The 122,896-nt window shown below is 34.6% G+C and overlaps 12 protein-coding genes and 1 non-coding gene across 21 annotated transcripts; 7 read left to right on the forward strand and 6 right to left on the reverse strand.

Moving 5' to 3' along the window:
* Positions 1 to 4,004: 4,004 nt before the first annotated feature.
* Positions 4,005 to 9,897, forward strand: LOC144576252 (ATP-dependent zinc metalloprotease FTSH 7, chloroplastic-like). Its single transcript, XM_078326564.1, has 13 exons — positions 4,005 to 5,098; positions 5,933 to 5,998; positions 6,090 to 6,224; positions 6,305 to 6,370; positions 6,590 to 6,775; positions 6,882 to 6,968; positions 7,062 to 7,175; positions 7,302 to 7,426; positions 7,539 to 7,647; positions 8,493 to 8,618; positions 8,910 to 9,230; positions 9,324 to 9,447; positions 9,564 to 9,897. Exons 1-13 carry the CDS (start codon positions 4,226 to 4,228, stop codon positions 9,692 to 9,694), a joined length of 2,463 nt encoding a protein of 820 aa, XP_078182690.1. The 5' UTR covers positions 4,005 to 4,225; the 3' UTR covers positions 9,695 to 9,897.
* Positions 9,898 to 13,637: 3,740 nt separating this feature from the next.
* Positions 13,638 to 17,154, reverse strand: LOC144543615 (alpha/beta-Hydrolases superfamily protein). 2 transcript variants are annotated; one of them, XM_078291942.1, is made up of 6 exons: positions 16,916 to 17,154; positions 15,908 to 16,737; positions 15,364 to 15,422; positions 15,137 to 15,265; positions 14,754 to 14,889; positions 13,638 to 14,235 (listed from the first exon to the last, which is right to left on the reverse strand). In XM_078291942.1, exons 2-6 carry the CDS (start codon positions 16,610 to 16,612, stop codon positions 13,888 to 13,890), a joined length of 1,377 nt encoding a protein of 458 aa, XP_078148068.1. In that variant the 5' UTR covers positions 16,613 to 16,737; positions 16,916 to 17,154; the 3' UTR covers positions 13,638 to 13,887. The 2 variants fall into 2 exon arrangements, with proteins under 2 accessions (XP_078148068.1, XP_078148067.1); XM_078291941.1 differs by having other exon boundaries at positions 15,908 to 17,154.
* A 10,271-nt stretch (positions 17,155 to 27,425) lies between these two features.
* On the forward strand, positions 27,426 to 33,833 carry LOC144576253 (organic solute transporter ostalpha protein (DUF300)). 2 transcript variants are annotated; one of them, XM_078326565.1, is made up of 10 exons: positions 27,426 to 27,671; positions 28,785 to 29,020; positions 29,498 to 29,554; positions 29,877 to 29,985; positions 30,419 to 30,603; positions 30,902 to 30,990; positions 31,361 to 31,616; positions 32,069 to 32,314; positions 32,955 to 33,304; positions 33,592 to 33,833. In XM_078326565.1, the coding sequence occupies exons 2-9, from the start codon at positions 28,805 to 28,807 to the stop codon at positions 33,261 to 33,263; spliced, it is 1,467 nt and encodes a 488-aa protein (XP_078182691.1). In that variant the 5' UTR covers positions 27,426 to 27,671; positions 28,785 to 28,804; the 3' UTR covers positions 33,264 to 33,304; positions 33,592 to 33,833. The 2 variants fall into 2 exon arrangements, with proteins under 2 accessions (XP_078182691.1, XP_078182693.1); XM_078326567.1 differs by having other exon boundaries at positions 27,426 to 29,020.
* A 2,845-nt stretch (positions 33,834 to 36,678) lies between these two features.
* On the reverse strand, positions 36,679 to 46,053 carry CPSF100 (cleavage and polyadenylation specificity factor 100). 2 transcript variants are annotated; one of them, XM_078326569.1, is made up of 18 exons: positions 45,728 to 46,053; positions 45,128 to 45,296; positions 44,808 to 44,904; positions 44,553 to 44,679; positions 44,109 to 44,224; positions 43,755 to 43,849; positions 43,100 to 43,251; positions 42,553 to 42,610; positions 42,354 to 42,461; positions 41,564 to 41,825; positions 41,008 to 41,180; positions 40,471 to 40,566; positions 39,967 to 40,065; positions 39,229 to 39,360; positions 38,811 to 38,855; positions 37,604 to 37,771; positions 37,103 to 37,177; positions 36,679 to 37,005 (listed from the first exon to the last, which is right to left on the reverse strand). In XM_078326569.1, exons 1-18 carry the CDS (start codon positions 45,874 to 45,876, stop codon positions 36,907 to 36,909), a joined length of 2,220 nt encoding a protein of 739 aa, XP_078182695.1. In that variant the 5' UTR covers positions 45,877 to 46,053; the 3' UTR covers positions 36,679 to 36,906. The 2 variants fall into 2 exon arrangements, with proteins under 2 accessions (XP_078182695.1, XP_078182694.1); XM_078326568.1 differs by having other exon boundaries at positions 41,005 to 41,180.
* Positions 46,054 to 47,225: 1,172 nt separating this feature from the next.
* On the forward strand, positions 47,226 to 49,967 carry LOC144543781 (uncharacterized). Its single transcript, XM_078292176.1, has 4 exons — positions 47,226 to 47,362; positions 47,456 to 47,543; positions 48,461 to 48,573; positions 49,602 to 49,967. Exons 2-4 carry the CDS (start codon positions 47,468 to 47,470, stop codon positions 49,680 to 49,682), a joined length of 270 nt encoding a protein of 89 aa, XP_078148302.1. The 5' UTR covers positions 47,226 to 47,362; positions 47,456 to 47,467; the 3' UTR covers positions 49,683 to 49,967.
* Positions 49,968 to 51,217: 1,250 nt separating this feature from the next.
* On the forward strand, positions 51,218 to 51,291 carry TRNAV-CAC (transfer RNA valine (anticodon CAC)). The gene has a single exon. It is a non-coding gene; the product is annotated as a tRNA-Val (tRNA).
* A 1,058-nt stretch (positions 51,292 to 52,349) lies between these two features.
* LOC144543676 (complex 1 protein, LYR family protein) lies at positions 52,350 to 53,044 on the reverse strand. Its single transcript, XM_078292029.1, has 3 exons — positions 53,019 to 53,044; positions 52,781 to 52,987; positions 52,350 to 52,519 (listed from the first exon to the last, which is right to left on the reverse strand). The coding sequence occupies exons 2-3, from the start codon at positions 52,967 to 52,969 to the stop codon at positions 52,457 to 52,459; spliced, it is 252 nt and encodes an 83-aa protein (XP_078148155.1). The 5' UTR covers positions 52,970 to 52,987; positions 53,019 to 53,044; the 3' UTR covers positions 52,350 to 52,456.
* Positions 53,045 to 59,427: 6,383 nt separating this feature from the next.
* SPPL1 (SIGNAL PEPTIDE PEPTIDASE-LIKE 1) lies at positions 59,428 to 62,198 on the reverse strand. The gene is made up of 3 exons (XM_078326570.1): positions 61,087 to 62,198; positions 59,881 to 60,069; positions 59,428 to 59,690 (listed from the first exon to the last, which is right to left on the reverse strand). The coding sequence occupies exons 1-3, from the start codon at positions 61,882 to 61,884 to the stop codon at positions 59,574 to 59,576; spliced, it is 1,104 nt and encodes a 367-aa protein (XP_078182696.1). The 5' UTR covers positions 61,885 to 62,198; the 3' UTR covers positions 59,428 to 59,573.
* Positions 62,199 to 65,197: 2,999 nt separating this feature from the next.
* On the reverse strand, positions 65,198 to 72,542 carry LOC144576258 (dehydratase family). 6 transcript variants are annotated; one of them, XR_013518623.1, is made up of 14 exons: positions 71,971 to 72,542; positions 71,393 to 71,464; positions 71,219 to 71,266; positions 70,529 to 70,683; positions 69,604 to 69,798; positions 69,112 to 69,223; positions 68,901 to 68,970; positions 68,245 to 68,303; positions 68,036 to 68,159; positions 66,905 to 66,975; positions 66,344 to 66,445; positions 66,034 to 66,055; positions 65,712 to 65,870; positions 65,198 to 65,426 (listed from the first exon to the last, which is right to left on the reverse strand). XR_013518623.1 is itself a non-coding variant. In XM_078326573.1 (14 exons), exons 1-14 carry the CDS (start codon positions 72,460 to 72,462, stop codon positions 65,385 to 65,387), a joined length of 1,782 nt encoding a protein of 593 aa, XP_078182699.1. In that variant the 5' UTR covers positions 72,463 to 72,542; the 3' UTR covers positions 65,198 to 65,384. The 6 variants fall into 6 exon arrangements, 3 of the variants coding, with proteins under 3 accessions (XP_078182699.1, XP_078182698.1, XP_078182700.1); XR_013518622.1 differs by having other exon boundaries at positions 65,198 to 65,435; XR_013518621.1 differs by having other exon boundaries at positions 65,198 to 65,435; positions 65,712 to 65,866; positions 65,972 to 66,055.
* A 6,235-nt stretch (positions 72,543 to 78,777) lies between these two features.
* On the forward strand, positions 78,778 to 80,550 carry LOC144543583 (uncharacterized). Its single transcript, XM_078291892.1, has 4 exons — positions 78,778 to 78,856; positions 79,177 to 79,257; positions 79,610 to 79,692; positions 80,148 to 80,550. The coding sequence occupies exons 2-4, from the start codon at positions 79,189 to 79,191 to the stop codon at positions 80,395 to 80,397; spliced, it is 402 nt and encodes a 133-aa protein (XP_078148018.1). The 5' UTR covers positions 78,778 to 78,856; positions 79,177 to 79,188; the 3' UTR covers positions 80,398 to 80,550.
* Positions 80,551 to 84,007: 3,457 nt separating this feature from the next.
* On the reverse strand, positions 84,008 to 88,226 carry LOC144576345 (ATP-binding protein). Its single transcript, XM_078326708.1, has 5 exons — positions 87,523 to 88,226; positions 87,354 to 87,430; positions 85,479 to 85,590; positions 85,286 to 85,402; positions 84,008 to 84,547 (listed from the first exon to the last, which is right to left on the reverse strand). The coding sequence occupies exons 1-5, from the start codon at positions 88,174 to 88,176 to the stop codon at positions 84,167 to 84,169; spliced, it is 1,341 nt and encodes a 446-aa protein (XP_078182834.1). The 5' UTR covers positions 88,177 to 88,226; the 3' UTR covers positions 84,008 to 84,166.
* A 2,285-nt stretch (positions 88,227 to 90,511) lies between these two features.
* On the forward strand, positions 90,512 to 93,234 carry LOC144543938 (uncharacterized). The gene is made up of 2 exons (XM_078292383.1): positions 90,512 to 91,121; positions 93,044 to 93,234. The coding sequence occupies exons 1-2, from the start codon at positions 90,626 to 90,628 to the stop codon at positions 93,232 to 93,234; spliced, it is 687 nt and encodes a 228-aa protein (XP_078148509.1). The 5' UTR covers positions 90,512 to 90,625.
* Positions 93,235 to 98,920: 5,686 nt separating this feature from the next.
* Positions 98,921 to 106,168, forward strand: LOC144576257 (U-box domain-containing protein 33-like). The gene is made up of 9 exons (XM_078326571.1): positions 98,921 to 99,320; positions 99,741 to 99,862; positions 100,468 to 100,589; positions 100,785 to 100,889; positions 101,288 to 101,678; positions 102,811 to 103,314; positions 103,705 to 104,005; positions 104,261 to 104,662; positions 105,870 to 106,168. The coding sequence occupies exons 1-9, from the start codon at positions 99,005 to 99,007 to the stop codon at positions 105,896 to 105,898; spliced, it is 2,292 nt and encodes a 763-aa protein (XP_078182697.1). The 5' UTR covers positions 98,921 to 99,004; the 3' UTR covers positions 105,899 to 106,168.
* The last annotated feature ends 16,728 nt before the right edge of the window (positions 106,169 to 122,896 follow it).

Consider the following 122,896-nt stretch of genomic DNA (forward strand, 5'->3'; position numbering starts at 1 on the left):
AGGGAGCCGAGTTCTTTGTATTTTTTTTTTGGTTTGGGAGAATATCGTATGTACAACTCAAAAACTAAAAAAAAATGTGAAATCACATATTTATTATTTAAATTTTTGTAATTACATATTTACCATCTAAAAATCTAATAACTCATATATTTATCCAATTTAACTTTAATATATTATCAAATATACCCAAAACTCAGATTAATTATGGTTATCAATGATGAGTGAAAATAGAGAGAACGAGAGAGAGGGGTCATATAGAAATGACTTGTGCTTTGAACAAGAGAGAGGGATCATATAAATAGCCTCGTGAATCAACTTGTGCTTTCACTAATTCTGACCCAAAACAAGACAAGTTCACAAAGGCTACCATAAGACAAGTTCATGTGATATAGAAAGTACATCACAAAAGTTTTAGATATTTTAAATGAATTATTGTGTACTGTTGTATAGTTATTTCTTTAAAATGCTAACCAATGGTATGTTTTACATCACAAAAGCAAAGTAACTAAATTTTCAGTTGTATGTGCTAGTCTAGTCTGACAAGATCACAAAGCATATATTGCAACACATGTTAACTGGTTCCAGTTCAAGCCATTTCAACTCATTCAAAAGGGCAAAGTTTTATATAGCATGAAACTGCAATTAGAAAGCTTGCTTCAGGCAAATAGCCTACTAACTTTCTATATGTCAGGAACGAGTTGCACAATCAACTACAGAATAACGAGTGAGAAGAAGGGTTAGTGACCATTCGGCGCTATCTCTAAGAAAGCCCTAATTCATGTGAGATATAGAAAGTATACAGAAAAGTTAGTATTTTATTTGTTTTGTGAAATTTGCACATAAAACCTCAAATATTTTAGATATTTTAAATGAATTATTGTGTACTGTTGTATAGTTATTTCTTTTAAAAAAAACTATTATTATTTTATTACTGATTAAAAAATTTGTGACTATTTATTAAAATTACATCTTGATAATTAAAAATAAATAAAATTGAGTGATTATATTTTTTTTTCCTATAAAAAAAACATTCGTTCATTTCTAATAAAATCGATATTGTCATTCTATTTAGATATTAAATTTCGAAATATATATATTATTTATATTTTATATTATATTATTGAATATGTACATGCAATTTTTCACAGATACAATATTAACAATGTGATTTATAACAATCATGATACCTCATATATATGTTAGTATTTAAATAATAAATATACTAACAATTAATTAAACCGTTTGATTAAATGATCCGACTATTAAACTGTTGAATTAAAACTTTTTTTGGATCAATATCCAGTCCAGTTCTAATAACATTGATAATAACAAACTTAATTTGTATTTTTTACCATATCGTTGTGACCTACACTACCTACTACCGTATTAATTAGAAATGTTAGTAATGTGAAGAAGCAAATAATTATGTTCATGATATCATAAATTATTTCTCACAATTTTTCTCATGTCTTTACATGTTATATCTAAACAATAAGGATTAAAAGTATCTTATATCAAAACGAATTCATAAAGGTCTGATTTGGTGGTTGAGGGAGAAGACATTGCCGAGAGAGGGAGGAGGGAGAAGTCGGGTAATGTTGTCGTCACATCCTCTCTTCGTTACTGCAAGAGAATCTTTTACAATTAGTGGATCTGGACCGTTCTTTTTTACTTGCAAATCTCAAAGTCCAATACTACTGCCCCCGTACCGTACTAACCCGAATCCCAAAAATTAGGGATTTAATCTAGAGGAATTGAATCCGGATGTAGGAAGGGAGCCGAGTTCTTTGTATTTTTTTTTGGTTTGGGAGAATATCGTATGTACAACTCAAAAACTAAAAAAAAATGTGAAATCACATATTTACTATTTAAATTTTTGTAATTACATATTTACCATCTAAAAATCTAATAACTCATATATTTATCCAATTTAACTTTAATATATTATCAAATATATCCAAAACTCAGATTAATTATGTTTAATTTTCTTAAAATTATAATTAATCAAGAATTAACTTAGCACCTTCTCTGTTTTTTTTTCTTTAGAACCATTCTCCTTTATACTCAATATAAAAGATTAAAAATATATATTCCAAACTGAGCCAGTAATAAAATACATATTCTCAAACTCAATTACTACTTTGTTAACAGGTTGCGATATCATTGTCGAATTTAGTATGAGTTGTTTTGTTAGAAAAAGTTGGAGTTGTTACCTTATTTTTAGACGATCAAGTTGGAGTTTGAATCCTTAAATCTGAGTCTACTGCCCCTTCCCTCCGAATTTAAGCGGAAGAGAGTTTAAGCGAAAATGTAAAGTTACATCAAAAAATATAGGAGGAAAATATGTGCCCAAAAGAGGAAAATACAAAGGAGAAGTGACTAAATAACTTACTAATTATATTTTATATAATATTAAACTTAATTAATCTCATTTTTTATTAATTGAGTAAATATGAGAGTTAGTAGATTTTTTAAATGATAAATATGTAATTATAGAAATTTGGATGGTAAATACGTAATTTTATATTTTTTTGAGTGGTTTATATGAAATTCTCCCTTTCTATTTTTTTATAATTATTTTATATAATTTAGAGAAAATGGTATATTAAAATTTTATATGATTGATTTTTATTGTTCGAAAATTTGACTCCATCTATTGCTGTCTGTCGTGGTAATTACAATATCAATAATAGAAATACATAATAATTACAGTATCTAGAAGTACTACCTTAATTTTTGTACGTAATAACTACAAAGCTTGAAATTCTAAAATGAATACAACTGAAATCGTAAAAATGGAAAATAACAATAAAATATTGAAAATAATTGCTAAAATAGACTGGTAAGGAATTGTCTTTTGTAATTTCAGAAATGAAAATGCTTTCAGAAGAACAAAGAATTTAATTTGAAAATTTGATAATGGCTATGGAAAATTTTTAGACTTATTTAAACTCATTTTTTATTAATAAAAAAATAAAAATTATTATGTTTTCATGAAATTTTGAAATATAGAAAAATATTATGGTTTATATCGTCGAGGCCAATGTAGTTGGACATTATAAACCATAACGATCAATTAATTTGATCTTTAAAGAACGTTAAAAAAAATATTGTAGATAGACGTTATGGCTTATAACGTCTAACTACAATATTTTTTTTGTTAAAAGCAATCTCACAACAACACAATTAGAACATAAAAAAAAACTATATATGAACTATAACGTCTGGCTATAATTTTTTATTTTTTACGATATTAGATTACCCGGACGTTATGATTTATAATATCCAATTACAGTATTTGAACGTCATAAACTATAACATTTGTTTTTATTTTTTGAAATTTTACGAAAACATATCTCATTAGTCATTACCAATATTTTTCTATTAATAACAAAATCGGTATTTAAACTGTAACCACCCGAAGTCTGCTAAGGTCACAAAACCAGCCGAGTTTTCAAACTCTCTATCAACTCCCGGTCTACACATTATTTTCAGTGCCCAAGGAAGAATAAAAAAACAAGGTGATGAAACAATAAACAAACAACCAGTTCTAAGATCGGCACATGTGGACGGGATCATTTAATTTATCATGGCCGTTCAATTAGTTGATCTACGAAAAATATCTACTTGGATTATGGATCAACCGAAGTATGTACGCCGTTGGATCATCAGAACAGTGGATGTGATCTCGCGACGTGTACAAATCACCTTCTCTTCGTGTACGAGACTGGCTTTCCCATCGCGTGTCCAAATTCTTCTCTCAGATAGTGCAACCGGTCTACATATTATAAGATAGAAAAATTTGTAGGTCCCACTAACCAGTAGGATTGTACGAATACACATATGCAAACAAATACTGAACACTGGATAACTCTTGAAGAAACTGTAGACCCGAGAAACACAACAAAACCTGAATCTTTCTGTACGATTGTAATCCAAGTTCACATTAAATTCCGAAACCAAACTAATAAAACCACGACTTTGTCCGATTGTAATCCAAGAGCTCTTCATACTCCGGCAGCCCCGTCAATTCCCTCTAAAAACAACGGGTCGAGCAAATAACCCGAACAACCAAATCGCTTTCATCTTCTCTTCTAATTACCTCTCTCTCTCTTATCCAATATATCTATGTATCTCCTGCATATATAAATTCAACCGTCGAAGTTCTCCGTTGCTAACACTCGCGCTTTTCTGCTTCTCTCCGACTAGGGTTCCGACCTCTCCAATGCACTCTACTATGGATTCTCTCCAGTTCAACCCCCGCCCCGTCCCCTCCAATCCCCTCTCGAAACCGCGCTCCCTCCGATTCCCCAGCTGTTCGCGCGACCGCTCAATTAATCCAGTTCTTCTGTGTTGTAAATCTAAATTATTTAACTCCGTCCCGGTTCACCATGCCCGGTTCGACCCGTTACACTTGATTATCACCAACCCGAACAACAAATCGACCAAAGTTTATGCCAACAGTTCACGCAAGCAAGATAGTGAGAGTTCGACAAGCGATATCACTACAGAAACTACTTCAAATAATAGTGAAGGGATTCAGAAACCGGGAAAAAGTTCAAATTCAGCCTCCGCATCAAATACCCCTTCGTCAAATCCTCCAAAAAAAGAGAAGAAATGGAAGAATTGGTGGTGGAAAGAGAATCGGAGCCGGTGGGACTGGAAACCTATTGGTGAAAATCAAGATGTTGGCTTTCTCCTCTTACAGTTAGCGGTTTCTTTTTTAGCTTTTCGGATGCTCCGACTGGGTAATTCCTTCCCGAGTGTAGAACCCGTTACCACTATTAGTGTGCCATACAGTGAATTTGTCAGCAAGATAAACGACAATCAGGTGCAAAAGGTGGAGGTGGACGGGGTGCACATCATGTTCAAGTTGAAGTCTGATCAATCTGGATTTGGTTCACAGTCGACAAGTGAGTCGACTAGACCATCACAGGAGATGGAAGAAGCAATAAGGACTGCAACACCAACTAAGCGGATCCTGTACACCACAACCCGACCCGTAGATATCAAGACGCCTTATGAAAAGATGCTGGACAACAGAGTGGAGTTCGGGTCACCCGATAAACGGTCAGGGGGGTTCTGGAACTCTGTTTTGGTGGGTTTTTGGGCTTTCTCTCTCCTTTACTTTTGTACTTTTATTACATTATTTATGTCAGTGCCGCAATTGTTGTTTGCGGGAATTGGTGCATGCTGGAGTTCTATAAATGAACTTCAAATCAATAGAACAAAATATTTGTCCTGGCAGACTTGTGGTCTGTATATTTTTACCTTCTTATTTGGAATTGGTAACTTGTGTATCATAAAATTTACAGAAGTAATGTTAGTTAAGCTTCTGAGCTATTTGATTAGTATCAGAAACTATGTAGCTCATCATACTTGTTGAATTTAACTAGTGTACAGTATTTACTATGCTAATACCATACATCATGAAATCTGTGATTGGTAGCTATGAGAAGTTGAGAACTTCATGTTGATATACTCGAGCTCCAAAGTTTTTTGTTTGTGCGGAGCATTCATTTTAATTAATACCTAATTCTGAACCTCACAAATGTCAATATTTCATTGTTAAATTCACTAGCAGTAATTGCAGGTTTAAATATCAAATTGGTTACTTGTACAATGATTTATTATGGAACCTAAGTAATAGAAAATTGTTAGTAATATCTGCGGATACAAATTTTATTTACCTAATAAGAGTTAGGGCTAATTAAGGACATTCAATAAAACTGATGCTCCTAGAACATTAATTAGCAGGAATCGATTTTTAAAATAAGAAAAATTGGACTACACCAATACTTCAAAATGGTTCTAAAAGAAATCTTTATTTACCTGGCATGCCATACTTATACAAAATTGCATATGGTCTTCTAATTAGTGGAAAGTAGGGCCTCATTGGTGCTTATTTCTAATTTCATTCATTTACACACAGGTTGGACTTTTCTATGTGGTATTGATTGCCGGGTTTCTTCAACGCTTTCCCATATCCTTTTCATCGGTGCGGAAATTCTCTTTTCATAATCTGTATATCTAAAACATGAATGTCGCTGACAGTTTGTTGTTTGTACTTTTTTGGGTTGTATTTACAGCATACAACAGGGCAATTGAGGAAAGGAAAGAACTCAGGTTCTGGTGGTTCAAAGGTGTCAGAACAATCAGATTTGATCACATTTGCTGATGTGGCCGGGGTAGATGAAGCAAAAGAAGAGTTAGAAGAAATTGTTGTATGTTAGGGCATCCAAATAATTAACTAACTTTTATTTATAGAGGAAGAATTAATATTTATTCTTGTAATATTGCTTAGGAATTTTTAAGGAACCCAGAGAAATATGTTCGCCTTGGTGCCCGCCCTCCTAGAGGCGTTTTGTTGGTAAGCTTAGTTTTATTTATGGACTTTTTATCTACGTAGTAAGATGGGTACAATTATAGACATGAAGGCACCACCAGTTGTGATCTATCTAAGCAATTTTATTAATTTGAAGCATTTGGTAATAGGGATGACTTCTTTATACAATAATGTTTGTATGGCTACCTTTTGCCATATATAACTTTGATGCTCCATAATTTTAATTTTAAGTTTCTTCCATAGGTGGGTATGCCTGGTACAGGAAAAACGCTTCTAGCAAAGGCAGTGGCAGGGGAAGCAGATGTTCCCTTTATAAGCTGTTCAGCTAGTGAATTTGTCGAATTATATGTTGGTATGGGTGCTTCAAGGGTTCGTGATTTGTTTTCGAGGGCCAAAAGGGAGGCTCCTTCTATCATTTTCATTGATGAGGTTAAAAGCTGCTTTTCTTTTTGTTGGTTTGATATTTCTCTTGACTTGCTAACTACTGAAATTTTGTATATTTCGCTAATTTGTGTTGTTTCTTTGATGCGTTTAGATTGATGCTGTGGCAAAAAGTCGAGATGGAAAATTCCGCATTGTTAGCAATGACGAGCGAGAGCAGACACTCAATCAGCTACTTACTGTAGGAAACTTACTCGCTTCTTCCTTTCTTTCTACACTACTCTAAATTTAATATTTAATTTATAGAAGATAAATCCATTATTTATTTATTTAGGAAATGGATGGATTTGATAGCAACTCAGCTGTTATAGTACTTGCAGCAACTAACCGTGCAGACGTACTAGATCCAGCCTTACGCCGGCCAGGCAGATTTGATCGTGTTGTTATGGTACGTCATTCTGCATTGAATTCTAAGATGAGTTTGATTTACACACAAGTCGGTTTGCAACACCGGTTGCTTGCTGGTAGTCTACCTAAAAGTATTCTGATATTAATATTAATAATTGAATGGCAGGTGGAAGCACCTGAGAAGTATGGGAGGGAATCAATCCTAAAAGTGCATGTGAACAGAAAAGAGCTGCCGCTTGCAGAGGATGTCGATCTGAGTGAGATTGCATCTATGACTACCGGTTTTACCGGGTAAAAGCTAAATGTATATTTGACTTTTACATGACTTCACGTTCAAGTAAACTATGGTGTTAGTTAACTGACATTTTCTTCCTTCATGAATTGTGGATTAAAAATGGTGCAGAGCAGATCTGGCTAATCTGGTAAATGAGGCAGCTTTGTTAGCTGGAAGACATAGTAAAGAAGTTGTGGAGAAGATTGATTTCATCAATGCAGTTGAACGATCCATAGCTGTATGTACCACCTTTTGTTTGTACTCTTTTAAAATCCTGATCTTGTCAGATGTCTCAGTGGTGTTGGTCACCTTCTTAGTTATAGTTACGAGATGCACCTATTTCTGTGCTTTAGCTCTCACTTCTCACTCACTATATGCACAAACCTACTTTTGCCAGTGGTGCAAATGTAAGCATCTGTGAGCCCTGTGGCAAATCAATCAATTTTTTGTCTTAAACCATTCTTTTGATTTTCAAGGTTGGTGGGAAAAAATCCAAAGGCCATAAATAACACAGATAAGCAGAATTATGCAATTGGCAGGGTATAATGGGATTCAATTTTTAAGGTTGGTGGGGAAGAAAATCCAAAAGTCATAAAATAACACACATGTAAGCAGAATCATGCAATTGGCAGGGTATAATGGATCCTTAGGCATTTATTTTTCCCATTTCTACTGAAGAGTGGAGGTAATCCATGTAATTCATTTCTTGTTAGGGTACACTGAACAGTCTAATTTCTTGATTTGTACATTATCGTAGTTTAAACAATAACAATGTTTTGTTGATCCTATAAAATGATAGCTTATATACAACCAATGATGTAACTGATGTAAAAATTATATTTAAATTGGAAAAAAAATAAAGAATAAATACATGCATAAATAGAAGGGTAAGTCCTGGTTCCCACAAGGCTATACCTAAGGTTTTGGGCAAGCATGCAATGTGGACAAAAGGGGGAGCAAAAAAAAGAATTGAATTAATATTTTCCCTTGTCATCCTTTCTGTAAGATGCTTTCTGTAAAATGCCCAAAGTCGCCAAACTATTTTATGAACATCACTTTTTTAAGCTGCATGTTCTTTTCCAGGGTATAGAGAAGAAGCATGCAAAACTAAAAGGCAGCGAGAAAGGAGTTGTTGCACGGCATGAGGCAGGTCATGCAGTTGTTGGGACAGCTGTTGCTAACCTGCTTCCAGGGCAGCCTCGTGTCGAGGTCTTATTCTAAAAAACATGCATTGACTTTAGTTCTTTATCTTGATTATTTTACTTGTATAGTTGCATCAGGCACCAATTCTAGAAACCAAAACTCTTATGATATAATTTCAATCCTAGTTCTAGCTGACCTGATCTGACCTGACTGATCTGAATGCATTACTACAACACATAATTAATAGGCATTGATTTTCATACATTTTTCTTGTGAAGAACTATTTGTTTTTCTTTAATACATTTGTCAGATGCTTCCTGTTAATTATTTGCTGAATCATAAGAAACCGGATTTCAGAAATTGAGCATATTACCAAGGTCAGGGGGTGCACTGGGGTTCGCCTACACCCCTCCGACAACTGAGGACAGATACTTGCTATTTATAGACGAGTTGCGTGGCCGGTTGGTGACACTTTTGGGGGGTCGGGCAGCTGAGGAGGTGTCATATTCTGGCCGTGTCTCTACTGGGGCACTTGATGACATAAGGAAGGCCACCGACATGGCCTACAAAGCTGTGGCCGAGTATGGGCTCAGCGAAAACATTGGCCCATTGTCTCTCGCCACTTTGTCTAATGGGGGACTTGATGACTCGGGAGGTGCTGGATGGGGAAAAGATCAGGTACACTTTTATTTCTCATCTTATTTATTTATGGTTGCTTCTGCTTGTACATTTTGAACTATCTATAAACAAATTAAATTCTGTCAAATGCAGGGTCATTTGGTTGATATGGTCCAGAGAGAGGTCAAAGGATTGCTACAATCAGCTCTTGAAGTAGCTCTTTCTGTGATAAAGGCCAATCCTACTGTTCTGGAGGGCCTTGGTGCTTATTTGGAAGGTATTTCAAAACTGTGCTAAAGTTCAACCGTCTTAAATTTGGAACAATTATTAAAACTAAATCAGCTGTCTTCTTCATCCTAATTGAACATCATCTTATTGTCTTTATAAATTCAGACAAAGAGAAGGTTGAAGGAGAGGAGTTGCAAGAGTGGCTAAAGTTAGTTGTTGCTCCGTCAGAGCTGGCATTCTTCTTAAGAGGCAAGCATGAGAACGTTCTTCAACTGGAAATGGAAACAAATTCATGATAGAAGCACCTCCGAAATACTGCAAATAATTTCAATAGCTGCTATTTTTTAACATTTCAGGAAACCCAATTGTAAGGGGCTTAGAAAAGGTACATCAGTGAACTAGTCTGTGTTCTGTATATATCAACACCTGCCTTATAATAAATAGAAGGCAGCATTTGAAATTGTCCTATCTGTCAGAAAACTAACATTTTGTAATCTTATTTCTGTGGTTATTTTTCTTTATTTATATTTAGTGAAAACTTTAGTATGAGAGAAGTCTTAACTAATGACCTTATGGCTGCGATTGTACAACTTGGCTGTATGAAGCCAGCGATTTGGGAAGGACTCTCCAAAGAAAAGGGAGGACAGTTATTTTTGTGTGCTTTGACATTTCTTTGACCCAAGCAAGTTCCCAACCATTTTGAAAAAGAAGCATTCCATTTGAGGCAATTTACTTCAAATGAACTACATGGCATAATTTCTTGCGAGGAAAAATCAGCATCTACATTGTGCATGGTCACGGTGGTCTGTATCCTTCAAATTGTAGTATGAATTTGCCGTGGCTACAGCCTACGGTTACACAATAACAGGATGCACCAGGAAAGGTTAAAGAACTTGGATTCAGAACATGCATATTAAATTACTGACAGGTTTGTTCTTCTTCCTTTTAGAGAGAGTATCATCCCGTTCTAGTCTGCTAGGTTCAAAATTTTAGTATAGACAGCATCGTCCTGTTTCTGTTCGCTAAGTTCAACGTAACAGGATGAACCTCTACTTTGGATATCTCTCGGTCGCAAACTCGCAATTAAGTTCTTTGAGAGAAACAAATGTGAATGGAATGGTGAAGGGTGAAATTTTTTTTTTTTTTTTTTTTTTTTTAAAGCTTTTTGCAAAGGCTGCTGAGTCGTGAGAAGAGTTCGAACTCTCGACCTTTGAGTAATCAGTCCCTGAACTTTTTTCTAGCTAACTATGCTACCATCCTATCTCAAAGGTGAAATTTGTCAATATGAGAAATGGAGTTTTGCTGCAAACAACTCTGCCGAAGACATCAAACAGCATAATAAATGCTGTCTTAGATTTATTTTAAGCATGGATGATTGGATACCAGAATCGGCGGGATATTGCATTTTTTTTTTCTCAAAAGAAGATTTTGCATTTTTCTGATAACAGAATTCGGTGAAGATTACGAACACTTCATATTTGCATCCTTCTGGCAGGAATGGGGTGTTTTGCAAGTGGATTAGTGCTGATTTAAGTGATTTAAAGACTAAAGTGCTAATGCACATAACGGAAGTGTTTAAGGTGATTTAAGGTAGAACAAAGTTAAAAACACAAGAGTAAATTAAATCACCAAATTCCTTAACTATTAACACCTTTTGCCCTCTCTACTTCACATGCTAATATAGTATTATAGATCAATATGATTTTTTTTAAGGGTTAATTTTTCATGTGCCCCTCAACTTATTTTGGCTTTCTTATTTACCCCTCTAGAGTTTAATATATTCTATATACCCTCCAACTCTTCTACACCTTTCTTATTTCTCCTAAATGTAAAAAAGAAAATAATCCTAATCAAATAATATTAAAAAAATATAGTTCCTTTTAGTTTTAAAAGAAATAGACGATAATACCCCTAAAATTGAAGAAGGCTTCTTTCTCTTCTCTCTATCCATCAATGACACTATTAGGCCACCTTCGCCTTCGGTTCACAAAGAAATCATCTTATATCTGGTAGAGAAGTGTTTCTTGCTTAAAGACTAAGCAGATCAGGGGTCTCGGAATTTGGAAGGAGAAGCGACTCAATAGCAGTGGGATGGAGGGAAACGTAAGATGGTTGGGTTATGTGGCAAGGCATAGTACTTGGGTGAAGTCGGAGAGGTGGGGGTTGTCGAAGGTGATCAAAGAGATGGGAAGTGAACAGGTGGTTTATTTTGCTCGGCAACCATTTTTTTAATTAAAATTTTGCATACGAATTTGTCTCTACACGAATGAAAACTTTCACTACATCAAATATTCAAAGTGCTGCTCTAGTTAGTTATAGGAGCAGGTTTATCATAATTTTAACTTAAATGTAGTAATTACTTTAATCTCATCTCAATATTGTAATTTAAAACGCAAATTAAATTTCAACAGCTTGATTTTGTCTCATCTCATCGGTAACAATGGTTATTGTTAATGAATCACTCATTGCATCTCATCTCATCTCATTACTTGTGTAAAATTAAAAAAAATATAAAACTTATTTTTAATACAAAGTATACCATGGCATAGGCTGAGTAGTTTCCTTCTTACATCTTCATATGTCTTTCAAGGAAGGCAAACAAATGATGCAAGAGAAAAACAACGAGGAGGTACAACACAATAGCCAAATCCATTGGACTCTCAAGGGCGTTTCTAGTTCTTTTGGGAATTTTAATTGGATTTTGCTGATTTGAACATATGGTGTAAGCCTTGTTATATGTGTGCAACGAAACATATAGTCTCTTGCTATTTTTTTCACAAAAAAATAAAAATAAATACAAAGTATACCTACAGAATAAGAGAAAGAATGTAACAACCTCTCGACCTAGACAAGGGAGCAGAGCTTCTTGAGAACAAAACAAAACAACTAATAAACACGGAAATGGAAAGACAGAGAGAGGCTTCCTCTGATCTGAACGCGATGCCGACATAAATTATGAATCAAATGGAGGCGTCAAAGTATAGGACGGATAGTATGACATTACACCCGGAGGTGTCGGCACTGATGCTCCCTACTTGTCCTCGCATAGTGGTGGAGGTGGCAGAGTTACAAATGGATCAAGGCGGCAGTGGAGAAGAGTACGAGAAAGTCTGAATCAGAGGTGCATAGTTGTTGGTGTCGTCTTTGATTTGTACTGTGGATTCAACATTGAATAGTTGAGATTCAATTAGGAGAATGAGCAGGAAGAGAATTAAGGAAGTGGAGTGATGGGGAAGTTTAACAGAGATACAGAGAACGGAAGAAGCGTTCTTCAATTTTAAGGGCATTTTCGTCCATTTTGTTTAAAACAAATAGGATTTATAATTTTTTAATATCATTTGATTAGGATTAATTTTATTTTTACACTCAAGGAGAAACAAAAAACATATTGAAGAGTTGAAGGGTATATAGAATATATTAAACTCTAGAGGGGTAAATAAGAAAACCAAAACAAGTTGAGGGGCATATGAGAAATTAACCCTTTTTTTAATACTGCATCTACTTCTGTACTACCAAACATCAATGCATTAAAGTGATTTAATATTTATTTGCTTTAATTTTACTTGGCAAAAATACAGATTACACGTACAACATCATGAGTTTGTCTAACCTCTGTGAATGCAGAAAATTGTTTAGATTGTATTGCTAAACAGGCATTTGACAATTGAAATTACAGTAATATATAAACTATATTACTTTGAAGTAACAGAAGTGTCAAATAAAACGACTAAATTATCCTAACAACCGTAATAATGAGGACAAGCTGTAAAAGTTAATAGATTTTAGTACAAAGTTGCTTTGACTTCAAAATACCTTGAACACTTTTGCTTAGCACCTTCATACAAACCTTAAGACCATAATTGAATCTTTCAACCTTCATGAACCAAACAAATGGATCACTGCATTATTAAGTCAAGTATAATGTTGATAATATAAATTAAGCTGCAAAGTTGGGTGTGCTGGGTTCCCCGATATTTCTCGGTGAACTCAAGAATTCCTACTGTGGAAGAACTGAATCTAAGCCGCCTGCCTACCTTTCTGACAAGGTTGAAGGGACTTGCAGATTGCCAAATAATATTTCATTATTGTAAGAATTACAACAAAAGAACTACAAATTACTATTGCATTGTAATAAGCTTCAAAGCCCCGGTGCTACAACAGGACTACCATTCGAACAGATAAACTTTGGATGTAAATATGGTAAGAGACAAACTACCATACAAGCAACAGTGAGATTCAATCATAATGCAGAATCACTTTTCTCATTATTCTTTTTCTCAATCATAATACCTTACAGGGGGGAATTTTTTTTTTTGGATAGAATCACACTGCACAATTTCTAATCTTCTGTTGCAAAACTAAAAAACTTATCAGGGTACAAAAACTGAAGGTTCCCTATCCCATAATTTGAGGCAACACACAACAGCAAAATTAATAAATTCAATGACCAATAAAAAATAGATAAAAATTATAACGAGAATTATCTACATCAGGAGTTATTCTGGGAGAGGGATTTGCGAACAACCATGTGTCCTGATTCATCTTTCTCAAAAATCCTATCAATCAATTCAGCCCAGCTTATTCTTTGCCGGTTTCTCGAAGATTCAGAAGAATTTGAACGAAAACTTGAATTTGACTGTTCGTGATGACTACCATCATTTGAACTATCGTCAAAAGTTCCATACTCTGACAGGGCCTCTGAATCAGGTACAGAAAGAGTGACAGCTCTCCTAAGAGCAGCCTTGTGCTCCTCTACATGTTCCCTTCTTAGGGTTTCTTGCCTCTCCATTTTTTGTTTTGTTGGTATACTCATAACTGGTTCTCTATCTAACATCAACTGCGCACCAGAAAATCAAACCATTAGCATCAACAGATACTGTAAAAGTCTGGTCTTATACATCCATGTACCAACCTTATGGAAGAAAAGAATGGGATTTTGATAAATTATGATGGAAAATGAGAAGAGTGCAAACTGGCTATCCGAAACAATGAGGGTCTTTACTGGTACGGCAATTGGTTGTGGACAAGCAGTCCTCCTTTGCATTTTTACTAACTAGGATTGCAGCCTTGCATTTAAGTTTTGTATCAGTCAAATCCTTTGCTACTAGGAAAACTAGGATTGCAGCCTTGCATGTTAGTTTTGAATCAGTCAAATCCTTTGCTACTAGGAATAAAATACATGCTGCACCCATACCCAATGTTTTGTTTCTTTTCACAAGATCAACAGAAGCTTTAATAACAAGAAAAAGCTCTTAATGCCACCAGACCAGCATCAGGTACCATACTATACTGGCACAGGCTTAACCAGCACATTGTGCGATGAGATGAAACAAAAATGCATGATAAATGACTTACATCTAAAGCAAGTTGTGCTTCTCTCTGGATGGAAATTATGGCATGATCTTTTGTGGCATTACAAGACATAATTATGTGCTCAAATCTACCATCTACTGGTACGGCTGTTTTGACTACTGGTGGGTACTTCCCACATCTGCACCAGAAATCGAGGTGACAGTGAGCTCTCAGAAAGAATTTTATAAAAGAGAAATAAAATCCGACTAAATCTTTGCATAAGATAATTATAAATAGTAGGAAGAACCAGTTGGTAGTGCTACCAAGTCTAAATAACAAAAGCATCCTTTTTGCAAGCTCAAGCTTTTACAACTCGGTTAGCATGATATCACAGGAAGAATTTTTCAGTTCAAATCTAAACATACCATAGGTAAATATAATGATACCTAAATAGTTTTCTCTCTACTATGTGATAAACGCGGCCAGGAGCATAGAGCCGCCTTGGGTCCCTCAACAAGACGTCTTCTGGTATGCATGTGTCTCTTAAACATCTCAAGCATAACAAACATGGTAAACTAAACCAAAAAGAAGTGCATTAGATATAATATAACATTTTTTTTGGAAGAAAAGAGAAAAGTAGATACTAAGGCAAGGTCAAACGAAAGATGCTTACCAAAGGATGGACTTGAATATGTCTTCCAGTGGAGTAGCTGTACGTGGTAAAAAGTCGTCCTAACAAAACAAGACAAAAGAAAATAAATTAAATAGTAAAAACAAATCGAAAATGGGTATCACAAGCATCACACAGAACAAACAACACTTGTACTCCTGATGGCATCACCAGCAATGAAAATTCCATTTCAGTGAGGCACGCAGAATTGCTGACAGCAGCACACAAAATATCCTAGTTAGTATAATATATCAAACAGTACATACAGGCTGTGTATTTGGTCTGACCCATACCTGTTTATTAAAACATACTGGTACAAACCACTACTGGGCCATATTGTAATATTACATGTTTATTTTTTCCACACCATCTTTGTGGTACCAGACCAGCACCTATTTGGGACCAACAGCACTGCATAAGTACACTCCAGTATCACACATCTGTTTACCAGACTGTACGCCTTTTGCACTTGACCATGCCACACACCATACCGTACATTACAGAAACATAAAACCCTCACCATTCTAGCCATGCAGATTCATCTCACCTGAAGCACAACCGAATTGATGACATCAGCATACCGAACAGCCAAATTCAGCGACATACACCGGGCAGGTGCCAATGCATAACACCTAATCCGTTTTCGGTCCACATTTCCCAATTTACCCCTATTGAGCACCACAACTATAGCCAACATGGCTGCTATGCCTGACCCAAGTGAGTGGCCCGCAAAAGTCAAATTATAACTCGGGTACTTCTGAATCAAGTCTTTCAAAATATCACACTCCCTATCCAAAACCCAACCTGCAGCCCTCAAGAGCCCGTTATGCACGTAGCCACCATCAAATTTTCTCTTTCCTAATCGGTTATCCATTAAAACTGCATATTCCCCTTCTATTGCTAAATTCAACCCTCTCAAAGCCAATACTATGTCAGAATGTTCATGATCTAGATAAATCAGGTACGGTGTGACACGGCCTTTAGTGTCCTTGTAGCTTTTGCGGGTTATGATGTTGTTCGGGTCCATCTGGTACCCGCCAGGTGGTGCGAATTGAGGGTTGGATATGTCAAGCTCATAATTGGCCATGATGAAGCGGCACATGCGTGGGACTGGTTCAAACTCTTCAGGAGAGGCAAGCCCCCACGTGTCAGAGTCGTGGGACCCGCTGTGCAGGCAACGTTTCCAGGCCCAACGAGCACATGCAAGGCAGTAGACGCACTCCAGCAATGGGATGCCACATGCCAGCGACATGATTTCCGCGAAGAGAAGATTTCTCTCTGTATATTCTACTCTTTATTTATTAATGTTTTCCGTTTGTGTGGGGAAAATTGAGGGAGTTGGGGGAGAGAGCTTTGACTTTAAATAGTGCGTGGGAGCTAATTTAAGATACAAATAGAAGAATTAAACTTTCAAAATGAGAAGTTTAATCATAGATAGCAAAAAATACTAATTTCTCCTGGTATCCAGATGGAATGAAACGAAGAGGATGGAAGGGGACATACAAAATGCTCAACAAAATTAAATTCAAAGAAAATGATAGGAAATACAACTCACGGGATAGATGAAAAGATCCGAGCTTCACGAAACATTAGTAATAGTTAGCGGGGAGAAAAAAAAAAAAAAGGGAACTTTTGTATACTCCGCGAAGATTGGACCTGAAATCTCAAATCCAGCAGAGAATTGGTTGCTTTTTGCTATTTGGGAGCTTATTGTGAAAGAGGCGGGTTAAAATGGAGAAGAAGCGAGAAGCAAGAAATATATATAGCGACAAAATGGGGATTTTGATAATGGGAGGGGATTGAGGAGTCAAAGAAGAAGGGACTAATCAGCGGGAGAGAAATCTAGCCTGGATGCCATGATTAGAGTGTAGAACATTTCGACTTGCGAAATACCAGTGTGTACAATATTTCTTTGTTCCTTTTTGGAGATTCAGAATTATGATCCTGTGTGGATAGTTCTATCTAAATATCATGTAGCAGGTCACGTGTTGCAGATCTTCTCTTTTGTCTTCTCTGCCCCATAAAAATTTAGTTTGCATATTTTTTTATTCATTAGAATTAGAATTTCATATTATTTCACAACATATTTCAAACTAAAGAATCAGTCTTTGGTCTAGTGTAAAGACACAACTCTCATGTAGAAAACTATGATTTCGAAATCGACAAAGTAGAGAAATTTTATGTAATATACACAAGAGTTTGAAGAAAGCTAATGACTAAATCTCCACTTTTCATTTCAACAAAAATACATTTCAAACTAATTAAATTGACATGTCAATCACATAATTCATATTTTGGATGAAATTATCTTTCTTGTCAATCACTCTCTTAAGACTCAATTATTACAACGACCGACTTTTTTTATCAGCTTTGAGTCAACCCATAATTTTAAAATAATAATAGTTAATTATGTGTTTAACCAAAACTATCCAATTTTTTTAAGAAAATACATGTATACTATTCTAGTAAGAGAAAAAATTTGGATTCACTATTCTAGCTATTCTAACTCAATCAAACACCGAATAGGTAATTCCGAATAGCCTAATTCTGAAAATAGCATATTTTCAATCCAACCAAACATACCTCAGGTTACAATCCTTGTATTGCTTCGGCTCATTTAGTCTGTCATTTTTAATTGAAAATTGTAATATATTTTATGTGAATCAGATTTTAATTGAAAATTGTATATATTTTTCAAAATACATGTACATTTTTTTATAAGTAACTACGTAACTGCATTTCGCCAATTAGAGTCCTGGATAACTATTTTAATACATTTTAGTTAAGACTATTTTTGTATAAGATTCAATCATAAAGACACATACTGCTCTAACTGGACCATTGGATCAATGTAGCATTAAATGTACCTTATTTAAAATGATATTTTAAATAATATTATAAGTAAAATATTAAATGTACCTTATTTTCTTTCGCAAATTTAATCAACACAAAATAAGCAAGCTATAGTTAACAGTTAACTATTTTCTTAAACAAAACAAACTATTATTTGTGGCTTGAAATCGATTTAGTACACCATCCTAACTAATGCACTATCTAATTAAACTCGATATAATCAGGAAAATTAAATATTCCTAATTATGTGAGCGTAACAGAGCACCCCAAAGAGCGAAAAAACATAAAGTGATTTTAAACTTTTTTTTTTTTTTTTTTTGAAACCTTAGCAGTGGATGCCAAGTATAATTTTCATTAATTAAACACAAATTACATTCATCGTTCTACATCCAGAACGTCATCCACATCGAACTCCATCAACATCAACATCAACATCTAAACTCAACATCTAACAACTAAAATAACAAAATAAAATAAACCCTCCCATCAATAAGTAGGCATCGATGACTTTCAACATCGACTGGCCAATCACCGGAGGAAAGGGGGCATCATTTTTTTCATTTTTTCCGCTAGGTTTGCAAGTGGGAGAGGCCAACGCAGCCTCGGCCTCCCCTTCCCAATCAAGGTTTTGTGTAGCGAGGGTGTTGGTGGGAGGGTTGGAGGCGCTAGGAGATGGGAGGAATGGCGGCTAGGGCTATTGTCACCAATTCTCCCTAAAACTCCCGACGATGGTTGAAGAGGACAGGAAGGTGTTAGGAGACGAGAGAGCTAGCGGCTAGGGCTATTGTCACCAATTCTCCCTAAAACTCCCGACGATGGTTGAAGAGGACAGGAAGGTGTTAGGAGACGAGAGAGCTAGCGGCTAGGGCTATCGTCGTCGACTCTCTCTTCTCCTGTAAAGAGTAAAGAATAAGAGGAAGTGCAGAAGTTGTTGCCGGTCTCTGTCCTCCGCCCCTTTCGGACGGAGGACGGAAGGTGAATTGCTTACGGAGGTGGTGGAGCGGAGGCTGAGAGGAAAGAGGGACAGAACAGGAAAGAAAGACGAGCGCGGGACACCTCTCTTGCAGTTGGGCGAAGGATACGGGAACGGCTGAGCGGCGGCAAGGAGGAACGGCTGAGCGGAGGAGAGGAGGAACGGCTGGGAGGAGGAGCAGGAGAGTACCTGGGAGGAGGAGCGGGGCGTGACTGAGAAAGATGGAGAATTCAAGATGAGCGGCTGGGCGGAGGACCAAGGTGCGGCTGAGGAGAGCACCTAGCTAGGTTTTGCAGCTGAGAGCGCCTAGCTAGGGTTTGCAAAGTTCTCACCATTTAGTTCTGCCCGCAAGTGATTTTAAACTCTAGCGATGCTATCCGGCGGATTCTCCATCTCCTTTCCCAATACACTTTTATTTTCAGTCCACCCCTCTCTCATTTTTCTAGGCTTCTCTTTTAACAAAGTGTCTTTCCTCTCTCTCGCCTAGGGGTGCAAACGGATCGGATATTATCCGATCGTATCCAAAAATTAGATACAGATATCCGATATCCGAATATCTGTGCGGATACGAATACGAATATGATTTTGAATTTTAATTATCCGTATCCGAATAATAGGTATATACCATATAGTTTATCATAAATTATAAAAATATTTATGTATATATTTACGGATATCCGATATCCGATCCGTATCCGTATGTATCCGTCTAATATCCGATCCTTATCCGTATCCAAAAATTAAAAGCGGATACGGATATGGTTTTACCACTATCCGATCTGTATCCGATTTGTTTGCACCCCTACTCTCGACTCTATTTTGAGAGGAGAGGAAAATGAAAGACAGAAGGGACCGGAATCGAACGGAGATGAGAGTGCGATACCGTTGGAGTTCAAAATATTGAGGTTGTGCTTCAATTAGAGGAACACGGAGAGAGAGGAAGGAAGAAATACTATGCGGAGGAGAGTTTCATCCTAGACTTCAGTTGTCCGGTAATTTCTCCTGCTCCAGAAGAAGTGAACGAGAGAGGAAGCGGAGGTGAAGGCTTACTGTTCGGAGGGTAGAGCAGAGTTGAAAAGCATTGATTTTTGAGAAATTGTGTCACCCCAAATCAGAGTGTAAAAACACTGTTCTAAGGTGAGGCTACCTCCGATCTGTCCCTTCCCTTCCCTTTAATAAGGGGTCTACCCCTCAGTTTTGGAGCACAACCTGAGTCTCTACGCCATCTCAATCGGAGCACGTGTGAGTAGATACAGACATCGAAATGCGGCAGCGGTCAAAAGAACAATAGTGGATTAAGATAATAGAATAATTATGAGTGTATATAAGTGAGATTAGAAAATTAAAGTTTTTTTTTTTAGGGTTGAGATTAGAAAATTAAAGTTATTTAGAGTAGTTTGAAAGATTTTATAAGAATACAATAATAAATTTTGAATTAGAGTTATTTAACTCGTTGTAAGTTCGTTTTGTTATCAATGAAATTGTTAACTGATACTTAAAACTATTAACCATTAAAAAATAAAACTCAGTAAAATTACTAATTTTTTTGAAACACAGCGATCTCTCTGGATCACGATCTTATTGAAAATAAAAGCATTGTTCATACTTCATACACATCACAGGTAAGCCCCACTCCAACCCCCGCTCCTAACAAAGTAAATGTTCTCAAGTTTAAACTGATACACACATTTTTCAAATACTTTATCATTAAAAACAGAGATAGAGGCAAACATTTGAGTTATGGAGGTTTAGAAATTACTTTCACAAATAAATATGAGAGTTAATTTATATTATTCAGAACATTTTTAAATATTTTTTTCTAAAATATTTAGCAAAATCATAAAATTTTAAAATCAATTTTATTAATTGATTCTCATTCCCTGTCACCGATTAAAAAAAAAAGAAAAAAAAAAAGCTAGTCAGATATTAAATCCTCAGCCAAAGAGTTTGGAAATTGGAACTGCTTTATGTACCAGCGGAATCACCGATTCATCATTTTAGGTGCTTGACAAAAACAACATGACGGATCACCAATTTATCATTTTTTTATTAGGCTCTCTTATAAAAATTCATTTTTTTCTGGCCAACAGAGCATTTAAGTTTGATTGGTACAGGAGCAGATCAGATCTGCTTATTTAAAAGTATCATAATATCATCAAAATTAAGAAATGGATGTACGGATTTGACTAAAATGACAACAACGTGAGGATTTTCTATTTTCATTTTTTTATTGATCTATATTTCTAGAGACTAATCAAAATGACAGTCTCCTAAAGCTGATTATAATTTAGACCAGCTGGCAACTGCCCAAGGGTGGTGCTTTGGACAGCGGTAATTTTACTCGGAACACTCCAACAAAATATTATTGACAAAACTGTCCCTAAAGTTGATTATAATTTATTGGACACCAGCAAATTGAAAAAAAAAAAAAGATATTACACTTATCACTGGAACTTAATTATGACTTAAATGCGAGTATAGTCATGAGAGGCAATTGAACTCGCTCTCCTGCAAATAAAGTAAAATAAAGGTGTTCAAAATATTTTTAAATATTACTTTGCAGAGGAAGGTGTTGGTCAAAGTTGAATTGGGAGTCTCAGGAGAGTTTAGAGAGGAAGGAGGGATGATAATTTTGTCATTGGCTGTGGTTAAAATGTTTTATTATTTTTGTATCGCAATTATACTTAAATTTTTATTTTCATAATTTAAATCGTTTAATTTGATATTTATATCAAAATGTGTTTGAAGATCAAATATATTTTTTGAATTTTTTTTTATATTTTTTTAGATAGATACAAAATCATTATTTTTAAAAGATTCTGGATTATCCAAAAGCAATAATTTTATACTTATCTAACAAAATAGTTCGAAATTTAAAAATGTATGTATAATTTGGTCTTTAAATACATTTTAATATGAAGGTCGTGTTGAGAAGTTCAGATTAATTATTTGGACTTTAAAATAAAAATAAGAATGTGAGACACAATTAGAGTACGAAAACAATAAGCCATTTTAGCCTACTCTTAAAATATAAGTGTGTGGACAAAAAATATCACTATTTAAAGCACCCTCATCCTATCTCCTCTCTGTTTTTGGAGGAAATTGACAACAAGTTTCGTACTGGAAGGTTGCGTTTTAAGGCGGGCTCTAAAGTCTAAACCAATAACATTAAGAAAAAAAGGGAGGAAACAAAAACGAAAGCACGACTGGCACTAATTGAGGACAGTTATTTGTTCTAGAACCGAGAATGATAGAGAGAAAAGGTGAATTCCATGTAAGAATTTAACGATTTCAGTCACCTTAATAGGAGACGAACTTGGCCGACTATCTCCTTTCTCTCTTCCGTTTCTTTTTGTTACACAATCGATTGTGGAGAACGTCTTGGTATGTTTCATAATGGACTAACAAGTGTTGTGGTTTGCTGCATTTTGTTGTTACTTGTAATTTGATGCAAAATTTAATGTTTAATGGAAAAAGGGATGAAATTTAAGGTTTGAAATGGTCCAGTACAGGAGTGTTAAATTTTAGTTTTTTATTTCTAATTTTGCTTGGTTTTTATTTATTTATTTCAAAGTTCTAGTACCAAGCTATTTGATTTTTGTTTATTTAAGATTTTAAGTGTTCGACAGCTCCAATTATGTTTATTGGCATTTATATCATGCTTATAAATGTAGTTGTGCCTAGACAAACTAGGTCCTACATCATTAAATGTGCTTCAGTGACTATCAAGTACCAACGGCTTAATTTATATTATTTTTATTGTCATATCTCACGTTCGTTAGTATGGAGTCCGGTTAATATAACATCAGTGTCATTTGACACTAACTTCAAAATCAATTGAATAGATTTCAAACGACTAGTCCAAACTGTTCAAACCGATTTACTTTATGAGTGATGCGTTTAGATATAATTTTTTTATATTTTCGAATTATTTTAGTATTAAATTAAGCGGTAAAAATATTAAAAAATGAATGTATTAAAATTAACTTAAAAACTCACACATTTGACCGCTTCACTTGATACTAAATAAATTTGAAAAATCATAAATTTTGATGTAAACACACAACTAATGAAGTAGATCGGTTTGAACGGTTTGAATTTACCTTTTAAAATCGATTCGATAAGTTTTAGAATTGGTGTTATATAAGCTGAAATGACACTGTTATACTAGCCAAACTCATTAGTATGTGCTTAGGAGTGATGTATCATGTATGCATACATTGGACCGATCGGTCCATATCTGCTACTAATCCGGTTATAAATCGAAGGGTTTTTATCTCAATACGATCCGTAACATCCGTTCGATTTAAAATAAACAGGTCGGATTTAACGATAATACATGAATTGTTTTTTAAAAAGCATGGTGACTCAGACTCACCCAACAAATCAGAGAATTCAGAACCAGTGAAGTAAGTCAATTTTTGGATTTTGGATCGGACCGTCCGATTCAAATCCGTGACAATCCATTCTAAAGTGGAGTGCACACATCTCGAGCGAGGAATTGAATCCCGAAACGATCCGAGCGACAGATTCATCCCGATCCAAAACTCAAAAATTGAATTACTTTAGGAAATCCGGACCCCAAATCAGATAGGACGTGTTTGACAATCTTTTTTTTTTTTACTGCAAAGTTTCATGTCTTTAGGCCTTTATTTCAAAACTCATCAGTGATTACAGCAGGTTACATTTGATATAGTAGCTACCCCTGCTAGAAACATTATACTTATTTAAAAACTAAACGTTGGAAATGTAAAACCAGTAATCACTGATGAGTTTTACCTCAAGGCCACTGTCATGTTTATTTGCATTTATCTCAAGCAGTATGTTTTCTGTACATATGGTCTGATGGTCATATTGATGCTTTAATGTCCGGTACTTTTGGAAATTTGGGACCTCGTGTTAATTTACAATTATTACCGCACTAATTACTGAAATGTCACATAACCGGGCTTTTCGGCTTTTCTGGCCTAACAACCTGGGTCGGGCTCCTCTCCAATTGTACGGATTATTCATTGGAGATTTACAAATTTTCTATCCCGTTATCATTGGAAAGTTTGATCGCTGAGATGCCATTAAATAAAATATTTAACGCTAATTTGAAGATTTTCTTTTGAAGGAATGATACACAATCTACGTTTGAAATTTTTGTAATATTTATATATAGATCTAGATACTATACATGTGCTTTGATTCTTTTTTGTGTTTGTCTATTTTTTCTAAGATATTTCAATGTAGGTTGTAATAAATAATTTCTTTTTACAATAAAAATTGGAAGTTAAGCCACTTAACTATTTAATATTCGGTTCAAAACTCTTGTAACTTACTTTGATTCAATTAAAGGAGGGCTTGACCCTTGTTTCTGTCTCAAAAAAAAAAAAATATATATATATATATATATATTTAATATTCACAAGAGATCACATATTTGAATTTTGAATCTGTGACATCTCATACAGAGAGCATTATCTCTGCCACAAAATAAGAAGCTGGTCCTTTGTAATGTACAACTTTATACTAACTCAGTACAAAGAGAGTAGAGACAAAAACAATACTAATTTTTGTTTGTATTTTGTTGCGTTGGTTCAACTTACTTTAAAAAAAATAATAATAACTCTTATTATTTAATGTTTACATTAGTATTAATTATTGATATTTTACTTGTATAAAAATTTACTACATTTTGTTATAAAAAATATATGCATGTCTCTGATAAAATCGAATTATTAACTTTTCAAATCACTCAATAAACTAACATTCAAATCTCATCAATTTGAAGCCCGGCATACATAATTCATAGAAAAAAAAACATAAAGTAGCGATTAAAATAGTTTCTTGTACCGTATACAGTATACAATTTAGTCTTTAAATATTATTAGTTATTGCCTCTTTATTGCAATATAGTAAAGTTCCGTAATTTAAATTTTAGGATAAAGCATTTTACTATCTATACGAAATTATCACGATAACACAAGTCATTTGAGGATCAAAGTTTGCCGATTTTTTTAAAAATACCCATTTAATAAATAAATTAAATTAAAATATCCAAGTTTCAACAAAATTTATAAAAATACCCAAACCGCGGATTTTTTCCGCGGCCCGGAATTTTTTCCGCGGCCCGGAATTTTTATTCCGGGGCGCGGAAAAAATTCGCGCCCGGAAAAAAAAAAAAAAAAAAAAAATTTTTTTGGTCCCGACCGCGGATAATATCCGCGGGCCGAATTTAAAAATAATTTTTTTTTTTTTTTTTTTTAAGTCTGGAGAAAAAAAATTATTTTTTTTGTCAAACTTTGTACCTCTGGTTAACATAGCAAAACACCTTCAAATATCATGAAAATTTACCGACATGCATTCTTGACTTCATAGAATAAGACTGTAAAGTTTCATACAAAATCTCAAAACAGATCGTGAGATATCGGCTCTCAAAAATTGCCCGAACTGCTGAAGGAGTGCTTCTGACCCCAACTTTGCACCTCTGATTAACATACCAAAACACCTTCAAAAATCATGAAAATTTACCGACATGCATTCTTGACTTCATAGAATAAGAATGTAAAGTTTCATACAAAATATCAAAACAGATTGTGAGATATCGGCTCTCAAAAATTGCCCGAACTGCTGAAGGAGTGCTTCTGACCCCAACTTTGCACCCCTGATTAACATATCAAAGCACCTTCAAAAATCATGAAAATTTATCGACATGTATTCTTGATTTCATAGAACAATATTGTGAAGTTTCATACAAAATCTCAAAACAGACCGTGAGATATCGGCTCTCAAAAATTGCCCGAATTGCTGAAGGAGTGCTTCATGATTGAAGGTGTTTTGATATGTTAATCAGAGATGCAAATTTGGGTTTAGAAGCACTCCTTCAGAGAGTTCAGTTTTGTTATGTTTGAGTTTTGATTTGTTATGTTCAGTTTTATTATTTTCTTAGTATATGTTTTATTATGTTTCAGTTTTCAGTTTTGTTATGTTTCATTATCTCACGATCTGTTTTGAGATTTTGTATGAAATTTCACAGTCTTGTTCTATGAAATCAAGAATACATGTTGGTAAATTTTCATGATTTTTGAAGGTGCTTTGATATGTTAATCAGGGGTGCAAAGTTGGGGTCAGAAGCACTTCTTCAGCAGTTCAGGCAATTTTTGAGAGTCGATATCTCACGATCTGTTTTGAACTTTTGTATGAAACTTCACAGTGTTATTTTATGAAGTCAAGAATACATGTCGGTAAATTTTCATGATTTTTGAAGGTGTTTTGGTATGTTAATCAGGGGTGCAAAGTTGGGGTCAGAAGCACTCCTTCAGCAGTTCGGGCAATTTTTGAGAGCCGATATCTCACGATCTGTTTTGAGATTTTGTATGAAACTTTACAGTCTTATTCTATGAAGTCAAGAATGAATGTCGGTAAATTTTCATGATATTTGAAGGTGTTTTGCTATGTTAATCAGAGGTACAAAGTTTGACAAAAATTTTTTTTTTTTTTCTCCAGACTTAAAAAAAAAAAAAAAAAATTATTTTTAAATTCGGCCCGCGGATATTATCCGCGGTGGGGACCAAAAATTTTTTTTTTTTTTTTATTTTTTTTTTTTTCCGGGCGCGAATTTTTTCCGCGCCCCGGAATAAAAATTCCGGGCCGCGGAAAAAATCCGCAGTTTGGGTATTTTTATAAATTTTGTTGAAACTTGGATATTTTAATTTAATTTATTTATTAAATGGGTATTTTTAAAAAAATCGGCAAAGTTTGCTTCACTCTAAAACAACTTTCCTTTTTGTTTTAGCATACACCGTTGGATTCGAACTTCCTTAGATCTGTAAGGTGCCGGAGGACAGCGCTACTTTGTCCGTACAATTGGAGGAGGTTGTATCCTCTGCATTAACTCAAAAATGAATCTTTTGAGTAATACATATGGACCGTCCGATTAACTTTAAGATTCGTGTAAATTAAATCCACACTAATGTTAAAGACCCCTATGTTTTAGGCGGGGCCGGATGGGCTCCGTTTACAATCGGACGGCCGATATGTATTAACTCAAAAGATGCTCTTTTGACTTAATGCAGACGATGCGGACTCCAATTGGAGAGGAGCCGGACGATATCACCGATAGAGAAGAACCGCTTTGGCACCTTTAAAAATTCATATCACCTTGGAAAACAGAATTTTGAGCTTTGGCACGAATTAAGGGCCCCGTGCATTCCACGTCGCCTCGATTGGTCCGGATTCTGATCGAACGGTCTGGATCCAAACTCGAAAATTATGTTACCTCAGAGGATGTGAAATCGCACCTTTGCCACTTTGGTGGGTTTTCGTTTTCTCAAGGCAAAAGAAAAGAAATAACTTGCAACAAAAAGGAAAACCGAAAAGTACCACCGAAAGCTTCTCCTAAATCCAAGAGAAGTACAAAAGAAGGAAAAATCGCGCGACTTTGTCTTCTATATACGGAGAACAAAGAGAGAGAAGAACTTCTCTCCTCGGGAGCACACAGGTTTCTTAGTTTTAGATTTTTCCTTTTCCTTTTTGTTTGAGATCGGTGGTGCTGGGAGAAAGTGATCGTGACAACTACTTGAGATGTTAATTAGGGTTTTGTTCTTCAGTATTTGGTTTTATAGTGCGATTGGGAGCTGATTGTGCATACCAGTTTGCCCTTTCTCGCAAAATCTGACGGCCTTTTAATGCGGTCAATTTCATATTTATAATGAGTTTGTGATTTCGAGTGAGGAAGGAAGTATCAGATGGTATTACTATTCCCTTATGTTGTACTCAGGAAAATTATTGTGAAATGCAGGATGGGGACAAATTAGGTTTAGTTTTGTTAGGTGGTCAAGTATGGATCCCTCTATGCCACTGCACTACGATTTAAAAATATATATTTGGTTATAAGTTTCTAATTGGCCAGCCATGATTTTTTATCTAGACTTGTCTTCTCACACAATGGCTCATTTATGGTACTTAATAATTAATTTGAATACACTCAAAATAGTCAAGTTTCTTGCTTTTCTTTTTCTCTTTATAAAATGAACTTGAGTTGATTGAGACTGGACCATCATTTGTTTGACCCTGTCTCTAATCTAAACATGAAAGTGTATTCTTAGCTAAATAAAAAGATATAGTGAGGTTTGCAGAAAGTCAAAAGGGAAAAAATCACTAATGTGTGCATATTGCATTTAAATTGAGGACCTATGAACAACAAATTGTATTAGCTGATTACAGAAATGGGCCGTTCTCTGTAAAACTGTAAGTCAATACTATCTATCGGTTAATGACTTACTGAGATCGACATATCCGGCTCCCCTAATCCTTTTCCCCCCTTCAATTTTGCTTAATTTTGTAAGTACCTTACGTGTAGTTCTTGTGTGAGAACAAAAAGTGATATAAATAATGTTTTATGTGAAGATTCCAGGAGGGTCAGTCCAACAGAAAGATAATTTTGGAGACCGAATACTCCATCATTTTTATTGTTTGTTGATGTTTTGCAAGTGCCAAAAATCTTGGTTCTATCTAGAAATTAGAGATAAATGGTGGATGCTGTTTCACAAAGATATCAAAGAACTTAAGAAAGGGGGGGAAATAGGATTTCAGCATCTCTTCTTTTGTGTAGGTTTCTAAGTTGATGACTGTATGGCATGGGATATGAGCCTCTTTATGGTGTTGCTTTTACTTCCTTTGGGCGAGTCTCTTGGCCAAATGGAGAAGTTATCCTTTCTTGATTTGGTCAGAGAAACAAAATCAGTGCCAAGTTGGCCAATTTTTAGTGCAGGCATCTTTGTGGCGGCTGCCCTTGTGTTGTCTCTGTTTCTTATTATAGAGCACCTCTCTTCTTACAACCAACCGGAGGTATGTAGATTATGCTTTTTATTTTTATGGGTTTTTGCGTTGCATCCGATATTGTGCCTGTTGCCGATAACACATAACACCTGTTGTTTATGGTATTGGAACTTGACATGTGGTACTTTGATTCTGTCCAAATAACTGTGACACATGGTACTTTGGTTAAATCAAGCCAAAAAAATTACTGAACCTTCACTTTGTTAATTTTAACTTAAACTGATCTCTCCATTAATTTATGTCAACTGGGAGCTCAACATTTAAATCCTCTTGGCTTGATTTCTGTTCAGTTTATTTATATCTGAGACCTTGAATTAGGATAGTTTTAGGAGAAAAAAGATTGTAATGACTTTTTGAAAGTCAAACTTGTAAGCTCCAATTAATTTTCTTGACTGCTGCTGTAGGCTTGCTAGTGGAATGGCCGTAGTTTTTTTGACGTGTCTAGGTAATATAAATTAATTGTTTTCTCCATTTTTTATATTCCAGGAGCAAAAGTTCTTGATTGGTCTGATTCTAATGGTTCCAATATACGGAGTTGAATCGGTATGTTGACCCTATTTGCATTATATTCGTTATATAGAAGTCCTTGACATGGTTTTATAATATATATGGTACTCAATTATTTCAATACCCATCTCTTGTTAATTTTGGGATGATATGTTTGTATGCTGATGTGTACTGGGCTGAAACAGGTTCTTTCCAGTTGGAACCCACATGAATAATTTTTCCTGCTGTGAGTAGTAGGTTTGTTCAGAACTAAGCTGAATTTGGACAGGACCCTTTCTGATATTGTTCTATACCATTGCTGGATACAATTGAAATATATTTTAGACTTGTCGGAACTAATTGTACATTTTTGGTAAAGTTCTTGTCACTGTATAATTCTGATGCGGCATTCACTTGTGAAGTAATGAGAGACTGCTATGAGGCATTTGCCATGTATTGCTTTGAGAGATACTTAATTGCTTGCTTAGGTATGAGCTTAGTTCTTATTATGAACTTTTTATCCTTCTGAAGTGTTGTTGTTAATTGGTGTATTGCTAATCAATATTTAACTCTATTTGCCCATAGCAGCGAACACTCACTAAATATTCAATTGATAGCAAATGTTTTCTGGGTTATTGTTTATTGTGTGCATAACACCAACCTTTGCACCATTAGGCCAACAAGAAAGTGATATAGTTGCCATGAGTTTTGAGTTATTTTACTGGCTTAATTGCTTTTCGAGTTCTTGTTATTACCGGAACCCAAGACCAAACTTTCTTGGCTTGATTCAGTTTTTTAGGCTTAGGAAAAGACAAAAAGAAAGTATTGTGGAGGTTGAGGAAATGTCACCAATCATCTGTTGTACATGTTTGGTCTTAATTAGCAATTGAGTAATATTAATTTGAGTTGTAATGCTTTAAGGTGGTGAGGAGGCAACAATAAAAGTAATGGAGGCTCAAACCCGATTTGACTCTAGCACCCCTCTTCTGGAGTTTGATTATGAATATGGAGTTGTGAAGCACCCTTTTCCACTGAACTGTATCATGAGGAGTTGGTATCTCGGCTCTGACTTCTACCATGCCGTCAAGATTGGAATTGTCCAGTATGTATGTATCCCATTTGTATGGTACCCAAAGAAAATATTAAGTATTGTTTTTTTTTTTTTCTTCTTTGCTGGATAATCCAGCACAAGGTCTCAGTGGCAGTCACATTATGAGCTCATGTACAGTTGTACTATAGTCACAACTAACAATCACGGCTTTATCTCTTTCTATGCTTATGTTGGTATTTTCTTTTCCTTTTTTTTGGAAGGATGTGGGGTGTTCAATAATTTAATATGTCTGCTTTTAGGTCTGCTATTTTCTTGCTTTTTGAATCATTTTAATTTCTTCGCATTGCTTACAGATGATTCTGAAGCCAATATGTGCTGTGTTGGCCATCTTGTTACAGCTTGTTGGGTTATATGGAGAGGGGAAATTTGAATGGACATCCGGGTAAGATTGTCTTTCTTGCCCTCTCGTGTTTAAGTTGGTGAATATTAATGAGACTCTGAAGTCCCTATCAAGTAAAAAATGAAAGCCAAGAGTCCAAAGCACCAAATTATGCCCCAATATAAACACATGTCAAATTGAAACCAACAAAAGAAAAGGTGGAAACTTGCATAATTCCCTGCACTCTGCAGTATCATTTGCAGATTAGTTCCCCCACTTGAAGAGTAAATCTTAGTCGCTGCTTTTTGTGTTTTTTATTGCAAAGTGTGGCCGATTCGAGAAATTACACAATAGCAGCCTTTAAGTGATAATATTACTGAAAACTATAGTTATGGTTGTTATTATTGAAAGTGTGCTTTCCTTATTTTCGCAGGTATCCTTACTTAGCAGTTGTATTGAATTTTAGCCAGACTTGGGCTTTGTATTGCCTCGTACAGTTCTATGCTGTCACAAAGGAAAAGCTGGAGGCCATACAACCACTTGCCAAATTTTTGACGTTCAAATCAATTGTATTTCTGACTTGGTGGCAGGGTATTATTATTGCCTTCCTTTTCTCAATGGGTGTCTTGAAAGGCCGTCTGGCTCAGGAGTTGCAAGCACGCATACAAGATTACATAATATGCATCGAGGTTTGGTATACTTCAATGTTTTTTCTCTTCTTCTTTGTTTTTGTTTCTATTTGTGCTGGTATAAATGGTTTATTGCTGTTCCTATTTGGTCAATATATGCATGACAGAGTTGCCTTTGTACTTCTGTAACCATTTAATTAATTAATTAATTGTTCATTATTTATCTTCTCTTTTCTTGTGTTGGCTTGGCTGCGCTTGAGATAATTGAGTGTCTCTAAATGCTTAGGCCTCAAATCTGAATTGTGGGCTAAAGAAAAAGAAAGACAACAAAACAGGTGGGATTTCGTGCCATCTATATGCCATTCTGGCAAGGTCCGGAAATATCACGGATCAGTAGTATCTGCTAAAAAACTTAGAAAAAAAAACTTCATTTGACCTTTATTAACTCAAAAGAGTCATATGTTTTGTTCCTTTTGTTCCACATTTCGTCTAATTTTTCCCTCTATGAACAGATGGGCGTTGCAGCAGTTGTACACCTAAAAGTGTTCCCAGCCAGGCCGTACCGGCAAGGTGAGAGATGTGTGAGAAATGTCGCAGTTATGTCAGATTATGCGTCATTGGGGACCCCACCAGATCCTGAGGAAGTCAGAGACGGTGGGAGATTGACGCGGGGGCAGGTCGTGCAACCTGAGAATAGGGAGAGGAGGCTAAGCTTCCCCCAAAGCGTACGTGATGTTGTCTTGGGCAGCAGTGAAATTGTATGTTCTCGACTCTTTAGTTTTTATCCATTTCTTTTCTTTGTCACTTTGTAAGATTTCAGGATTTAGTTGTTAAATTTAAGAAAGACTGGTATGAAAATATTGTTCTGCGAGAACTTCTAGATGAACTCTACGCCCATTTATTTATTTCTCATCTGCTCCTTGGGTTGCTTGAGAACTACTTATTCATTTTACTTTTTATTTAGTTTGTATAGTAGATACTTATTTATATGTGTCAAGTTAGTGACTCTGTGCAGGCACTAAAGAGAAAAGAATATCAAGAAATAGAGACAACAGAGAACTTCTATTAACAGTCCTCTTACCCTTTTTTTTAATTACAATTTTGCAGTAATGTCGTTTCACCATGAAAAAGCTTATTTAATGGAGGATATCAACTTTGTATGCTCCAATCTTTTAGGTTTACTGATTGAAGACTCTTTATTAGGGAGATCCATGAAAATAATATTGTTGTGTCAGCCCTATGAACCCAATAAATGTTCTGTTAGAAATTACTTTTAAGGAACATGCAAAAAAAAGTCATGTTAGCTTATGTGTAGAAACTTGACCAGTCCAGAAACAAATTTGTTCAAGTCTTTGCGAGGTTATTAATGTGAAATTCCTCTTCTTGCATTCTTTTCAGGTGGCTGATGATGTGAAGTTCACGGTTTCGCATGTGGTTGAACCAGTAGAAAGGGGAATTGCACGCATAAACGAGACAATTCATACCATATCTAAGAATGTCAAAAGAATTGAGAAAAAAAAGAGAAAATCAAAAGATGATAGCTACCTCATACCTTTGCAATCTACTAGCAGTGAATTTCTTGAGGCACGTGACCGAATCCCAGAGGGAAGTTTTAGCGACAGTGGTTTGAATAGATTTTTGCCTTCGCGTAGTAAAAAGTTGTCAATTGCTCGTGAATTTGAGGTAGGGGGTAGTAGATGGTCTTGACTGGACAGTTGTTACCAACATGATGTGAGCACTATAACCTGGTGAGTGAATTTTTTTGCTGCTTTTGCAATTTGTGAAGAGGAAAATAAAACTAGCATGGAGGCCTAGCATATGTTCATTGGGTTTGGTGGTTAAGTTGACGTTAAAATTCTACTTAGAACTGCTACTAATATTTTTAAAGGCAATGTGTTACCTTTGAGAAAGGTACAAATCTAGAAAGAGTCAAAGACCACACACACACATATATTAAACACGACCAAGCACTTTAGTGTAGATAGGATGGTGTTCTTCATTCTGGTATAATGATATACTCTTCTTTTAATTGCAGGGCTGTGACTACATTTTGTTAGCCGAGCCTACGTCTTTGTTTTGCTCCATGAATGCATATATATGCAGAATGTAGCCATAGGAACATAATGTGTAGTGTTAGTTTCTTTGTAGTTCTTCATCTTAGGAGTATTTCTTTAATAGATAGTTTTCTTGTTGTCTTTTTGTGAATTAGGATGTAATCTTAGCGTAGTTTGTTAGTTTTGTATCTCTTTAGTGGAAATAGAATGATTTGGCAATAAATAACTTTGACAATGTTATTCAAATGAAACCATAATTTTTTAATGGAATAAGAATGTGATCACCCGTCATTTAAACTCCCGATACTGGAAAGTATGTACGTAATTTGTCGTCCAGTCGGGACGCTGAATTATGTCCAACAGCTGGTAGAAATAGCAAAATAGCAATGTGGCATACCCGTCAAGGGTACACGGGTATGGGTATAGGACGGGTAGGGTATGGTTTTTGAAAAATATATCCGACCATACCCGTACCCGTATATCCTTGTACCCGTCCTACCTGTACCCGCCCGCCCATTAAACCCCTAATTTCACCCCACGGAAGGTGAGACGGGGAATTAAATGACGATTTCACCCCTTTCTCGTCTGTGGCTTCTCTTGAAAAAGAGATTCGAACCACAAAAGGCTAAAAACACGTATATGAATATAGAATTAAAAAAAAAACTCATTGCTCCCCTCACATCACACCGTTTTCTGTTAGTTCCATTTAGTGAGCTGGGCCTTCGATGGAACATGTTGTACAGGGACGCCATCTAGTTGGCCGAAATTTTTACTAATAGAAAATTAATTAAATAAATATCGATAATGGAGAACGAGTTTGAGTTTTTTTTAGATATAGAAAAAACATAATATTTTATGAATGTTATAGACTATTACAGCCTGATTATCAAAAAACTAATTACCTTTTTTTCTAACTGAAGCAAAAAAAAAAACGAAAAAAAACCCTGAACATTATTCTCTATTACGGCCAGAGATACAGAAAAAAAAAAAAAATTCGGGCCGTGATATTCCTTCACGGCCAGAGGTGCAGAACAAAAAAAAAAGAAATACGGAATTTGATCAAAAAGAAAAGAATATTTGTTAAAGTTTGGGACAGCCAATTGAGGGAGCCTTTGTGGTCAACCTTAAGGACCATAGTCATGTGAGTTTTAATTTATAAATAATTCTAGTTTAAATATCATCTGAATATTCATTCAAAGTTCACTATCTCCGCAATAGTCAAAGTTCAGTCTCCGCTAATTCAATCAAAGCCCGATGCATCTCTGGCCGCCGTGGAGTATCACGGCCCGAATATATATATATATATATAGGGACTGTCTAATTTGCTGTCGGCAACACTTTAGCGAAGTGCTTACAGGGTCATATTAGCGTATTTGATATTCAAACAACAAATTCAAATCGTTAGATGTTCAATTTATATTAAAATTTACTTGGAGATCAAATTTTACATTTTTTAAATTTTTTTACTATTTATTAAGCTGATTTGAAAACCGTTGTTTTCAGTAAATTTCTGCAGCATTGAAAACAGCGGTTTTCAAACCAGCTTAATAAATAGTAAAAAAATTCCAAAAAAATGTAAAATTTGGTCTCCAAGTAGATTTTAATATAGATTAAACATCTAACGGTTTGAATTTGTTGTTTGAACATCACATAATAAAATATAGCCCCGTAAGCACCTCAGTCGAAGTGCTTCCGGTAGCAAATTAGTCAGACTCTATATATGCACATTTTAATATAGAGATCAACTTGAACGGTTCAGATCGACATTTTGAACTTTGAAAATTGAAAAACGAATTGGTAGCACCAAAACTCAGGAACTACCACTTTGATCTTAGCCAACCCCCCCCCCCCTCTCTCTCTCTCTCTCTCTCTCTTAGACATTTGCTAACGGGTTACCCGTGACCCGTTCCGGGTTACCCGTTAGGGGTAACGGGTAGGACGGGTAAAGGGGTAGGTCGGGTACGGGTAAAACCCGTAACGGGTAGACGGGTAATTTTTTCAAAACCTCTATCCGGTCTGTTTATTACCCGTACCCGTTGCGGGTTGACGGGTACGGGTACCGCGGGTACGGATCCGGGTATCCGGGTACGGGTCCGGTCCGCCCGGTTTTTTTTTTTTTTTTTTTCTGTTTTTTCCCTTTTTTTTCTGTTTTTTTCAAAAAATTCAAATTTTTTTGAAGTGAAACGGGTAACGGGTACGGGTATGCGGGTAGATGGGTACGGGTAGGCGGGTACGGGTATGCGGGTAGATGGGTACGGGTAGGCGGGTACGGGTAGGCGGGTAGACGGGTACGGGTATAACGGGTTTTTTTTCAAATTAGGTTGTCCGGTCCGTTTATTACCCGTACCCGTCTACCCGTCTACCCGTTTGTACCCGGGCAACGGGTACGGGTAGCTCGGGTAACGGGTACGGGCCGGGCAAAACGGGTTGAACCCGTTAGGGGTTTAGCAAACGTCTACTCTCTCTCTCTATATATATATATATATATATATATATTTTTTTTTTTTTTTTTTTTTTTTTTGCACCTCCGGCCACGGTAGACGATAATGTCCGAGGGTTTTTTTCAGTTTTTTTTTCTGCATGGTTTTAGAAGATAGGATAATTAGTTTGTCACTAATCAAGTCGTGATAGCCTATAACGTCCAGAACATTATACACTGTTACGTTTTCCTATATCTCGAAAAAACTCAAATTTATTCTCCGATATTTATTTAATTAATTTCCTGCTAATAAAAATTTCAGTCTAGTTGGCGCCCATGTGACATCATTTTATTTGTCATTCAGAGAATGCATTTTTTTTATTTACGTTTATTCTATTTTCATGATTTCTAAATTTATGCGGTGACTTCAGAATTTTTTTAGGTAACTTCCATGCTTTTTTTATTGAATTCGAATATTGTTTTGTGCTTTATGTAAGATTGTTAAAAAAAAAGATTCAGAACTTTTACAATTGCAAACTCACGAGTCAAATCTCATAATGTCTTAAAAGTATTATATATATGTCACACTTGTATAACATAAACTTGAGCTTTATATGGAGTGGATGTACTCATTCCATAATGATCTTAGTTCAATTTTAATAATTTACCGAAATATATTTTGTCAACAAAAACAAGAACACAAAAATAACGTAATACAGTAAATAAAGACTCGAGCTGTACCCAAGTTCAATTGTACAACGTAAGATGTCCAGCATTCATGATTAGATGGATAAAACTGCTAGCTCTCCCTCCAATTTAATTCATTACACATTGACCTAACTTGTACAGTAGTAGCTAACTATAAGTTTATGGCTTCTTATAGCAAGTAAAATTGTGAATAGAGATGCTCTCTGATCTTGTAGTAATCATCGCACAAGGGCCCTTCAATAACAATCTGTTGAGCACCAGTTCCAGCCTGATCACAAGCAGCAAGAATAATATGTGATCAGAAAACAATAATAATTAATATTTGGAAAAATTATAACAAGCAGTAATTACAATTTGTGGGCTACCTTTTGGCTTGAATCACTGATCTTGCGTACAGTAATATGTTCACCACACTTCAAGGCACCACCCGCAAATTCTACCTGTAAATCGATACAACATAATGATGCTTCAGAAGTTCACCAATGTATTGGTTTTGTCAAACCCACTCCACTCATGCAATTAAACACTCCTCACAAACACACCATATGGCTCTCAAAGTTACCTGATTTCACCAATTAGTTCATTTGTAACAATTAATTAATTCAGTAGTCTATGATAGACTGTAAATAGAGCGTACAAACTTTTCTTTATTAATGATTTAATACAATTGTTAATGGGCACTTTGCCCGTTGACATTCAAAAACACCTAACTGAAGTTACAAGCATCGCAAGCTATGTACTCCTTACCATCCAAAAAAGGTCCAACAAAAGCTAAGAAAGTTCTTCAGCCAATTCCACAGTTCACAAATCCAAATTGCACAAGATAGGAGTTCCAACTACTAGAAATACAAACAAGATGATTGTACCTGGATACCCTTGGTTGAAAGGAATTGCTTGAAATCTGCCAGCTTGAGATCTCCCACAAGGACTGAATTGTGAACTGGAGAAGCCGATGGAGGGGGGAGGAGAGTAAGCATTTTCTCATTTGTCTTCTCTGTGACCGAATCCATCCATGATATCTCATACTCACCCATCTGTTATACATTAAAACAGTCTAACAAATAAGCCTTGAAGAGAAACTGTTCCAAGATCACTATGGTATCTAGGACTGTAAAAAAAATTCAGAAAGATCCAAATAATCATAAACTGAATGAGAGAAAACAAAAAAGAATGAAATTTTTTGGTACTGTTCTGGTAAATTTATAACAAGCAGAGCTAGAAAACTAGAATTGGTTGTGGGGGGCAGGGGAGATAAGTTACTGTAATGTAATTTATTCGAGTGAGGCTATGGTACAATGCATAACGCAGATTGATCCGTACTATGGATAAATATTTTAATTTTGAGAGTCCAAATGGTCAATCCAACTGTGCAACATGATCTCCATCTGAAAATATATTTGCATACTAAATTTTAAATTTTTTAGAATTTTTTTACTATTTTTTTAGATAGGTGGAAAATCACTACATTTTAATTGTCTAGAATCTTTAGATGAAGTAATTTATACCTATATAAAAAATGTAAAATTTGATCTACGTATATTGTCATATGAAGATCATAATGAACGGTTTAGATCGACTGTTTGGACTTTGAAAATGGAGGTATTGATCCATAGTATGGGTCAATATGCGCTACACATAGTACTGTAGTTTAACTCAATTTATTTTGTGACAGGGCCAAAGAGTATTTGTATTTGCAAAATTAAAAATTCAGAAAACGAAAGAGCAATTTTCCAATTTATAGGGGTGGTTGGGGTGGCGGCCCCTTTTGCCCCTCCTTCCCTCTGCCCCTGGATAAATTAGTAGCACATATGAGTAGAACCACCATTTCTGGTTAGTATGAAAATATGTGGACTCTGCCAGGGTCTTAAATCATTCCAATAGATTGAAGTTCAGGGGACTGGAGCAACATAAGTGCAGCAGCATTTAAAAAGTAAAAGTAGAAGCGTCAGAAAAGCTCTGCTTATGAATTTTACATTACAATCCTTGATTGATATGAGCTTATTTCAACTGCTTTCAGCAGAACACAAAAGAACAACTAAGACAAACCGAAAGGGAGGTGAAAAAACATTATACCTTTCTAAACAGAACATTGCTCATCAATTTCTCTGAAAGCTGAACCTGAAAAATTATAGCACAAAATGTACAGAGATCAGTGATTCATTTTCCAAACACAGACTAATTTAAAATTTATGTTGATTTGTTCACCATTTGAGTCCCCTTTCCTCCTTAGACTAACCTATTGATACTTTTCTCTCTTTTTTCCTTGTCAAATAAATGAAAATGGAAATATGATATTATGAATTTTAGAGGGGGGAATACGTAATTTTGAAGTTTTTTTGGGGTATACATGAAATTCCCCCTAAAATTTATGTTGATTCGTTCAACATTTGAGTCCCCTTTCCTCCTAGACTAACCTATTGATACTTTTCTATCTTTTTTCCTTGTCAAATAAATGAAAATGGAAATATGAAAGGAGTTCATTATCAAGTACTTTATAGGCACACAGATCAGAAGTCACATCGATGGCCTCCTCTATCTGTGGTGCGTACACCTGGGGGCATACATGCTTTGCACAGTGCATCTTCAAATGTTCTGTTGCCTCTGCAGATCCATGCACCAAAACCTAAGGTACAAAAGCGCCAGGTAATTTGATAGAAAAGGTTGCATGCCAATAGATCAATAACAACTGCGATAGGTATATTGACAAAGCAGTGCAAATGCAAAATAAAATAAATACAGAAAGCAGATGAAATGCAAAACAGCAAGATAATTTGAAGGCAAAAAATTTACCACTAAAAAATCATGAAATACCATTGATATTCCTAAGAAACAACAAAAAATAATACACATGCCCTTGTGGAACTAGTAAAGCATCATCATTACCCCTACAATTATTTGACCATTAAGCTCATTTAATTTACCGTATGTCCATTAATCTACAAGCAATATTATGTCACAAGAAAAAAATGTTACCCTTGAAATATATAAAAAATCCTAGAAAATAAATACTGCTAATAGGAGCATCTGTGTTTCTCATAAGGATTTGCAGGTTGTTCTTGATATATTGAGGTTTTCCACGAGTGCATATCATATGAAAACCTGATAGCTTTCAAACTATTCTGCTCAAGGTTAGCGGTAAAAAAGTTTCTATTCCACATGAAGGAATAAGATCAACTGTGGTCTTATTCCAGTAAAATTCCTTAATCAAATAAATTCCTTAAAGACATACAAGTTTTAAAGGAGCCACGTGAGCTATAATTGACTTGACTGAACGGCCATCAGACCGGCCTTCAAAATCCATGTATAACAGGGCACACTTCACTTGCACCTGTTTTTTTTTGTACCACAAGAACACAAGTTCACATGTTTGTGAGAGTTAAACAATTGTATAAATTTTATAACAGTACAACAAAACCAAATATAAGCAATGAAGACATATATAGAAGACTATTTCTACACTAAGATCTGATTAGGAGACCTCAAATGAATTACAAGTCGAACTAAAAATGAAAAACAGGAAAGAATTAATTAGGTCATTCTTTGCAAAGACACTCCAATAAAGGCATGCAATGGTTCATATTTAAGAACGCCCACTACTTCATACTGATTTTAGACCTCAAGTAACATATACCAGCATTACCATGAATAAAATTAAAGAATAACCACCAAAGTCCAATTTGAACTGAGAAGCACTATGTTATCTTCACGGGTCGATATAGTGTCTTTAACTCACCGTCATTTCATGTGACACGACTTTTGAGGGTGTTGAGTCGAGGAGCAAGTGTACTGAGGCTTCATCAGGTTTAGCATCTAAACCTTTGCTATTACCCTAAATTTTGAATAATATGGCAAAATTAATAGGAGTTAAAATAAGCAACATCTAATCAAAATAAAAATAAAACATGCAAATACAAAACTTGATACTGATTCTCGCTACCAAGACTAATCGGCACCAACTGCATCAATATAATTTTTCTGGTAATGTACTTTTTGTAGTATTCAATACACATTTAATGTATGATATATAACCCTTTTTTGCATATTTCTGGGATGACATACTTTACTGTAGATAACAGAGATTACTCCAGTACCATGTTTAGCAATCTTAACAATGTTTTGAGGAAATAAAAAATAAAAATAATTGGACCATAAAGATTGGCACGATCACAAGTATTGTACTGCTACAGCTTTTACTAGTCACTATGGGTCAGCAGCAGGTCTGAACAACTCTGCCATAAGATCTAGATATAATTGGATTGGGACTTACAACCATATGATTTGATTCTTCTTCTTGGATTACATAATCATCAGGATTAATGACCTCCCCAAAATCATCCCACTGAGCTGTGTTCTCAAAAAATGGAAACATTGGAGTGACACTGGTTGATGGAGGCGTAAATCCGTCAACCAAAATGTCCATTTTGCCATGAAAATGTGAGGCCACTAGATTTTAAACAAAACAAAAAGAACATGAGAACTCAAAAATCAGATTGGATCTTCAGATTAGAAAGAGTGTTCCATTGCCCCCCATTTTTCATGCATCCATCATGAAACCACTCTATGAGAAAGATAAAAAGTGTAAATTCAAATGACATAATTAAACCATTAGATGTGATCTACATCTTTTGTATGGAAAAGATTGCAGCATTTTGGCCTTGTTAGCTGGGCATCAACAACACAGAAAACAAGCAAATAAATCATCCACAACACTGGCTCATTGATAAAATTGATGTAAGCTACAATGGTTTTTGTTTCATTTTCGGGTTCTGGATTACATGGAAGCATTTGGAAGATTTTTCTTAAAATTTTGAATTTTAGCAATTTACCTTCTGATGAAGCTACTGCAGAAGGGGGGTCAATCATCATGGAATCCCCTTTACTAGATTCTGACAAGTGAGACGATGCAGCTCGCACCTCTTCCACTTTTATTATGCTTGCCTTTTTAACAGCTTCTTCCTTCTTTATCTTTTCCTGCTCCTCATCATAAGCTTTTAACTCGTCTCCCACTAAAGGTACTCTTTTACTCATGGTGACCTTCACAGCCTTGGGAGGAGGGTCCACTTGAAGCATTCGGGCCAGTGTACCAAACTGAAAACACAAATTGGAGTCACTAAAGCAAAATTAAATATGAAATTATATGGTCAGCACTCCAAGACCTTAGGCCCCTTATAAATACCATATATTATAACTGTTATGTATGGGTATGAAATATGTTATTTTCTAGTCTATCATATTTAAATACAGCATGCCCTTCTGTGCACGACATAAATCTCTTGGGTAGTCAGTTGGGGTTTGTATTGAACTGAGTGCTATTATTATACCCATGTATTGAAGTCATCTTTACTTTCTTCTATTGTACTGTCCATTATAGTAAGAAATTAATGTAGATATAAAAAATAATATATGACTATAAATAATACACAGGTCATGCAGAAAAAAATGACAAAAAAGCACGCAATCAAAGCATGTCCACTACATGACACCACTGTGATAGAACTGAACAGCCACCAGTACTAGTACCTTAATTTATTTTTCTATGAGAGTGCATTTCATTCCAAACACTTGAAAATACTTTAAAAAATGGAAGTTGAAGAAAAAAAATAGAGAATTTAGAACCTGGCCCCTTTCAGTAAAAAGCACTAGATTCTTTGTTTCAGTCGCAAGCTCGACAAACATGTCATGAGAGAAACCCACCTCCAGGCTAGCCATGGATGTCAGAACCACCTAAAAAACTTGCTAATTATTTGTAATTCCAAAATACAAACGAAAAAAATACAAAAAATACAAAAAGAGAGAGAGAGAGAAGAATTCTAACTTTGGGAACATTGGCATAATTCTCTAGATCACTTTTGTTAATTATAAGGCTGACATATCTGCAAGGTATTTTAGTCAGAAAATAGAAAAATATCATTAGACATCAGTATACAGTACAGTAGTAACAAAAGAAGCACTGAACTAACAGGTTCTTTGACAGCGTTAAGTGTACAGTCATATAACACTGACAATTTCCTATAATTACACCAAACATCTATTCAACTTTTACATTTAAAAAGGCCCCTGTTCCTTTACAATTATTTACTCTAAATCCAACCTGAGCTCAAACAATGGATTTAGATATAGTTTAGCTAACTGGTTGTGATTTATTATACGAGAAAACCGCCAGAATTTTAATTACATTTTTATCCAACTTTATATAACCGGTCAGCTACCATTTGCAACTGACTCACAATATATCTGGGATTAGCTGTAAAAATGAGAAATCTTGATATCATCTAGAAACATGGTGTAAAACTAAGTTTAGTTTGAGACTTTCAAGGGGGGAAAAACAGAAAAATTCACCATACAACCAAAATTACACTTACTTGAGTAGAAAGGCATTGTCACGTGTATGTTCAAAAGACTTGGCAATGGAGTCACTCATCCACTCAAGAAAACTCTTGACATATTCAATGGTACTTGAGGCCACATTTGAAAGAAAGAAGATTGGAAAACTCAAATGTTGTTGAGCCCAATACTGCAATTACGCATATGGTTCAGTCCTGTTAGGCTAATTAAAAATTTCTTGCAGGCCACTATAGCCCTCACAATATCAGCTACACCCTTATTTTGGGCAATCTGTTTATCATAATGGATAAGATGAACAATTTTCTTATTATTTTGTATTGGTGGATAAAGATACTATGTATGTTCACAAAGGATAGCGTGCACTGAAACTTCTTGTTTTCTAGAGGAACTTTTTTTTTTTTTTGATATTTTTGTGAGCATCAAGATGAAACTCCCCTACCATGGAAGGGCCTTGGGGAGGTGGGGTCACACCTAGCACTTGGTATGAAGCTTTTCTATAGATTTTTAGATGAATATTTGGTTGTTTTAAGGTCAAATAGCTCCATTTCAATACAAATCAATTTGTTGGCTGGATAGAGAAATTAATAGACTCTTGAATTTGCTTTATTTCACCATTTGAACTGTTTAAAAGAGTCGTTAAAATTAAAATTAAAAAAAAAAACTATCTTTTACCTGCTCAAGGATTAAAATAAGCTCCAATACCCTTCCAGCAGTATCGACTGGAAGCAAAACTGTGCCATTAGCTCTAAGTACTCTCAGAATTTCATCTAAAGAAAATATTATGAATTTGATCAAAAGAAAGCTCAACTGATTTTAATTCTATAACCATACTAATTATTAAAAATTGCCCTTGAGATTGTACAGAACTAAGATCTAATCAGGACTTTGTATCTAATTTGGAATAATGCGTTGATCCTTTTAATTAGTTTTTCTTGACTGTTGATTTTGAATCAATTTGGTATGAATTATTGGCAAGAGCTAGTGCAGGACTAAGACTGTATATGGAAATAGCTAGTAAAGGAGTACCAATAAATTCTTGGTCCCTTTGGCGTTTATATACTTGATTATTTAAAGCATTGTATGCATCCGTTATAAGAACAGCAGGCCGAACAAAAGACTCGAGAACAGTCCCATTCAAGTGCCTAAACAAAGAAAAAGAGTTATGTCAGATACAAAATTACTGCTTACTCCTGCCATATCTAAAAATTTTGCTGACAACTTTCAATGACAAGAAATATTTTGTATTTTTCTACAAAGCTCGAGAGATAACTTCAAAGTCAACCCCTGTCGACCTTTTTAGAAATTATTACCAATTATCTTGCATTGTCTCTCTTTCTCGCTGAAACTAAGAGGGGCTTCTTCTAGGAAACTGATGAGAGGGGTATGAACAATCTCCCCCCTCCCACAACTTCACAAAAAAATTGTAAAAAACAAAACAATACAGCTGCTATAGATAAAACAAGGTCACACCTTTCTTTCCTATGATTGAAATCGACTGCATATACCACATCTTCTCCATCCTTTGTTATCTTCCAAACTGTACCGCCCAAGAGATGACCTGCCACATGAGGGGCAATAACTATCCCCTCCCCCTTTTCTATACACAACAAAACTCATATGTCACAACCAACTGTCAAATTAATATACACAACAAAGCTCGTACGTAGTAACCAATTGTCACATGATCTGGAAAAAAATGCTAAGAATTTAGAAGAGAATAGTAACCTGAAAGATGGTAATTTTGGGAGTATTTAAGCCTAATAACATTTTGGAAAGCAGCATCAATGTCATCAAGGGTGAACATGTCGAAGTCTGAAATTTGCTACAAAACGTAATTGTGAAAAAAGGTTACAATCTTCTTTGGAAAATGCAATAACAAGTCCATTTTCAGATAAGAAGTCAAGTCACAAAAGTATTTCATACTATTTCAGTAGAAGGTGTGATAAACATGTGGCCCAAATTTCATGTTATTTGCAAATGCAAGACAATGGTAGGAGTTTGCAAAGACCATTTCAAAATAGCTGTACTCTGCAACGAGAACTTACTCTTCGAGAAAGATAGTGGTCATACATAGTCAAAAGACCAAGTCTATACACTGGCTCAGTGGCATATACAGGAGCTGAGAGACCAAAATGCTTCCTGGCATACGGCAATGCTCCTAGGTGGAGAATGTCAGGGTGCGATACCAAAACTGCATCAACTGACTTGGCAACCCTGGGAAAATTCCCAATTTTGCCTCTCAATTAGTTACTGAAATTAATACACTTAACACAAAGAGATACCACACATTAAGCAAAATTAATAACAGCACCACATTGGGGTATAAGGTTGTAAAAGGTGGAATTACACTTCCATGCATAAATACAATTTAATTTAGTAGAGGTTTATTTTTCAGCCTTTCACATAGAAGATCATAGTGTAATGCTATGGTCTATTTATTATTTTTTTTCCTCAGAAGAACCTAGTACATTACATGATTACAATTCAGGTTTCTTATTTATAATTTCAAACCATAACATGGTCTCAGAAACAAATTTGTCAAACACAACATGGACGGGAGATCTAGCTGACAGCCAATGCAATTGAGCTAAATAGGTAAATTGCATACTGATAAAGTATGGGGAATGTCAGAAAAAGAGAGGAACCTGGAGAGTGGAAGGAGAAGAGCGGGGTCGAAGAGGTCGTTCCAGCCACAGTCCATTAAAAGATTGAAGCCATCAATGGCGACCAAATAGCACAGGGGGCTCTCTCCATAGACCCCGCTCAGCGGTGTCACTTGCACCGACGTTCCCATTCTTCCACCGAAACAGAGAGGAGCGCTGGGTTTACTTGTCGGAGTGAGTATTCGACCAGAAAGGCCGAGGCAGTGTGGGAGAGGGTTTTAGAAAAGAAACACTTCCTCCTGGCGCCTCTGATGGCACGGGAGGGGAATTCATGTGCAGTGCAATACCTGATCGAGTACAATTAGATCCGAGGCGTCAGGTTTAACTTGGCACGAATCTCAAAACATATCCCCTGTCTACATAGGTACCGAATTCCAATCTTCGGCTGGGAGTCTGGGACTAATGTTGAATTCGGATCACCCCATCCCGCATTTACGATGAATTCATTTCATCTAAGGTAACGGAATATTTATTTTTGGATCTGAACCGTCCAATCAGAACCGCACGAACCGTCCAAAATTCAGTGTAATTGAAAAATTAATGTATTAAAATTAATTTAAAAACTCACACATTTAACCGCTTGACTTAATATTAAATAAATTTGAAAAGTTATAAATTTTGCATGTAAACGCACAACTAATGAAGTAGATCGGTTTGAACGGTTTGAATTCACTGTTTGAAGTCGATTTGATAGGTTTTAGAGTTGGTGTTATATAGGCTGAAATGACACTGATATTATACTAGCCAAATTCCATTTCAACCTATATAACACCAACTCTAAAACCTATCAAATCGACTTCAAACGGTGAATCCAAACCGTTCAAACCGATCTACTTCATTAGTTGTGCGTTTACATGCAAAATTTATAACTTTTCGAATTTATTTAGTATTAAGTCAAGCGGTCAAATGTGTGAGCTTTAAGTTAATTTTAATACATTAATTTTTCAATATTTTTATCGCTTGATTTGATACTAAAATAACTCGAAAATATAAAAAAATTTGTATGTAAATGCATCACTCATAATGTAAATCGGTTTAAACAGTTTAAATTAGTCGTTCGAAGTCAATTTGATAGATTTTAGAATTGATGTTATATAAACTGATATGACAATGTTTACATAGCCAAACCATGCAATGCTAGCTTACAAAAACAGTTGTGCTGTAGCCTATGAGCTAGACGGAAATAAATCTGCTGTGATTCTAAAGAGATTGCAGGACCCTGTTATTCCAAATCCATCCATTTATTTGTCTGAAGATTCGTGCATAAAAAAATAAGTGTTGTTGAAATTTGTGCATTCCAAAAAGTTAAAGGCTGGATTTGAAATCACAGGGTCCTGCGATCCCTTTAGAATCACAGCAGATTTATTTCCATGGGCTAGATGTAGCCATATAGCCACTTCAAATCATGGGCTAGGAATTGTGTTAATGGGCTTACATGTCATTTAAAAGGCTTAAATATTTGCTCCGCCATGTCGGGTCGATCGAGGAATTTTAATCTCCGTCGATTTAGATCGAGGAATCAAGAAAAGGAGAAAAGTTTCCTGTTCTTGGCGAGTGGCCGAGTGCCATACTGCCAAGTGCCAACCCTAGGAAGACTCTAGCTGCTTCCGATTGAAGGTGCTCATAGTTTCTCTCTACCTCTCGCCTGAATCGTTTGCTCGAAACTCTATTGACCTATCCAATTTTCTTGGTTTCTTGTGATTTATACAGAAATTATCTACAATGGAAGGGAAAGATACACCGGAGCAATCCCCAGGTGAAGCGAAGGAGGATCCGGTCCAGTTTGATCCCAGCCGAAGTAAGATTCTTGCCATTTAACTGGATGGTGTAAAATTTATTTTTGAGGGTTATCTGTATAATTCCAAAAAATGGAGGTGATCAAGTGCTTACTTTTTTACATTTTCACCTTATTCTAATAGGGAGATTCAGGTTTTGATTCCTGAACTATCTTAAAAAAACCAAATTACTGCTTAAACTTCCATTTACACTGAGTCCTTGGAACTATTTCAGAAAACCCAAGTTAGTCCATTAACTTTAAGTTGCACCAAATCAGTTTTTGAACTTTTGAAAAAATCTAAGTTGATCCTTCAACTTCTCTCAAATGACTCAAGTGAATCTTTTTAACTTTATTCTTTTTTTATACTTCAAAGATCAATTTGATCATACAGAAGTTTATTGACTGACATTGTCATCTTTTCAAAATTGAAGGACTTGAAGGACTAACTTCTTTTTGAAAAGTTTGAGGACTAATTTGATGCAAATAAAAGTTCGAGGGCCAATTAGTTTTTTTTTTTTTAAAAAAAAAAAAATTAAGTGACCAAAACCTGAATTGTCCCAAAAAGGTTAATTTGGAGTTGACTTCCTACTAATGATAAAGCTTGTTCATGTTTCTTTTTTCCCTGGTAATTGACATAATAAAGGATCAAGAACTAGAAAGTGTTTGCATGGTATTCTAGGCTAGTAGGTGTATACTGTACTGTTCTGCTTACAGTTTCAATAAGTGGCTTTCTTTTGTCAATTTTTATCAAATGTTGGTGATTATAGTTGAATGAATGCATGCTGTATTTTGAATCTTTGATCTTTACTGATAACAAATCACTAACATTGATAGGAATTTTTGTTTGATTGTTAGCACAAGGTAGAAAAAGTCTGCTTTTTTTTTTTTTCCTTTTGTATTACATTGCATAAATTTTGAGATCTGTTTATCTACTTTAGTGATTGGGATAATAAAAAGGAAAGCCTTGATCAAAGAACTAGCTTCAGCGTATCATGCTGAGTGTCGTACCTTATGTCAGGATCTCCTTCAACTTCAGAGAAAACATGAGGAGGTATTTTGCTTCTCTCAAATGTTGTTCAGAATTTTTTTTTTTGCATATTTGTGCTTGTCTTCGTTTTGAGCATTATTTTCTTCAACGAACTGCTGGAAGTACTATACAGAGTAATCTGCAGTAATTTACTAACAGATGACGGGCCATCAATTGTCTGTACTGGCACGCTAGAACTGTAAAGAGTGCATAAACAATTAGGGTTATTTTGAGTCTACTTCTTTTGGCGATACTTTAATTTGGAGCAGCATTTGGGCAATTGATCTAATTCCTTTTAGAAACAATTAGGGATAAAAAAACAAAAGAACACATAAACGGGCACAATCAGAAATAGCGTAGTAGAATTTGCGAATAGCCGTAGCAAAATTAGACTTACTCAACAGGCTGGAGCGAGAAGAAAGAAGATTGGGTCAAGCGGGCAGGATAAAAGGGCACCAGAAGGTTATACTGTCAAAAGGGACCCATTTAAATATACTGACCGGAAACGTTAATTTCTTCCGTCCCTAAAAGGAGGAAAGGAGAGTAGCAGCAGAATTACAACTGGAGAAGCAGGAAGGAATTAAAGAAGAAGCGGTCGAACCAAATCAGCAGGAACAGAAGTACGTGACCTCTGATGTGTCATCAGGAGATTCAGAATCCCAACTGGAGAAGCATGTGGCGTCTGACATGTCATCAGGAGATTCGGTAGAGCGATAGGCTTTAGAAAATTTGATAGAAAATAGGAATCATATCGCCTATAAATAGGCATTCCTCTGTAAGAACTAATTGTGCAAGAAGTAAATCAATTTTGAGTTTTACACTCTTCACCTCTTTCTCGTTAAAATCTTTATCCAATATTCTATTGTTTCTTTGAATCTTTTCTCAAATTTCCTAACATCCAACCTGATTGAGGTACTGGGTGTCACGATTGTGTTGGTTTAGGATATAAGATTAGTTCTTGATTGGTCAGCAATTGAATACTTTATATGTTAAACTGATATTTGTATGCCTTATTTCTTTCTAATGCAAATGCCTTTTCTTTTTTTTTTAAGTTTCAATACATTGAGAAAAGAGTTGCTGAAGAAGCTAGGCAACCATTGAAGCCAGCTAAACGGGTAAAAAGGGGATACTGAAGCTCACTGATGAAAAAAGGAGGCGACAGCCAGTAAAAAGCTAATGATGTTTATCTCACCTTGCAGTGAGGTGCATGCAGTCTGACATGATATTATAGTTTTTGTGTTTAGTGTAGGATTTAATATATATTTGCCCTATTCCATGCTTCTCCAAACATGTATGTTGTCTTGTTCCTGATATTGTATGTTTCTATGTAGGTATGCCTGTCTCATGCAAAAATACCATTCCTGTTATAAAGACATAACTTTTAAGGCTGAGAATACACATTAAAGCCTATTGTAAAACCCTTTTTATTTACCAAATAGGACCAATGTCACAGGTGAGAACTTAATCATGCATTAAAACTCGTGTCTTGAAATTAGTTCGGAGATTAGCAGCACTCAAGTACGTCTTGAATTTGTTTGAATGATATACTTCTGAATGGTCTGTACCATAAGAATATGTGGATGTACTAAAACCAGTCGAGGTGTATTGTCTGCCGAATAGGCAAAAAAGCCTGAAAGGACCTGAGGTGAACCTTTGGTACTGTGTAAGATGTAGTGAGAGAATTGTACCCACATTTTATTGTATAATCAATTTATTGTTTGTACATAAAAGTTGAAGGGTAGATTCAATTTACGGTGTGCTACTAGAGAAACTATGGATGAATTTGATTTCTCCATCTTACTTTGTTCATACAAATTTAGAATGTCTATGTATTCAGATTTATAGTCGGTATTTTCTTTTCTTTTTTTATAGTTATAAAACTGAAAAGCTTGTTTCAAACTATGGCAGCCATGTAAAATTAAGAGGTCAAGCATGAGTGGGGATTAATCATATAAAATTTTCATGCGTGAATGAAAGTTAATTTTATAGTATCCATAATATTTTACTCTAAATTATATAGAAAATCACATGTAATTACATATATTTTAAATACACAAGGTTCAATTGACTTTCATACCTTGAACCTAAATTTGCCTCTAATCTTAGCTATTAGATTCAATTTTTTTGCACTTGACAGCCACCGCCAAGTTTCTCAAAAAAAGATTCAAATTTTTCTGTTTCAACAAATATCGGTTTCAATGAATTGGAATCTTCGTTTGAAATCAATCTCATATCTTAGTGAGCATATCACACATTAAACTCTAAATCAAACGGTGTCATTTTTACTGTAAATGTAAATAGAAAGTCAAAGGTAAAACATCAAGAACATAGTTTTTGAAAAATGGGAAATAAAAAATAACATAACATAGTGAATGCAATAGATCGCTGCCGAAACAAAAAAAAAAGAAGAAGAAATGGCTGTTGTGACCTTGGCATCACTTGTTTGTTGTAACTAATAAAAAATAAAAATAAAAACACTTTAGCCTATCACATGGACCACATCTAACTAAACTTGGTGAGAAAACTTAGGATTTGAAAAGATGAAGAATATAAAAAACAACATTAATAATAAGTCGAAGGCAGACAAAAACCTTTCGAGCAACAGGAAGCTATCATAGTTGATTAATTTTTTATACATGAAGCTTCTCGGGTTTAGTTCGAATATAAAGTCTGGGTGGTGTAGTTGGTTATCACGTTAGTCTCACACACTAAAGGTCCCCGGTTCCAACCCGGGCTCAGACATCAATATTAAGTATATATTTTTTTGTCCATTATCGTTTAGTTTTACATCAATTTTGTAGAAGGTTTGTTGGAAGTTGGAACTTGCGAGAAGAAAAATTATAACAATGTACAATGCTGGTAACGATTATCACGCATTATCACGTTAGTTTTCTTCTCGCAAATCTCACACACTAAAGTTGCGAGAAGAAAAATTATAACAATGTACAATGCTGGTAACCAATCAAGGTTACTGAAAATAGGGGCAGTTCATTTGCATGTTGCAATTTTGTGAATCAACACGAGAAACAGGCAGATATATGATAAGTAATCATGTCAGTGATGAGAGATGGAAAGCTAGATTATTTCAGCCAGGTATGTAAGATGAAAAACTAATTAACGCCAGTACTAACGTTCAGAAGAGAAATTGAATTACTTGCACATATTTATTGCTTGTTTTGTTTAACATGAAGGCACACCAAAAAGATTATTTAAGAAGTTAGATTCTCCACCATATTTATTGCTTGTTTTGTTTAACATGAAGGCACACCAAAAAGATTATTTAAGAAGTTAGATTCTCCACCAACAGAATCAATTTAGGCTTCATTTTTTAAAGATCTTCAAAATTGATATTTTTCGCAAAAATATTATCAAATACTTGCTAAAACAATTAATTTGTGTTAAGTCCAGATGATACATCCATTTTAATATCTACAGAAAATGTTCTGTATCAGGAATTTTAACAACTTTGCATACAACTTATAATTTATCAATAAAATATAATATTAGGGCTTGACCCTGTCTTATTTAAACAAAAAAAAAAAAAAAAACCCTTTGCATATCCTTGCCATTACCATGACTGTTGTATCATAGAAATCAGAGGTCACTTTGCATATCAGCAATTTTAGGTTTCCAGTTTTTGGCTGCTCCACAAGAATGATACAAGGTAAAGGAAAAAACAAAGGAGTTCCCTAAGAAGCATTTTAACAAACAGTTTGCATGCATAACATAACGACCAGCTAATTTTTCAAGATCAGACTCAAAAAATGTTATCTTTCACTCAAATCTAAAAGCTCGTCACATATTATTTGACAAAATCATTTGAAAAATCCAACAAAGTAGCAAAAAAAAGTATGACAAATTCATTTCAACAAACATCTTCGGTGCACATGTGACGCTCAGCACCACCTCAAGCACTGTGGCAACTGCAGATGCTCTTAAGCCTATCAGCAGCAGAAACATTCACCGAATACTGGAGCAAGACAGAAAAAGAGATCAATACCACAGACCAAAACTGGTCATCATATATAGGTTTTGCGGTCGGATCAGGCCAGGTTGGGTTACTGGTATGCCATAATACCTAACTAACTACCGTCTTGACATAATTCGACAAATTAGAAAACATTACGGAGGAAGAATGGTTGAAAACCCATTTGACGGTTTTCTGAATTACCGGAAAATACTGTCCCAATCTGACCACACATCCGAGGGGGGGGAGAGAGAAGAAGAGAACCTTGGAAAGGACCCAGGTTGAATGGGAATAGGCGCGGTGGAGTAGATCGGGGAGGGAGGATGGATCGTCCAGTTCTCTGTAGTTGACGAAGTTCTCGCGCGCGTACTTCGAGTAGTAGGCTCTTGTGTCAGGCGGCAGCCGCCGGACCAGACGCAGCACTTCCATGTACGCTCTCAGCGCTCTCTCCATTCTCCTCCTCTCTTGTTAAGCGAGCGTTTATTTAGACTTTAGAGTTTAGAGCGATCGAAGTTTCGATATTAGTTAGCTTTGCACCTTTCACTGTCAACTCAAGGGCTGACGGCCCCAATCCTGCTGGGTCATACCGGATTTGGTAAGTTAAATTTTCTCTTCTTTTTGTATTTTGTCTGATTCATGAGTAGGGCCGCAAACGAATCGAACTTATCATAGTTTGAGTTTGAAATTGAATAAGATTCAAATCAAACTGGTTTGATTTGTTTCAAAAGAAATTAATTTTGAATTGAATTAATTGTGAACTATAAATTTTTTGAATCGAAATCAATCGAATTACGAATTATAAATTTTTTTAGCAGCCCTAGTTATACCGGTAGTTTATTCTTAGTTTTCTTCTCGTGAAACAAAATTCACACAGTTTCCTTTTACCTTTTACGAATTCACACTAATGGATTATGGGCCAGCTTAAAATTCTCTTACCTTTTACCTGCTTGATTGATTAAAATCACGGCATGAATCTAGTCAAATGAAACTTATTACATTGTTAATTTGTTACGCTGCTGAAACATTTTTCCATTATAAGTTACCATTATATTAACAATTTTGATCTCTGATATAAGTTTGGTTTCTGCATTATTAAAAAGTTAATGGTTGAATCCATTAGTTACATTATTTGAGATCCAAACATAAATAGTTCGCGAATCAATTTAGAACGAATTATATCCAGTTTAAATTTGATTTGAATAAGATTCGAACCGAACTGATTTGATTTGTTTCAAACAAACTAATTTCAAATCGAATTAATTACAAACTTTTTTCGAATCAAACTCAAATCGAATTACGAACTTTTTGTGCAGCCCTAGATTCATCTATGAAATAACAACTGGATACCGAAGCAAAATATACGCGTGAGCATGGGCGGAAGTAGTAACAGGGCAAGGAGCTAAGACTCCCTCTAAATTAAAAAATATATATTTTAATCTCTAAAACTTCAATATATTACTATTTACTAATCCTTTTTTTTATGAAAATTACATAATTTTTATTTATCCATCGTTTTCAATTTTAATTTTTTTATTCTGCCATTGAGGGAGAGGTATCTGATACATATTTTTATCTGTTCGGATTTTTCCATTGGCGCATTTGTAGCTCCTGTTTCCTTTTTATTTGTGCAATTTTAGTGACAAAAGGAAATAATGATCATGGTTGTCCATATTGTATGAAGAATGTGTACTGTGTCATGCTTGCTAAAGAAAACTTGGTAATTGTATTACCAAATTTTGCGAACTTAACAACGACTAGATTTTTTTTTAAATGTAAGTTCGTAGGTTAGAGGCCTGAAGAAATTATAATTTACCTTGTCTTAGTTTTTTATACTGAACTGAGCTTAACACTCTGTTTGGATGGAGAGGAGAGGGAGTAAGGGGAGGTAAAGAATAGAAGGGAATGAAATGGAATAGAAAGGAAGATTAACATATTTAATATCTTTGTGTTTGGATGATTAATGAGAAAAAATTAATTTAACTTTCATTTCCGTCTTATTTCTTGTTTAGTTGATTAAAATTTAGAAGGTTAATGAGAAATTCGGTGACTGTTGTAGGATTGTGACTAAAAACTGGTATGAGAATTATATATGTAAGGAGTTAGGCTACTATGACATTGGTGTTATTTGAAATTAAATAACACCAACTTTTAAACCCTTAGATCTGCCTTGAGATTCGTAATATCCGCTTTTACTGTTCAAGCACTTTATTTTGTACGAATCTCAAGGCAGATCTAAGGATTTAAAAGTTGGTGTTATTTAATTTCAAATAACACCAATGTCATAGTAGCCTAGCCCATATGTAAGATATAGAGTTGAGTATTTGTGTTATTTTTTTTTTAAATATTTGCAACAAAATTTATTTTCATCTATTACACTCCAAATTAGGAGGGAAACCAATTTTATTAATTATAATGATACAAGATTAAACCTTTCACCTCGTGTACCCTTTCACTTGAGTGAGTACTCGACAAATCTTGCAAACTTGTGGTACTTAATCAATAATATTATTTTTCTTTAATTTTTCATAACCTCAATTATATTTGCAAATTTTCCAACATGAAAATATTTAAATACCAAAAACATGCACTTGGAAAAGTAACGGACACCAATAGAAATAGGCAAACTTGTTCACCAGGAGTTCGTAGGTAAATCAGAAAACCATGGGCTAATTTTTTATTAAGAAAAAAATCTGAACTAATTAAGAGAAACAGCTTATTTAAGTCAATTACACTCAGAAAAATCTGAACTAGCTAGTTTTTGTTTATATATGAAAGAAATTCTGAAGCGGGGAAAATAAATTACTATCCAATTCTATATGAATATTAAACAAAAGCTTCAAACATAAGACCCTAATTAATGTTATTAGCAAAAAGGTGGAGATCTGAGTCCGATCATAGAACTGCCCAGTGAGCCATCCTTCAGCCAAAGCAACTATTATTGAACCTTCAGCACCTTCACTTACAGTTAGACTCCCGGTGTTGTAATTCAAGTCGGTCCTGACGTGACCTGGATGCACACAAGTAATAGTTACACTGGGATAACTCTTTGTAAGAACTCTTGTGTAGGCATATCTTCAACACGCAGTATAATTGAGCAACCTGTATCCATCTTTTTTCCTCCCATGTATTGTCTTTGACAGATTTCAGCAAAAATTTTGCAAGACCTTCGATCCTCTCCATTGTTAGGTTTGTCAATACCCATGAGTTCATTCCTGAGCTTGTCAACCATATTCTATAAATTACAGAGAGTAATTTATGTAATTGTGATGGTGGTGGTATTAATCATGATTATGAAAATAACACCACCACCAAAATAGTTCCAAAAGAAGGTGCATTAGAAATTTACATGTGCTAACATGTTTTCTTGTTGTGGAAGCTGTTAAAAAAATATTAAATAATTAATATCTATATACCCAGAGCCCAGAGGTGGAGGCAGTAATGTAGAATGGGGCTCAATTGACCTCCATTTTTTTTCAGAAACTAGTAATGAAGTAGACTTTTGTTCTATAATTTATAGTAAAATACTACATGTACAAGAAATTGACCCCCATATTTTTGTGAAATTGTATACTATCGACCCCCATTCTTTTTAAAAATTAATTTAGGGGATTTCTAGCATTTTAGAACTTTTTATAATAAAAAAAATCAAAAGCTCACATGTGATACTTATTATTTAATATTATCTTCTCTCTTTTACTCACCATTCTTGTTAAAAATATTTTTTTTGATCCCTATTCAAAATGTATATACCAGTAAAACCGACCTAAATAAAAAATGAATTCCCACTACAATGTCTGTTATTAATGTACCTTTTCATCGATTGGCTTTGAGAACTCATCAGATCCTAAAACTGCTGCATTGTTCACCAGTTAACACAATTTGTTAGTAAATGAACCGTATTTAATTTGTGCACACTTTTCAGGGTACATTAGTAAACAGGCATGTTCAGTTTACCATAATATCTAATTTTTAAAACTGGTTTTTGACAAAACCAACTAAAGATTCAATACTGGAACGATCAGTGACATCCAGCTGATGAAAGATTATATTCGTCAGACCATAATCTCTTGTAAGCTCCTTTACAGTCTCCTTGCCTCTCTTCTCATCTCTTGCTGTAAGAATAACATCTATTCCATTGGAAGCCAGTTTCTTGCATATTTCCAGTCCTATAACTTTGTCCCCTCCAGTTACCAAAGCAATCCTCAAACAAACGAAAAATAATACGATGAAGCAGTTACATACAAGTATTTTTTTCATAGAGAGATAGATGTAGAAAATGAATAATAATTGTGTACTTCTTGTTTGCTTCCATTTTATGCAATTCTTGCTCCCAAGTATGAAGCTTTGGATATGTTATTGGTACCCATATACTATGGTATTTATTTTATTTTTATTTTTATTTTTTTTGAAGCAAGGCAATAATTTGCCCGTTTCATATATTGAAACAAATATAATATTTACATGATACTAAATGTTAGATGCCTACGTAATGCATCCCAGGAAATCAAGAAAACAAAAACAGCTAGCAATTTTGGACCTCACTAAGAGGTGTACATAGATATAGTCCAAGATCAAAATACTCAAAAGCAAAGTTAAACTAGAAAGTAAACTAGATAATGTGCACACATGCACAGTCATAACAAAATAACAAAGAGGATCACTCATTCTCTTCTCCTGTCACCCAGTCCAGCAGAAGCACATCTTCAGGATCCAACACTTGAAGAGGAATAGCATCAATATCTTGTGGCAGCCACAGCAAGAATGGATTAGTGACACAAGGCGGAGGCTTTGCAAGAATGGATTCATTGGAATTTAGTGACACAAGGCGGAGGCTTCTGCGAGGTATCACCCCAAACGGAGCTGTTTGTTTCCTGCTTGAACCACCTTTGCGGCGTGGAGCAGGTGTGTCCTCAGTTTGGCCAGGCGTGTCAGAGAGAGTTAGAGAGTCAGAAACAGGGGTCGGTGGAGTGGGGGCGAGGTCTTTGAGAGTGGATGTAGCAGTAATCGGTCGGATCTTGCCCCAGGCTGACAGGTGGTCAATCATGGCAGCAAAAATATCCTTGGTAGCGCATTGCACGACCCCGTCATTGGTATGCACTAGCACTTGACGATTCGGCAAATGTTCAATGGTGACCCGATCCACCATTCCGCATTGAACCTCCATAAGTGTTGTACCATCTGCAGCTACCCATGTCGCCCAGTCGTCAGATACATGGGGAGTAACAGGGTCAGCAGTTTGAGATCCCTCCGGGATAGTGCGAATCGGGTCAGGAGAGACTGGAAGAGGATTAGGAGGGGTGTCAGTCACCCGAGATGAGCCAGCAGCCCTAGAACTCGGGTTGGGATTGGTCCAGTGGTGTATTTCACGTCCCTGTGCATCAAATTCGTATACAGAGTCAACAGAGTCTGTGTCATCAGTCTCTTGAACTGCTTTCCCTTTACCTTTCCTAGTCACCATGGGTGGAGCTGGAGCAGGGTCGCGACTCGGGGGTTCGTTGATTGAGACTCCTTTTTCTTTTGGAGGTGCCTTGTGAGGATCAGCGGTCGCTGATTTTGGAGGTGCTTGGTGAGGATCAGCAGTAGCTGTTTTTCGAATCCAGGCACCAGTCCCAGTTGTCATGTCCTGTTCGAGTTCAATAATCAGATCAAAGCGTGAGAGATAGCCTCCTGGGTCACAGTGGAGCACCCAGTGAGTAGCAGGGAGAAGCATGAGGTCACAAACTCCCAACCTAACTCTTGCAAAGCGTCTCTCAGATCGAAAAAATGTACCCGGATCCAATTCCAGGACAGTAGCACCGAAATCAGAAAATACTGTCTCAAATGCCTCCCACTGCCAGAATTTGCTCGGAAAACCCCTAATGCTCCCCCAGCAAGGGATCATCCGTAACAAGCCACATGGGGGATGGAGCTTCAAATACTATGGTATATATAGATTTAGGTGTTAGTTTGAGAGACCGGTTTAAGGGAATTTTCACCATACGGACGTTAAGATGGCAAGCAGAGGGGGGAGGGACCTTCGGTTACTAATATTCTCTGTTCCTTCTTTTGTCAATTGTAAGTTTTCTACGGTAATATCGAAAAACCTGTGTTTGTGCGGAGAAAAATCAACATAATTTAATCGCAGATTGCTTACAATATTTATTTTATTGGTTTTTAGTATGCCTTTGGTCACAGATAATAAGTAACAGATTGCACAAGGAGAATGGACACTCTCAGCACATGATTCCTGCAAAAAAAATCATAACCGTTACTATCGGCTAAGAGTCGGATCCGGCTAACATCACAGGAGTGATCCGTTATAACAGCACCGCAGATCAAATGGAAGTATTACTCATAACATATTTAGTAAGAATTAGCATTACTTGTATAGTTGTATTGTACTCCGTACCTCTGATCAATATTGCTTTTCATACTCTATTCTTGCACGTTAAAGTTAACGAATAACGAATATATAACCGATTATTGTAAATAAAAAATAATTTATATAACATAATCAAATAAAAATCAAACAAGTAAAAATTGTGCTGATCTATTCTATTTATGTACTTAATATCATAAATGTAAGAAAATGTTTCTATATTCGGTGCTTTCATTATGTAAAAATAATACCAATTACTAATTAAAAAGTACCATACAAAATATTACATAATTCAATCTTGCCAAGTGATAAACATTATACGATCAAACAAATGTATAAAATACTACCATTTGGGATTTTATATATATCAATTATCCTATAAAATAATATAACTCTTACATGTGCCTGATAAATTAATGAAAACAAAAATCCTTACCCATACCTGCCTTATTAAATACAATATAGACGGATAATTACGTAAATAGATTTTATTGACAACGCTAAAATCTCTCTCGCTCTCTCTGGCACACAAGTAGGCATAAGCACTCGTTCCTTTTACCTAAGATCAATTTTTTTGCCAACTTTGAAGCATCCAGTACAACCAGGAGATTACAACAAGGATATAAAACTGGCACTTTATAAAAATGAACTATTGATTAAGCATATAAATGAACTACAGAACTACTGATGGGGCTCAGCTCAAGCCTCCAATAAACGTTCTTTATCGTTTAAAACAGGTTTAGAACCTTCCCATAGCTCCTTTAGTTCATTCCTCAGCCATCCTAGAAACATCACCGGTCCCAATGTTGATGGCACCTGCAGTTATAAAATGTTACATGGGTTGCACTTTTGTCTGGTATGGCACTTCTGATGTTCTATATTGATGCTATATTGGAATGGGACCTTGTCTGGCCACCTCTGCTACTGTCTATCTAGCACAAGACCAGAAAAAGGCAGTACAGAAACCCGTAGTTTACAAGAGAAAAGTTCATAGAATAAAATATACCAAATAGAGAAGAGCAGGTTGAGGCGATTGGGAAAGAATCCCAGCAGCTAAAGCAGCAACCAAGCCAACTGCATACCCAGCTAGTGCATACCATACATACTTTCGACCATTGAAGGGAGCCGTGTCGTTGTCTTTATTTTTTCTGTGGTCAAAACAGAGAACAAATGCCAGAAGCATGGATGGAATAGCCTGCAATAAAATAAATAACCTTCAGAAAACTTCTATCTGTTTGATTGCTTATTTTTTCTCTCTTTTTTTTGTGCAAACAAGAACTTGTTTCTTATATGCAAATCAGAATAAAAAATTTCATATTTGCATGTGTAACCAACTTTTTTAAGATAATTTGCAAATAGCAGTTTTTTTTTTTTTTGTCATTCAAAGGCCCGTAGGCATAGTACAGAGAAGTTTCATCATACATTTTAGAAACACAACACTGCTAAACAGAGCCGGTAAGCTAATGAATAAAACATGGTAAAGTATGTCCAGTATAATCCCAACCATTTACCCTCCCTTTTTTCGCCAAGTTGTCAGCCATTTCGAATTGGCTTCTTTGCACATGAACACACACCAAAAATATAAGTGTTGCCTGAGGGCTTTAACTCAAAAATAAAATAAAAAATATAAGTGTTATTTGATAGAAAAGGTACATTCCATTAAAAACCAACAACTTTAGTGAGCTCCTTTTTGTTGTAAGCCCAAGTTGCATTACAAATCAAGCCTGCGGGGAGATGTTGTGCTTGAAGTTACAGATGAATTGGTTACTAAGAGATTTGGTTACACTACTATGAAATAGTCAAGAAAACTTTGATGCTCTCTTGCTTCACTCAAGCTGAGTACTGATGATTTTTATTGAGAATGATTGATATAGTATTCAGTGTAACATAAAGATGGTTAGGTGCCATTTGCAACTTCTACATATAAGGTCTGGCATTTCAAAATGTAAATAAACTGTCGAAAAGTAAAATTAAATCCTACGACATGCTTAAATTGCATCAAAATTATGACTCACTTGTCAATAATCAAAACTAAATCCGAGAAATTAAGAAGAAAGACCACTACTGTACCCCTGTCAAATCTGAATAATAAACTGCTGGTAAACTGTTGGCTATAAATGCACAAAAAAAAGACAATAATCAAGTCAGCTAATGTTAAACCTAAATTGAAAATAAACACACATAAGTGCTTGCACATACAAAACAAACTTACCATGTCACCAAGGCCGAGCATCATGTAATCGATAGCAGTACTCCCTGGTACAATACCACCAAGCAAATTCCTCGGAAAAACAAGCTTAACGGGCATCTCCAACTTCTTGGTAATCAGATTCAAACCCGGCAAGCTCAAGCTATTTGCAACTGTGTGAACTGGGTTTGATGCTTTCTGGGTTGCAACTGAAACCATAACATTCGCGCCGAAAAACATCTCCGAAAAGAAGACCCAAAATATGTCATACACAAATAAACACACCAGTAGCAAGGCACATATCTTTATGTTAGGCAGCCTAACATGACTAACAAAGGTTATACAAATACATATACCCAAAATGTTGTTTAGTACCCAGTGGCCTGATACCATCCAAGCCAAGACCATGCTAATTGAAAAGACTAGTAGTAACAATTGTGTACGGGTGAAGGATTTGGAACAGCATCTAAAGGCAAATTGGTCAGATAGGTTCAATCGAGTTTTCAATGAGGCAACATAAGGAGAGAGACAAAAAAACAGAGCGGACCCTGATGCGACAGCTGTAAAGGCGGTAACAAGCTGAGAAAAAGATGAGAAGAGGTAGAACATTAGCAAGAGGCTACATGAGCTGGCAAGTGGTATCATGAGAGCTTGTGACCGATCGAGGGTTATGGAGGCCTCTGAGAAGTCAAGGTTCCTCTCCATTTCTCGGCCGTGATCAAGGGCCCGTGCGGCAGAGGCATAGGTAACAAAAACAGCTGTTGACATGAGGGTTAGAGAGGCCGGCTCAAGGAGGTAACTCAGTTTCCATAGTGACTCCATGGCAATCAAGAACTGAGCGAGGGGGTGGCCAGCGGGGGCCCAGAACCCCCTATTCTATTCTGTGAAGTACCTTACTTAAAATTAGTACCTTCTACCATTGTTACCTTGCTACCATGGTTTCGAAAATCTATCCATCGGCAGTGCACGATCCGATCCGATTATTGGGCGATTTTCCAACCCGATTGGCCGTGTTTTGCACGATGCAAAGCTTGAATCGGAAGAGACTCACCGTCTGAGTAGCGCTGGCTCAAGCATAACTGATTGAGTCTTCAGATCTAATTTATTTACCAATTGCGGATATGATTGATGATCGGAATGAGAATTGGGGGTAGCTTGTTTGGTTAACTAGGAAGAAGAAGATGGGCCTGTCGGGTGTAATCCGATGGTTATGCAGACAGATATAATTTAATTGGGCCAATTTAGAGATTTGTTGGACCACTACTTTTTGGGCCTATCGCTAATTATTATAAATTGCAGAATTTTTTTTTAAAGTTGCAGAAATTAATTGAGAGAAAAGTATCAGATTTTGCTGGATGTGAAAAAAATATTTACATAAATTTACTATAAACCGTATTGTTGTAGGCTTGTAGTACAAAGAAATTACTTTATAATTAATAATGGACATTATAAAATTTGCTTAACTTATCAACTTTTAGTACTTTTATTTAATTGAGCTATTATTATTTTGAGCTTCTATTTATAATCTCATATTATTTGTAAATTATAGAGAATTTACATATTAATTGAGCAGACTTAGGATTGCAAGTTTCTAAAAATTTACATATAATCTTCACTTCTTTTACAAGTTTCTAAAAATATATGAAAGCTGATGAAGATGACTTCACTTTTTTTTAAGAAAAGAAAATACCGAAGGCCGCTCGTAGTTATAGCCCAACAAGACGAAGGTATCAAGATAAGTGGGCCGCCCGATAATTGGTAAAAATATCGACTACATTAAATGCCAATCTCTTTATTTCTTTTCTAGTTCTTCTATTCTCGATCTGTTAAAGCTGAGAAATGGAAGCGGGGAATACCGCAGCTGAGGTTGTGAAGAAACCTTCACCATGCGATGTAGAAGCATTGAAGAAATGCCTGGAGGAGAACAAAGGCGACTATATTAAATGCCAATCTCAGATCGAGGCCTTCAAGTCTTCCTGCTCTCTCAAGAAGCCTTCTCCAGTCACGGCTGGGTGACTGGGTCGCACTTACGCCGAGGCCTAGGGTTCAAAAGAGGAGAGAAAATTCCTTTTCACAATTTTTTATTCCTTTTAATATGCTGGCGTTTGTTTTGGCGATGTGATGAATTTCGAATTTTCTTCCAGCTTGGAGCACAAAGAAATAGTGTTTTTTTTTAATTTATTTTTATTGGAATTTGGGAAAGGAATTTTTTGTTTTGAAAGAAGGTACGCTCAGTCTCCGTTTCCATTGATAAAAAATAATTACAAAACAAAGGAAGAGATAACCTGTTCCTCCAGTGACGTATTGAATCAGCTTATGATCTGTAGCTTATAATACTTTGTTCATTCCTGCTTACTAGATTCTTTGCCTGTGCTGTTCAGACAGGAATCTGCTGAACTTCATGTGTTCTGTTAAGCATGTGCTCTACCGAATCTCGATAGTCTGAATTCTTTATGTGTGCTGTTAAGCATGTGTTCTACCGAAACTCGATAGTCTGAATTATTTTTAATCATGTTTTAACAAAAATACCATTGCTACCAGCAGCTAGTCGATAGGTTTGAACATACCATTGTCTTCTCCTTGAATCTGTAGGGTCTTGACTTGGTTGGTGTGCACATGATGTGGTCACCTCTGTATCAGATGCAAAGGAGTATATAATACTGAATTTCTGTTTGAGTATGCCTAGACCTCAGTTGCTATGCCAGAAAAATCTCCCTCCAAACCCATCTGTGAACCTTGTGAAGTAATTCGGAATCTTGTTTTCAAGTAGTATGTTGTCATCCAGTTCCTTCCATTTCTTCAGATATAAAATTCATGAATTATTTATATTACTGATCTCCTATAGGGAGAATTTGGCTCCTTGAAAGAAACACGATATTTTGCAAGCTATGTTATAATGGGAAAAGGGAGTATAATTAAATTTGCTTCCTTCTTATTTTTTTGTCTCTATGAGAACTATTAAGCATTATTGTTAATTCAAGCTGACTGCTGACCTCTCCTTTTTTTCATCTCTGATCCTGACTCTTGCTGTTTTGTTGATCATTTTTCATTCTCTCTGCCTACCCTTTTCATTAAATCATCTAAGTTTAATCTTAATTTTCTCCAGCGACTATCTATTACTGGGATGCTAAAAAATGTTCTGAACTTCACGTGCTTCAATTCTTAAAGCGTAGAGAAAATACCATATCTTTTTCTTTTTCAGATTGATTTTAGACTAAAATGAAGATTGAAAAGGTAACACACCAAAATCATCAGCGGAGAGAGCGGTCATTCCCTATCTTGATGCCTGTGAAACATGTACAAAATGTCTCAGTACTTTTGGAGGAAGCGGATTGCAGTTTCAATTGTCTTATTTGATTGTTTGAGCTTTATAGTTTTTGTAGTACAGCTTTTAAAACTGAATGGCCGAGATTACGGAAGTACAAATACATTGGAAAACAAGCTAATTTTATGAAATCAGTATGGAAGTAAATAAGCTAATTTAACTAAAAGGAAAAGGTCACTTGTCAATGATTATCTCAGTAATCTTGACAACATAAATTTAAAATATATATATAATTGAAAATTAGTAAAGAAATTTATAAGTATATTATTGGATGCATAGATAGCTTAACAATTAAATTTTATACAATTTAAGTATTGTTCGATGATTCATCAAGAATCGTCTTCCAACGAATGAAATTGCAATCCTTTGATTAGCGATGAAACATACACAACATTTCACCATATTTTATAAACATGATCTGTAAATAATATATTATAAATCATGCTTATAAAATTGAATTTTAAATTTATACTTTAATTTTGAAAATGATCAAAATTATTTTAATAAATAATTATCAAGTGATTCCCTCGTTAACTAATATATTCAGAAGTAATAAAAACAAACGAACTAATATTATTACAATACCGCTTTTTTTACTGAACTACCAACTCATTTTTACAATATAGTTCATTTTATATCCTGCCTGTTTAAATAAGATTCCTTATTAAGACTCGTTAAATTTTCTTTGACTTGGTACATATTTGGTACATTTTTTTTTTGGCATGGCCATAAGCAGCCTTACACAACTTCTAGCTCTACAATCATGAAAATAGCACCATAAGCTTGACATGACGACAGAAAAAAAACAAATAAGAAAGTTGACAAGACTGGTTCCACTACAAAAATTGGATTCACAAAATTGTCTAGTTCAATTATTACATTTTATTTTGTTCAAGCCGACGCAGATCATCATCAGACATCCACTGGATGCTTCAAGAGCATTTCACTCTTAAATGCCCCAATAATTAATTATCATGCACTTAAATTATTCCCTTCATTACTCGTCTGTGACGCATCCTTGTGACGCTGATTGCACACTCTTTATATACTGTGCAGATTAAATTCAGAAAAAAAAAACATATCAAGATTTAGAGCCAACATTACATCTTAATATAAAATCCCTTTGCGCCAGTATTGGAGCCATAATTTTCTGTTCTTGGTTTTAGTTGTCTTTTTACTTTAGTTCCTTGTTTTAGTTTTCAGCTGTGATACAAGGTGATATGGTATTGGTTGAACATTAACTTTGGCCTTGGTTGTTTGTTGGTGCCAGCAGGTTCTAACAGAGCGAACCATAGTAAATTTTGGATTGAGCTAAACCAGGTACCTTATAAAGAACACCTCGGTTGGCTTTGTAAGCTGGTGAGGTCCACCTTTTTCGTCTCTCTTCCAACTGCTCTTCAGTCAGATTAACATCTATTCTTTTCTTAGCAACATCTATGGTGATTTGATCACCTGTTTGTATTAAGCCAATAGGACCTCCTTCCTGCAAATTGAGATTTATAATTTTTGATAATCTGATTGGTCAATTTCAACTGAAAAAAATCAAAGGTAATTAAGATTGAACTATTGAAGACAAGTTATAACTACCTGTGCTTCAGGGCAAATGTGGCCAACAACAAATCCATGAGACCCACCAGAGAACCTACCATCAGTTAGCAATGCACATTCCTGCATCATCAAATCAAAACCACTCTATATAAAAATTTGAAGCAGAAAAGATAAACGCATGGAAATTCAACTTCACATATTGCAAAAGGGTTCAAATATGACCATCAACTGGAAACAAACTAAAATAATGAAAAAGATCACAACCAACCAATAACCACAAACACGAGCGCTCATTATGATGATGATGATGATGATGTTACAATAAAATCTAGCAAAGTTTCAGTAGCAACAAAAAGTGTAAAATACTAAATAATGTTAAAATACTAGTGGTGACAATGCTAAAAGTACCTTTCCAAGACCAGCACCCATTATGGCACTTGTAGGAGTCAACATTTCAGGCATGCCAGGCCCACCTTTAGGACCCTCCCCTCTAATAATTACCACTTTGCCCTTAATGCAAAATCAGAACATGTGATTAGCAAATGATAAAACAAAAGGCAGTATATGATAGTTCCAGAATCAAGCAGAGAATATGTACTGCTGCAACAAAGAATATTAAATACGTTTGTATAACAAAAAGTTCCTTTTCCCAATGAAGTATTTTGCATAAATCATCCGATATACGAAGATAGCACATAATATCTCCTGTGCACAAATCCCTTTAGCTTTTGGAAAATGCCAAAACTATCCCTTTCTTTCGTTCATTCAAAGGGTGATGGAATTTGCTGATACATTTGTCGGTACAAATGATGTTTCTATTCCCAGGATTAACAGACATTGCAAAATTTTGCAGTGAATGAAAACATAACTCTCTTGATTCCAGTACAGAAGACCAAATTCATAACATCAGAAGATACTTAAAAAGCATAGTGTTTTTATTTATTTCAATGGTCCCACCATCAATGATACCTTGAAATTCATGGGGTTTTCTGAGATTGCAGCAATCATAGTTTCCTCTCCTTCAAAAACAAGTGCTGGACCTGTCCAATTGATTTCCGAAAAAATTATAAATCTTAACATATGTAATATGAAAAGGTAATGTTATGCAATCAAGCAGAACAAGAAATATTATTATGTAAGCCCTACAAAAAACATAAATATATTTTCCACACCTGTTTTTCCCCTATATATAATATATTTTGAGTGAGGCTATGGTGCTATGCATATCGCACATTGGTCTGTACTTTGGATCAATATCTTCGTATTCAAAGTTCAAATAGTCAATCTGCACTGTTCAACATTCTTTCCATATAAATATACACTTGCAAACTAAAATTTACATATTTTTTAGATTTTTTTACTATTTTTTATATAGATAGAAAATCACAACTTTTGAATGGTCTAGAATTGTTAGATCAAGTGAATTTCTACTTATCTAGAAAAATAGTAAAAAAAATTCTAAAAATTCTAAAATTTGATCTACAAGTACATTTTCATATGATAATAATGTTGAACAGTTCAGATCGACTATTGGGACTTTGTAAACGTCCAAAGTACATACCAACGTGTGCTATGCATAGTACCATAGCCTCACTCATGTATCCCCCCAACCATTTCTCTCAAAATATAAAAAAAGAAGCGAGATATGCAGGGTGAAGGTATTTTTATTCTTCTTTAAAACAAGTACAGAGTATCGATGCGTTTGGATCATTGAAGGAATATTGTCAAGATAGTGTTATTCGGATTAGTGTGTGAGGATAGTGTGAGAAGAATGAAAACCGAATAGCATGAGAAGAGTGCTAATTTTGTGCTATTTGGAATAGTGCAAATGTTGTTGGATTGCATTCTTTAGAACAGTGCTAATCCACTATTCCCACAAATTGTACACTATTCCAAAGAGGAAAAAAGTGTTTAAATTGCATCCAAATAAGAACAACACTACTACTCCCAGATTAGTGCTATTCTCATGCATCCAAACATGCTCTATTAAATTCACTGATTTATAATAGAACATGATAGTTCAGTCACAAAGGGTTAACCGATAACCCTTTGCTAAGGTGCAGAAATAAATTATTTCTGCCAAGAATAAACAACTATTACCAGAGAAAAATAGCCCTTCTTTTCCAGTAATTTTAGCCACAGATCCGTCGGGTGCAACATTTCCGTAAAGTATCTGAATATGTCCTGTTTGTTTGATAGGATTCTCCAATGGTCGTATTATTTGCTGAAAAAAAACATCAAAATAACCTCAGAATTATATTAAAGGTATTTCAGGCTATAGCCTTCAAACATTTGCCAAATAGCTCTACCTGTCCTTCTTTCAGAGAAGGGACTAATTTTGCATTTTCAGCCAGAGTTTTTCCCGTAACTGTAATTGAAATACAACGATAGTTACAATTTTAAAAATTAAAAATGTTAGATAAATAACAAAAATATATGATTTCAGTTGTACCCTTTATTGCAGAACCTAAACAATATCAGGTAAAATTTTCAGACAATAAATATCTTGGTCCAGGGCCAAGCTAGAGGGGACAGAGGAGGGGGGGGGCAACCACTGGTAGTTCAACTCAATTATGTTTTAATGTTATTTCACAAGAACGTTTCAAATTAAAGCAAAAGCTATGTCAACATCTTGCATACATTGCTGTCATTTAAATATGGCCAAACTTTTCCCACCCCGTCTCATGGTAACTTTGTTGGCTCTTATGTAAGGAATCCTCCCTCAATGTTTTTCTCTTCATATGACATGAAAAGAGGACGGATGGTGTGAGAATGTTTTTGAAGAAAATTGGAAACGGTGATGAGTGATTTCTCCCATGTTTTCAAGGTCATTTGAGATGTTTCTAATTTAACAGGGATACACAACTGCAGCTAACATTTTGAGGCATTTCAAGTCGGGCATGCAATTTTCTTACAAAAGCAAACATATATGAAAAGTCACCAAAATCCTAAGCCCAACACCTACCGGTCATGCAATCGCCATCCAAGAGGTCATGCTCCAATAGGTAGCGAATAACAGCCGGTGTTCCCCCAATCTGCATTGCACCAAAAACTTCAAATTACAACAAGATAAAACACAGCAAATTTACTGTAAAAAGCAGTTTGAAGATTGAAAATTTCAAAAGGGGGCCTGCATATGATAGAACAGTTCAACAGCATTATTTTTGTGCTTTTACCATGTGCAAATCCTCCATGACATACTTGCCACTCGGCTTGAGATCAGCAAGGAACGGGACCTTATCACTGATCTTCTGAAAATCATCTAGTGTTAATTTCAAGCCCACAGATCTGAATAAACAAAGGCAATTGTTAAATGCAACCTAGGATTAACCAGATAATTTATCCGGAAGCTCAAGATGATAGAGCAAGGTAGTTTTATTATTATATTCTCTGATCACTCTCCCCATAATACCAACTGAAATAAACAGTGCACCCACACATCTACGCAAATTGGTAGGTAAAATTAGTTCAAACAAGCTGTATTTTCTTTTTCTAATCAATGAAAAGATTCGCTTCTCGTATGAAAAAGATGTTAATTATGATCAAAGTGATGCAATTGATGATATTATTTTGTATGAGACAATCTCCTTATACCGTAATCAGATTAAAAAAAGTGGTTTTATAATCTTAAAATGTTTACCGCATTTTTTAACCACAGGTCTAATTACCTAGCAATGGCAATCAAATGGAGCACAGCATTGGTGGACCCACCGAGAGCCATGACCATAACCATGGCATTTCGTAAGGATTTCTCAGTTATAATTTCTCTTGGCTTCAAATCCATCTTCAAGAGCTCTAGAAGGTACTTTCCAGCCAAGCGGCACTCATCTATCTTCAGTGAATCTTCAGCCGGCGTAGAAGAGCTTTTTATTTATCAAGGTAAAAGAAAACAAAAATAGAAACATAAATACCATGCAGTCATGAGGAAGAATAATTAAATACAGCCACACGAAACAAAAAATATGAGCTACATCCATCCAAAATGAGTAATATGACTGATCTTCTCCAGTACCTTATCTATCCCTAATATCACCCTAGTTTGAGAAGCAAATGAATGACAGGTAGGTTGAGCATCTTTCAAGAAATTTCTGTTTGGATATGCATGATTATTTTTGGCAGGGCTATGCTAATCTGAGCATTAGAATGGTCAGCATAAATTTGGGCTATCAACGCTTGATGTGTGCTCAAGTTGCGGTCACCAATTTTCATGGAAAATAACCCAAATAAGCAAGCTCATTTGCATAGGTGGGTGCTTGACTTCGTAGTGGCATCAACCAAGAGCATACAAATCAAAGAAAATTTTCACTAATTCTTTCAGCGGTCATACTCCCAAGTGGGGTAAAGGAGGTGAATGGGAAGGAGGGGAAGGGAGAGGAGAGAAAGAGGCACATTCATCTTGCTCCTGAGTTTTAATTCCCAAAGGTAAATGGAGGTGAATGAAGGCAAATAGGGAGAATCCCTCTATTCATTTCTTGTAGATTTGTTCCCTCCCAATTTGAAGGGTAAAAAACTGAACTCCTCATTCTTTCCTTCTCTTCCCTTCCCTTTCCTTTTCTTCCCAACTCAGTGGCTGAAAAAGTTTTTTAAAAGTACCTATAAGGGAGACTCATGCCCATGGTCTCAATAGCTGAAGCCATTGTGTTGGCAGTGTACATGCCACCGCATGCTCCAGCCCCAGGGCACGAATTACGAAGCACATTGACCCGTTGCTCGTCACTAATTGACCCACTAACATATTCTCCATAACACTGACAAAACAAATATCCACAAAAATAAAATTAACAAAAGAGTTCTTGATTGTATAAGGATGTCTATATTTAATGACTAAGATGATAGTTGTATTGAAGTTATGCTTATCAGTTAATTTATTTACATATGACAACCAATAGTATGCCAGTAATTATAAAGCTCTTCCAATAAATAGTATAATAACTTTATGACTGCCCTAAACATCAGAATAATACCAAGTACCCATTAAAAATCAGAAGTTTCTCAAATGCCATCCGTCTGAACATGGTATTCATAAGTACCCAAATAATCCCACATTTGCAACCTTACTGAAAAGGGAAGGGTGGTTTGGCAAACTTTCTTAGTCAATGGTTAAGAGGGGTATAGAAATTTCTAGTACTTTTGCATTGTATGCATGATATGTTCTGTGCAGGGAAATACATGATGATTTTTTTGTTCTTTTTGACAGTACTATCATGATATCATTGTAAGGTATACATGTACTCTAGTGAAACTGCCCTTCACTAAAATTAAGAAAACTAAGGAAACACTTACCTGGAAAGCAGAAACAATGTCGAAGGAATTGCCTTGGTGATGGCCAGGCTGCAAGATAACAAATGCTGTGAGTTAAAGTTCTTACAAAAAGAGAGAGCAGAAAACCAGATATAAACAAACAAAGTTTCTAAAACATATGGTAACACCTAATTTTCAAAAGGATCATTACTTGACCTTGATAGTTCCTCCATAGACCATAATACTTGGCCTGTTGAGCCGTCCCATTGCCATAATTGTACCAGGCATCTGAAAATAAGAAACAAACACTCCTTATATTGAGACAAATTAATTTAACTCTTGCAGAGAAGGTTTGGGTCATGTCAAATTAATCAATGTCAGCATAATAGCAACTAGCAACCTACTCCCGACTAATATTCGATTGTTAAAGATATATTCAAGCGAGTAAGATTACTAATTAATTAAGTAATTTTTATAGTAACAACATTGACCCAATTAATTAATTTAACTTTGGCCTGTAAAGATGAAAAAGAGAGGCTACTAGGGATAAGGAACAATGGTTAGTAGCTCCATGCTAATAAAAAATGTGGGAGTGCTATAATCACAAACAATTAACTTTCTGGTGAAAATGTACCACATTACAAAGCAGAAGCTGCAGCCAATAAAGACACCTTAGCAATAGCAAAAGGAAATAGCATTCAAAACACGGTCAATAAAGACACCTTCACGCCTTTGGCGTTATATTATACAATTAACCAATTCTTAGAGTAACTACCAAAAAGACAAAAGCTTACATTTTTATCGCAACCAGGAATTGAAATGTTAGCATCGTACCACTGTGCAGCCATGACAGTCTCGATACTATCAGCAATCAAATCTCTCGATTGCAAGCTATAGCACATGCCCCTCGTACCCATAGAAATCGCATCGCTAACCCCTATGGTGTTAAACCTAAATCCAACCATTCCAGCCTCAATCACCCCTTCCCGTACCGCCTCAGAAAGCCTCAGTAAGTGCATGTTGCAAGTGTTTCCTTCGTACCAGACAGAGGAAATCCCCACTTGGGGCTTGCGCAGGTCTTCATCAGAGAGACCTACTCCGTACAGAACAGCCTGGGATGCACCTTGGGATTTGGGCTCGGTGATCCGCGAACTATAGCGGTTCAGCTTGGGAGGAGCGGCTACAGGAGGGGAGGTGGTTGTGGCGCGAACTGAGGAGATGCGGCGCCGGCGGCGGTGCTGGTGGAAGGCGGGGGCGTGTGTGGATTTAAGCGCCAAAGATTGCATTGTTCTTTTCTTTTCCCTCCTATCTCCTGAGGTTTCTATCCGGAGAGTGTTCACGGGATGGGGAGAGAGACTGGACAAGGGTTTAGTGGGCTTTTACACTCGATTAGGGTTTAGGATTTGATTTTTCTTTTAAACCTCGGCAGCGGCAGCAAGCGGTGTCCGGATCCCCTGTAAATCAATTTGTTTTGGATCGGGACCGTTCGATTTGAATCTGTTGTTTGGGATCGTTTTGAAATTTGAATCGGTCGTTCAGAATGTGTGTGGTTTACTTGAGGATGGATTGTCGCAAATTCAAATCAAACAGTTCCAATCTAAAACTCAAAAATTGAATTACTTCATTGGATCTGAATTCCAACAAGTGTGGGTTTATGATTGTTTCTCATGCTATTGATGATTAATCTAGGAGTGAAAACAGTATGAATAATATTTGATCTGTATTTGATTCGTATTTTTGTTTTTTTTTGCTCTAAAGCCCGTATTCGTATTTTTGTTTTTTTTTGCTCTAAAGCCCGTAGGCATACTTTGTTGATCAAAAAAGCTATTACATATAATGCAACATTTTGTTGTCAGTGATCCAGCCCTTTTCTCTATTTAATCTAAAATTTAAACTGCTAGATAGAAAATAGGGTATGTATACCCAGTGTATCTCCAACCATTCAATCTACCTTGCTTTGCTAGATGACCAGCCAAAACAATTTGGCTTCTTGGCACATAGCGACACTCAAACTTTCTTTGCACCTTGAGGATTCTCCAGATATCAAAAATTGTGGCAAAAGGTCTCCAATCTGTATCTATTGGCGGAGCCAGTCAGGTACATGTCTCAACTAAAACTTGATAACTGACGTCTAAACTTAGGGGTGCACAGAAAAACTCACGACTCATAACTCGTTCAGAATCAATTCAAATTTGACTCGCCAATAACTCAAATTGAAACTGAAAACTGACTTGAGTTCATTAACTCGATTGTCTCACGAGTTGAATCCAAGAAACGCTGCCTTCCTGTTGTTAGAACAAAGGCTAATCATCCTTTGAGCTAGACAGGCCCATATGCGGGTCCTTTTAAATGGATTCCTATCCTCTCCAATAAGTGACGCAGTTGGATGTAGCGACATTCGTCCGATTCTCCATCATCGGCCTTAACGATTGCAAATAGGCTAGAAACGGACAGTTTTGATGTAGTTGGATCTAAAGGTGTTTATTGGATCCAGTTTAGTCGGTTTTGAACTAAACTGAATTAGTTTGGATTAAATTGTTCAGTTTTTTTTTATTTTTTTAAGATCGAATTATAACTTCGATTCGGTTCGGTTTGAAAATTTTCAAAATCAAAATAACCGAAATGATCAAATTTTTATATATTATGAATTTGGTATAGACTACTCCGATTTATTTCTTAATATCCCGATTTATTTCTTAAGCAATTGCTTTAAATATTTTAATTTATTTGTTAATATTCCGATTTATTTCTTAATATATTTCAATTTATTATAAATCAATTGCTTTAAATAAAAAAGTCAATATATTTAATTTGAACCAAACAAACTGAAATAAAACTTTAATTTGGTTCGGTTCGATTGCAATGCTAAATCAATTCGGTTCAATTCTATTTTTGAAACCGAATTATAACTTTAGTTTACCTATCAACCAAACCAAACCAAACCAAACCGATGAACACGTCTAGTTGGAACTGTAGCTGGAAATTACTGTCCATTCCCTCCAAACCTGCATTGGGAGTTGGGATCTGAATCCCCTCCTCTAACCGACTAAGGTGGATGCAATACTAGCCGTAGGATGTTTCATTGTCGTCTTTAAATTCCAACAATCAGAATCAGACGGTTGAGATGCAGTACACTCTTTACAGTATAATATGGGGTCTGGATCTCGTTTTATTTTATTTGTCTGAAATAGTACGACTCATTCAGCTGGTCGCTGGATTCGATCAAGAGCTGGTTAATGGGTTTTGAACTTTTGAATGGAAGGCTTGACGAGTTTGTGCTTTGAACCGCCAAGCCCATCGCTGATCCCTGTTTCAGCCTGAAAAAGTATAAAAATTCAAAGTCACATTAAAGTGAGAGGTTGAATGTGAGGAATTTTTTTATAACCATAATTAGAAAAAAGTTTTTTATAAAATTAACATGATTATTTTTTTTTTACAAAAACTATAAGAACCGAAATATCATTTCGGTCTGAATTTTTTTTTTTTATTGGTAATTCGGTCCCATGTATTTTTACAATTTTTTAACACATTTTTTTCTTCGAAATATGTGAAAACAGCAGGGATTGAAATAACAATTCAGTCAAAAAAAAAAGTGATCGAAATGACATTTCAGTTCTTATGATTTTTGTAAAAAAAAAAGTAATCATGTTAGTTTCATAAAATTTTTTTTTCTTATTATGGTTTATAAAAAGAATCGCACGAGTCTTTCGAATGTTTATTCATTTTTTTAGTTTAGTGCAATCTTGATATTTATTCTTGTATTTAAAAGGGTGTCTAATTACGAGTAGAACTTGGGTATTCCTAACTTCATCGAATTCTTTGTGGATTTAACTTTAAAACATATCGAATTGACTTCAAACGACGGATTCAAACTATTAAAATCTTTCTATTTTATAAGTGATGCGTCTACATGCGAAAATTTAAAATTTAAAATTATTTTGGTACAGAATCGAGTGGTCAAAAGGTGTTCAAAAAATTAATGCATTAAAATTAATTTATAGTTTTTTTTTAATTTTGACCACTAGACTTCATACTAAATTATATCGAAAGTTTAAAATTTTCACATGTAGATGCATCATTCGTAAGGTAGAAAGATTTTAATGGTTTGGATTCACCGTTTGAAGCCAATTTGATAGATTTTAAAGTTGAATTTACAGAGAATTTGGTGAACTTAGAAACACCCTAGTTCTACTCGTCTAATTAGTCCGATTCAGTTTTAATTAAATTTTTTATTCGGTTTGTATAAATATAAACCCAACCAATCAAATAATTTGATCAATCAAAGTATAAATCAAATCAAACGCATCAAATTTTATAACCAAATTACTATAAAATTCTAAGTGAGCTTATAATACGAGCATTAACTTGATAATTTGTGTATTTATATGCGTATATTACGGCATTAATGTGATATATTAATGATATTACTAGTTTATTTGATTAATCGATTTTTAATTGTCAAAATGAACCGTATTGAAAGTCGAACTATTATAAATTTTAACCGAACTAAACTACATCAATCGAGCAACCAAATCGTTTTTTCCAAAATATATTGGGTAAATTTCGTTGTAGGTCACTAAACTTTGTTATTTGTCACGAATTGGTCACTCAAGTTTGATTTGTCTATTTTGAGTCACTCAACTTTGTTATCTGTCCCAATCAAGTCCTTCTATTTTTTTCCATCCAAAATTTTAACGGAATATACTAATTCCGTTAGTATTTTGGATGGAATATGCTCATTCCATTAATATTTTGGATGTAATAAGTATATTTCGTTAATTTTTTTGACGGAATAGGAATATTCCGTTAAAATTTTGGATGGAAAAGTGCAGAGGGACTTGATTGGGACAAATAACAAAGTTGAGTGACTCAAAATAGACAAATCAAACTTGAGTGACCAATTCGTGACAAATAACAAAGTTCAGTGACTTACAGCGAAATTTACCCAAATATATTTTATTTGATTAAAAGTTTAGGTTATTAGAAACTGTAGAACTATAATTCCAAAAATAGTTATGGTGAAATATAAACTAGAATTCCGAAACAATCCTGGCATAAAATACTTGTTTTGTTATATAAAAATATACATATTATCCGCATCTAAGCTAAGTGTAAAAATATATTAAACACATTGGTAAATAGCATTCCTTATGTTGATTTAGTTGTTATAAATATGCATTCTTTATGTGTTTAAATAATATCATTGATTTCTTGAGTTTTCCGAAAATTACCGTTTAACATTTAAATCCAAAAATATTATTGTTAAGATTAAAAAGAGAGTTAAATAGACAAAAGAAATTCCACAGAAAAGGCTGACCATTTAATTCGTAAATACTTCATTCGAACCCAAATGAAGGTGCACCTTCTTTATTCCGATTGGTTTGAATTCCTGGGAAATAAATCTGTTGTGAATAACATAAACATGTTATTTCGATTTCAAATATTTAAACTTTTATCATGCACAAATTTCAGCAAAGTTTTTTTATGCACAAATTTCAGCAAAAAATAACAGGTTCCGAGAATAACAGCAGATTTATTTCCGAATTCCTCACTTGATAGCATAGTGACAATATACTTGTTTAATTCACGTGTTAAAAGTTTTTTTGACGTTTCTGAACTGAACTCCGTATAAAACACAAAAAAACGTAAATAAAATGCAAGCCACAAATTATTCGTGAGAAAAACGCGAATCATTTTTTAGATTTATTTTTTATTTCTTTATTGTACCAAATAATTTCCGAATTATACTTGAATTACGAATTTTTAATCCTGCTGAACTGAACCCGAACTATTCATTTGTCATTATACTTGATAGATTTTTATTTTGGTTTGGAAAGAAACAATATGTACTTATTTATGGAATATAAAATTCACATTTAATCTAAGTCAAAATGTGTCGGATTATATATAGGTCATTGTCATGTCAAAGACTAGGAGTCTTGAACAGGAAGGAGAGGATGAGGGTGCTGCTGCCAGTGAAAGTCAGTTAGGTGCACTGGAGAGAATCAAGAGGCAGCGCCGGCAATAACTTGGATGTGAAAAGGAAAAAGAGAATTTGCCATGTTGTCTGCCTGTGGAAGTAGTTTATGCTATAGATGTAGTACCATTTTTCTACTAGAACTCGAATTTTTCCTTGCTGTTTTTCAATATATTAACTCAGGTTTTGGGGCTTTGTAAATATTTTGGATTTTTAATTGTTTACTAATTGTTAATTTGGCGGTTATGCCAAGCATGTTACTACGGGTAGTTTTTATGTTATATGGATTTTCAACCAAAAGGAGAGTTGTCACGCTACTTTGGAGAAAGTAAAGAAAATTGTCTATTTATGATCTGACGAATTGTTCTCTTCTCCTAAAATTCGACATAGCTCGACTATTTATCTTTTGAATAGGTTGGCTATTGCCTACCAGTGATTTTTTTTAAACAAGATTGAGTCAGATGTTCAAGTTATGGGAAGCAAATGTAAGATCAATTTTTATGCTGCATATTAGATCAATTTTACATTATACGAGGTTAATTTTACACTACAAAAAAAAAAAATAAGAGTGAGGTTATGATAAACATAACGCAAATTGGTCCGTATTATGTTTAATATTTTCATTTTCAAACTCCAAATGATCAATCTGAACCATTCATTATGTCACATTTTTTTGAACCTTTTTACTATTTTTAAGATAGACAAAAAACATCACTACTACTAAATAGATTTTGTTTGAACTAAAAAAATAAAAAAGTTGATTTATAGTACCAATCAATATGGCCTGTGCATATGAGTAACTCCAAAAATAATTTTAAAGCTTTCAGTAACACGAAAATTCTTAAGGCCCAAAATGAAGAAACTTCTCCAAATTATGGGCCTATAAAACTGGGATTGAAGCTTATGAGCCCAGTCTCTCTCTCTCTCTCTCTTGTTCTTTAACAGAGTAGTTTTGGCTTCACGCAGCTCACGAACAAATCGTCTATTTGAACTTTGTAAACAAAAATATTGATCCACAATATGAACCAATATGTACTACACATATTACCATAGCGTCAGTTTTTTAGGATTGGACTTGTTGAGGACGAGAACGGAAAAATTCAATTCAAAGTAATTTTAAAAATCTAATATCAATAAATATTTAATTACAAATATCTAATACAAAAATAATCATAAGTATCTAGTATCAATTAAATATAAGTTATATAACTAAAGTATCTTGTACAATAAAATTAATAAAAGAGATCTGCGTACTTCATTAGATTGAGATTTAAGGAAACCAAATCAATGTAATGATAAATCATAAATGGATATATGAATGTCCAACAGAAGCGTTCGGCCCAAAATTGTTTTCTTCTCTTCTCTCAGCAACCTAAAGCCTGTTTATCATCGACCATCAGCTCCCGAGTCCTGATCCTCTGACTCTCTGACGTAACTCAAAACTCTGAGTTTGGATCGGAACCGTCCGATCAAAATCCGGACCGGATCGACCTAGGTTAGGGCCCCTTTAATATCGTGCGGCGTGCGGATTTTGATCAGACAGTCCGAATCCTCAACTCTACGAATTCATCGGCCCCTCGAACCGGCCGACATACCCATCTTCTTCCTCTCTCCTATTTTAATTCAGGAAACATAATTCCCCTATTTAAAAATATCAAGTCGGTCGGTGCAAAGAAGGAAGAGTCGGCGTAATTCGGAGAACGGTGAGTCTCTTCCGCCCAAAACTCCGCCAGTCGGGTTTGGAAAATCGGTTAATCGGATCGTATCGTGGTCGTGGCTGCCTATATATAGATTTTCCAAACCATTGTAGCTTTACCATAGGTCCTAATTTTAAGTAACGTACTATCAAACAGTAGAATGGGGTTTGGGTTTGGGGGGGGTGGTGCTGGGCCCCACTTACTCCTCTCTACGTTGTTGACGTTCAGCAATGTTCATATTCTTAAGTTTTAAATATATAGATATATTGTCCATTTTTTAGAGAAATATACATATGCAAGCATGAGATATTTCCTTTTTATTTCAGGTCCTTCTGGCAATGGCAACGGAATCTAAAACTAAAAAAGTTGTTCCTAAAGTAGTGAAACTCGACAAAGCCTTCAAACTAGTAATGATATAGTCTTATATTATATATATATATATTTTTTTTTTGACAAAAAGGCCGAACGCCCGTTTCAATATATTTATATATTCTTATATAAATTTAATTTTGTTTATTCTTCTACCGACTTGGAGTTTTGGAGTTTTGTGAAGGGTACAGGCTTAAATGGTTCTTTCTGGGATTTGGTACCAGTCTGTACCTAAGAATCCAATTTAACATAATGATATAGTATAACTTCCTACATAAACACCCCGTCAACAGAGAAGAAATCTGAAAAGATGGAAGTATCTCACATCCTTCTAATGGATTAGAACTATGTTTGAAATTTATTATTCTTACGCTGGTAATTATATTTCAGGCTGAAATATGGGTGAAAAATATGAGTGGAGGAACTGCTGTGGAAAAAATGACTGATATGGAAACTGAGGCTCGACCATCAAGGTTTCATTCTGCATTTTTCCTTCTGCTGTACTTAAAATATATATTATTTCTTTTAGACTATTTGTGAACCACTAATCGACTATTTCCCTAAAATTCAAGAACATTATAAACCCCTGTGACTGGAAATTTTGATCTGCTCAGTGAAATTGGAACATTTTATCTCCATTGCTTTATTTCCCCTCCTATATTTTGGTTTTCATTTGAGAGGGGGAGGGTTTGTGTTGTTGGTTTCTTACTTCTCAGTGATGTTACTGGTAGGATGAGCAATGTAAAGCTAAACAGAAGTTTAGATGCCGCAACAAATTTACTTTGGATCAGCAAGTACCAATGCAAAACATTGGTAAAGCTCTGTTACTGTTAGTTCTGCTATATACTAGCACTGTTGCTACATACTTCCATGGACCTTGTTGGGTGATTCTTTTGCATTGAACTTAATTTATTCATTTTGAATGAAGGCTGGGTCTTGGAGCCAGAATTACACGAAATGCACAGAGAACACATTCGACTGATCCAGTTGAGAAGAAATTGCTCGGCAAGGTGAATGCCAAGAGAAAACAAAACTCAGAAAATGAAGATAAAATGAATTCAACTGAGAGAAATGAGACTGAAATTGAAGATGATACTGATGAGTCAGAAAGCAGAACGAATGCTGTTTCAAAAAAGAGGCCTCTGCCTACATCTGCTCTAGTAAAAAGGCGCAAGTGACATGTGTGATTTCAGTTTTGAAGTTTTAGTGTAGTGTAGTCTCCGAAATCTTTATGTTGAAAAATTTGTTAGCATAATTTGTAGATGGTAAATTCAAGTTGCTGCGCCTATTCACGAGGAATCAATGATATGCAATTTTTTTTATTGTGTTGATTCTGAGAGTATCTTTATTGTTTTTGGAGTTGGCATATATAGGATTCAAGAGGTTTCTAGCACTGGAAGACCACCTAAACTATTTGGTTATGTTTTGAAGATTATTATCAATGATATGAATTGTTCCATTTGAAATAGAGCCCTTATCACGGACGGGTGGATTTTTGGAGATTGATTCCCTATTGCAGCGATCAGATGGTCCGAAGCTCCATGTGCTGTTTGGCAGAGGTAGGGGTGTCAACGGGTACGATAAGAGTGGGGTGGAGACATTTTCATACCCGCATCCGTTATAAATTATTCTTACCTGTACTTTATCCTTATCCGCTACAAATTATCTTACCCGTGCCTTGCCCTTATCCGTTATAGTTGTTGGATAACGACACGGTATTGGATAAATAACGAATAATGCTAATATAATAATTATTTTTCTTATTTTTTAAATAAAATATTAAAACACATTCATTTCACACATATGGACTTGTTTTAAAGGTCTAAATTTTATTGGGATTTGCTAGAATTTATTTACGTATTTTAATGATTAATTAAATACAACACAATTATTTAGAGTAGTTGGAAAATGAATATTCATTACTCATTAATATATATAATATATAATTCTATTTATTTTATAATTACCCGATCGGTTAATGGGTACGGAATAGGCTTTATCCGTACCCTTATATGTTTAAATAATGAAAACAAATATTTATCCTTACTCATACCCGATAAGTTTACAAAAAAAAATATCTTACCTATACCCATCTTATCGACTACAATAGGAGTAGGGTAAACGGGTAAAAGGGTGCCACTGACACCCCTAGGCAGAGGATTCAAAGTGAATAAACAGTTTAGATATTGTAGGGACGCTCCAATGAATTGCATCATTTTCATTTCCGTTTTGAACTTTTGATAGGTTGCTGTGTCGCAAAACGATCTTATAATTCCACAAATAGAGGTAACATAAAAAAAATATCAGATTCTCACAAAAAACAAAAGAAAAAATCATAGTGACAAGAAAATAATAATGTGAATTTTACACAAATGTTTCCCCAATTTCCAGTATGTACCGAGTACATCCACAAATGGCACATCATGAGAAAATCTATCTATATGCTGATAATTTAACACAACCACGGAAATTTTGCAGAATTATTTCGCACTTCCCCACGCGAACCTCGCGTTTAAGCAATACATGGAAATAGAATAGACAAAGCCCAGCATGCACACATTAATTAGAGAAAGAAGTGACCCAGAAGAATGGCAGAAGCAATTGCGGAGCCGGCTCTAATATAGGATCCACGACGTGGTGCCTCGTTACCAGAATATACATTGGAAGTCTTATGCAAAGAATCATTGGAAACAACAGACTGCTCAAAGACAGGCTGGCTTTTGGGTGGAGAACCTTTATAGTTACTGTTATCATTACCGTCTTTAGGCACTGTTCGATTTAGATAGTCAAGCATCTCCTGCATATCATCTTCACCCGGTGGGGATGGTATGGGAACAGTAGACACCACAGCCCCGTCTCTTGAGTAAGGGTTTTGAGCATTGTCGGCAGCTGCAACAGCCTTGTTGGCAAGAAAAAGAGCAAAGAGGATGAAGACCCAGACTTGGAGTTGGCGCTGCTCCATTAGTTCTCAGAAAGGATTGAAGATGGAAACTTTAAAGTGGAAGTACTGGTTTTGTTTGATCATTCTCTACAGGGCAGATACATATATATATTAGAGAGAAATTAACATATTGGGTTGTGGTAGGTGCTTTTGTTTCAAATTGAAGGGGCAAAATGGATCAGATTTGTTAGTTAGAAACGTCCTTGCTTTTTGTTTATAAGCAATGATGGAGGATAAAGCTAAGAATGACAGTCAAATATAGAGACGTTAGCTAGTCTTTTGTTAAAGATTGGAATGACTAGCTATTTTCATTCAAAATTTTAAAGCGAGATGTTTCTTCATTTATTACTCAAACGGAGATGCCCAATAAGGAGGGTGTTGCTAAACGTAGAGCACACTGCGCGCATGCTTCTAATGCTTATTTTGCAACATTCATACGAATGAACTGGTTCGAACTGACCGAGGGTTTTAAGATTAAAATGGAGAGGTTGATGCTTCGCAGAATAGAGAATTTTTGGTCAATTAGATTTGGTTGGTTTGCAAAATCTAATAAGCTATTTTTAGATGAAGTATGTAGAATAAGATACAATTTCAAACATAAATTTGATTTTGATCAGTTAATTTCAGTTTCTAAACTGGTGGATGCTAGCCGGTTGATTTGTATGTCTCTACAATGTTCATTATAAACTCAACAATTGAGGAGCCGGTTGATTTTCTAATTATCTAAAACAATAGTAAAAAAGTTTCAAAATATTAAATTTGATCTCCAAGTATATTTTCATATGATAATAATGTTGAACGGTTTGAATTGATTATTTGAACTTTGAAAACGGAGATATGAATCCAAAGCATGAACTGATCCGCGCATTGCAATGTACCATAGCCTCACTCATTGTTCTGAAATACTTTCTTAGAATTTTTTGGTGTCGTTAGTTACCATAATTTCCTTTTTTTCACTAATATTTTAAAATAATAAAATCAAATGAAAAATCCATAGTTGATAGTCTTCGTCTTTATGAGAACCCATAAAGTTTCATATTTCCAAGCTTGTTTGTACAATAAGATTCCTAATAGTGGAGATAATTAACTTGATCAGTTTATTTTATAAATTATTATTTTATAAATCATGCAATAGCCTTTTTCTTAATAAGATAATAATATTGTTTTTTAAAAAATACTACATGACGGCAAGTTCAAATTCATGAGGAAAATTTGATTTTAATCCATGATATATTTACATTTGGTTCAATCAAGCTTCTTATTATGGCACTTGGTTCAATGAGTCGAATGTACTAGAGCTGATTCAATAACATGCTTTTATTTGTTAATTTATTTTAATTAGTAGTCAAACAATTATTAATTAAGACTTATAACTCTACAGTTCTTCAAGAAAACTCTACATGGCCTTAAATTAGTTGTAAAATCAGCAATTGCAGTACCAACTTTATCATTGCCTAGGTAACTGGAGGACTCCATTGACCTGATTCAAAATGTTCAAAGAGGCTAATTAGACTGAAAATGTTCAAGGGTTTGATTGAGTAATGTGTTGTATAGTTGAGGAATTTGATTGAATAAAAGAAGTTAGAGGCTTTGTTTGAACAAAATGTGATAGTTTCATCAGACTTCTCTCTAAATTGTTGATCAGTATAAGACCGATAACTACAACCAAAGCTTGGCAGAGAAAGAAAGTGAAAAATTAACGGAACTTGGTGAAAAATGTAGCCATGCTAAAATTAGAGATAGAGATAATATTGAGTAGTTTACGCATTCATTTATCTCAAATAGGCAAAAAACAAAGAAAAAAAGAATCAGCCACAAATCTATGCTGAAGAGGCTGTACATGGTTCAATAAATAGTTCAGGCTCAAATTATTCTAGTATTTTGAATACACGATCAATTAAAATAGAATAAATCTTTGGAACAAACCTCCATATCAGTTTAAAGTAATGAACAAAACTTTACTAACACAGTACTTCACAGAAATTACACTACAAATTCCACATTATTCAGATTTTGATCCGTAATAGTGCTTCCATCTCAGGTAATGATCTTCGATTCCCAATCGGACGCCAATTAGCTACACTACTAGCTGCAGGGGAAAATCTGAGACCCTGCCACGGCCAACACACATGCCGAATTCTCCTGCGGGCCCTGTGTCTTCTCTCCCCCCTGAAATCACTTCCTTCATCATTCTCCAGTTCTCTCGTAAGCTCCTCTATTCGGTCTCTCAGACCAGCTGATCGGCTGTCAGCCAGCCTGAGGCAGGTCTCAGCTGCTGCTTGTGCAGCCATTGCTGTGGTGGCTAGCCTTTCTTTTAGCTGTAGTTTGTTGTTTGATGTTTCCAATGCGGATTTTGTTCTCTGGAGCTCGTATTTTAGTTGTAAAATCTGTATATTGTACTTATATAAGCTGAAATGTGTTTTCATTTATGCCAGAATGATTTCTGTAGCATACTGAGTTATTCTACTATTGTACCATTCATTACAGTCAACACACTGATTTGACTGTCAATTTTATTGAATGCGTATCCTCTGCATCAAATCAAAAGGAAATCTATTTGAGTTAAAGAATCTCAACCGTCTGATTTTAAACGGAGTCAATCTGACACCTGCTTATTACATAGGGGTCTTTAAATATTAATGCAGATTTAGTCCGCATGAAACTTAAAACAGATCGGACGGTTGAGATTCATTAACTCAAAAGATTCTCTTTTGAGTTAATGCAGAGAATACGAATTCCAATTTGATTGCCTATTAAGTTATTATACCTTTCTATATTTTAGTAGTATTTTTTTGGGTATTATTTGCACAACATTGGTCAACAAAAGAGCAAATTGAGGATCAACAGACAACTGAGTCTTGACAAGAGGGTTCATTGAGGCAGATTAGGAAATATTCCACTGCACAACTGAATGTTATTGAAAAATTAAACTGAGCTAAAAATTAGATTTTTTTCCCTAAAAAAAAAGAAAAGAAATTAAACTGAGCTTAATTTATTCTGAGTTGGGCGTTGGGTAATAATGTAAAATACTGGTTTAGTACAGTTCCAGTCAGGTCTCCGCGATTGTGGAGATAACACTGATGATGATATTAAATCACCCCTTTTATCTTTATTTTGAAGATTACCTCTTTTTCGCGTTCTTTAATTGCGGCTTTTCCAGCTTCCACCTCTAACTCACATGCTTCTCTCCACCTTGCAATCTCCTCTCCTGCTACTGTGATTTCCCCAGTAAGCTCTTCTACCTTTCAAGTTCATGGTAAAAGTTGTTAATCCAAATTCTTTTGAAGTAACTATGTCAAGGAAACAGAGAATATGTACACTGTTTGATAGTAGGTTTTCTCTTTCTTCCAGATCTTTTATGTACTGCTCATTCTCCTTCAGTTTCAGAGCTTGATCATTAGCAAGTGCTTGCAATTGTTCACAATTCAACCTGATCAAAATCAATTTTACAAGTCAAATCAAAGAAAGAAATTACCCTTTTTAATTAGTTAATAAAAGATGACAATAAATTAATCATAAGTTCATAATCTTCTCTAGTATATATAGCAATTAATGAATAACTTGACAATCTCGGTACATAATAAATTTTAAATTTGAAACCTAATACTACAGACATAATTTGTGTTCATCCATTATGATGCATAGTAGATGCCAAGTATTTTATAAAAAAGAGAGCAAATAAATAGTTGTCAAAGTTTTGAATTTGAGAGAATGTTGTATTATTTTGTAAACAAAAATGATGTTCTAAATTTCAAAACTTTTTATGAGGCCTGTTAAACTTTTATTTATCATCAGCATCTTCTCTGATCAAATCTTACCGTTGATTCAAGTATTCAACACAAATTATGAAATTAATGATCTGTTTTTTAATTTTGATTTCAGATGCAACTCTTTCTTAAATCTCCAACCTGGCAGCAGCGGAGTTCACCCGCTGGCCTCCAGGCCACCAATGGATCACACCAATTGCTCTTTAATATCTTTTATATAAAAAGAGATGTAAAGAGGCAAAGGAATATGTTCTTAAAAAGAAAAACTACAAACCTTATATATTGAGATGAGCCTATATGCGTCTCATTAGCCCCTCTTTCATTTTTTTTTCCAAAATTTCAGAAAAGTTGTTCTAAGTTATGATAATTGTCTTTCAAGCTATTGTAAAATCCATTAACTCTTGTTTGAGAAATTTTATGTATGGCTTCATTTTTGTTGGACGTCCTCCAATCTGCGACCATGCAACTAGAAAGGATACTAGACATTTGCTTGGGGTGGAAGGAGATGGATAAGAAATGATTATGATCTCCAACTTAAAGCAGTTGACAACTCGATCTCATGACACACTAGAATCCAAGCTTATGATCTCCAACTTGATATTTATTTATTTTAAAATTTATGTAATTATAAAATGCTGTTATTTTTAAAGCCCTCATTAAATGAAATTTTAGAAATGATTTCCAACAATATCTTCACCTTACATGAAGTGCAATTCGTAAATTAGAAGGCGATAATACAACCTGTTACTATTCTGTCCACTACAAAAGTGAAATACATCCGGAAGTAACGGGAGACACTAAGGAAGCAATTTGGCTTAAATTGTTTGGAGAGATATCAGCATATGGTGGTCCTGCTACCATCTATTAAAACAGAGTGCCATTCGCTTAGACGGGCCACAAGAGAAACAAACACATTAATGTCAAGTTTTATTTTGTTCGATATGTCAACTTTAAGGGCATATATATATATAGTGGACATCATAAAAATTGTTATTGCCGACAATCGAGCTAATATGCTCACAAAGCTTCTAGTTATTGAGTGCGAAGCTCAGTAATTGTGCGGTGTTGATTTTGGTTTGCAATTAGTTTGGTTTTGTGATTCGGGTGTTTATTTTTTATTTTACTTTTGTATTTTTGGATGAAATTTTGAGCTAAAAGGAAACTATTATATTGCATGTTCTATTTTTAAATTTGTATACTTTTCTAGTAAGAAGATTCTAAATTAATTTGAAATAGAGTATTTTCCTCTTATCCAATTATGTCTCTCTCAATTTCCATTACAGTTTGCTTTTTTTTTTTTTTTAATTTTAAATGCATCTTATTAATTATTGGATACCGCCAATGACCTTAAGATAAAAATTAACAAAAGAATCTGAAAATTAATTTAATCTCGTTATAAAGAACTAAGTACAATTGGAGATAGTACCTAGATTCGTTTAACGATCTCCTTAGGTCATTGATCTCCGTACGAAGATTCTTCATTATATGTTCCACAGTCACCACCTAGATGAAGTATTTTGAAAATTTGAAAATTTACTAAGTTAAACTTTGTTTAAAGTACCAAACTCTAAATAACTGGAAGTACAAAAATTTACCAGACTGGCGACCTCTTCTTCACCATCACTTGCATCAGATTTAGTGCTTGAATTAGAGCTTGCAACCGGATCTGCTTGCGCACTATCTCCACTTAGAACTCCCATAACAAACCCAAAGCCGACCTTTTGCAACCCTTTCTCTGCAATTTGCAAAATTGCTGCTCTCCTATTATCTCCATTGATACCTTTAGATCTCTTCTCCATTGCCTCTTTCTCCATAATAGCAATTTTCAACAATCCACTAATATCTCTGTTCTCCTCTGTTAAACTGAGAATACTATTTTCAAGCTCTCTTTTATCTTTTATTCGCATCTCCTCGTGTTCCCTAAACCTTAATTCGAGAAAACTCACAATTTTACAAACCGAACCTGTTTCTGAAACCAATTTATCTGACAAATCGTCAAAGCTTGATTCAACCACCTCAAGTTCTTTGAATTGCTCATGCATCTGGCACCCGATCCAGTATAACATCTTTCGTGTTGATCGAATCACATCAAGGATGCAAGATAAGCGAACATCTCGCTTGAAGTCCTCCTCAATCAAAGATAATATCCTAGCATGACATACCTTGATCTCAGTTAAATTTATACCTTCGTTCTCTTTGAACTTGATGCTTGACAAATCGTAAAATTGCTCTTTGAATTGATCATCCATATTGAACTGAAGTGTGAATGAATTGAGAAAAAATGGAGTGGGTTGATAAAGTGAGAAATCAAAACTAGAACTTTGGAGAAGTGGGGTGCGCAGCTACCGGTCAGAGTCAAAGAGTAGTAGAGCAAGGAACAGGTATTCTCTCTATTACTGTAAAAGATTCTCTTCACTTTACGGTTTAAGATTAACTCCCAGGTGCTTTGGGATTCGGGCTAGCCAAGGGGTAAGTATTATTGGGCTTTATTATTCGTGCCAAGTTAAAAAGAACGGTCCAGATCCAATAACTGTAAAAGATTCCCTATTATAGTACCGGGGAGGATATGAATTCAGAGAGCAAGAGCGCGCGGATGGAAATGACTTGGCTGATAGACTTGGTCTATCATTTAAACCGTAAGACCAATGCTATATTATTGCCTTTTTAGAATGACAGGATCATATAACACTATAACAGTCGCATAAAGAACGACAGGATCATAGAAGCAAAAATAATGAAAGTCGTTCAGTATTTCATTTTAGTTCTCATTAAAATCCAACAGCGTAGCCAGGATTTTAAACAGGCTAGGCAAACTAATTATTATTAATTTATTATCATTTTTATTTATATTATTAAATAATTTTCATTGAATGCATAATCAGTAAGTTGATAAGATCGAAAACTCGATTTTTTTTCAAAAAAATTATTAAGAAAAAAAATAATTTAAAATATTGAAGTATTAAATTTTACCTTGTAATATAGTTGACAAGACTTTTGTTTTTAAATTCAATCTTTTTTTGTACAGTTAAACCTTATAAAATAATTTTAGCATATTACTTTGTAAAACATATGTAGCACATTCTTTTGAAAAAAAATAACAAAACAAGTTTATTATGATTTCACTATCAAACCATTCTTAATCATTATCTTCTTGTTGTTATATTTCGAAGTATATTGATGAAAGAACTGTATCAAATTTGCAGTGACACGGCCGATTTAACTGATTGAGAAATTTAACTTAGCCAGGGATAGACAAAATTCAAATTCAAAGATAGACAGAACCCACATCTAAACCAACTATATATGAATATGGTATCGCTTATTAATCAGGGGTAGGCAGCTGCTTGTTGTGGATGTACGTGACTATGCCACTAAACACATTGTTATTTTATCAAATGTAGTAATTTATAGTGGAGAAACTTTTCATTTAACTGTTTTGTTTAAAGCGCGAGGCGTCAAAACCAGCTTTGTATTTCATGTGTTGTATATAAATTGACACAATTTAATTTTATCTTAACAAATTCAAATTTAAATTTCGAATGAAGCATCTAATATTTTGTTTTTTACATGACATGATCACTGCATGCGTATTGAAAATTGTAAAATTTAAATGTTGTTAAAAACATTTTATTCGACGTTTGTTGTAAATTGAAGAATATATTTGTAATGCAAATTAGATTTGTAGGAGATGAGGGCAACAATAATTTTTAAATGTAAATTGAATGAGAACGGAGTAGATCCGATGCTTATTGGACTTATTTTTTAGATCCAATGAGCTGTATGATCATCCAATCTGTCTTAATATCTGTGCGCACGAAAATTGAAGTAAAAATACATCTCATGAGATTGATGAAGAATTTAACAGGTCATATAAATGATCAATATTGGACAATGTGCGGCAGTTAACGAAGAGTCGAGACTCGAGAACCCAAAACTTACCCGCTAAAACCGGACTCCAGAGACGGTACATTCCCTCGTTTTATTTACCGGGTAGAGACAAAAATGGGCTGTAACCGGCACGCTCAGCACTACATATCTAACTTCACGATCGCCTACAAGTTGTTAGTTGATTGGCTTGGTTTACAGTAAATCAAATCATCTATTGCCACGTCATGTGTCAATCTCACTCCGTAGGAATTCATCGTGTCAAGGTCGCTAATAAATTCTGCTTTATTGCACTCCAAGAGTCACAGGGACATCTGATATTCTGTATCAATAACTGTGTATAAAAAATCCGAAGTAAGATCTTCATAAAGATAATTCCTGTCCGTTGTATAATTTTATATTGGATTAGCAACATAACATCCGATTTTCAGTTTCTCTCTGTCCTTTTCTTGAAATGTCTAAATATTTACTTGTGCGCGGAACTCTACGCCTGCACAATACCATTACCTGAGAAATGGACCCCACTAACAAAATGAACCAATCGCGCCTTGTTTCGGTAACACCAGATGGTGTTTTGGGTTTAGTTTTTAAAGCGAGAACTGCCCCGTCGCAGTGCTACTGCTCGAAAGAGAACCTGCGCAGAAAGAGAAAACGGAAACAGGCAGAACCGAAAATGGAAACAAAGTGATGGAGAAGAAACAAGAGACCGAAGAGTTATAACAAAAATAAAAAAGAGAGAAAACGAGAAAGAGCAGTAGAATCGGAAGAGAAAGAAACAATATAGCGAAAGAAAATAAAAAAGAAAGCAAAAATATGAACGAACCACAGTCGACTCACTCCAATCTCTCTCGCGGCGACGATGCTATCGTTCAGAGCAAACTTGAGATTCCTCGACTCGAATCCATTAAGACGGATCTCCCAAGATCCGACTCGTCATCTCAAAACTCTACTCCCAGAACCCTAACCCCTAACAACCCCGAAGGTTTCTTCAAGACGAGGCTGTGCAACAATTTTACCAACAAGGGTTCCTGCGGGTACGGCGACGAATGCACCTTTGCTCATGGCATGGAGGACTTGCGCAGCTCGTGGGAAGGGAGAATTAGGGTTTGCAAGATGCATATGAGGAGCGGGAAGTGCACTTACGGCGCGAACTGTAGCTACTTGCATGTCGAGACTGGGGATGGCTCCTGTGTAAGTGCCGCTGATAAGAAGCGCACGGGTTTTTGCAAGACAAATCCCTGCTTCAGTTGGAGAACCTCAGGGAAGTGCTCTTATGGTGCTTATTGCAGATTTATTCATGCTAATGAAGGTGCGTACTCTGGAAAATGTTGAACATATATATAATGAACTGTTTGGTTGATTAATTATATATGATTTCTTTGGGTCGTGTTTTGCTCTTTCCCTTCGTTTGTGAGAAAATCTGCAACATTTTTGGGGATTTGATGTTAGTTTTGGGTTTCAGTAGGTTCGTTTTTATCAAATCGTAAGTGTAATGCACTCAATTCAGAATTAATGTTTTGTGTTGACTCAGTAAAAGTAATTTGTACACTTAATCAAAACAAGTGGAAGGTAGTGAGTGTACTGTTTTTTGTATTACAAAAATATGCCTATTTTAGTTATCTTAGAAAACAGAATCAAAACTCCACAGATAAAAAACTGTATTGAAAATGCCCAAAGTAGGAAATTCATCTTAGCCTAGGTAGTGTTTATCGAGTATATCTTGGTTAACACTACTGGTCAATTTTCACTGGGAAAAATATGTTTTTTTTCTCAGAACACTTGAAACAGAATATGTTTTCCTTTAAAAAATTTAGAACACAGCCATTGGGGGCCCATGGGCTCACGATGTCAATTCTTCACTTTTTCTCTCCTCCATTTTCATATTTGAAAAAAAAATTTCCTCATGTCATATTTCAAAACTTTTCTCAATTATATTTCAGTAATCAATATGACCAAATTGGTAATATCTTCAGAATTAGAAACTGTATAATTTCAGACTTCAAAATTTGAAATTTGAAAATGACATAATTGCATTATTAAAATTTTCAATAACAGTTTCCAAAATTAATTGTTATTATAATGCTTTGTTTTAAGTTGAAGGAGATGATACCGAATTTTGGCTCCACAATTTTTGGAACTAAATATTTAGTTATTGAAATTTAAATTTAATTACAAAAAAATGAATTTGAAAATTTAAGAATAAGAAAATTTGATATTTGTAATTAGCAAACTATGTTCTTCGAATGACATTACTCTTTCACATTTTGTTCACAAAATATAAAATAGAAAGCTGCTTTCCATATATATGTAAATTTCCTAAATATGCTCATGAAATTATGAAAAATGAAAGTTTTCAATTGGGAGTTGTGAATATCGAATTTGACAAATGAAAGAAGGAAAATTGGGGGAAGATCGACTTCAGTCCTAATGTAGTGGGAATTTTATTCAAGTTCTATGAAAGGCATTCTTGTACAATCTGCATCTACATTTTCATTTGTGATTATGCTTAATGGTTCTATGAAAGGCATTCTTATAAGGGTTTTACAAATGAAATATGATGGACATTGTTCTTTTTTCCCTGTTGTGCTGACTGCTGAGAGTGCTAACATCTAACACTAGAACTTAGCCCTTTTTTCTCCTTTCAACTGCTTACCAAATACTAATTTTAATACATTCACCATATGACAAAATACAAAGTTTTATCAATTTATTCTGTTGGTGGGATCCTTTAAGCCAGACATGATAATTTAGACAATATTACTCGAATCAAATTGAAAATTTGGCTATTAAACCTAACACAAGTTCAAATGTATCTCGGAAAAAGGTAGTGACTTGTGACCCGAGAAGAGATGGTTGCATTCATTCGACGGCAACCTTTTAACTTAAATATTTTTTTAAACAATGTGTCGAACTTGTTAAAGTTTTAACAAGTTTGATATATATTTTTTTAAGCTAAAAAAAGAAAATGTCAAACATGGGTGTCTCTGCTTCCTCGGCTACTGATTTTGACTATAAAGCTACCATTTACCAAATATATAAAATCAAGAAAAGGATCTTCCTATGAATAAGGAGTTCAAATCATTTGTTTACCTCTTTAGGAAAGCAAAAAACTGTAACCCTTATCTGAAAGCATGTCTGTAAGCTTACATGTTGGCATTATATTTCTCTTTTATCAGCATACTACATAACAGATCATTGTCAAGTTACCTGTTATTCTGCATTTTTTAATAGATTCAAAGAAAACAGGGGCCGGTGTGGATGCCGAAGGAGGTCATAAAACTGAAGTTCTTGAGGGTTCTTCAAGGTCTAGAAGCATCTTTTCTTTTAAGCCAACAGTGGTTCCTAGCCGCCTGAAGAGCGGGTCCGAGAAATTGAAAGAAATGAAAAAGGTAGATGGAATATATGGGGACTGGCTCGAGTAAAAAAAAAATTCTCAGATTGAAAATCATTTCTAGAAATGAAACGAAGAAATTTTGCATATGTGCAAATACTGAAGTATATTTTCCTCAGAAAATGCCTTTGATTATTGAACATTTGCAAAACTAATTTGGAAGGAAAAATAATGAGAATGTAATTTTGGTGGGTACATATGCAAAAGCTCATCCATTTATTGAAAATAGTATCTTTTCTTTTCTTTCTTGTTTGCTCTTTTTAGTTAAATCTTGCCGAGGAAGCGAGATAGTAAATTTTCTTATGTACCTTTAAGAACCATTTTTTGAATTTTATAGTTATTTTAGTAAGCAATGTTATGTGCTTGGCAATTCATTTTATATCTTGCATTTTGCAATATTTCTGTCAATGAAAAATATATGAAAAAGAATAGAGGGTTGCAAACACTTGTTCATAATTCCAGCTCATCCTTCACATGAATACTAATTGTTGTGGAAACCATTGCTTATAAATATTGTACTCAATGTCGTACATCTTATAAATATTTGCAACTGGATGAGTGGAAACCATTGCTAGTTTCTGGTATAGAGTTTAGAACTTGCTCAAGTTGCTCCACTAGTAGTTTAGTTGAAGTTTTTTAATTGCAACCTATAATATGGGGTTGAGCTATTTTAGAACAATGTATTAGTCTAACATGTTCATTTTTCTTTAATAAATATAAAAATTTTAAATTAAATTTCTAGAATAATATTAGATATATATTTCAGAAATTATGAAGAGACCGAATTAAATCCCAATTCATACTCATTTTTAGTAGAAAACAATGTACTTCGTGATTTAAAAATTCAATCCTTCAACAAATTTCGATTTAAGAGTCCCTTTTTTTTTCTTTTAACAAAAATTAAATTGGTACATGGTTTGAAAATCCAACGACAATTAACCGATAACACAAATTAAATTGCATGAGATTTTTTTTTAGATTTTAAGCAAGCTGTGATAATTTTGTTTGGATCTGTTTGGTAATCATTTTTATTTGGAATAGTTTGGTTTTATTTTCCTTATTTTCTTTCCATTAATGAGTACAAATTCATCAAAAATAAAATCAAGTCTAAATTAACATTTTTTTTTTCTCATGGTGTGACGCAAGCAACTAATGAGCTTAGTTGAAGATTCAGGCTAACGCAATTACAATACCACCAATGAGATAAAGCAATCAGATGATAACATACTTGTAAATCTGATATGTTTCTTTCAAGTATATAGACTTTTGGTGATTTTTTATAAGATTTATTTTTTATGATATAATGAAAATGGTGTAAATGTTTATATTCTTTTTAAAGAAGAAGAAATGTAATTTTTTATTTTCTCATAAATGAATAAAAAGAACGCAAAGACTTTTAATTGCTCATATTATATTATCATTACATTTCTTTTCTTCTTCTTCTTGATTTGACGATTGAACCTTTTTGTTTCATTTTGTTTATTTGTTGGATGTTTTTCTCCTATGAAAGAGAAATAATTCTTTTTTTTTGTAAAGAAATTTGTTTTTGATATATTGTTGCTTATTTTTATTTTAGTATAAAAAATATAATATGTCATTAAGAGTTGGGCTACGGTGCTTCTCGAAGTAAAACAAGTATTTTACTTCACACTCATATTTTGTGATTTTAAAGTTCAAAACGTCGATCCTAACCGTTCAAGTTGATATCCATATTAAATTCTACTTGGAGACCAAATTTTATATTTTTTAGAAATTTTTTATTATATCTTTAGAATTTTTGAATATCGCTGTTTTTTATGGTCCAGAATTTCCTGAAAAACAATGAATTTCAAACATTATAAAAAAAGTAAACAACTTCTAAAAATTGTCAAATTTGATCTTTAAGCAAAATTTTGATATAGCGATCAACTTGAACTGTTCGAATCGACGTTTTGAACTTTGAAATTGAAAATATATATGTGAAGTAGAACACTTGCTTTACTTCGTGAAGTACCGTAACCCAATTCATGTCATTAATGTTAGTTTTAAAATAATAATATCCAAACATTAAACTAAAATGGCTAAATTTTTTAAATCTAACATATTTCCAATCATAATTCTCATGCATTGAACGTAGGGGATTCGTTTTCAAATTTGTCTATCTTTCTAGTACCAATGAAATACCATAGATAATATTATGAAATCTTATACCCTTAAAATCTCATTTTATGCAATTCTACCTTCCCCGAACACGTCGTAAATTAACTTTTATTCTTGTTTTTGTCAAAAAAAAAAAAAAAGTATCAGATGTCATCTTCAGACTATTTAAATTTTATAATTTAAAAATAAATTAGTTAAATAAAATAATTCGGAATCCAACGAGGGGCAACGGGCAATGCACTGAATACGAGTAAATTAAAAAAAAATTTTAGTATCCGAATATTGTGGATTTATTCCACAATAATTAAACATTGAATATTTGAATTACATCGTATGGTGGCCTGCAACAAAACAAATTCCCTTGTGGATGATTTCAAATTAATTAAATATCACAGCTCCTTACTGCGCTTCACGTATCATGTTGTGTATAATTTCGACCACATTTATACTATTTTCGGCCAATTGGTCTGACAGCCTGTCATTTTTTCTGAATTCCTTTTTTTTTTTTTTTTCTGAATTTCATTGTCCAGATTCAATGTGCTTAACTATCCGCAATTGCAGAACTCGTACAACGTGCGGCGCCTATAATGGCTGTTGGTTTGGCTACGCTCTTTATATAATTAACACATGGTAATATTTCTTTTATCATCTTTAAATTTAAATCCATATAACTAGACAAATCGGTGAATAAAAAACAAAGGATTAAAATTGACAAATTCAATAAGAACGGTAATTTGAATCGGTTTTAAATAAACCAAATAATATATGCATTTTACAGTTCAATTTATTAGTATTTTATTTTAATATAATAGTTTGAGCAGAACTAGTGTGTTCTTAAGTTCACCAAGTTTCTTGGTGAACTCAAGTCTAAAACCCGTCAAATCGGTTTCAAATAATGTATCCGAACCGTTGAAACCCGTCTACCATACGAGTGATGCGTCTACATATAAAAACTTTAAACATTCGAATTAATTTAGTATAAAGTCAAGCGATCAAAAAACATTCAAAAAATGGATGCATTAAAATTAATTTATTAATCTTCTAATTTTGACCGATTGACTTTATACTAAATTAATTTGAATGTTTAAAGTTTTCACATGTAAATGCATCGCTCGTAAGGTATGCGGGTTTCAACGGTTCGGATTCATCATTTAAAGCCAATTTAACAGGTTTTAGACTTGAGTTCACCAAGGAACTTGGTCAACTTAAGAACACCCTAGTTTTACTCTAATAGTTTTATCATTAGTTTATTTAAAAAATATCATTGAACGGTTTAATAATAACGAATAATAGAAATATACTACCTGAATATTTTCCTAACATAATAACTATACTGGAAGTCTGGAATACTTTTCGACTTTTCGTTCATCTTTTATTATTATTAGATAAAAAAATTGAGAAATAAATAAACGGGTTGAAATGATTGGCTTCCTCAGTCAACACCCCTTTTATTAATCAGGACTGACATCATGGACTTGAATTACGAACAAATTACTTGGTCGTCGTCCGGATTGAGGAGACAACACAAACCTGACAAAATAGAGGCTTCAGATCTTCTGTGGCAGCGGAAAGTTGGTTAGGGAACGCATTACGAAATTACCACTTGTATACAAATGAATTATTTAGGTTTGGTTCGGTCAAAAATTTGTGATTCGGGAATAATTTGGGTATAATTCAGGTATAATTCAGGAATGATTCGGAATTATTCGGACCAGAGATCTCAGTCCTGCAAGAGAGTAAAAAAAAAATTATGGAAATAATTCAGAAAAAAATTGCAAATAATTTGTAAAATTCGGGAAAATTCATAAAATTTGCGAATTATTCAAATTTAATTCGGTCAAAGTTCAGTCAACTGAATAATTCGGCGTTCAGTTCAACATCACAAAAAAAAAACGAATTATTCAGATTTAATTCACGAATCTTGTGACTATGCTTGTATAAGGGGATGCTAAGAAAAAATTTCCACATTTTAAGACTAAATTATTCTAACTTTGATTACGCCTATTGTATAAAATACTCACTTTTAAAGATATTTTTTTTTGTTTCTACTTTCTTGTTCATTATCAAGACAACTACTTCTCTAATAAAATCAGTATAATGACTTTTCACATTAGATGTGATACTTATAATATGATTTTAGTGATCTTAAACATATAAAGTCAGTAAACTCTAATGACTATGTTAAAGAAAACATATGGATAAACATAAAGAATTAAACAAAAAACAGTTCAAAGTAAATAAACTATTCTTGCTTTCAAAATAATAGGCTCAATTGACCCTAATTTGTTCCTCATTCATTTACCTGATAACTTTTAGATTGAGGTAGAAGAGTATGGCTAATATAATATCAGTGTCATTTCAGTCTATATAACATAAACTCCAAAATCTATCAAATTGAGTTCAAATGGTGAATCCAAACCGTTCAAACTAATTTACCTTATGAGTGATGCGTTTACATGCAAACTTTTTATATTTGGACGGTTTGGATTCACCATTTGAACTCGATTTAATAGGTTTTGGAGTTGGTGTTATATAGATTGAAATAACACTGATGTTATATTAGCCATACTCTAGAATAATATTCTAGAATATAAATGTTGGAGATGATATCTATTATGAGATTCATAAAACTATTAGTTTTGTAAGTAAATTGTATTGAAATTAACAATAATAATAATACTTATTTAATCAATACATGGTGTCGTAAATAGTGATATCAGTATAACTATGTCATCTATATTACTTATCGACTACATAATGATTTTTATTTTCTAAAGCTACAATGATGCTAAAACATAAAATAATTATCAATGATTTTATCTCAAGATTTTGATATGTAAATTAAATTGAACAACTCGTATTATTAATTGTATGAGTCTCAAATTATTTGAGATTAGGGGGTAATAATACTGACCAATCAGTACTATGCATGATATAAATGGTAATAATTCTTTATTGAATAATAGTTAGGACAGACTTTGTAGAATTTTAACGATATAAATGGTACTTTAGATAAATTTGAACAAAATGGAGAATTAGTGATACGGTAATGATTATTTATATAATTAACTTAAAAATATTATGATGATAAACTCATAGGTACATATCAGAGTAGATTTTCAAGTTAGGGAGATCAAACGTGAATTAGGATCAATCATATAATTTTTTTATGCTATAAATAAGATCAATGTAAATTTTTCATAACATTTTACTCTAAATTATACAGAAAATTATGTATAAATAAAGATATTTTTTAAAATAACGGAGTTAATTAACTCCATTCAATAAACATAACTCTGCACATAGATATTTTTATTGCTATGAAATATGAATACAAGTAATGATAGTTATATATTTATTTAAGAGTAATTATAGTACCTTGGGAGTTGGGACAGCGTGCTACTAAATCACAGCTTGCACAATGCACAGCTGTCTACTAAATATCTTGCACAGCTTGCTACTAAATCACAGCAACAAAGGATCTGAAGTCTCAACCATGGCCCGCCTCTTGGACCGTTTTATTAACCGGCGATAGGCGCTTCCCTGCATTCCCGTCCCTCATCTCTCTCTCTCTCTTTCTCTCTATCTCGAAAAACCTTGACAGAGGCTGCTAAGTATTATTCCTCTCTCTCCCTCACACAAACACACACTCGCAAACTGTCATGAATTTCCTGCGCGGTTCATATACGCAACAACAACCACCAATTTACAACTTTAAGAGCGACATCAATGTCAGCAATGGCAGCAGCATCTCATCAAGGTCATCTTCCGGAAGCATCGTCTCTAACCTCAGCGACCCAGTTGCCCCCAACAGCTTCAACTCAGCTGACGACATGGTTTACGTGGCGATGGGAAAGGAAACGAGAGACTGGAAAGCCAATTTTGCGTGGGTAATGCAAAATGTACCCAGAAGCAAGCAGATCACAATTGTACACATCCACCAACCTTCTAAGACTATCCCCATGCATGTGTATGGAGGTTCGATCAACTAACTTGGTTTCTGATCTTTGATACAGAAAGTAAATTCTCTCTGTTTTTTATTTACCGTGGAAAGTTACTTCGGTAGTATGATGCACACGGGCTGCTTGACAGAATGCCATTAGAAGTAGCGTTGGCAAAGACAGATTTATGTTTGACTAATATTTTGATTATCGAATCTACTCTTGGTGCCCGAGATACTACCTTGCCTATTAATTGCTCCGTCTTTTAATTTATGTGTGCCTTGTTCATATATTATTTTGTCTGGATATGAGTTTAAATGAGCTTCTAATGCAATCATTTTATAACCAGAGGTCCAGATAGTGTATCCATATTACCACACTTTTATGCAGGTTATTATACCTAACTTTTTTTTTTTTTTTTTTGTGAACTTTCCATTAACTCGTTCTTTGTTTGTAGTGGTAGGATGGGTACCAGCTGATCAAGTTACTGCCAAAGAAGTGGCAGCTTACCGAAAAGTTGAGACTGAGAAGATGAATAAAACCATGAGTACCTACACGTCCATGTTTGCTCGTTTCAAGGTTCATTTCCTTTCTCCTTCTTTATGGTTTATTGATATAAACGTCCAATAGTGCTGAAATTTAAATAGGAATAGTGCCAATATGCTATATTGATTTATAGTTATCAACGTCCAAGTAGGAATATTTAAGGTTTATTGTTATTTCTCTCTTTTATTTAAGGTCTATTGTTATCAACATCCAATAGGAATAATGCTGACATGCTAGTTGTATTGTCATCGAACTTAACCAGTTAATTACTAAATATGTTACGGTGATAGGTAAAACTATATTGGTTTCGAACTTTCGATCCTATTTGAGATGGTGCATCTATTAATAAAGTAACTTTTAAAGTTAAATCAGACTAGAAAGAAATAAAAAAAAGATAACAAAAACAGAACAATGCTTGACCTCCAACAAGGATATTAAATAGTTGGGTGGCTTGATCTCCAACCTTTACTCCAAAAAAATAGAACAATGCTTGACAACCGAAATAAAAATTCCGCTCCCTACCACCAGGTAAAGGTCCTATAAGTATCAATGTTGAGTATCACATTCCCAAAAATGTTGTCTGCATTTTTTATTATTTTATTTTGATATTTGTAGAAATTTTTCTCATTTTGTAACAGATAAAGCCCGAGAAGCTTATAATTGAGAGTGAAGACATTGCTGAAGGGTTGCTTTCGGTCATGACCAGGCACAGTATCAATGAGCTTGTTATGGGTGCTGGCGCAGACAAAACCTATTCAAAGTACATACTATTTTCTTAAACCGTAAAATGTTTGTCAGAATTCCTTTTGGCTAAATGACAGAATCCCACCTTCCTCACCAACCCCTGACCTACCCCCTATTGGGCCAAAAAGAAAAAAAAGATAAAAAAACATGACTTCATTCAGTATATTGTGTTTTAAATATACCTGTCTTTTGAAAATTAAAATGTACTCAGAACGATGAAGGCTCCAGTTTCACCGACAGCTCTGACTGTACAAGCTCGAGCTGATCCAGCATGCAAAATCTGGTTTGTTTGTAATGGGAAGTTAATTTGCACTAGGTATGCCAACTAGATCTTTTTTTTGTTCTTTTAAGGTATTTCACTCGTACAGATGCCAGCCCAAGTAGTCCATTTTTCGATTTAATTCTTAATAGCTTTATTGAGGCTTACGGATAAAAAAAGATGTGAGATAACACTGACAAAGTTACCAGAATTGGTCACTAGCACCAGAATTTTGCTGCCAAAACATGGACTGTCCACTAAGCTTTATCTGTTATAAGCTTTAGATCTGGACTGTCCTTTAATTCTTAAATCCAATGGCTCATGTTAGATTCAAGATTGTCAAGTGATGGCTCCTCTTTTATAAAAGTGTCTATGGAGTTATAACAGATTCTCTGCACTTACTTTTATTTATCTTATTATCCTGAGATCTAAAATTTTGCTTTCAATCTCAATAGGGAACCTTATATCAACACTGTAAGTGTCTCTACAGTAACCAGTACCCAGAAGTCTGCTGGCCAAAACCCCAAAGAGAGTCAATCTGATAGAATGTCTTCACATGGTTCAGTTCAATCAGCCTCTCCTCTCTCTAGTCCTATAGATGATCGGTACCGAGGGTCAAGATCTGACCATCTTGATGAGACAGTCATGTCAGGAGCCACATCACCATATACCGAACTCAGTAGGCTTTCAAGTTCAAGCAGTCTTGCAGTGGACATATGGGATGGAAAACCACAGAATAGAAATTTTAGTGGTGAGGAGCCTTATCAGGTGTCTGGCAGGAAATCAGGGCCTGGCACTGGTGACCAAGGCAGGAACTATTACCGAGAAGGCTATAAAACCCATCAGGTTGCTCACAACCTACTAATATTTAAAAACTTAATTTTCACTGGTTTAACAGCTAGTTGCTTCAAAATATTAATCCATTTGGATTAAGGTGGTCTTTTGTTCGTTCATATGTATTGAGAGAGCTAAAAAAAATGGGAATTTCATGTATGGGCCTTAAAAACCTTGAAATTATGTATTTCCCCTCTAAAATTCATAATATCATTTTTACCCTTATAAATTTCAAAAACCTTCAAATTTACCCAATTTATCGACTTTTCTATTAAAACTCATTTTATATTTATAATGTACTCAATATACCCTTTATTAGAAAATAAAAACCTTGTAGTCTGTGTACGAAAAATGTTCTGTTTTCTAACTTACCGATTTCCGAGGGCAAATAATTTATTTTTCTACTTGATGCATACACAGTGGCATTTAGGCATATGCTAGAGTGTGCGTCACAAGTAATAAAAAATGAACCATTTGCTCTCAAAACTGACCAATTAGAAGACTAAATATTTCTCTTAAACATATTACATATTTTTTATTTTTTTAATAAAGGGTAAATGGGTACTTTATAAGCTTAAAATGAGTTTTAGTAAAAAAGTCAATAAATTGGGTAAAGTTGTGAGTTTTAGAAATTTAGATGGCTAAATATGATATTATGAATTTTAGAGGGGGAAATACATAATTTCTAGGTTTTTGACGAGGATACAAGAAATTCCCTAAAAAAAAAAAAGATCTCTCGGCCTATGTTGATAAATTAGCTAGAAATTGTGAGCCTAGTAGAGTACTCTCAAAACTAGGAGCCTGGTGGGAAATTCAGATATATACAAGGGATTTTGGCAAGAAGATTGAGATACTAGAGGCAGGCAGTTAGTAGCTTTACACTAAAAAAGTAGCACATTTAGTTTTTTTGAAGAGCATGCTAGCTGTCTATTTTAACCACCAAGCTTAGCAGCACCCATCAATTATTCATTGTATGCTGCTTGTAAGATAAGCAAAGACCTTGCAGCAGAAATAAACCCAGCAAAATAACAGCTATTTTAGTATTGTTAAGCACATGAAAATTAAAAGTAAATGATTTCTGTAGCCTCTCTCCTTTGGACATTAAAGAAAGAAAACTTACACTTTCTGCTCCTGACTGATCCAGGGAAAAGATGATGACGTGCCGTACCCAAAAGGAAGATGGTCTCAAGATGCAACTGATTTTGATGACATGAAAAGACAATGGGATGACATCTTAGAGGAGCTTCGCCGAGTTGAAGGACACAAAGATGCTTTGGAAGACGCGCTTGCAAATTCCAAACACATGGCTAACGATCTCCAAACTAAGCTCTCTGAAGCCCACTGCCTTGTATTCTCACTAGAGAAAGAGGTTGAGGAGCTGCAACAGGAGAGAGCATGTGCTGCAAAGGAGGTGAATCTGCTGAGAGAACGGGTCTGGGAGCTGGAGCGTGCAGCTGGCGGGAGGGATAAGTTCTGTGAGTTCTCTTATGAGGAGTTGCAGGATGCTACAAATGGTTTTGATAATTCGTTCAAGATTGGGGAAGGAGGTTATGGGAGTGTGTTTAAGGGGTCACTTCATGGAATGACTGTGGCTATAAAGTTGCTGAATCCCCAAGGCATGCGTGGGAAAGATGAATTTTACCAGGAGGTATTCTCATTTTTCAATGTTAATTTACTACCAATTAAAATGCTTTCTTAATGTTAAATGTAGACAACTTTGCCCGTCCATCTAACATGCCTTTTTTTTTTCTTAAGCATATATTTGAAGTTTAAAGCCAAACAGCTTTAGACATTCAGTCTCAAATTTGAATGATCTTATAAAAAGCGATTAAATTGAGTGAGGAGGAGAAGTTAAAGAAATGCTCAACCTAGTCCTGGTGTTCACCTAAAAGGAAACTCGTTGAGCTTTGGTTATGGGCATAGGAATATTTTGTTAATTTGCACATAAGCTTAAGTATCGGGTTATAATTATTAAATTATTCTGTTTCATACTAGTAAACTTGCATGAAAATACATATGTTTCTGTCTTATTTTACAGATGGATGCTCTAAGCAAATTGAAGCACCTAAACATTTCAAGCATAATTGGAGTATGCCCCCAAGCTTGGGCAGTGGTGTACGAGTTCCTTGAGAATGGAAGTTTAGAAGACTGCTTGTCATGCAAGGATAAGAGGTCTCCTCTTACATGGCGGGCCCGTGTTCGGATTGCAGCTGAGATATGCTCTGCATTAATCTTCCTCCACTCCACTGATAACAAGCAGAATCCAGTGATTCACGGTGACCTCAAGCCATCTAATATCCTTCTCGACTCCAATTTTGTTTGCCGGCTTGGTGATTATGGTATTGCATCCATCTAATATAAGTTTATTGTCTGTTATTGCAACAAGATGACTTCTAAGAACAGTAGAAAATAGTAAATCCACTTCTAGGGAATTTTAAATTTGTTGGTTAGCATCATATATGGGAGTAAGACTTCTGATATCCAATCTCACAAAACTTTCTTTTGACAAGTTATTTTTTGGACTTCGTTTGCCTTCTCAATCAATTTCAATGTATAAAGGTGCAAGTATCTATACTAATCTAGGGTCAACACAGGTATATGGCATGTCCTCAAGGAAAATTTGACCAATATCCTGTCCCGGTGTAGTGGTCCCATGGGGTCATTTGTCTACATGGACCCGGAGTTTTTTGCGTCAGGTGAACTGCAGCCGTGTTCCGACGTGTACTCCTTTGGGATAGTGCTCCTTCGCCTTTTAACTGGTTGCCCTGCTCTGGGCATAATAAATGAGGTGCAGAAGGCCGTTGTGAAAGGGAGTTTGGAAGAGATATTGGATAAGTCAGCTGGAGAGTGGCCGGCTGAGGTGGCCAATCGAATTGCAGTTTTGGGGATGAAGTGTTGTGAAGTTAAGAGAGAATTGCGGCCAGATCTTGCAACTGATGCTTGGCAGGTTCTTGAACCCATGATAAATCCCCCAAAATTACTTGATTTTTTAAAAGGTGCATTGTATTCTTATTTATTTATTTATTTGTTGTCTTTTCTTTGAAAGTAGATTTCTCCAAGAACTCCCACTAACAAGAATGTTTAGCAGTTCACAACATATATGATTTAAATCACAAAGAAAGAAGAGGGTTCAAATTTCTCGCATCTTTCACGCCTCACTCGTGCCTCACATCCTTATCTTTGTTTTAAAAGTCCAAACAGTCGAACCATTCAATTTGATCTCCATATTAAAAAGTGCTTGGAGTCAAATTTTATATTTTTTAGAAATTTTTTACTATTTTTTTTAGATAAGTACAAAATCCCTGTTTTTGGATGGTCCCTGAAAACGGTGATTTTGTACCTATCTAAAAAAAAAATTATAAAAAATTTCCAAAAAAATATAAAATTTGATTTATGGAGATCATGTTGAGTGGTTTGGATCAACCGTTTATGCTTTAAAAACCGAGATAAAATATGAGGCACAAATAAAAAACATGAGGCATTTGAACCCTACTCAAGAAAGAAAGCAGAAATAAAAAAGATCATCAAATCAGTACCAGCCAATCCCATGCCTATCTAGTGGTGCTTACAATTTCAGACCAACTAAAAATCCAGCAAATAACACATCAGACACTAAAAACACATACCTTCTTTTGAATTCTTGTTGGTGCTTTGAGACATTAAGCCCCTCTAGAATTTTGAAAAACAGATGCTTAAAAAGGCGATTATTGATCACTAATTTCCTTAAATCAAACCCAAATTTTCTCACACCATAAATAAAAAAGAAGAATGAATTGAAAGAAAAAATACTGCTTCACACTCTCCCTGCTCTTTGTCTTTTACCTTCTCTTTTTGACATCTACCACTCCATTCCTCACTTCATTCACAATAACCCTGAAATTTCCATAAATTTTAGCACTAACAAAACACTGGATGAACTGTTAGTGGACACTCTTTCCTTCTTACAGATGACAAAATTATTTTCTCCTCTTTAATCCCTTTCTTTACAGTTGTCGCATATCAAAATTTTACCTCCCAAGCCACACAAAATTCATTCTTACTGTGTATGACTAAATTCTTATTTTATCTTCATACTGTTATCTACTGACTGTTTTGATTTTGTTTCATCTGTCATGCATGCATTTTTAAAATTCTATTTTGTTGTATTATTGATCTTTGACACTAAAAAACCCCTTTCCTATTTATTTGTAAATTGCATTGCAGCATGTGAGGAGTCTGCAGGAAATCAATAGAATGCTTGATGCTAGAAGTTGAAATGGTACAGGGCATGAAGATTCCACTGTGCTTGGAATATAACCAACTTAGATTTTTTTTTATTACTAAAGGGCGTTTACAGCAAATTTAAGTTCTTTTTTTATTTTCTAATTTCTGGAAATGATTTCAACCGAAGTTTTTCTACAGCTTTTGTACATACTAAATACAACTCTTGCAGATTTTGTATAACTGTATTTGGTCAAATGAAAATCAAGTAATGAAAAACTGTAACAACTTTGGGTGTAGAAGTTTCATAGTTCTGGCAAACAATATAATTTGTAAATACATGTTCTCTTTGAGTTTATATTATATGAGCATTTCAGAATGCCAAGTCCGTTTTTATCAATCTATATTTTGAGCTCTTGACCTGTAGGTTATGAAATCATGGAGTCCCCTAACTTGGCAGGAAAGCTGCAAATCCGTCGCATTTCGAAATCAATATTATTGGATGCCACTAGGAGTTGATGCTCTTGATTGTATTCTAATGAGCCAAATTCAGTTTTCTCAAAATGGTATGCAAACTTGTACTGATGTATTTGAACAAAATGAGTAATTGTCTTGCATAATCAACTTACCTTGAGTTTTATGGATTAAAATGAACATAAAACAGATTCCATTCATTCTTTCTGTTAATTCGAGTTGTACATTTTCACGATCAGTGTTAAATAGTCCGCTATTGCTCAGATATAATATTTTTCAACAGTGAAACGCGACGGAATGGTAGAAATTGGGGGAAAAAATACAACCACCGCTATTTCGCTATTCGTCAAATACAAGTCATTTTGTCTTAATTTTTTTCACACTTTTAAAAGACAACTCATATTTCTTCGTATTATTCTTGATTCTTCAGTCGGTAACATCTTACTATTAATAAATAGAACATGTTAAGTTTTCTAAAGGAATCCATTTTCCAGTCGATCTTTCATTGGAAAATAACATGGTTAGGTTCTCAGCCTTGCAGCCCAGGCTGAAGCCCATTGACCTTTTTTTTTTAATGAGAAATTTAGATATACTCTTCATCATTTAAATATTTATCTATCAAAATTAGATTTAATTGTTTTCTCATTCAAACTCATTTATTTATTTATATCCTATTTGAATGATTTAATAAATTAAAAAAAATAATTAATACTAATAAAAAATAAATGACATTTTTATTCTTATTCTTTCCTTAATCCTTCGCTAATTAACAATATTCTCATTCTTCGCGCAATGTTGCTAGTATAAGTTTCTATATGGCTTGCTGAAGTCCGAGAATAGCATGCTCATATGATGGAACAAAATGACAAGACGCTTATCAGTTGGAATAGCAAGATAAACAAATTTTATATTTCCCACCAAAAACCTTTTCAATTTCGAAAGCTTCGTGATAGGCTAGGGGAATCAACTGTTTCTTCAAGCAGCTGTACATGTACATGAGTAGATATGAATTATGACCACATGCAACTTATGATTTATGACTGTTGAGATAAATTTTCAGAATAATTTAGATAGTTAATAAATTAATAAATAAAATAAATTAAATTAAAAGGATAATATTCGGATTGTGTACGGAATACTGTTTTTAACCGTATTTCGTCTCATCATGCAAGATGGAACTGCAACTAAAATAATCCAGGGTTGTCGTTCGTTAGACACGTCATGAAAACGACTAACAATAGCTCCACAATATCCAGCAATTTGTTTTCTATTTGCCACCAAAAATCTTTTCAATTTCAAAAGCTTCATGATAGGCTAGGGGGAATCAACTGTTTCTTCAAGCAGTTGTACGTGAATAGACATGAATTATGACCACATGCAGCTTATGACTTATGACTGTTAGGATAAATTTTCAGAACAAGTTAATAAATTAATAAATAAAATAAAACATGTTGAAAGGATAATATCCGGATAGTTAATAAATTAATAAATACAATAAAACAAGTATGACCACAATTCGGATAGTTAATAAATTAATAAATAAAATAAAACAAGTTGAAAGGATAATATCCGGATTGTGTACGAAATACTGTCTTTAAGCGTATTTCGTCTCATCGTGCAAGATAGAACCATAATCAAAATAATTTGGGGTTGTCACTCCTTAGACCGTCATAGAAACGACTGACGATGACTCCACAATATCCAGCAATTTGTTTTCTATTTTTCTCCAAAAACCTTTTCAATTTTGAAAGCTCTGTGATAGGTTAGGGGAATCAAGTGCTTTTTCAAGCAGTTGGATGTGAATAAACATGAATTATGACTATATACAGCTTATGACGTATGATTGTTGGGATAAATTTTCAGAACAATTCGAATAGTTAATAAATTAATAAATAAAATAATACAGTTAAAAGGATAACATTCGGATTGTGTACGAAATACTATTCTTAAGCATATTCCGTCTCATCATGTAAGATGGAACTGCAACTAAGATAATTTGAAATTATTCTTCCTTAAACACATCATAAAAGAGATTAATGATAACTCCACGATATCCATAAAAAAAATAGTATTTAATAATTGAAATGAATGAAAAGATTATGCAGGGGAGAGCTTAAATAGATTTTGTTTCTCCTTTTCGGATGAAAGGATCAAAAGAAAGGAAAGCCAATCAGATTTTTAATACTGTAGGAGTAAGTATATCACACCCTGTTTGGATGGAGAGTAGAGGACGGAAGGGGAGGTGAAGAATAGAATGAAATGGAATAGAAAGGAATATTAACATATTTAACTTCTTCGTATTTGAATGATTAATGAGATAAAATAAATTTAACTTTTCTTTCCGTCTCATTTCTTGTTTGGTTGATTAAAATTTAGAAGGTTAATGAGAAATTTGATGGCTGTTGTAGGTTTGTGATAAAAAACTTGTACGAAAATTATATTGGTAAGATATAGAGTTGGACATTTGTGTTATTTTTTCTAAAAATATTTGCAACAAAATTTATTTCCATCCATTACATCTCAAATTGGGAGGGAAACCGATTCTATTAATTACAATGATACAAGGTTAAACCTTTAACTTCCTGTACCCTTCACCTCCGATATAATTTTGTCAACCAAACACGATTCGATGGAAAGTTTTCTTTTCTTTTCATTCCTTCCCTTCCTCTACTCTCCATCCAAACAAGGTGTGGGATTCTTTCTAAAATAGAATTAATTTTAACGGAACAAGCATAAAAAAGTTGGATTTTATAAAAAAAAACGGCTCAACCAAGACAAGAGATTGGTGGAGCCATTTCAAAAAAAAATTGTGAAGTTTATTTAGTACCATTTCATTGAAAATGACTCTATGGATTTGCAGGATCAGTGGAGCCAATGAGTTTCTCTCTCCACCGAGGCAAGGAATTAGTGGAACTGTTTTTTATAAAATTCAACTTCTTTGTATTTGTTTCATTAAATGTAACCAAATGTGACTACATATGACCAGCCACACCTGGTCACAACTTAATTATCATGCTGTGACTATTTGCACACCGTGATCATTCCATACAATTTTAATCACAATACATCACAATGCAACATGTCAAAATTTAACTTGATCAACATAGGACTGCACGAATTTGCATCCACGGGCGGAACTAAATTTTTTTGATAGGAGTGGCTAAAAATTAAAATGTACAATTGTAGTGAGTAGGATTTGAATCCAAGATCTCTCAACTATAAAATAGAGCTTTAACCACTAGATTATAACTAAACATATGTCATTTATTGAGAATGTCTAAACTATATAAAAATCTAAAAAAAAAATCAATTAAATTTCTATACATAATTAAAATTTAAAATTATAGGGGTGACTTAGCCACTTTTGGTTAAGTCTTAGATCCACCACTGATTATTGCATCCCTGTAGCATTCCACGCGTGAAAGTTTCTCAAGATTTATGTACTATACTGAGATTCGCACCGACCACCTCTAAATATTCACACCGTTCATGGCGTGCTACACATGTACATGTACGGCGCAGCTGGTTCTCTTCCCCGCGTTGAGAAAAGACAGCAAAAGGGCATGCCTAATTTGAGCTTTCAAAAAATAGTCTGAATCTGCTTTCAAAAAAAAAAAAAAAAATAGTCTAAATGATTTGTTTTAAGGATTTTCAAAAGAAATCTTAGCCTAAGGGCTTTTGAATACAAAACATAAAGCAATCTTATTTCTTTGATGACTGGACGTGCAATCCAATTGCAGCCGTTTTAGTGATACTCGCTTTTTTATTCGGAGTACAATTTCCTACAAGGTGCTACAAATTAATTTTCAATAAAATCTGCAGAATTAGTTTTATCTAGGTCACGTTTTTTTTTTTTTTTTTCTAAAGGATTTCATTTAAGAAAAATAAAAAAAGTACACAGTTCATTTTTCTTGAAGATGATGAAGGTTATATCACGTTTATAATTTTGTACCCAATTAAGTGCTTCTGAGTTTACTTGCGGTAATACTCATCGAGCCGAATTCCTTATCATTTGATTAGTTCGATCGGTCCTTTTGGTGTTGTTCGGTCTTCTTAATTAAAGTCTCCTTGAGACTAAAGGAGACTCATTTTAGCTTTTTTTAGTCACTTAATCATGTCAAATACTGATTTCTTAGCGCAGATTAAGACAACATCTTTTAGCCTTTTTTTTATCCGAATTTTAATCCTTTGTCTCTTCTTTAAGGCATATCTCCGGTTTAGCTATCTTAATCTCCTACCTCTTCATTTAGCTTACCGAACAATCTCTTTTTAGCGCGGATTAATATTTAATCTCCCATGTGTTGCCGACCTCCTTTGAGTTGAATGAAATTTCACATAAGGTAAAGGTAAGGTTATCATAATTTTTATTATCTTCGATTGGTCTTGTTTTCTTTCATTATACTCTAATTTGAAAAATAGTATAACATAAATTTTAGGAGGTTACTTGAGCTGAAAAATAATATACTATTAAATTTATTTTTCTATTAAAATTAATCAAATTTTTTTCATGTTTTTCCCCTCCCCTCTCCGTCTCAACTCTACCACATAATCATGTGTTTTTTCTGCCTGCGAGCCAAGGAAAATTCTTCCAATGAGTCAAATCTTTTCTGGTTCAATAATAAATTTATAATTCCCTTTATATAATTTTTTGGGTTTTTTATCTATGTTGGAAATTCTCTGATTCACCTGCATTTCGAAATGATGTCATCTAGTGGCGGTAAAAAAAACTCATATCTTGTAACTCGATTGTAACTTGTACCTAACTCGTTCGCTAACAGCTTACTTGTTACTGAACCGAGCTGTTAACGAGCCAGCTCGCCACTAGCTCGGTCCAGAATTAACGATATCAAGCTGGCTCTAGATGTCATCAAACTATTTTGCCAAGTGTGTCCAGCTGTCATCTATCTGATTCAAATGATCGGCATCCAAATTGTCTGATTGATGAACCGGTCAGCTTTGAACCGGACGGTTCAAATAATATCACCCAAAGCTTATTTATTTATTTTTTAAAAAGCCGCCAAAGTTAGTCTAATCTATCTGCTTTTGACGCAGTAGAGTACGAATTGACAGGTATCTGACTTTACTGCAGTGCCCGTAGTGGCGTAGGCGCGTAGCACTACTTTGCAATAACAGTTTTTATTATCAAATATAGGGCTAGACCTCTGTTTTATTAAAAAAAAAATTTATTATCAAATATGGAAAGTTGGAAACACAATATATATATATATATATACATAGAGATGGGCTATGGTGCATTGCAATGCATGAACCCTCTTATGCATTGCAATATAAATTATGGATTTAAATTCCAAACGACCGATCCGAACCGTTCATCTTGTTCTTCATATTAATATGTGCTTGAGGACCAAATTTTACATTTTTTTGAATTTTTTTACTGTTTATTAAGCAATTTTGAAAGTCGCTGATCTGATGGTCCAGAAAATTTTACTGTTTATTACTGTTCACAGCAAAATAGCAATTTTCAAAAATACTTAATAAATAGTAAAAAAATTCCAAAAAATGTTAAATTTGGTCTCCAAGCACATTTCAATATGGATTAAACATCTAACGGTTCAGATCAGTCGTTTAGACTTTAAATCCGTGATTATAGTGCAATGCATAAGGGGTTCATGCATTGCAATGCACCATAGCCCATCTCTCTCTCTCTCTATATATATATATATATTTTTATAAAGTGAAGTCAAAAGAAAATGAAGGGTTGATTGGTGATTGCTCCAAAAATGCTCTTTTTTTCCGTTGAAAAAAATTGTGGTATTAAGAACCTCAGTTGCTTTCAAGCGCGTATAGACAGTAGATTTTTTTATTAATAGAAAAAAAAAATTAAATATCGATAGTGGGGTACAGTTTTGTGAAATTTCGAAAAATAGAAAGAACGTTATGGTTTACAACGTTCAAAACACTATAGCTGGACATTATAGATCATAACATTATGTTAATTCAGTCGTTAATGATTACTAATTAACCAAAAATATTGTAGCTGTATGTTATGGTCTATGAAGTCCAGCTACATTGTTTAAAAAAAAATATTGTAGCTGGACTTCACAGACCATAATGTTCAGCTACAATATTTTTTTCTTAATTAGAGATCATTAGCCATCAAATTAACTGGACTTTATGATATATAACGTCCAACTAGAAAACGTTACAAACTATAACGTTCTTTCTATTTTTCAACATCTAGCGAAACTGTTTTCTATTATTGATATTTTATTTTTATTTTTTCTATTAATAAAAAAATCGGCAGTACAAAGGCCAAGCTGTCGAGCGTACATATTCTCTGAGGTAACATAATATTGTAGTTTAGATCACGACCGATTGATCAGATAGTCGGATTTTGATGAGACGGTTCGAATCTAAACAGAAATATTCTGTTACCTTAGGTGATATGAATTCCAAGTTGTCTCCGTTCCGGGGGAAAAGGTTTGAACATATAATCCCATACAATAAATAATTCAAATTAACTTCCAAGTTTGAAAATTTTCTAAATTATTTAAATATCTCCCACTTGTGGTGCCGATTATTAATTAATTAAGTTAGAAGTTTGAGTTTTATCTAAATTTTTTAAGTATCTCCCACTTGTGGTGCCGATTATTAATTAAGTTCCTTTAATTAAGAGTTATAGCTGTGATCTGAAAGACGGTTTGAAACAATTAATAAAGCTAGAATTATCCTGATTTTGATATTGATTAAAAAATTGAACTTATAATACCATATTTTGCATCAGATCTCATCTCAATTCCAAACGTTAATAACTCAGCGGTCTACATGGCTTCAACTGCTAAATTATTCAGCGGTATACATGGCTTCAACTGTTAAATTATTCAACAGTCCAAGTTTTACTACCGCTGAATTATTCGATTTTTTTTTATAAACCATAATTAGAAATTTTTTTTTTTATGAAACCAATGTGATTATTTCTTTTTTTACAAAAATTATAAGAACTGAAATGTCATTTCAGTCCTCTTTTTTTTTTGGAACCCAACTGTTTTCACAGATTTCGAGAAAAAATATATTGACAAATTGTAAAAATATCTAGGACCGAAATGGCATGGCATTTCGGTCCCCCCACCTCCCTAAAAAAATTGAAATCGAAATGACATTTCGGTTCTTATGATTTAAAAAAAAACAAATAAAGTAATCATGTTGGTTTCATAAAAATATTTATTCTAATAATGGTTTATAAAAAAAATCAAATTATTCAGCAGTTCTGCTTTTTCAACAATTTTTTTTTTTATAAAAGGCACATTTTTTCTCATGTCAGTCATAAAATTTATACTGTAGAAGAATCCAAAGCCCTTCAACTTGATTAGTTTTTCAACCTCTATATTTTATTTCAATTTTTAATTATAAATTTATTTTTTAAAATTAAATGTACTTGATGGTCACTGTTCGCTTACAAAAGTAGGCTACAAAGTCTCAGGTATAGCAAGCTATACCAGTTTAAACCTTGAATCTACTCTCGTCTAGGGTTGCAAGTGCACAACCCTATCCGTATAGTATATTAAGGTATCGATCCTCAGGGACGGTTTAATTCGATTCTAAATCACCACTTATCCAAGCTAGGTACTAGAAGTGCGAAGAGTTGGGTTTGATTTATTTATATTTCCTAATTTCAAATGAAGATTCAATTAACAGTAATGAAACCAGTTAAAGGTTTTAGTTTTGAATCAAAGATAAAAGGCGTTCCTAGGGTTTCAGGTTTCATCCCAAACTTTGCCTTCTCTGGACCTATCATGCGACTCGCATCATCTCTGATGCGACCCGTATGATGCGACTTGCATCATCTCTGATGCGGGTCGCATGGCCCTCGAGCAAAGCTGACATGTGTTCGTATCTAAGTTGATTTCTTGTGCGAGGCTTCAACCTGTGGCTCTCGCCTACTGGTATCTAACCTAAATTGATTGTCTGGTTAACTAGAGGTATCTACAACCTTTCGATAATAGAAATTTCACCTCTCGGCTACTATTGATCTTAGATCTACCTCAAATGCTCAATCACAATTACAAGATACATCAAGGCCAAATTACTAGAAGAGATGCTATAGACATCTAACAGTAGACAATCAAAAATCAATCAAGAAATCACAATCAAGCAAACAATGAATACTCAAACAACAATCACACAAGTTCAAACTTAGATCAAAACATCATTCAACTCAAAGACAAGGTTTAGAGACTACATTCTAACCCTAAGAACTAGAGATCTACTCAAGCATAGCAAAAGAAAGCATAAAAGAGAGAGAGAATAGGCAGATCATGATGAAGCTCAAAGATCCAAGGTGGATTGGAGAGGATCTTGCAATCTTCTCTTCTTCTCCAAGCGATCTCCAATCTCTCTCTTCTCTCTTGATCTTTTCTCTCTCCTTGAGGCTTTGAATCTTTAAATTTCGGAACTCCCTCTCTGGTAGCAGGGGTGGCCTATTTATAGGCTTTTTAAAACGAGTGCTTCAATTCTGGGCCTTTGCTGTCTGCTCTGGAAACTCGCGATGCGACCTGCATCAGGTCTGATGCAACCTGCATCGACTCTGATGAGGGTTGCATCGGCTCTGATGAGGGTCGCATCGGATGTGATGAGGGTCGCATCAGATGTCTCAGATTTCAGTAACTTTCCTGATTTTGCCCGTTTTCGCCTGATTCCTGCAAAGTAAGAACCAAAACATAGCAGTACCACATTCTATGGATATTCAATGTAAAAAGGCACCATTTGTTGGTTCAAAACATAGATTTTTGTATGGAAACAAGTCGAAATAATAGGTCTAATAAAGTGATATCAAATTCCCCCAAGCTTAACCTTTGCTTGTCCTCAAGCAGAGATCTGTTCTTTGTTACCGGGCTGGACTCTAAATGCAAGTTAAGTTCCTAAATGTGAAAATTTACATGAGTTTCTTAAATCAAGAACCTCGAGAATCTTTATGGTATGATTTGGACTTTCCTTGATCAATTTTGATTCACCCCACAAATTGACTAATCAAACTTCAAGTTCTAGAATGTTTTAATACTTGCAAAACTGAATACTCGAATTGATCAATCTATCATTCTTTTACTAAAATCAAGCTCTCATTTGTGGAGATTTTCCCTTTTTCTCCCCCAAGCTTGGAACAAGCTTAGGTTAGCAAGTCGCGGACTTCGTGTGTTGATATATGCAAAAGTTATTCTTCTTTTCTAAATTTGGGAGACGAGCTCAAAGGCGCCCAATAGGACTTATTGCCAGTACTCTTATTTTCTCCATCTTTTCTTTCTTTTTTTTTTTTTTTTTAATTTGGGAGACGAGCTCAAAGGCGCCCAATAGGACTTATTGCCAGTACTCTTATTTTCTCCATCTTTTTATTATTTTTTTATTCTTTTGCTTTTGCACATACCATGAATACACACATCCATTGGTATTCATTCATACCAATGAATATCCAAATTTTTCTTTATTTAAAATCCCCATTGTCCTATTTAAAAGGCACAGTTCAGTTTAAAAAAAAATTGATTTTTGATACAATTCAAGTTTTCATCCTTTCAAGTTCTCAAAACATCCCTTCCTAATCAGTTCTTTGATCAATTATGAGGTTAGTTCTAATTTTTCAAAGTCATCCAAATCACAACCAAAATTGTTCAAACAAGTCCTTAACCCAAACAATCACACAAATTTATCACCTAAAAATGCAAATTTTGGAAAAATAAACATGACCTAAATGCAGATACAGTTTTCTTCTATTCACCCCCCCAAGCTTGAATGAAGCATTGTCCTCAATGCTTGAATTCACACAAGAAAAAGTAAAATAGAAGAAAATATGGAAACTAACCAGACATGGAGTGGGGGGTGAGGCGGGGGCGTCTCACTGATTGGTGGGAGGTGGATCGGGTGGTTTTTGGTGGAGCGCCGTGTCGAATGTGTCGGAGGGATACACCATTCTTTCCTCATAAGGGTCAGGTGGTTTTTTCTTTCTAACACACCAAGGAACATAATGCATCGACCAGGTTGGTTGTGCATGGCCCGTATGATGGTCTGCATGGTCCGTGTGTCTGTGATCATCCGCTGGTAAGGTCTTGTGCATGCATGTGGCTGGGTTCGTGTCCATCAGCTTCTCGATAAAGTTTGCGATCACATTTTGCTGAGTTTGGAAGTCCTCAAAGTGTCCAACAGTGTAATACGGGGGCAAATCTGAGTGGAACGTTGTGTTCTCAAACACTTGCAAAAGAAAAATCCACCCCATATCTTTCAAGTCTTTGATCGACCACCCGATCGCGCTTATGTGAGCTTTCAATTTCCCCAAGAGTGTGGCAGTCCGATCAGGGTTGAGATCTGCATTTAAGATCACAGGACAACTTTTATCTGGATCTAGGAACTCATACCTGAAGTTTACCGGAAGAGGCTTGAGTTCAGGGGTCGGATTCTCTGTTTGGTCCTTGATGCGGGTCGCATCATGTTCTAAGCGGGTCGCATCAGGTTCTAGGCGAGTCGCATCAGGTGGACTTGACTCGCATCCAAGTTCTCCTAGGTCAGCTGCTTTCACATCTGCTCCATACACTGATTCCAACTCGCTTGTTTCAACCTGCAACTCAGATAAATAATCAGGGTAATTTTTAACTGAGCTCCCGTATCCCTCGCGAAGTTGTCCCTTAGCCACTTGATCCATTAGCGTATTTATCATCTTGCTTTGAGAAGCTAATTGGGCATTGATCGCTTGCATCTGCTCGAGCATCATCTGATTCATCTTCCTTTGCTGGTGCATGAAGTCACTCACAGCGGGATCAATGTACGGCTCGGGTGGATCGGATTGAAATGCGTGGTTGTTCGAGTTGTTGAATGGTGCATTGTTGTAGAAAGTGCGATTGTAGTTGCTGAGATAGTTAACTTGCTCAGGTTCCTCATCCCATTTTGCCAGTGGGCAATACTCGTAAGAGTGCCTCATGTCTCCACACATGACACATGGCTGTGGTTGATGGTTACCGACTGCCTTCATGCTCATTTTGATTAAAGCCTCTTGCATGGCCTCCTCCAGCTCGGCAGCTCTAGCAGATAGAGCTGTGATCTGATCAACCCTGTATCGACCGCCTCCTCCTCCTCGAGAATTGTCGTGGCCGGACCACTGTTGGTATGTTGCCATAGCGTCTTGAGCTTCTCTGTCTCTTCCACGCGAGTCGCGTCGGTTGTGATGCGGGGCGCGTCGAGAGGTGGTTGTGCAGGAACAGCTGTGTTCCTGTGGTAAGAGAAAAATAAAAGAAAAAGATACAAATTAAAATCTAGATTAACTTGGATAAGCAAAAATCTAGAAAAGAAATGATAGCCGTCCCCGGCAACGGCGCCAAAAACTTGTTCGCTTACAAAAGTAGGCTACAAAGTCTCAGGTATAGCAAGCTATACCAGTTTAAACCTTGAATCTACTCTCGTCTAGGGTTGCAAGTGCACAACCCTATCCGTATAGTATATTAAGGTATCGATCCTCAGGGACGGTTTAATTCGATTCTAAATCACCACTTATCCAAGCTAGGTACTAGAAGTGCGAAGAGTTGGGTTTGATTTATTTATATTTCCTAATTTCAAATGAAGATTCAATTAACAGTAATGAAAGCAGTTAAAGGTTTTAGTTTTGAATCAAAGATAAAAGGCGTTCCTAGGGTTTCAGGTTTCATCCCAAACTTTGCCTTCTCTGGACCTATCATGCGACTCGCATCATCTCTGATGCGACCCGTATGATGCGACTCGCATCATCTCTGATGCGGGTCGCATGGCCCTCGAGCAGAGCTGACATGTGTTCGTATCTAAGTTGATTTCTTGTGCGAGGCTTCAACCTGTGGCTCTCGCCTACTGGTATCTAACCTAAATTGATTGTCTGGTTAACTAGAGGTATCTACAACCTTTCGATAATAGAAATTTCACCTCTCGGCTACTATTGATCTTAGATCTACCTCAAATGCTCAATCACAATTACAAGATACATCAAGGCCAAATTACTAGAAGAGATGCTATAGACATCTAACAGTAGACAATCAAGAATCAATCAAGAAATCACAATCAAGCAAACAATGAATACTCAAACAACAATCACACAAGTTCAAACTTAGATCAAAACATCATTCAACTCAAAGACAAGGTTTAGAGACTACATTCTAACCCTAAGAACTAGAGATCTACTCAAGCATAGCAAAAGAAAGCATAAAAGAGAGAGAGAATAGGCAGATCATGATGAAGCTCAAAGATCCAAGGTGGATTGGAGAGGATCTTGCAATCTTCTCTTCTTCTCCAAGCGATCTCCAATCTCTCTCTTCTCTCTTGATCTTTTCTCTCTCCTTGAGGCTTTGAATCTTTAAATTTCGGAACTCCCTCTCTGGTAGCAGGGGTGGCCTATTTATAGGCTTTTTAAAACGAGTGCTTCAATTCTGGGCCTTTGCTGTCTGCTCTGGAAACTCGCGATGCGACCTGCATCAGGTCTGATGCAACCTGCATCGACTCTGATGAGGGTCGCATCGGCTCTGATGAGGGTCGCATCGGATGTGATGAGGGTCGCATCAGATGTCTCAGATTTCAGTAACTTCCCTGATTTTGCCCGTTTTCGCCTGATTCCTGCAAAGTAAGAACCAAAACATAGCAGTACCACATTCTATGGATATTCAATGTAAAAAGGCACCATTTGTTGGTTCAAAACATAGATTTTTGTATGGAAACAAGTCGAAATAATAGGTCTAATAAAGTGATATCAATCACACTGTAAGACATGAAAAGAAGTATAGAAAAAAAATTATATAATTTACAATAACAACTCTCACTATAAAATTTGTTGGATGGAAATAATTTTTATATTATATATCATTTTAGTGAGACGAATTATTGGAACAAAAACAATTCCTCAATGCAACTTGCTTATTAAAAGATTGGTTCGTACGTTCTGTAATTGAACATGTCCCTTTTTTATTTATTTAGGGAGAGGCCTAAAATAATATTTTTTAAGAATAAGATATATTCCTGAACATAAGAATATATAGTAGGCGAACTTTTCAAATGCATACTTTCCAAATTGGAGAAGGAATCCGAATATGCTTATGAAAAATTAAGGCAACAGATGTTGCAGAAATATAGAAGTTCAGCTTAATTTATTTCGTTTGCAATATCCATCTAGGTTGACTTTATGTAAATGTATAATATAGAGTTTACATGAGTCCACTCAAGTTCTATGTAACCGCTGTTTATTTTTGGATATATATATATATATATATTAAGTATTTTACAAAATTATTGATCTAACGGTGACTTAACAAAACAGTAAAATCAGCAGCCACCGTTAGATCAACAATTTTGTAAAATACTTAATAAATAGTAAAAAAATTCAGAAAAATATAAAATTTGGTCTCCAAGCACATATTAATATGGAGAATAAGATGAACGGTTTGAATCGGCCATTTAGATTTTGAATTTTAGATTTATGGTCCAATGCACAAACCCCTCCATGCATTGCAATGCACCATAACCCATCTCTCTCTCTCTCTCTCTTTTTGATAACCTGGCAGTGGCTGCCTATGACTCTCTCTCTCTCTCTCTCTATATATATATATATATATTTCACCATATCTAATTTGTTTGAAACCTTTTCACCATATCTAGTTAAATGTTATTAATAACTAGAAGAATCTATCTTATAACCGAAGATATAATTGTTTGCAACGTGAATATATATTCTCGATAATAATGCCATCGGGAGATAACTATATATCTCTGTGTAGTTATTCTCGGTATTAGTCAATATTTTTCTTATCCTCAGCATTGGTTATATAACTATTTATTATGAGAAAAGGTTTAATCCACTGATTTCTGTCCACATTTTATCCACATACCTTATCTATTCTCATCTAACTGTCTTTTAACGAAAATTTATTTTTCTTATCCAATTTGACAAAATATAAAATTACGATAGAAATGTCTTTCCCCAAAATTAATTCTCCTTCTCCAATTTTTCGCTCTCCGACCAGATTTGTTACCCCCGATGAATCAAACGATTGAAACTAAAAATATATCTGATCTGATCAGATTCGTTATCCTGCGATGAATCAAATCTGATCAGACTCTCATGCTGTGGTCAAACGATTTGGTCCGTATCTTCACATTTGATTGCATGTGGTCAAAGGTAATCAAGTATAGGTATGAAGAACCGGATGGGATGAACAATCGGGCTTCTATTGACATGGATTTCTTTATTTTAATAAACTATTCAGCGGTTTTGACATGGATTTTTCATTTTAAAGAAACTATTCGCTTCGGATATGTTTTCCTCTAAGTTTGTGCTCATTAATTTGTAATGTTTAATATAAGTTTTTTTTTTTCAGTTTTTAATCATTAACTTATTATATGATAATTCATTTTTCCCTTTGAAATCTGTTACAAGTTTTAACCAAAACTTTGTTATTGTACTTTATTTATTTATTCGATAATCTATATTGCTCTCAATTTACTGTTTCTGGCGGATACTGATGTCTGATCTGATCTGATCGGACAGGTCAGTTGTCGATCTCAATGTTTAATTTGAATTTGATATTTGAATTCAAAATTACATAGATTATTTTCGTAATATCGTCGATTTGAATTTTTTGATTTAAGAACTTACATGATTCGATATTTTATTTTACAGTATTTGATTTCACTTTCGAAAGAAAAACACGATGAATCATCACTGTTCTTCATCATTTGCGATTTGAATTGCATTGTTTCTTTGCTCGATCCTCCTTTGAGCGACGCACAACGACAGTAGCGACTGTCTCTCTTTTTGCCGATCTCTCTCTCTTCGCCTATCTCTCTCTTCGTCGAGTTCTCGGGATCGGTAGCGATAACTGTTGACGTCATCTCTACATGCGAGGCCTCGTGCTCAACTCCATCGTGTGAATGATATCAGATCTCACATTATTTCAATGTCTGATTTGAATTTTTTTTATTTTGAATTTGATATTTGAATTCAAAATTACATAGATCGTTTTCGTAATGTTGCTGTTTTGAATTTTCTGATTGAAGAACTTACATGATTTGATATTTTATTTTACAGCATTTGATTTTAGTTTTATTTTTTCATAGTTTGTTGGATGTTATTTTGGATGTTGAATGATATACTTATGTTTTGTATTGTTAAACAAATATATTTGTGTGGTGAATATTATAGTTGTGTTGAATAGATGCTTTTGAACTGATGTGTTTTGTTGAACAATAATATATTACAGTTTGGAACTGTCATACTTGTAGTTAAGATGTGTCAGTTTACAGTATTGAACTGTTGTTTTTATTTTATTTTATTTTTTATTTTTAATGTTTTGGATGTTGTATACATGCAATTGATTTATAGTTTACATATATCAATTTTACAGTATTGGCTTTTTGTAGGTTGTACATTTTGTTTTTATAGTTTAAGTTGGCAGTTTTATAGTATTGAAATTAATTTTGTATTTTTTTACATTTTATTTTATCGTTTTCATCTGCTTATTTTATATTATTGAAATTTTATAGTTTTATGTTTTGCTTTCATAGTTTAAGTTGACAATTTTACAGTATTGAAAATTTATACTTTTTACATTTTATTTTATCATTTTCATCTGCTAATTTTATATTGTTGAAATTTTATGGTTTTTACGTCTTGTTTTCACAGTTTAACTTGACAATTTTACAGTATTGAAAATTGATACTTTTTACATTTTATTTTATCGCTTTCATCTATGAATTTTGCATTACTGCAATTTTATAGTTTGTACATTTTATTTTTATAGTTAAAGGGGTCAATTTTACAGTATTCATTATTTTGATGATTTATTTGTTTGTTCATTAAATAAAAAAAAATTATTCGGAAAATTTAATTTTGCCTTTTTATCACTTGTTTTGTTGAAATAATTGCTAATAACTAACACTAATTGTCAATAACTTTCTATAACTGCAATTTTCGAAAGTACAACAAGTGGTACCTTTGAAAATATATTTTTTTGTCCTGTTGTGTAAGTTGCAAACTGTTTCTAACAATCTTGGGACCACTTTGAATACTAGTTAGTTGATATTTTATTAACTGACATATTTTATGTGATATATTGTGTAAATATACAGCATGAATGAAGAGTTTTACAGTATTCGCGCAAGTCAAATGTCAATTTTTCTGTGGACAAACTGTGGACAAGTAGCTGTGGACAAATTAGACGCTTCTATTTATTATAGTTACATGTTAAGAATAAAGAGGGACGACACTACAAGAATGAAACCTTTTAAGCTGACATTAAACGCGAGGGTATACCGACACTACAAGAATGGGACCTTAATTATATTTACATGTTAACAAATATATATGATGTTTTGACAAACAAATAACAATGTTTGATTAATAACTATAGATTACTACATATATATAGTTACTCGACAATACCATTTTCTTGTTTAGTATATATAATTTTAAATTTTATTTACGCTGTTTTTTTTTAAGGTCAGAACCAGCTGACATTTCTATTAAGGTTTAAATAAACTGTACAGGAGTTTTTATTACAACACACCCCTCATACCCTCGGTAATTTTATTTACGCTGTTATTTATAA

The sequence above is a fragment of the Carex rostrata genome, chromosome 25, assembly GCF_964058835.1.
Source record: "Carex rostrata chromosome 25, lpCarRost1.2, whole genome shotgun sequence".
Lineage (NCBI taxonomy): Eukaryota > Viridiplantae > Streptophyta > Magnoliopsida > Poales > Cyperaceae > Carex > Carex rostrata.

Bases quoted from the DNA above. Each gene is read 5' to 3' on its own strand.
- LOC144576252 (XM_078326564.1), top strand. From the start codon at position 4,226: ATGCACTCTACTATGGATTCTCTCCAGTTCAACCCCCGCCCCGTCCCC. The intron at 6,371-6,589 runs GTAAGCTTAGTT...TTTCTTCCATAG, and splicing joins CTCCTAGAGGCGTTTTGTTG to GTGGGTATGCCTGGTACAGG. The intron at 8,619-8,909 runs GTCTTATTCTAA...ACCGGATTTCAG, and splicing joins CAGGGCAGCCTCGTGTCGAG to AAATTGAGCATATTACCAAG.
- LOC144543615 (XM_078291942.1), bottom strand. From the start codon at position 16,612: ATGTCGCTGGCATGTGGCATCCCATTGCTGGAGTGCGTCTACTGCCTT. The intron at 14,890-15,136 runs GTATCATTATAT...TTTCTGGTGCAG, and splicing joins GTAGAGAGAAAACTATTTAG to ATGTGGGAAGTACCCACCAG. The intron at 14,236-14,753 runs GTAAGTCATTTA...TCTGGTGCGCAG, and splicing joins AAGCACAACTTGCTTTAGAT to TTGATGTTAGATAGAGAACC.
- LOC144576253 (XM_078326567.1), top strand. From the start codon at position 28,805: ATGGCATGGGATATGAGCCTCTTTATGGTGTTGCTTTTACTTCCTTTG. The intron at 29,021-29,497 runs GTATGTAGATTA...TTTATATTCCAG, and splicing joins CTTCTTACAACCAACCGGAG to GAGCAAAAGTTCTTGATTGG. The intron at 30,991-31,360 runs GTAAGATTGTCT...TTATTTTCGCAG, and splicing joins AAATTTGAATGGACATCCGG to GTATCCTTACTTAGCAGTTG.
- CPSF100 (XM_078326568.1), bottom strand. From the start codon at position 45,876: ATGGGAACGTCGGTGCAAGTGACACCGCTGAGCGGGGTCTATGGAGAG. The intron at 43,252-43,754 runs GTAAAAGATAGT...GCGTAATTGCAG, and splicing joins TTATTTTAATCCTTGAGCAG to TATTGGGCTCAACAACATTT. The intron at 40,066-40,470 runs GTGAGTTAAAGA...AAAAAAAAACAG, and splicing joins TCGTGTCACATGAAATGACG to GTGCAAGTGAAGTGTGCCCT.
- LOC144543781 (XM_078292176.1), top strand. From the start codon at position 47,468: ATGGAAGGGAAAGATACACCGGAGCAATCCCCAGGTGAAGCGAAGGAG. The intron at 47,544-48,460 runs GTAAGATTCTTG...TATCTACTTTAG, and splicing joins CCAGTTTGATCCCAGCCGAA to TGATTGGGATAATAAAAAGG. The intron at 48,574-49,601 runs GTATTTTGCTTC...TTTTTTTTTAAG, and splicing joins TTCAGAGAAAACATGAGGAG to TTTCAATACATTGAGAAAAG.
- LOC144543676 (XM_078292029.1), bottom strand. From the start codon at position 52,969: ATGGAGAGAGCGCTGAGAGCGTACATGGAAGTGCTGCGTCTGGTCCGG. The intron at 52,520-52,780 runs GTTCTCTTCTTC...GTCTTGCTCCAG, and splicing joins CAACCTGGGTCCTTTCCAAG to TATTCGGTGAATGTTTCTGC.
- SPPL1 (XM_078326570.1), bottom strand. From the start codon at position 61,884: ATGGAGTCACTATGGAAACTGAGTTACCTCCTTGAGCCGGCCTCTCTA. The intron at 60,070-61,086 runs GTAAGTTTGTTT...ATTTTATTGCAG, and splicing joins TGCTCGGCCTTGGTGACATG to GCTATTCCATCCATGCTTCT. The intron at 59,691-59,880 runs GTATATTTTATT...TTATAACTGCAG, and splicing joins AACCTGCTCTTCTCTATTTG to GTGCCATCAACATTGGGACC.
- LOC144576258 (XM_078326572.1), bottom strand. From the start codon at position 72,462: ATGCAATCTTTGGCGCTTAAATCCACACACGCCCCCGCCTTCCACCAG. The intron at 69,799-70,528 runs GTACTTTTAAAA...ATAAATAAAAAG, and splicing joins GGCATGAGTCTCCCTTATAG to CTCTTCTACGCCGGCTGAAG. The intron at 65,871-65,974 runs GTAGTTATAACT...CTCAATTTGCAG, and splicing joins ACATTTGCCCTGAAGCACAG to GAAGGAGGTCCTATTGGCTT.
- LOC144543583 (XM_078291892.1), top strand. From the start codon at position 79,189: ATGGCAACGGAATCTAAAACTAAAAAAGTTGTTCCTAAAGTAGTGAAA. The intron at 79,258-79,609 runs GTAATGATATAG...ATTATATTTCAG, and splicing joins TCGACAAAGCCTTCAAACTA to GCTGAAATATGGGTGAAAAA. The intron at 79,693-80,147 runs GTTTCATTCTGC...TTTTGAATGAAG, and splicing joins ACTGAGGCTCGACCATCAAG to GCTGGGTCTTGGAGCCAGAA.
- LOC144576345 (XM_078326708.1), bottom strand. From the start codon at position 88,176: ATGGATGATCAATTCAAAGAGCAATTTTACGATTTGTCAAGCATCAAG. The intron at 87,431-87,522 runs GTAAATTTTTGT...TACTTCATCTAG, and splicing joins AAGAAGAGGTCGCCAGTCTG to GTGGTGACTGTGGAACATAT. The intron at 85,403-85,478 runs GTACATATTCTC...TGAACTTGAAAG, and splicing joins AAAACCTACTATCAAACAGT to GTAGAAGAGCTTACTGGGGA.
- LOC144543938 (XM_078292383.1), top strand. From the start codon at position 90,626: ATGAACGAACCACAGTCGACTCACTCCAATCTCTCTCGCGGCGACGAT. The intron at 91,122-93,043 runs GTGCGTACTCTG...ATTTTTTAATAG, and splicing joins ATTTATTCATGCTAATGAAG to ATTCAAAGAAAACAGGGGCC.
- LOC144576257 (XM_078326571.1), top strand. From the start codon at position 99,005: ATGAATTTCCTGCGCGGTTCATATACGCAACAACAACCACCAATTTAC. The intron at 100,890-101,287 runs GTATGCCAACTA...CAATCTCAATAG, and splicing joins GGGAAGTTAATTTGCACTAG to GGAACCTTATATCAACACTG. The intron at 103,315-103,704 runs GTATTCTCATTT...CTTATTTTACAG, and splicing joins AAGATGAATTTTACCAGGAG to ATGGATGCTCTAAGCAAATT.